This window comes from Bombyx mori, chromosome 15 (assembly GCF_030269925.1).
Source record: "Bombyx mori chromosome 15, ASM3026992v2".
Taxonomy (NCBI): domain Eukaryota; kingdom Metazoa; phylum Arthropoda; class Insecta; order Lepidoptera; family Bombycidae; genus Bombyx; species Bombyx mori.
Window position 1 is genome coordinate 10,105,429 of NC_085121.1, and position 121,896 is coordinate 10,227,324.

Here is a 121,896-nt window from a genome sequence, read left to right on the forward strand (position 1 = left end):
AGAAGGACATGTCATAGCGCTCGGGAAACACTGTCACTGCCGTGTGTTATCACTGGCTATAGACACTGACAGACAGACTTTCGTCTTGAGATTCTACGAAATTTCGCAACCTCAAAAAACCGTTCTGCTTACAGTAAACACAGTCGGTAGTCTGGCGCTCCGTTTATAACAGGATTTTTGAACGGAACTTGGCGCCAGATTCTACCGAATCTGTGGATAATTTGGGACGAGGAGCTTATTTGGAGGTTCCCTAACGCTGCTCATCCGAGGCGCATTTGAGGATGGATCTCTTTATCATTCAATGTTCCTCACATAAAGTTTTTGTATTGTTATTATTTTCGTGCTTTCAAGGTGTTAATCTTAGGATTATGGAATTTGTATGAGAGAAATGGCAAAATTAAAAGCAAGCAATACAAATAGATTTTTTGAGGGGAGCGCGAAGAAATTATTGGATTTTTTCTATTTTATTATATATATAGTCTCGTTTTATCATTTTATATAATCCCAAATTCAATTTCACGCTAATTCATTTTTCATTAAATAATACTACATAGTCAACAAATCTGATTCACTTCACCTTAACGGTGTAAATTTGTAGCTTGTAAAATTAAAAACATCACGGAGTGACCACGTTTGCTATTACGATGATCACAATATCTATAATTATATAATAGTATATTATCCATCGCTATAAACGTTTTATATTTAACAGTAATTAGACGTAAGTTTAATAAAACTTGTAAGCTTTACGATTCACGTAGGCTACCTCATTCGTGGTTTAAAATTAAATACACAATAAAAAGCAAAAGTTATGAAATAAAGCCTTAAGAAATAAATCCTTTTTTTTTTGGTATTATTGGACATATGAGTACATGATATGTACGTGTGTTGTAGGCGGTGAAGGGGCGTGGCGAACACGGTCCCTCCTATTGCGGAGTCCGCCCTAACGGGTTTTGCAATTACAACTCGAAAATATTGAGCATGTCACATGAAAATTATTTTGTCAATATAACGTTTGTTATTATCTCACGAAGACGCTAGTTAAATAATATTTCTTACTCATTTATTTTTTTATCGGGTTTCATTAGTCTTCGATTTCATTACACACATACATTTTCTATGTACTATTCAAAGTTTGGCGGTAAAATATATCTTTGATTTTATAGCAGTTCTAATTCACTATATAAAAATTCTTTCTAATTTGTTGATTCCCTGTGTTTTATCATAGCTTTTACACCACTGCTTCTTCAACTGGTTGGAATGCCGGTCAAAGATAACCAGAGCCAGTACAGACATTCAAAATCAAATGTCAAGTCCATTTGGAGTACTTATATGAAGGGATACCACTATGCCGGTCAAACCTCGCAGGAAGGGACCATATGTTCTGTGGAAATGTGTGTACAATGTCACTATATCCACGACGAAGCAATAATATCGTGTTATAAAAATAAAGACCGCGCAATTTGTAAATTTGCGTAATTAGTGGGTTCTAGCTCGCTCTGTTAGATACGATCACTATCTATTTCTACTAGGAAGTAGCAAAAGGCTTTGGTTTGAACAGACGGACAGCCGTAATACAGTTGACACTTAAACCTCATCTACCAAGGTGGGTGCTGGGGTAATTCATAATTAATGAAGGACACTTTCTCCCGTCTAAACCACAACGCGAAATTTATAAATTTGCCTTTTACATGAGTACCAACCGGCCTCACGATATCCGGCACTACTGCTAAAAATGCACGCTTTCAGGGGAAATGTAGAGATAATATTATTATTATAAAGAAAAAATCTCAGTTTCTGTTTCTTCTTCAACTGGCGCTAGCGATTCTTGATATCCTCGAAAAGTTTCATCAAAGTCGTATCACATGGTGCTTATATTCGTGAGCAGAGATGAGAAATCTCCACCATGTCTGTTTAAATCATTCACAAAGCTTGTTTGAAGAAAAGAAATTTGTTTAACATTTATAGAAGATAAATCGATTACCTACATTAACAATTTAATTAGTATAGTAAGTGTGTTCATAACCGCGTGCCTTGGTTTATGTGTGTCTCAAACTTTTGTTCACGATATTGCATTTACATTCAATATCAGTTTCAAAAGATGTTCGTGTAAAATTTAACGACAACTTATTTCTCTGCGATTAGTAAAAGTCACACACCAACCAATGCTTCGCTAGCATCAACGCAAATTACAAATATATTTAGCAATACATTCATAAGATTTCCTAACAATCGGATCTCATTCGGGTCTTATATTTGATGTAGTCAGCAAAAATCGATACACAAATATAAAAATAATATATAATAACGAGGATGTACTTATTTTCACTTTCACACTACACCATCAGCGCATTGACATTATTGATCACTTCTTTTCCCGCAATAATACAGCTAAGCACAAGCCAGAAGCAGCAGTGGTCTTTTTCCCCCTACTTATTCACTAGTAGCCTAAGGGGCTATTGCAGCTACGCGCGGACGGGTCTTATAGCAAGCAAACACCACAGCCTCAACAGGTACCTACACTGCGATTCAAGCGACAAGCGCCCTCTCTGCCTTAGTACGCTATTAAAGTCCATCGCATATCGCGGTCAAAGGAACGTTTATGATCACACAGGGTCTTCCCGTACAGTCATTACGTAAATTTATAAATTTTGCGACTCCCATTTTATTACACGTTGTTTTAAAATAATCACAACCTGTCTCTGCGATTGAAGGTCCGACATAGTAGCCGCATTCGTTAATACGAGTAGGTACATTCAGTAACCCTGAATAATTATAACTGTTAAATTAATTGCCATTACATTGTTACTACCAATTAAATGAAACCTTAATGTTTTGTCATAAAAAAATAATGCAACAAGCGTAAGCGTGAATGAAAGACCTCACTATGTGATTTTTTTTAATAGTCTTGTAGCCTTGTATGCTCGTTAAGCATACGACCCATTTGGTGGCGAGTGGTTACCGTCGTCTATGGACGTCAGCAATGCCAATGACAAAGCCATGCCGCTGCCTCCTCTGAGTTACTCTCCGTAAACTACTTCGTACTCTCTGTGCTCCCGCTAAGTACAATGCCGCCAATCACCTGGTGAGATGAAGTCCAGATTTCTGTTGTTTAGTATATGACCGCTGTCCCACCCCTCAAATGGCACAACATGATACTAACGCGTCAGAATCACACAGGGTGGTGGAACATACCCGTACGGAGTCGTAAAATACGTTCTTCCACCAATAATTAGCAAATTATAATTTTGACGGGTTTAATTTTTTTTTCTCTTTGCGGAAAACATTCCTTTTTTTATTGCTTAGGTAGATGGACCAGCTCACGGCCCACCTGATATTAAGAGGTTACAGGAGCCTATAGACATCTACGTAAGTGCCGCCACCTACCTTGAGACATGAGTTGTAAGGACTCACTTTTAACAGTACAACACCTGCCCCGCCTTTCAAATCGAAACGCATTACTGCTTCACGGCAGAAATAGGCAAGGTGGTGGTACCTACCCGTGCAGACACATAAGACGTCCTACTACCAGTAATTAGGCAAATTATAATAGGGTTTAATTTTTATTACACGACTAGCTGACCCGGCAGACTTCGTAGTGCCTCAATCGATACAATATAAAAGACACATCAAGGGACACATCAAAGGAAAAACAAAATTGTTTGTTTTTATATAATTCCGAGCTTTTTTATATTTTCTCACCTCTTAAACCTTCCCTGGACTTCCACGAATAATTCAAGACCAAAATTAGCCAAATCGGTCCAGCCGTTCTCGAGTTTTAGCGAGACTAACGAACAGCAATTCATTTTTATATATATGATAGATAGATGTTATTCATTCACCGTGGAAGACAATCGTACACATTTGTTAAGTACATATTTCATTCGAAAAATTGGTACCCGCCAGGGATTCGCACACCGGTGTATCGCTACATACGAATGCACCGGACGTCTTATCCTTTACGTCACGACGACTTCAGACATTCCTGAAGGTATTTTATTAGAAAAATAGGTAGGTACCCGTTCGAAACGAGTACACCATCATTTTATCTCTCAAGCTACAAAGGCTTATAAGTATTCACAAGATGATGCATATATTCATAAAAAAGAAAAAACAATATTTTATACCGAAATTGTTTCAAAGTAGTCGCTCGTATAACAAATTTTCGATTTAAATCAAGCTTTTAATAAATTAGAGATTGAGTTTTATAAAAATCTCAGTGTAGATTTAAATATATAAATAACGATAGTCTAAAATACGTTTTTTTTAAATAAAATTGTATAAAGTTCCTACATCGCTATGCTCGTGCAGGGATCATTTTGAATTTAAATAAAACATGCGTTATTATGCATACCGAATGAGCAGTATGCCCGGACGATGTTCATGTAAAGTTTTGATTTATAAATTAATTTCATGGTTCGTTTGTTTTTAAGAATAAATTTATGACAAATTCAAAGTTTTTAATTTTTGTGTTTGTTAAAATCTGTGCATTGCTTGTGTGCACTTTGTGTGCTTTCTTTGTAAAAATTGCTACAAATGGCGTCGGTAAGTCACATTTTTTGTACTAACAGATTTTATAAAATGCGATTTCATAAAATCGAAGCGCTTCTTTCCCGTACTGGAGTTTTGTAGCTCGAAATTTTTGGGAACTAATGCCCCTGTAGAGATGTTGTCGTATCCGTGTAGTGCAGCCGCGGTCCCCAGAGAGGAAACCCGCCAAGCGGGCAAGAGGCGTGTGGGAAGAGGCTGGTGAGACCCAGCTCCAAGGGGGGTGCTCATAGGTCCTCTCCGGCCTTACAGCCTGTACGGATCTTTAGCTCCGAACGATTATCGGGGGTACCAGGAGCTCCCGACCAGGTAAAGCGTTGGCGCAACGCTTTACCGTCTGGTGGTCTGGCGTGCAACGGAGCAATGCTGTGGAGATGCTCGTGGGGACCGTTTCCGGCTCGCTCGTACATATTACGCCCGAGCCTAGTAACGAACCCTCCGAGCGACTCCACGCCTACCGCCCGGCCCCGAAAAAAGTTTAGAGGGAAAAACTTTGCTGTGCCTGCAATCTGGCTCGCTGGGACTGCGACAAAAGGTGGTACTAGGCCGCGCCTAGTATGAGTGAACTCCCCCCTCACATACGATGGAGTATGTTTTTTTTTATTGCTTAGGTGGGTGGACGAGCTCACAGCTCACCTGGTATTAACTGGTTACTGGAACCTATAGACATCTACAACGTAAGCGCGCCACCCACCTTGAGATATAAGTTATAAGGTCTCAGTATAGTTACAACGGCTGCCCCACCCTTCAAATCGAAACGCATTACTGCTTCACGATAGAAATAGGCATGGTGGTGGTACCTACCCGCGTGGACTCACAAGACCTCCTACCACTACGTAAATTATAATTTTGTCTTTATAGTCTTGTAAATAGCGGGATTAATCCTGGTTGGGGGCCCAGACGCAAGCACCGGCCGCAACAAGAACCTGGCCGCATTCGCCGAACTGATAATTCGGTTGGCGTGCGCCACCATGTTCAACAAGCGGTCGATGTCACAGCCGAGATACCAGACCTTTGGCTTAAGCTTGATATTCACACCTCGGAGGCTGAGTTTCTTGGAGACGACTCTGCTACGGACCGGGTCATGGAGAAATATCGCAGTCTTACCCACGTTGACCACGTGTCATTGCTGACACGATTGAGGGAGGAGGTTAATAAGAGCAGGGGGTGGGATACCGTCCTCGCCAGGGAGAAGGGAGGGAGGAAGAGGAGGATATTCGTGGGGGAAGTTTGTCAGTGCCGGTACCAGATCCGGTTCGGAGGAGACCCCTCAACCCACTGATCCGGACAAAGCAACAATAGTAATAAAAATTACCCTAGTACCAAGAGATAAAATAATACAAATTATTACGATGATTACGATGATGCCAATATGGATGATTTGGTAGGAGGTCTTCCACCTCAGTTGCCGTCCACCGGACCGGACGCACGCACAGACCAGGTCGCTGCCGAGAGTGTCGTTCACCTGACTAGTGAACTGATTACGGCTGAATGGGGGTAGAACCAGCTACTAAATAAAATGCGAACTTGAATACAAAGTAAACTGATATTAACTAGGAGAACGAAAATTAAAAAAATTTTAAGTTTTCAGTTATAATTAAAAAATAAAAACAGAAATAAAACCAGAAAAAAAACAGTGTCTGGCGACTTATTGGGGAGGGCTATGGAAGAAAATAAAAATAAAAATTCGTTTGCACAGTAGTTATTTTGGCACACCGAACCACAAGGCCAAATGCCAGTGGTCTTGAAAATTAAGGTAAACTGAGCTATAGTTATAATTGGAATGTGTCAAACTTGTTTTGTTAGAACGGGGGTAGTAATAGTAAATGATAAATTGTGCCAATCACTGCACTGTTTATTGATTTAAAGTGGAATGAAATAGTGTACAAAGTAAAAATACAAAAAAGCCACGCAAAAGTCTGCGGGGCCTCTCCGAGATTAGTTTCCCTTGTATTAGATTTGAGTTGTGACTAAACAATAGCTGTGGGATGGACTACGCGAATCAATTGCCATTTGGGCGAGTATAATATAGGTTGGAATTTACTCGGGCTCAGTGTCTGACGGATTCCAATGTAGTTCAGGTATGTACAGTTTTAGGTTTAATTGTATTTGAAATAATTAGAATTTGGAATGGGTGTGGTGTGGGTAGGACCCGAGGTCCGCCCTGTATTTTAATTGTAGTGAGAATAGAATATTGTAATGTTTTAACATTATTTTATTAGGGTTGGTTTTGCAAGGCAGGATGGTTTGACTGCGGCTCCGGTACATGATATATATACAATGAACTATGTACTATTTCAGGTGCGGATAGTCGGGTAGTCGACTCGCGCCCTCCACGACTCCTAGTTAGCAGCCCGCCGAGTCCAGGGTAGTCATTTGTAGGATTGAAGGTAAATCCAGGTTATTCTGCAAAGCTCCGCCAACCAATAGGGGCTAGGGAGGCAATGGATTGGTATATTGACCTTTTTTATTTTTTTATTTTTTCTTTTCAAAATTCGGCAGCATATAAATCCATTCCCGGTTTGGACGACACCACCTTTTGATTTTATCGCACTCTAACCTTATTCCAGGTCCTGGATCCCTGCGTTGAGGGCGAGATCGACGCGCCTGGCTCAAAACGGGGGTGACACACTGGTAGTTGGTGGCTTCAGAATTTGCATAGCACTCTCTCGCTCTTGGACACGACCAGCTGCTCAGGTAACCCGGAACGGAATCGCTTTGTGCGATTTTTTCTTTTTTCTTTTCTTTCCTAAGCTGATGGTCTAGAGAGACTACGTCAGCGTCACCGGGCTAGTAAGTGAGCTCACGGGGTTCAAGCCTGACGAACCCTAGCAAGAGCCGTGCTTCGCAGAATCTACCACCGGATCGGAAACGCGAGCCACTGAGAAGATCCGGCGAAAAACTCAGTGGGCGCTTTGTGCGGCAATAGTCACTCTTATTTATAGTGGAAAGTCGGGGTAGCTTAGTTATGAATTCTCTTGAACACCGTCTTAAATATTTGTTGACATGCGTAACATTAAGGAAACAGTTAATTTTAATTATTTTTAGTTATCTATATAGCGACGTTGCACCGACATACATATACATAAAAAATAAAAATTATGTAATGTTATTAGTGCCTTTTTGATTCTTAGCTTTGGTTCGTTGTTCCAATAAAATTAAGATTTTGACCTCATGACTCAAGTTGGATAACGGTATTAACGCTATAGGTTTCAACTGTCTGGCCGCCCACAGAATGTGATCCTTCCTACGCTAAATTTAGCGACAAATTACCTATAACATTCATCATAAGTTGACACAATGCTTTCTTTTTCATTGACGAATATGTTATAATTATCAAATAAATTTACGAAACAAACTCTTTTCAACGTAATCTACACCTCCCCAAAGCTATTAAATAGTTCTCTCGATCAAGATTCGATTCTAATACGACAATAAATCCAAAAAAACGTCAAACTGGCAGTGAATTCGGTTTGCTAAAATTTAACTTAGTAAAAATGCAAAGGATTAGCAGAAAATCAGTAAAAATAGATATTTATTAAATATTAAATACAGAAAATTCTCGCTTTAAATAAATAGATTTGTTGTTTTAAATTCAAATTAGTATTTCCTTCTTAGTTTTCATGAGTCTTATCACGACGAATCTTGCAGTTTAATCTCGTCTTTATTATTATTATTTTAATATTACCGACGTTTCTAATATTTTAGAGTTTTTGTGGTCAGGGACAGCTAAGGTATGTAAGTACGTCGAAGTTTGAATATCTAGATATAGAATATCTAGATATAGAATACGTGAAGCAAAAACTTTGTATCCCTTTGTACGAAAATTGCGCGGACGGAGGAGTATGAAATTTTCCACACTTATAGAGAATATAGAGAAGAAGTTTACAATGCTAATATTTTTTTTAAATAATGCATAAAAGATACATTAAATCAATAAATAAAACTTTACACACACTAGATAACATGTATTTGACGCACACACGCATGCATACTATTTATTGTCAAACTTTTGTTCTTGACGTCTGTTGTCAAATTGAGAATAGCTTAAATATTTTTTGTCTTTGTTAATATTTTTTATAGTGTAGTCTTGGCGAAATTTGTGACTATAGAAGTATAAAATACAATCATAATAGTCTACAAACTAACAATTCCAATTAATTATAGTCGAATTTCGACTACTGCGGGACCTCTAGTTATGCTAACTACGTCTATTTTTTTATAAAAACATTTCTAGACGTTTCATTTTACACAGAAAGAACTAATAGTAATCTTGAGGTTTGGCCAATTATTATATCGTTTATTTTTTAATTATTTAAGAGTCACCGTTTATTGGTGACTTTATATGGCCACGTGTCAGACCCCATGAGGTCGACCACCGCCGAGTGTGGGTCTGTTATCGACGATCCTTCACAACTCTATTGATCATCGCTCTTAGTGAATAGAGCAGCTGCGGTCTTGCAGTTATTTTGCATTGGTGGTCTTTATGTCTTATTCTATTTGTTTGCACGTTTACAGATGAACAACAGCAATTGGTCGTATTAATCACAAAGCTGACAAGAGCCTTAGACAGAAAGACGTGCCTTCGTTTATGAATAGACATTCTTAGTGTAAATATAACGTTATTATTTGGCGCGAACATTAAAATCTATGGGTAGATTTATCACAGATTACTCTTTTTTCATATTTATTTCTTACGGTAATACGAGAATAGTTAAAAAAAATATATTATGTTACATCATTGTGGATTTTTTATAGCTTAACATATGAGACTTGTTTATACTTAAAAGCACCGAATGAAAACTCTGAAAAGTATTTTTGTTCTTCAATTAGCTAAACATGCACGACGCATGACATTGGTGCACGATGATAAGTGTGACAGTGTACTACTACACTGCTGGCTTCTCGAACACGATCAGCGATATTTTTTTGAAAATATTTCATGCCTGCGAAAATACTTTTTTGTCGATACAGATTCATAGATTAGATATAATTGACGTAACTTTTCTATATTTATTGCTTAGATAGGAGGAGCTCACGACCCACTTGGTGTTAAGTGATTACCGGAGCCCATAGAGATCTATTACGTAAATGCCACAACTCAGTTTGAGATATGATTGATTTTTCTAATGAAATACGTACCTACTTAACAAATGTTCACGGTTGACTTCTACGGTAAAGGAATAGCATCGTCTAATAAAGATTAAACCTGCAAAATTATAATTTACATAGTGGTAGGAGGAGGTCGTCGTGGCCTAACGGATAAGACGTCCGGTGCATTCGTGTTGAAGCGATGCACCGGTGTTCGAATCCCGCAGGCGGGTACCAATTTTTCTAATGAAATACGTACTCAACAAATGTTCACGATTGACTTCCACGGTGAAGGAATAACATCGTGTAATAAAAATGAAACCCGCAAAATTATAATTTGCGTAATTACTGGTGGTAGGACCTCTTGTGAGTCCGCACGGGTAGGTACCACCACCCTGCCTATTTCTGCCGTGAAGCAGTAATGCGTTTCGGTTTGAAGGGTGGGGCAGCCGTTGTGACTATACTGAGACCTTAGAACTATATCTCAAGGTGTGTGGCGCATTTACGTTGTAGATGTCTATGGGCTCCAGTAACCACTTAACATCAGGTGGGCTGTGAGCTCGTCCACACATCTAAGCAATAAAAAAAAAAAAAAAAAAGGTCTTGTGAGTCCGCGCGGGTAGGTACCACCACCCTGCCTATTTTTGCTGTGAAGCAGTAATGCGTTTCGGTTTGAATGGTGGGGCAACCGTTGTAACTATACTTGAGACCTTAGAACTTTATCTCAAGGTGGGTGACGCATTTACGTCGTATATGTCTATAGGCTCCAGTAACTACTTAACACCAGCCCTGGTCGTCCACCCATCTAAGCAATACAAAAAAAAAACAAATTCAATTTAAATTATCCCCATAAAATATGTATAGTCAAAGTAATGATATCATAAACGAAATAAATACTTTAGTCTTTAAGACGTATTCAGCAAATTCAGCTTGCAAATTGATAAAACCAGCGGCCTCATCTCGCGCATTCTGTACACAATATTTACAGGCTGTCGTCAGTCGTAATATAAAGTCGGTCCCGATCAGTTCTTGAGTTCAATTAAAAGATCATTGTCTATTGCAATATCATGTTTACATCGCGTGGTTTATTTTCGAAGCACGTAGAGGCTGCAGAATATTTTAGACTAGGAAATAAATACAGAAATGGCGATACTGAAGCCGCCTTGAAGTTGGTCAGCCAAAAAAATTCGAAAGTGGTAAGCGCTTACAGTTTTTAATACAACTACTCGTGAGTTGAAAGTCGTAGAGTGAGACCAATGTATTTAATACGCTTTTATTGGCTTCAGACGTATGTATGTTTGTAACGGAATCTTTGAACATGATTTTGACTCACTTCAAAACGTCGGATTAAGTCGAAATTTGGCAAACGTCGGATTAAGTCGAAGTAAGGATCGATGACAATTCGATATAAAAAAAAATTAAAAAAATATATTAAAAAAAGTAAAGCTCAACTAAAAAATGAATAATAGTTTAAAAAAACTAACAAAATTCGCTTTTATAGAAAATCCAACTAAAAAATAGAAAATATTTTTTTATAAATTTGAATACTGACACCATGCGTATACTGATACCATGCACCGCACGCTTTTTTACAATAAAATCATTTTTTCTTAAACTTCTTATACTTCTAATTCAAATTTATTAAAATTTATTTTCTATTTTTTAGTTGGATTTTGTATAAAAGCATATTTTGTTAGTTTTTGTAAACTATTATTTATTATATAAAAACATACCGAATATATAGTATGTATAAATCGTTTAAAAATAATCAAATTTGCACTAATTTATGGATCTGCGTTGAAAATTGTAAAACAAAAAAAAAAAAGAAAAAAAACATTAGCAATGATTGTGCCATTTTTCTAAGCACAATAACGAATCTAATGTATGTTCTAGAAATATTTCGAACTGATAATCACACATGGGCTAAGGATTTTTTTGTTCTAGAAATTATTATTTTTTGACATATCAAGTCAAAGTCCCAATTGTGTAATTAACACCATATTTTCACGTCATTTTGGATCCTCCAGATCCACTAGCGTTCCTTCTATGTACCTCAAGCACCGGTCTTCGTTCTCGTCGAACCCATTGCTTGCGACGAAGTGCTCGTTGAGTAAATTAACCTATAGATACATCCCACTGAGTTTCTCGCCGGATCTTATCAGTGGGTCGCGTTTCCGATCCGGTGGTAGATTCTGCAAAACACTGCTTTTGCTAGGGCTAGTGTTAGCAACGTCGTCAGGTTAGGTTACACTGACATAGGCTCTCAAGGCTATCAGCTTAGGAAAGAAAAAAAAGAAAAAAGAAACCATATTTTTATCTGAAAGGGATCTTTGGTGATAGCTGCAAACTCGAATTTAGCTGCACCACACGGATATTTTTGAATAAATTTCAGTCCAGATCGTAATCATCAGTCCAGATTGGATAGCCATCATAACAATATTTCAAACTATTAGTGTATTATTGATTTCTGTGCAGCCATTTTACGAAAATATGACATTTAAATAAAGTAATTGATCTACAAATTATAGTCCAATTATCAAGACCTCAACAAAGAGACAATAAACGACTGATGTAATTATAGTGTTTTTTGCATAAAATAGATCTCTGATAAATAAGCCGTGACGTCGAGAATTAATGATGACATATTGCAAACTTATAAAAAATATATTCATAAATAACAAAGAAACATAGAAAATCTTTTTGAAACAAAAAGCTTTATAAATACATCTCTATGCAATTTAATTCTACACATCTGTCACTCAAAATCAGTTCCGGAGTAAAATGTGACTGTGTATTTGTTACAAAATGTATAAGAACATACAAAAAGTTCAGAGAATAGGGATTTCTTAACAATACTTGCACCCGATGTCTTGTTTAGGAAACAAATATTGTACGTAATAATAGCGAAACGATCTATGAGCCCACCGTGTCAAGACACCAAACAAAACGCATCCATAAATTATCGTGGACGTGTGCATTCACTCGTCTTTCAAGGAATTAATTACGTAAATTTAAGCTATTGCTTAGTAACAGGAGCAGCCAGTGACGAAGTTTTTTATTTTGTTTTGTATAATAAACTGAAAAAGACTGTTTTGTTTATATGTTTCAGATTTTTCAAATTGTTCACATTCTTTTACGATATTCAAACCAGTCCAAACTTATAAATTGTACTACGAGTATATTTATGTATATAAATAGTCAATAATCAAAATTTTATATTCAAATCCGGATCTTCTTTTTCCCTACCTATTTGCTGGTAGCCTATGAAGCTATTTCAGCTACACCCGGAGGGGTAGGTGAGCTCACGGGCTTAACCTGAGAGAATTTGCTAACACTAGCAAGAGCAGTGCTTCGTAAAATCTACCACTAGATCGGAATCGCGACCCATTGAGAAGATTCTTCGAGAAACTCAGTGGGCTGTGTCTATGGGTTAGTTCGCTCGTCGAACTCTTTGACTTAATCGATAAGTTCGATGAGGACAGTGACCGGTGCGTGAGGGCCCTAAAAGCACCGAGAAAGGATTCGGGGGATCCGACAATACATAATCCCGATCATTCTACGTTCGGGTGTATTTAAAAATATTAATGGAATAAGTTTGAATTCAAAATTTAGATCTATAAATGTACGACTAGTTCTGATTGTGAAACCCATTATGATAATGGTCTTTTCAATTGGTTCACGTTATACTAAAGCAACTATTTTAATTGAGTAGTGCAGGTTATTATATTAACAGCGTTGTTGTTTTTAAAATGTAAAACTAATTTTAATAGTTCGCAGTTGTGTGTGTGTCTTGTAATATTCCGTTTTAAATTATTATACTCTGATACGTTTGATTTACACCATATATAAATTATAATATAATCTAAGCAATTGTGTAAATCAATAAAATACAGTGTGAACTGTTGCAGTTATATATATCATTGAGGTAATTAATAAATTAATTAATCAAATAAATTTGTACATCTGACATATTCATTAACTTAAGTTAGTACGGAATTAATAATATTTGTTTTGTAAAGTTTTTAATCAATTGCACTGTCTAACAAGATGATCCGTGGGAGTTTTGATTTATTATTAACGATCTTGTTCAATTACAGGTGAACAAGAACAGGCGTGATATCTTATATTACATTGCTGGATATTAATCAACTAAAAACTACGTAATTTTCATTTCAATTTTGCTATTATTATACATGACGTTGCTTTTCTTTAATTTCGTTTCCTATAGATATCGAATAACTCATCCCCACGTGTTTAGAACTAGAAAAATCGTCCGAATTAAAATATTTGTGGAAGATTAACTTATCTATCGATTGATGTTTGAACAAGATAGATTGAGCCGTGACGCAAACATGCGGTAAAATTCTGATAGGTTATTTGAATACACACAGTTCAATTTTGATTTAATTTCGTTCATATGATGCGTTATTTACCTTTTAATATCGAAATATGACATTATTGTGTAGGAAATAGATATGCTTTACATTCTTTGGTACCTTATACAATTTACTGTGCTTCTTAAAGTGTAGGTTACTGAATTGTGCACTTTTTTTTTTTTTTATTGCCCTTGTAGGCAGACGAGCATACGGCCCACCTGATGGTGAGTGGTTACCGTCGCCCATGGACTTCAGCAATGCCAGGGGCAGAGCCAAGCCGCTTTGTATTAATTGACTATCAACGAATTTGATATTTATTTTCTTTGCGTGAGATTCGTACATACATTTTCTGTAATTTCAAATTAAATAGCTTTGAATGTGAATTTTAACGTTCTTAGAATTTTCTAAAAAATAAAACTAACCCTAGATTTTATTCTAAAAATAGATTCGTTCCGTGCTGTGACCGAAATCCTTGTATCGAGTCGATCGTTACATGTAATACAAAATATTCGATTTTTTCGCTTGTTTATCACAATGATAAATTGATAAGTACTATCATAATGTAGACTAGTCTATTCACGCTCGGCTCAGTCGAGTATTGGGTTTGAAAATTTAGTTATCAACCTCCGTAGAGCATTTTGTTTATATATAGTCTCTAAGGACTGAGTTTAATCAACGTTTATATAGTTGCTTCGTGATCATGAAGGAAATCAAAGAAGACAATTGGGATCCTGGCCTAGGCGGTGACAAAAACAAATATAAAGTCAGCGGTTTCTCTGATGGCGATTATCAAAAAAGAAAGCAATCTGATAGGTGAGTTGTATTGTCTTAAAAATATACAACACTTAATTAAATAGTTGAATAAAGGAGAATAAATTGTTAACATCTATATTTAAAAAAGGTGTAATTGGTTTTATTTGGTATTCGCTTGTTGCTAATTGCAATTAAACAATACATTAGATCTCATCGTTGCTACCATGAGTAGTCGGTAAATGCTAGTTGTTTTAATAATGTTTTAATATTCATTGACTTTGTGTATTGATTCGTAATGGCTTGATATTATACTACACTCGTAAACATGCACTTGTGATATTGTAACGTATGACATCAAAGAAGCATTTCCAAGGCGAATGTAGTATAGAAATAGTTCATAAGCATTTTATCATACAAATGTGTGGGTTATTGCAAATGTACATTCTAGGCGGTAGATTTAAAATAGTTATACAGCACTACTTTAAATAAACAATTGTTCGTAATTTGATACTGAAAAAGATAATTTGCAGTCAAATGCAGCACTACAAAATTATCAAATTATCTTGTTGACTGAGGAATTTGGGATGCAATGACCTTCATATTTTATCGGTACATACTTAAAGTACGATTATATCTATGTTTAATTTCTCCACAACAATCTTCTTGAAACAATAAAGATAATTGACTTAACAATGAAAAATGAATTTAATGACTCTCATGAATTTTATATATCTGATTGAAGTATACTTATTTAGTTTAGACCTAAAATAATAAAGTCAAGTTTTTGAGAAACTATTTAATTAAGGCGATTTTGATTACCCCAATTATCAGCCTAAAAGAAATTTTAGATTTTGGAGTTTATATTTGGTAACATTAAGGCATCAGACGCCTGTGACGTATTATGAGACAGACGCAAACGCATTTTGTTAATTGACGTCAATTGATCACAATTTAGTGCCAATAAAATAAAGCCGTAACCTTAGACGGAGAAAAACATACTACAAAATAAGTGGGAGTGACCTGTTAGCAAAACGTATGAAATAGTATATAGGAATACATAGTAGCAAACAATCAATTACCCCACAAATTAACATTAAGTTTATTACATACTAGCGGCCAGCTCCGGCTCCGCTAGGTAAAAAAAAATTTCAATGATATTTGACGTATTTTATATTAATTAAATGTAATTTTTTAAGAAGGTAGTTTTTACCCCGTCACTCGGGAATAGGGTAGCTTCCAAACGGTGAAAGAATTTTTCAAATCGATTCAGTAGTTTCGGAGCCTATTCAATACAAACAAACAAACAAATCTTTCCTCTTTATAATATTAGTATAGATGTATTTTAATTCTGTTTCATAGTTCCGAAAAAAACGCCAAAGATGATGTGCCGAGCATTTCATTTTTTACGCTGGTAAGTACAATTGTAAACATTTTATAGACAAATCAGCACTTATATTCGAAAATTTAATGCTATTCAATACTATGTCGTTTTAAATAATCTGTTAATCTTTATTATATTAATACATGGTACATTTTCTAATCACGTGAACGTTCTGTTATCACAAATTATAATTTTTTATAACGTTTTCAGTTACTATTAATGTATTGTAATGTATTATTAAAAATAGTCTAAATTATTACTGACCCTACAAATGAGTCGACTATTATCAAAGCCGGCGGCAATGTGACTTTTGGACAATTATTGGTAAATCAGAAAAACGAATTATTGACTTTGTATTCCATTGGCAGTCACAAAACTCTTCTGAATTACATTTTAGATAAATAACAGGTTAAGTATTAACCTTTATTTAATGCAGGTTTTGAACCGTATTCTTTGAAGGAGACGATTTTATTCAAATCAATCTGTATTGACATATCAATAACATTTTTTTGTCCAAATGCACAGATTGCCACCTTTGATAATAGACGACTCAAAAATACATTTCAATAGAACGTTAAAAAATGACATTTTATTTGCAGTTTCGTTTCGCCACTACAACAGATGTTTTGTATATTATCATAGCCCTGGTATCATCGGCTGTGGCAGCCTGTTCCACGCCATTGAATACCTTGCTATTAGCTGACTTACTGCAAAGCATGGTGGATTTTGGCATCTCCGTAGTTCAAGAGAATCCAAATGGAGACGCATTTTTGGAATCACTTTTCTACTTCGCCGTGTATAATTCTATCATAGGCATACTGTTGGTCATTTTCACTTATATCGCAACGGTACTAATGAATATCGCAGCATATAATCAGGTGAATATATACAACTTAATACTATACTTTATCATTATTTGTGTAAAAAGTAATTTACGTCAAAAGCTATTTTTATTTTTCCTTGTTTAGATGGGTAGACGAGCTCACAGCCCACCTGGTGTTAAATGGTAACTGGAGCCCATAGACATCCATAACGTAAATGCGCCACCCACCTTGAGATATAAGTTCTAGGGTCTTAAGTGTAGTTACAACGGCTGCCCCACCCTTTAAACTGAAACGCATTACTGCTTCACAGTAGACATAGGCAGGGTGGTGGTACCCACCCGCGCGGACTCACAAGAGGTCCTACCACCAGTAATTAGCAACATTCCAATATTCCACATTTAATGTTTTTGCACTATAGTTTTATCTATTATCATCTTAGTGATTTAAGATTCAAATTATTGTTTCGTTTTAGGTATATAAAATAAGACAAGAATATCTCAAAGCAGCTTTGAACCAGGATTTCGAGTATTTTGATATCCATAAAACTGGGGATATAGCTACCAAGATAAACAGGTCTGTAGGTATTAATGTTAAGAAACATTTTAATATTGATAGGCAGGTAGTTAAACATATTAAAATTTAATAGCATAGCTTTTTGCGTGAATAGTAATAACAAACAACCCCACTGAGTTTCTTGCCAGATCTTCTTAGTGGGTCGCAATTCCGATTCGATGGTAGATTTAACGAGGCATTGCTCTTGCTAATGTTACCAAGTCCTCCTAGGTCGAATCCTCACCTGCCAAAACGTGTAAGTGTGATAGTCCGTTAGACTACTAGCGATTAGGTAGGAAAAAAGTAACATAACGCAAAACTTCATTTTTTTCTACACTTTCCACTTGTCAAGATTAATAGGCTATCGGAACTATCTTTGAGATTGTTCCTATCAAAGTTGTTCTAAACTATAGTGTGGAATCATTTTCCGTTATCGATGTTAAGAAATTTTGTGTTAATTTAGTTATGAATTTGAATAATTTGTGCGTTATTTGTTTTAGCGATATACTGAAATTAGAAGATGGCATTGGTGAAAAGCTGGCCACTTTCATATTTTACCAGTGCTCATTTATCAGTTCAATTATCATGGCGCTTATAAAAGGCTGGAAGCTGGCCCTCCTTTGTCTGATATCATTTCCGGTTACAATGACACTTGTTGGAGTAGCTGGACTGGTAGGTACACAGCCATCGATTCAGGTCGATTTAGGAGTTGTATTATAATTTTGTATTTTTCATTATAATTTTGAACATATGCTTTTTTTAAGAGTAAACAAATATATCTATAATTTAAATTTTTATATGGTTTCTTCGTGCATACGTCAGCACCAATTTCGGGTTATATTTCAGATTAAATTTATTGTGGTGCACCCTACTTAAGGGACAATTAGCTAATTCGAAGCTACTTTTGATTCAACAGTTAGCACTGTCAGTTGGTTATCTTTTAGTTCTGGATTAGTAACAAATAAAAATGATAGTATATTACATCATTATTATATTTTGATATGGTGAGGTTTATTAAATAAAAATGTATCACAGGTGGCTTCAAGGCTATCAAAGAAAGAAGCAATAGCGTCCGGTAAGGCCGGAGCGATCGCCGAAGAAGTGTTATCGTCTATTAGAACAGTGTACGCGTTTACGGGCATGCAAAAGGAAATCGAACGATATGAAAAATACCTTATAGAGGCGAGAAAGATCAATATTCAGAAAGGTAAAACTGTTTTTCAATAGTGCCTATCGTAATCAAAGGAGAGCACTATCGTTTTTTTACCCGTCGAATAAGCAGATGATCAACTTTCAAAGAATAAAAATAATCACTCCAATTAAATTGCATCATTTTATAATCACTGCTATTCAGAAGTTTTGGGAGCCCTGCGTATTTTGAGAGCGAAGCAATGATGCGTTTTGGCTTGAAGAGAAAATCAACACAAAAAGAACATAATGGGCCAAAGGTTAATAGGGCAGTATTTAATACCGAATCATGTTTCAGGTCTTTTCAACGGTCTCGCTATGGGCTTCCTTTTCTTTTGTATATTCTGTGCGTACGCATTATCCTTCTGGTTCGGCTACAGACTTATGGTTGACGAACCAGAGAATTATGATGTATCAACAATGATCGCAGTAAGTGATAATGTTAACATAATTTTACCAATTAAGATTTCTAAACCTTGTACAGATTAGATAGAAAAACAAAATACTGATAATTTATATATTTATTAAAATTAGATGTCTTTAAAGTTACGCTAAGAATAATTAAAATAGTTATTGAATATTTCTATTAAAAGAATTGTTGAGGTTGTCCTAACTGATAAATGTAATCGACAGAAAACGAATAAAACACAAGTAGTATTAATTGTGCAATATTGATACACTGTACGTAGCGTTTCGACGAGTGAATTAACTCATAGACAACTCACTGAGTTTCTCGCTGGATCTTCACAGTGGGTCGCGTTTCCGATCCGGTGGTAGATTCTGCGAAGCACTGTTCTTGTTAGGGCCAATGTTAGCCACACACCCGGCTTGAGCCTGTGAGCTCACTACACGTCAAGGAGAATCTGATATAGCCTCTCAAGGCTATCAGCATAGGTAGGGAAAAAAATGCGTAGCGCTACACGGGTATGCATAGCTAAGCATAGATTTTTCATTCAGAGGTCGTCGAAAAATCGCGAGTAATCTTAAAAATCACTGTACAATCATCACGCACTGGACTAATTCGTTTGTTTGTAGTAATTAATCATCGAATAATATTGGATCAATCGCAACCGTCACCTAGGCTATGAAGATTTCAATATTGTATCAATAATCGTTCACACCTATTAAAATTAATTTATAATATTAACACATTGGCTGTCATGTAGGTCACCTGTGCCCTACGTGTCGCACTGAAGTAATTATGTCGATTTCTATTAGGTACTAAGCGCCTGGATTGCCTAACTTTGTTTTTAATGTATGTTTTAGTATTTTAGGTTTCTCCGAAATACATTTATTCTGAGTATCTTCTAATTAGTCTTTCCCAGAGTTTACTAGATACTCCGGCGCCATAGTAACAACAGAAATCGACATAATTTTTACTGGTGGTAGGACCTCTTGTGAGTCCTCGCAGGTAGGTACCACCACCCCGCCTATTTCTGCCGTGAAGCAGTAATGCGTTTCGGTTTGAAGGGTGGGGCAGCCGTTGTAAATATACTGAGAACTTATGTCTTAAGGTGGGTGGCGCATTTACGTTGTAGATGTCTCTGGGCTCCAGTAACCACTTAACACCAGGTGGGCTGTGAGCTCGTCCAACCATCTAAGCAAAAAAAAAATACTTCATTGCGCCACGTAGGGTACCGGTGACCTACACGGCAGTCAAAGGGTTAATAAGGAATTTAATAATCTTGAAAGTTGTTCTACAGGTTTTCTTTGGTGTAATGACCGGATCCGCTAATTTCGGTGTATCATCAACTCTAATGGAAGTGTTCGGTAGAGCCCGCGGTGCGGGTGCCCAAATCTTTAATTTAATTGATAATGTACCAATAATTAACCCATTGCGGAATCTCGGAGTCACGCCGCCATCCATTGATGGCAACATTGAGCTAAAAGATGTTGTATTTCATTATCCTTCTAGACCTGATGTACCAGTAAGTTTGATGTTTAAGTGTTCTAGTATGTTTTTTATTTATTGCTTAGATGAATGAACGCGATACGATCCTGTATTTAAGGGGTTACTGAAGTCTATAGACATCAACAACGTAATTTGGGCCACCTACCTTGAGGCATGAGTTCTAAGACTATTTTTTATGGTACAACGGCTACACCACCCTTCAAATTGTTAGACACTACAGCTTCCCAGCAGAAGTTGGCTGGATGATGGTATCTGACCCGGTGAAATTACAAAACGCCCTAACGCTAGTAAAAGTAGTAGCATGATCTAAACTAAATCGACAGTGGTTTTTACGGATGTTCCGTTATAACTATTGAACCATGCATCCGATTGACTTGAAACTTGGTATCCTTGTAGAAAATACATGTACTTAATGGATAGGCTAATATTTATATGAGTGTTGGACTCCCTAATAATAATGACAATAAATAATAATGTTCATTTTAAATGCCCAGCGAAGCGGTCGAGTACAGCTAGTTGAGAGTATAAAATCATAAAATCTATTATTTACATAATATTAAAGCTATTTTCATATCGTGCTGATTTACATTTATAGCCAGGGCGCTGTTATCTTACATCAGAATACTAAACTGATCAATATTATCTAGGTACTGAATTTAATAGCATTCGGTATACATGTTTAAATAAGCATACATGTAGGTATATGTATGTTTGTAGAACATCGCTATGTTGCATCTACTCATCAACACGTAGACTAGCTAAATTGCATCTACAATTTGACCAGTACAATGAACGAGAATTTCAATTACGTTTAATTCGTGCACTTTACTGGTGGTAGGACCTCTTGTGAGTCCGCACGGGTAGGTACCACCGCCCCGCCTATTTCTGCCGTGAAGCAGCAATGCGTTTCGGTTTGAAGGGTGGGGCAGCCGTTGTGACTATACTGAGACCTTAGAACTTATATCTCAAGGTGTGTGGCGCATTTACGTTGTAGATGTGTATGGGCTCCAGTAACCACTTAACACCAGGTGGGCTGTGAGCTCGTCCACACATCTAAGCAATAAAAAAAAAAAAAAAACTTCAAAGTTGACGTCAAATTATGATGAACTTCAATTTTTTAATCAGTCTTGTCAGTCACCTGTCCCTTTCCGACGATCTAAAATCTAATCTAATATCGGAACTCCAGACCTTTATGACATATGAGTTATTGGGGCTATTTCCTGTTTTCCCTACTTCCTATTCTGTATGTTTCCGATATAAACCAACCGCTCGCACTGGTTGATTGAGACTTATACTGAGACCTTAGAACTTTCAAGGTACGTGGCGACATTTACGTTGTAGATGTCCATGGACTCCGGTAACCGCTTAACACCAGGTGGGCCGTGAGCTCGTCCACCCAGCTAAGCAATAAAAAAAATAAAAAACTTCAATCTTGTCTTATCATCACTTTTGCTCCCCCAGAGTAATAATAGGTTTTTATGTAAGTTATGGATAGTTCGAGAAAAGTTAAGAGTCATCTCACAATCTATCATTATTTGAATTCAGGTACTCAAAGGCGTAAACCTAAGGGTGAAAAGAGGGCAATCTGTCGCGCTTGTTGGACATTCGGGATGTGGAAAGTCAACGATCATACAACTCATATCTAGATATTATGATGTTATAGACGGAAATGTAAGTATTTTTTCTCCTACCTACGCCGAAAATTCGGTTTTCCTCCCGCTGTACAGGGAAGAAAGTCTAACTTTCCCTACCTGGGTACTGACAAGTGCGCATGCGCGTTAGTGTCTACGTCTGCTCTCACGCACCTAAAATTCTCCGCCATTATTGTGCTTCGGTAATTTGCAATGTTGTGTTTAGTGTAAAAGTGAAATAAACAAGATGCAATAAAATTTAATACTGAAATATTAAGCAAAGATGAGTTCATCGGACAGTTCTTATTCAATTAGTAGTAGTTTATTTAAAAATTAAAAAACAGTTAAATTGTTTTTTTTTTCTCCCTTGGTGCACAATGTACTTCTAGTATTTTTACCAACTGAGAAACAGTGTAATTATGGATTTTCTACAACAAAAATGTTAGTGTTTTCAAAAAGTTATATATACAAAAAAATAACGGCTCATGCATTTAATTTAATTTATCGAATTCAAATTTATTTATCGCTGTCACGAGCAGACTCGTGCAATCCGATAAGCTACCAAATCAATTTGTAATCCTTAGTGCAGGATGTCTCGTTTAATTGTATTATTTTTTATCTATTCGTTACTTTTTTTATTATGTAGACCTTTTTTTATTTTATTTTGATTCTTATTAGTTTCCCAAAATGTAGATTGTGTCTTGTTTAGGATCCCGGACAGTTTTTACGGAGTTTTATATCTGATTTGAATAACAATTCATTATGCTATTTTTGTTCAAGAACTACTTGAAACCTTTACGTATATGCATGGCTATATTTTTTTAAAAGTATTTTTTATAAAATTCTTGCAAAAAAAACACGTGTTTTTTTTTTCATTTCTTAAATGGGTGGACGAGCTCACAGCTCACCTGGTGTTAAGTGGTTACTGGAGCGCATAGTCATCTACAACGTTAGTGCGCCACCTACCTTGAGATATAAGTTCTAAGGTCTCAGTATAGTTACAACGGCTGCCCCACCCTTCAAACTGAAGCGCATTACTGCTTCACGGCAGAAATAGGCAGGGTGGTGGTACCTACCCTTGCGGACTCACAAGAGGTCCTACCACCAGTACACGGACTCCCAGTAGGTGTTCATGTAATAACTTCGTGATTATTTAATCTCCTAATCCTCTGTCTATTATTTACATTTTGATAATGTGTAGTATTTTTACGGTATAGTCAATTATAAACGGGCGATGACCTAATGATGCAAAAAATACCATTTTCCATTTGTGTAGGGTGGGAGTAGAGAAGTTCAGATATCTAACGCATGCGTCATTACTCATTACTAAGCTGCGATTATGTGAATATTACTTACACTAAATGTAACCTTCATGTATGATAAGCTATATTGTCATATGTATAGTTGAAACATTCGGTTACTGGACTAACAGAGTCCATAGACAGAGAAATGGACAGGACGATGGTTTTCATTAATTATTACTAAGTTCTCTAACCCGGTACCTAAAATTTTAAATAGTAATAGTAAGTATATAGTGTATGAAATCTAGAAAAATATATAAAGATCCTGCTCTTATAAATAGATAGTAAGAGAAATCGGCATTATCTCAAAAAAACAGAGGTCGCTTATTTAATGGCCAGGAAAATATTAGGTCAAAAATTCTGGCCAAGTGACAGATCGTAAATGCAGGGTATTACATGAGCTTCGCTAACCTTTAATTACAAGGTTAGTCATGAAAACGTCTTGACAATCTAGCAATGAGAATAAATTTTTTTTATTGCTTAGATGGGAGGACGTGCTCACAGCCCACCTGGTGTTAAGTGGTTACTGGAGCCCATAGGCATGTACAATGTAAATGCGCCACCCACCTTGAGATATAAGTTCTCAGGTCTCAAGTATAGTTACAACGGCTGCCCCACCCTTCAACCCGAAACGCATTACTGCTTCACGGCAGAAATAGGCAGGGCGGTATTACCTACCCGTGCGGACTCACGAGAGGTCCCACCACCAGTAATTACGAAAATTATAATTTTGCGGGTTTCATTTTTATTACACCATGTTATTCCTTCACCGCAGGATTCGAACATCGGTGCATCGCTCAACACTGATGCACCGGACGTCTTATTCTGTAGGCCACGATTACGTTAGTCTAACCTCTCATTTTCAATTAGGTGTGCATTGATGGCAATGATGTTCGTCAACTGTCTGTTCGATGGCTTCGGTCTCAGATTGGTCTGGTCGGTCAAGAGCCTGCGCTTTTTAACATGACAGTTCGCCAAAACATTCGCTTTGGTCGTGAGGAAGCTACAGATCAAGACATCGAAGCAGCAGCAAAGCAGGCAAATGCTCACGAATTCATCATGAAACTTCCCAATGTAAGTAAATAATTTAAGCAGTAGTTATTATTCAAAATTTTTTTGAACTGCAATATAATTTGTTGATTACAGGGTTACGATACGCTGGTTGGTGAAAGAGGTGCTTCGATATCTGGTGGACAAAAGCAAAGGATTGCTATAGCTCGAGCTTTAGTCAGAAATCCTCCTATTCTCCTCCTAGACGAAGCGACGAGCGCTCTAGATACGTCATCTGAAGCCAAAGTACAAAAGGCTTTAGATAAAGTAAGTAATAAAGGATATTTTCCTAATCATCCTTATTATTCGGGGCGAGCGTAATATAAATCCAGATTGTAGTCTTAATAATAATAATAATAAATAATAAATATTTACTAACAATCACGCCACGTTAACTGGTCCCGTGATAAGTTCGTAAAGAACTTGTGTTACAGGTACCATATAACGGAAATAAATGTAAGATTTTTATTATACACATACATATATTTAATATACATCCATAACCCTGGAAAAGACATTTATATTTATCATACAAATATCTTCCCTTGGCGGGATTCGAACCCGCGACCCCCTTGTGTAGTGACCATGTCACTTACCCCTTTTGGCCATAGGTTGAAAAATCAGAAAAGGAATTAGTGGAAACGTTATAATGTGAACGAATTAAAGATATGTGAAGGATAAATGGGGTGATAGGTGGTGTTTGCCTTATTAGATTTTTTTAAGTAATACATACTAAGTATGAACCTTTTTCTTCAAGGCCCAAGAAGGTCGCACAACAATTGTAGTGGCACACAGACTTTCAACTATCAGAAATGTTGATGTTATTTACGTTTTCAAAGAGGGCTCTGTAATTGAGACTGGTAACCACGATGAACTGATGAAGTTAAAAGGACATTACTACGATATGGTTATGCTGCAAACGTTCCCTGGAAGTGAGGAGGACGACGACAATAACGGAGGTATCATTTAAAATGCCGTATCTTTTCTTGATTTAAAAGGCTTTTTTGGTTGAATACTACTAACGAGGTGTCCCATCGCTTCGAAACTTTCAGTCTACAAAGGAACTGTATTTCATTCTTATTCATTTTGCACCGTATGTACAAAAGCTTCGTCAGGTCTTTTCGTCGTCCATACCACAATGTCTGAAGACAAAGGTCTATAATTAGTGCGTCCTACCCGTGCTTACCTACGGAGCCGTAACATGGACGCTAACCGTGCGACCGGTCCACCAACCAAAGGTTACTCAGCGAGCTATGGAGCGAGCTATACTTGGTTTGTCATTGTGAGACCGAACAATGAATAATGTAGTCCGAGTAGACCGAGTAACGAAGTCATTCAGACAAAAACCAAGGTGATCGATATAGCTCGCAGAGTTAGTAAGCTGAAGTGACAGTGGGCTGGTCACATATGTCGCAGAACCGATAACCGTTGGGGTAGACGTGTTCTGGAGTGGAGACCGCGAACCGGTAAACGTAGTGTGGGACGCCTTCCTGCTAGATGGAGCGACGACCGGCGCAAGGCAGCTGGCAGTAACTGGATGCGTAGAACCGAAGATCGGGTTCAGTGGCGAGCTTTGGGGGAGGCCTATGTCCAGCAGTGGACAGCAGTGTATATGATGTACAACGGGGAGCACTTTGACTAATTAGTTGAAATGATCTCCTCATTATCATTTTACTGACGCAGCCTCCACTACAGCATCCATTACAGGAATAAAAATTTTCAACCGTTTTTCCCATAGTAATAATGAGATGTGGCAAAGTGTTCTAAGTCGTTTCAATATTCCCCTAATATTATATATGTGCTCGTATATCTTCGAATACGAAAGTATGATATACGAAAGTATGAATATATGAAAAAATATTGTGAATGAAATATTTTTTATGATAAGCTCAATAAGATAATACAAATTCATTACAGACAACGAAAGTCGGCTGTCTCGAAAAATATCTAATATGAATATAAACGATGATGACGACATTATAGATATAAAAAATTATGTAAGTTTAAGCAAACGTATTGATAAATTTTCAAGTAATCTCTTAGGGTTTTTAAGTATTTTTCATTAATATTTGGAATTTACAGGGTGTTGAGGAACACAGTGACGTTCCAACTGATGTGTCATTCTGGAGAGTAGTCCGCTTAAATTCGCCAGAATGGAAATCCGTTTCTCTAGCCAGTTTTTGCGCTTTTCTTAGTGGATTTGCCATGCCTCTCATCGCAGTAATCTTTGGTGATTTTATTGGGGTAAGGTTTTAAAACATATTTGTGTATTAAAATTAGAAACTATGAAATTTAGATCTACATCGAATTTTATTTATTTTGTTATTATAGATACTTTCAAATCCAGACGAAGAAAAAGTTTTAGCAGAAGTACAACGTTTCGCGTTGATATTCGTTGGCATAGGCTTATATTCTGGCGTTGCTAATTTCACCATGGTAAGTTGACTTTTCAGTTTTATATACTAATAATAAAAAAACGAAAGTGATAGGTAACTAATGTAATCTTTCAAGTAATAAATGATTTTATTTATATGAAAAGGTATTTTTGTACGCCATTGCTGGGGAACATCTAACGGAACGTTTGAGAAAGATGATGTTTGAAAAACTCCTTCAACAAGAAGTCGCATTTTATGACGACAAGAACAACACAACTGGAGCACTGTGCGCTAGATTGTCGGGTGAAGCAGCTGCTGTACAAGGGGTATGTTAAAATATAAGTTCAAACATTAAGCTTGAAATATATTCATGAACAATATTTACTTACACGAATTATAGTTTGTAATTAAATATTTCATTCATAGGCCACAGGGCAGCGTATCGGTACTGTATTGCAAGCAATCGGGACATTTGGTTTTGCTCTGGTACTTTCCTTAGTGTACGAATGGCGAGTGGGTCTAGTTGCTTTAACATTTATTCCAATATTGGTTTTTGTACTGTATAAAGAAGTAAGGATGGCCTACGCTGAATCCTTCGGAACTGCGAAGACAATGGAAGCTAGCTCAAAGGTATTTCAAAAAAATGTGTGCGTGTACTAGTGTACACACGTAAGAAGTGAAACTTGTTTATGGCCTTATTTTTCGAAAAATGATCTACATGCAACTTTCTAGAAATTGGTTAAATAAAGTTAAATTAGATAAAGTTTAAACAAAAGGATTTTATTATCATAGACATGAATACAAAAAAGTTAAATTAGATAAAGTTTAAACAAAAGGATTTTATTATCATAGACATGAATACAAAACAGATGGCGCGTAACGGAAAAAAAACTATTTTGACGCATTAGCTTTTTTAAAGAACTATGAAGTAATCCATACACTTTTTCAGACTGCGGTAGAGGCAGTGGCTAATGTACGAACAGTAGCCTCGTTGGGTGGAGAAACGAAAATCTTACAAGACTATATAATACAGTTATTGCCAGCACTTTTGTCAGCAAAGCGTGCTTCGCATTGGCGTGGTGTTGTCTTTGGACTTTCAAGATCTTTATTTAACTTCGTTATTGCTGCATCTCTGTACTACGGTGGTACTCTTATAGTGTATGAAAAAATCGAATATGAAGTTGTATTTAAGTATGTGGTTTTGTTTAATCGTTCAGAAATACTTTATTTTTTTAAACGTGTCGTAATAAAAAGATGTACATACAATTAAATCGTGATTAGCCAATATTTATGTTCAGGTCAGCCCAAGCTCTTCTCTTAGGTGCTTCATCTGCAGCACAGGCTTTCGCTTTTGCGCCCAATTTCCAAAAGGGAATCAAGGCAGCAGGACGGGTTGTTTCATTGCTAAACAGAGAGTCTAAAATTACCGATCCCCACGAACCAGTAACCAAGGACTTCGTAAGTTTATCATACCTATTAGATTTGCCCTGCAGTTGCTCTTGCATTATGAGATCATATGACATGACATACGTGTTCATTCTTTCGAAGAACATGTTTTTGTAATGACATCATCGAAACTCAAAACAGAATTTTCTTGAAGTACTCTTCATGACTCTTTTAAATTGCTCATTAGTCAAGAGCTTTCAAGGATTTCATTTTTTTAAAGTTTATTTGTCAGCCAGTGTACTATTTTATAATTCTATTGGAACGAAGTTCCTTATCGCGCGTTGTGAAAGGGGGCTAGACGGAAAAAATTCTTACGAAAAGTTGTCACGACACTTTTTAGATCCATCATTCTGACCAATCAACGTGTAGGCGCTTATCGCGTGACATTGCTCGTATCCGATTGGTCCGCGTAATGAGTACAGTTTCTCGAGATAGCGTTTCAACAATAGTAATTTAGTTCATAGTATTGTTTTTTTCTTCTTCATAATGCCGTAATTTATTAATATAACTTAAAAAAAAATTTACAATTCCTTCACTAATTAATCGAAAGGAACTTCGTTCCATCCGGGTGACCCTTGACACCTCTGAAGTTTTTTTATCTTCTGTATCTTTAAGAAGAACATAAGATGCATCTGTTTTTTACCAAAAATGGTTTCTTGTGTTTTCATGTCATTGTGATATTGAGCTCTGGACTATATTTTTTTGTAATATAATTTGAAGATCTCCTATGCTAAAAATCTTCGCATTACAATCGATTAGAATCTAAAACGTTTGCACTTGTTTGCACACAGGACAAAAAGCCCCAAAAACATGAATAAATCATATTTAATTTGTAACTGCTCCCGAAAAACAATTGTTTACATTCTAGGCTTTTTCGATCCGTCAACAAATTGCATGGTATATTGTATATTATAAATATTGATTTATTTTGGTTCAGTTATGACGAGAACTGCATAAACATTAAAACCGTATTTCATTATTATTAACCACTTAGTCTATTTCAAGTATATTATGTACTCGAAAAGACAACACGAGTCCAATCTGATAAATCACAATTGCTTCACCTGCTTTGCCTGTTTGTTTATATTTGATTTTAAACTGTAATGAAAACATAATAAGGATTTGTTTTAAAGTGTGGATCAGGTGAAGCGAGCATTCAAGCAGTTCAGTTTAAATACCCGAATCGTCCAGCCATACAGGTGCTTAAGAATTTCAATCTGGAAATTGAGAAGGGAAAAACATTTGCACTCGTCGGCAGTAGTGGCTGTGGTAAAAGTACTGTCATTCAACTTCTTCAAAGGTTCTATGATCCTGACGACGGCATTGTGGTAAGTTCATGGAAGTTTTATTAACATTTTAAAAGGGAAACACTGGTTGCGTTTTTTTATAATTTTTCCTCAGTGAATAAAATAAAGAATAAAAAATACAGATACTATTTTTACCTTGCAAATCCTTTAAGTAGGTAGTTACTATTTGGCCGAGCTAAGTACTTACTTACTACTTACGACGTACTGAGTATTTTTCTAATGAAATACGTAGTTAGCTCGCATATTCATTAACGAATTCCACGATGCTTATTATTACACGATAACGATTTATCAAAACCACAAAAATTATTCTTAGCGTAATTACTATTCTATTACGATGTATGCATTCACGTTTAAATATCTGGGCTCCGCTAACAGTATCAGGTGGGCGATGAGCTTGTCCTAGGTATGAATTGTATTGTCGGCTCTCCCAACGTTATTTTCTTTCCCCTCCTATTCGCTGGTAGCCTAAGGGGCTATTCTAACTACGCGCAGACGGCCAGGTGAGCTCACGGGTTCAACCTGAGAAAATGTGCTAACACTAGCCCTAGCAAGAGCAGTGCTTCGCGGAATATACCGTCGGGTCGGAGTCGCGATCCGCTGAGAAAATCTGACGAAAAACCCAGTGGGCTGTGTCTATTGGTCCCGACCTTCAAACGAGAATGCATGACTGCATCGCAGCCAAAATAAGTAAGGTGGTGGTAGGCCTGTGGGCGTATAGAATGCCCCTGGTAATCACGTCCTAAAACTACATTTTTCAAATTACACATTGCGACTTCTATCTTTTATACTTCGAGACTTATGTCTGGGGAATTTAGAGGAAAAATATGGCATTGAAGTTATAAAAATATATGCTCCTGTGGAACCTCGTACCCTTTATGAGATGAGATTATGGGAATATACAATGAAAATCCTAAATAAATGTACACTTAGATCAGATGAAGACCTGTTTTTAGTATAAACGAGAGTGAATGTATATGTACGTAATTTATTGTATTGGGCAATTCACGAAATGGAGCGAATAACTATAAAAAAACATTTTTGATAAATTCTATCAAGTGTTTTTCTTTTTCTTTAGGCTCAAGATGGTATTCCTCTACCGAAGCTTACACTTGCAAACGCAAGACAATCAATAGGATTCGTACAACAAGAACCAGTTCTGTTTGATAGAACTATCGGGGAGAACATAGCATATGGAAATAATGCAAAGAAAGTCAACATGGATGACATTATCGAGGCTGCAAAGCAAGCTAATATACATAACTTCATTACTTCGCTGCCTTTGGTAAGTATGTTATACTTTTTTGAAGGAAATAATACATAGGGAGACCAACTGACTGCCCATCTGCCGTAGTGGGTACCGGAGTCCATCAACTCCTATACACGTGATGGATGTCTTTAGATTCATCTATCTCAATTTAATTTCTGTAAATTGGCGACACCGATAACGATGTCTCTACATCGATTCGAAAATCTTTGTTGATTGCCTTTACAGGTAAGTATAGTAACCGGCAAACATCTTGAGCAAATGACCTTGACTGCGCAGAACCGAATTTTAGATCACTTTGGTGGTGAGGGTGAGGCGCGACGGCAGGGGAAATCGTATCGAGCGCTTTATTGGTAGATCAGTCGAACCTTGCGTCCCGCACCGCGCCCTCATTCCGCTTGCTCCCAAAAGTACGCTTGCGTACAGTGGAAAGTTATTATATTATTAAAGTCTATCGTTATTAATCGTTCAGTTATTTGTTATAATTGAGTCGTCTATTATCAAAGGTGGCAATCTGTGCATTTGGACAAAAAAAAATTATTGATATGTCAATACAGATTGATTTGAATATAATCGTCTCCTTCAAAGAATACGGTTCAAAACCTGCATTACATAAAGGTTAATAGTTAACCTGTTATTTATCTAAGATGTCGTTCCGAAGAGTTTTGTGACTGCCGATGGAATACAAAGTCAATAATTCGTTTTTCTGATTTACCAATCATTGTCCAAAAGTCAGATTGCCGCCTTTGATAATAGTCGACTCAATTACTTGTGGACTTTGTTGCCATTGCTATTTGTTGAGTGTTTGTTGATTTTTTATAAAACATACACTATGCCGCGACAAACCGGTGTAGTATTCAAAAGAAAGGGTAGAAAATTTGTGTACGACGTATATTGCTTCATTATAAAACAGGGGAAGAATGATATGGAAAAATTAAAACAGACTTCGGAAGTAACAAAACCATCAGTGAGGACTGTTAGGTGCATTATTAAGGAAGCTAAAGGCTCTGGCTTGCTCGCCGTGTTTCGGACTCCGGGTAAGAAAAGATCAGGGAAGAAGAAAGTTACCGGAATGGATAGTTTCGTTCAATCTGTAATAAAAAGATGTAATCATAATAACTACATAACAAGCAGCGAAACTGCGTACCGTAGATAGGCTTCGAAAATTTTAAAGAAGATATAAATTTTAATGGCTCGGAATGAAGCTTACGACGTATTATGAAAGAGCTAGGCTTTAGATGGAAAAAAAGAGCAGAAAATAATCGGAAGCTGGTAATTGAAAAAAGTAACATTCGATTACTACGAATCGAATATCTTCAAAAAATAATTAATTATAGACAAAAAAGAAGACCGAATCGACCGAGTTGTAAACTACACCGATGAGCCCTATGTCGACTAATCACGATGATAGCGACTCTGGTGATGAAAACAGTGATGATGATGATGGTCAAGATTATGATAACGAAAAAAAAATAAAAATACCAGCTTCGCTTCAACTGAACCAAGACCTGGCAACAGCTCTAGTTTTGACTTAATAGAAGGAATATCTATTTTACCCCAAGATTAAATTATTACAATTATTAACCTACATTTTTTGTTGATGTTCTAATAAATATATAAAAAAATACATATGTTGATTTTAATAATTTAATTGCATTATGACGCAGAGTAAATAATGTTTTTGCACGTGAGTGTACCATGCGCAAACTTACCCCCACTACGTCAACAAATGCTCAAGAAGTTTGCCGGTTATTATACACCTATATGTGTTGTATAACTATATACCTTCTAACAATGATAAATAATGGCCAAATGGGCTTTCACCCATCGTATTTTTTTATTAATTAGATAGGCGTACGTGATCACCGACTCCTATTGTTAAGTGGGTGCCGCAGTGAAATTAAAGAGTTTAAATTTCTCACTAGTCCTTAGAGTGCCTCTTTAATAAAATTTATGTTACTTACTTTCAGGGTTACGAGACGAACATCGGTACTAAAGGCACTCAACTGTCTGGTGGACAGAAGCAAAGAATAGCTATAGCCAGAGCTTTGATAAGACGACCGAAAATGCTGTTGCTTGATGAAGCGACTAGCGCATTGGATACAGAGAGCGAGAAGGTATGTGGAAAATCTGAAACTTTATGCCTCGATCTCACAGGCTTCACTGCACGCATGTATCGTAACGCAAGTGACACAAGGCCCATTTTCGACTAGCTAGAGCCAAAGCAGGATTAAGCCTGACAGCAGGAGTGATCTGATTGAATATGTTGCCAAAGCGCTATAGCATATTTTCTAACTTGACATAACAAGAGGGTATTTACAAAAAATTCAACATTGTCATAATATGCCATTCCTAAAGTTTGATTTAGTTATTATAAAAAAAATATTGATTGATAGTACTTACAACAGAAATAAATCAAGATTGTCTTCTTCTGTCAATCTTGATATTATTTATGTGGTACTTACTGTATTATAGCAGGTTAGTCAAGATAATAATATATTATAATATGTTTATTTAATCGTGTTTTCACATTTTAGTAACTTGAGTTAGTCCTTAACTTTAACTACCCAGGCTGTAATACTTGTTCATAGAATACAAAGTCGTACGAAACAACTTAAAGTAGTCTCGATCTTAAATTTTATCTTCAAATTTATAGACGGGATTGTTAAATGAATTTGCTTTAAATAGCAGACAAAGAACAGTTATTTCCGATATAGGCAAGTCATATAGTGGCCGTATAGCGGCTCTTAATGAAGTTTATTTGCTCTTTGTTCAACTATTAACTAATTTATTTATTACGATAACCAACAGTAAATATGTATAAGTTACAGATTATAACATTGAAAATCATTATATATCTACTAGCCGTACTCGCCCATTTCACTGGGCATTTAAAATTAACATTATTATTTATTGTCATTATTATTAGGGAGTCCAACACTCATATAAATATCAGTCTATCCATTAAGAACATGTATTTTTTACATGGATACAAAGTTCCAAGTCAATCGGATGCATGGTTCAGTAGTTATAACGGAACATCCGTAAAAACAACTGTAGATTTATACCTACTTATATATTAGTATATAGGTAGATTCTGTTCTTTAATTTTAAACCGCTAAATACTAAGTGTAGGTGTCTCTTATATTATTAAACTACATCCATAAGTATGACTAAAATATATTTTCATGTTTAATGTAATTTTCAGGTTGTCCAGGAAGCGTTGGACGCTGCTAAAGCTGGTCGAACTTGCGTGATGATTGCCCACAGACTAAGCACCGTGCGTGATGCGGACAGCATTTGTGTTGTAAGCGACGGGAGAATAGCCGAGAAGGGCAAACACCACGAACTATTAGAACTTAAGGGCTTATACTATAACTTAAATAGACGTGCGCATTCATAGAAATCGCAGTGATCAATACTTATCATAGTACTCATAAAAAAATATAAAAAATATGACCAAAGAGTTTTTTTGTTTTTTTTGCGAAAGCGGTTATGTCGTTCTATTTTAGTAATGTAATTTTTATATCATTTATAATTTTATCTACACAAATGTTTGACGCTCGTGATGGGGAGTTTAATTTGGAAAATGTGAAAGGTCAATTATGTATTCCTGTGAATTTATTTACAATCCTTTTTTTTGTTTGAGAAACCTTCCTGCCACTGTACTTTGCTTGAAAAATGAAGAACTTGTACCTATTTGTAGTATCCTCTATTGATTTGACAGAAGATAATCTACTATCTGATGATTATATAAATTTGTCCCACATAACTATTGAATCACCAATCTAGGTAATTCTTGTGTTTGAAATTGTCTTAATTTGTTATAATGTAATATTATATTCAATATGTATTTGTTTATTATTAGTATTTTATTTGATACCCAATTGTTTTTTATTTACGTAATTTATTTAAGAATAAAATATAGACGTAAAGGCATTGTTGTTTGAATTACGAACCTTGTCTGTGACACAGCTAGCTATGAGAACTGGCTCTGTAATCTGTATTTATTAAATCAATTATCAGAAAAATAACTCTAGGAACAAAATAATAAATAAATTAGATGAGTAGTAAACTGTAAGATAGTTTCTTGAGCAGTGTGAATTATGTACCTATCTATACTAACAGTTGATTTGATAAAATAACATTTTGATACTTAATTAAACATCAAATTATTTACTGTTAATAAAGCTTTATGGGAAAATTGCTTTAATGTGCGTTTCATCTACTTCATCAAAAAACAATTAATAATAATTACTTGTTACATACAACTATTAACTTCCAGCCGTGCGTCGTCGATAAACTGATCGGTATCATCTGAGCGATAATAAATTTATTGTTTTATTACGTCACAACCGGTCTGCTATAAAGCCAACAAATAGCCCCAGAATTAAGACATCCCGCTATCTTTCTTATTTGACACGTGTACCTCTTTACAAATAACAGCCGTTAGATCAAAAACTATATCTATGGAATATCAAGATGGCTGCCCTTCTGTTTTCTTTTTTAACACAGCGTGAAGCTTATGCTAATGAATCCGAAAAACAAACATTGTTACAAACCAAATGTGTAACATACTATAAAAATAAATTAAATAATAAAGGGAATCATTAAAATGGATGAAATATCCGTAATTTATCCACGAGTCACCTTTTAGGCATACCGTGGATGCCATCGCGGCGGGGTCTCGACCGCTCTAGACGCGATCTCCAAATAAAAAGGCGCCACAAAAAGACGCATTCAATAAGCCGTGCCCCATTACTGAACGTAATCGATGAGATAAATTAATAATGAAAACTGTGGATGTACGACAGACGTGGCGCCCAACTATATTTGATGAATACTAGTAACGGAAACTGGGCAGACTCGAGTAAAATCTAGGTACAATTTTGAAATCTACCCTTGGTGGTAGATTTAATATTGTAAAAGCAGTATAATGTAGAGCTCTGAGATGGGCCAAGCCCTCTGTGCTTACAATAAGTGATTTATTTACCATGTATGTTTTATTGAGAAGCTTTAATATTTTTTACTGTTCGTGAGGGATGATTATTGTACTAAAATTTATTCATGCCAGAAAAAAGTTTTAGTAGCTACTTACCAATGAGGTAAAGTTAATAAAATTGGGTCTGTTATTTGTTAGCAAACATTCTACGTAGACTGATATAAAGTATTGTATTATTTTTTAATAGTTGCCCAAATGTTAAAGGTCCATAGTTTTGTCATATGCATAATTATATCCGTAATATAATTAATTCCATTTCACTCTGATCCTATTGGCACTATGAGGTTAGGAAGGAAAGTGGAATTGAAACTTTTTTTTTATGATTGAAAGATTACTGGTGGCCCGGAGGCCTTTCCAGCTTCACCAGGACAGGTGGGCGAGCAAAGGCTCAGCCAGGGGGGGTGGGATTTGCTAACAACTGCCCGAGCGCCTCCGAAGGAGACCTAACAACTCAAGAGCAATTGCTTCGCGAATGAGGAATTGAAACTGTGAAGAAATCATGTGAAACGAAAATGAGGTTAGAGATTCTTATGAAAATTCTTATTTAAATCTTAAGTTAAGAAATCTCGGAAGTCAAAAAGAAGTCGTAAGGTTGGGGTCTTCTTTCCTCCAATTTTATTATAATTTCGTTAACAAATTTGTATTAAAAGTAATTCTGAATTAGTCGCCTTATGCGTAAGACGCCCAGTATACATACTCTAATAGAGTGATTCAATATGTCATAGTTCAATAGAGAACTCGAACACGTCTCATGGTGGGCGGCAGTATTTATCTTAACATATCAACGGCATGTCGTTTTATCGACAGATTATAAATAGGGAGTTCTCAACAGAGCGGGACGGTACTTCACGTCTCGACAAACACCCTGCGTGAATTATTGCTTCCGTCTTTGGGCCGGGGCTCCCAAATACCAGCACTTTTCATAATTTTTTCCCTACCTGTTTTCTGGTAGTCTGAGGGGCCATTCCATCTTTTCGTGGACGGGGTACTTCAATTAGACCTCATAAAGAAGAGGGCCATTCGGATCATCGATCATCCCCTTTTCACGAATCGCTTTGAGCCTCTGGGTCTACGGAGGGACTTCGGGTCCATCTGTATTGTGCTGGGCGTATGTAGGTACCAGAAAGCAAAAAGTCCCGACTTGATATGGGCACTGGTAGCTATCAAGAATTGTGTCGGGAACCCAGCTCCCAAGGCCAAAATCGATCATCAGGAATGTGAATCAAGCGTGTTGGTTGAGGCCTTGGGTATTTTGCAATCACCATACCTGCTTGTTGTAATTAAGGGTATGTAGCAGTAAATATCTAAGAACTCTAGTAAAACCTAAAAGAAATTCGTCGTCCTTTAATACATAAAGGATAAGAAATTATCAACACGGATCCTATGTAACTTTTGAATAATTAGGTAAAAAGTAAAGTAAAGTAAATTGCTGGGATAATCAATCACAAATTGATCTTTCTTCTTGCTTTCACTTGTAAAAATACATCAATAAGACCATCATACTCAATTTCTTGTGCCTCAATAGATGTTAAAGAAAATAAAATAAAAATAATGTAAGGAACAATTCTGCACTTTCTTCATTATAATAAAATTACCAAAAAAAATGAAGAGCTCAAAAATAGTTTACAAATTAATTTTTAATCGATATACTTTTACTAACAGCATTAAAGTGATTTAAAATTTTATTACAAACAAGGATTGAATTTGCTGCATCAAGAAAGGCCCACAATTCAGATTCTTATCAACGATATCGTTTCATAGCACTGGCCTACAACCATTTTGGTACCGGGGATTTTACAATGTCTTACGTGGCGATATCAAAACTGTAATCGGTTTTTTTCTATCAGCCCTAGTTCCCGAGATTTTACTGGTGGTAGGACCTCTTATGAGTCCGCGCGGGTGGGTACCACAACCTTGCCTGTTTCTGCCGTGAAGTAGTAATGCGTTTCAGTTTGAAGGGCGAGGCAGCCGTTATAACTATTTTCACAATATATATATATATATATTTATTATATTTTATTGGCATTGGCAAACATCGAGAAATTGTCTTTTGAGTGATATTCTCGAATGAAAGTGACTTGAACAAACTCTCATGATTCCCCAGCAGTAGTCGGCCATCATGAGTGTCCCATCTTCCTTGGTATCTATTCTCCATTGTTTTTATGTCTTGGTGAAAAGTTTCTTCTTGTTCTTCACTTAGTTCTCATAAATTGTGTTGAAAATGATCTAAGTGACGGTTGAGATAGTGTAATTTCGTACTCATATGCCTAAATCTTTGAATCGAACCAGCCTTCTACTAATTCTACATATTATGTAGGTAGTTGTCAGCCTTATGGTTACCGAGAAAATTTTGTACTATTGCTACAAAAGATTTCCACGCAAGCCTTTCCACATCATTCATAGAAGTCTCAAAAGTGGTGTCGTTTATTAATTTGACGTATTTTAGGTCCATCAAAGATGGATGGCTTATAATTTTTCAGTACTTAAACCAGAAATTTTCTGTGAAATAAACTGAAAACCTTGACCATTTTTGTGGAGAGCCTCAACAAATTGCTTCGTAAGCCCTAATTTTGTATGTAATGCTGGAAGAATGGTGTTTTCTTGAAGCCAAGGGTTCATTTATAACATTTCTTTCCTAAACAACAAGAGCATTTCATATAGGCAATTTTTTTGAGTCCATTGACGTGATTTCGCTCTACTGTCCCAGAGACAAATAAAGAATGGATATTTAGTATAATGTTGACAAAAAAAAAACTTCAAATCGAAGCAGATCACCCAGCTACGTTCAGTTTATTTTATTCTCTTAACCGTCCACGTAATTCGGAGCATGTACTAGTGGTACTAAATGTACATTAATCCAAAGTCCATTATTTATAGTTTGGTGCCTGGAAGAATTCAATAAAGTTGATAAAAAATGTATGGTTAATAAACATAAGTAATATACTTAAAATTTAAGTTAGTAAAATTGGATGAAAGTGCAATTTGCTGCAGTGATGCACGTGCATAACACAGGGAACCAATCACAACTGATGGCATGTGACGCGATGCGGGAAGATCCAACCAGGTAATCTATAAGGTAGGCGCCTCCCCGTTCCCCCAGACCCCAAAATGCACCTCTGTGCATGTCAAGATTAGAGCTCACGACTTATAGCGATTAACATATCGAAGCCTGATCTTAGACTGGATATTGGAATTTCCATAGGTTGGGGAAAAAGTCTTTTCGCATTATAGTATGTATAAACTTGTAATAAAATCTCTTTGGCTGTACTATTTGTATCTGGCTGGTTTTGGTATCATTAAAAATTTAAATTTTAAAGAAGATAATTCCAAATTCAAATTAGGATAATGTGTGATATTTATTAATTTTTCGTACTGTCAAGATATTAAGTGTATAATCAATGGTCAAGATGAGTGAATCTTATGAAATTCGATACATTTTAAAATTTTACTACAAAAAAGGTAAAAATGCAACGCCAAGCCGCGAAAAAAATATGCGATGTTTATAGACCTAGTGCAGTGTCTGTGAGAATAGCACAAATTTGATTTAAGCGTTTTCAATCCGAAAATATTGATGTCAAATATGCACGTCGCTCTGGTTGCCCTATTACGGATAAAATGGATGCCATTTTTGAAAAAGTGGAGCAAGATCGGCATATCAGCAGTTACGACGTTGAAGAACTGGGAATTGACCACAAAACAGTTTTAGCGCATTTGAAAAAAACTGGGTACACAAAAAAGCTCGATATTTGGGTACCTCACGAGCTCACTAAAAGAAACCCAATGAATCGTGTACTCATTTGTGACTCTTTATTACGACGTAATGAAACCGAACCATTTTTAAAGAAGTTGATAACTGGTGATGAAAAGTGGATCACGTACGATAAGAACGTGCGAAAAAGGTCGTGGTCAAAGGCTCGGGCTTCACAGACTGTAGCGAAACCCGGGTTAACTCGCAACATGGTGATGCTGTGTGGTGGGATTGGAAGGGCATTATTCATTATGAGTTGTTATCACCAGGCAGGACCATCGATCCTGAACTCTACTGCGAACAACTGATGAGATTAAAGCAAGAAGTTGAGAGAAAGCGGCCGAAATTAATCAACAGAAGGGGTGTAGTTTTTCATCATGATAACGCTAGATCTCACATATTTTGCTTCTCAGCAAAAATTAAGAGAGCTTGGCTGGGAGGTGTTAAAGATTTCCACCTGTTTCGGTCTCTTCAGAATGCCTTAGGCAGTGTCAGGTTAACATCACGAGAGGACTGCCAAAACCAATTGTCGCGATATTTTGATCAGAAGCCCCAAAATTTCTATAGCAATGGGATCATGTCCCTACCTACAAGATGGCAAAAAGTTATCGAACAAAATGGTATCTACATACTTTAGTTAAATGTAAATAAACTGTATTAAAAATGCGAAGAAACTTTTTCTCCAACCTATTATGTTGTTTTGATAGGAAAAACTCGTCGAAATAAAAAACCTAGTTTGCCTGTTTCTTAATTTTTATTGGTAGATGCACATTCAAATTATGTTAGAACACGTTGACAACAGACTTTATTTTACAGGATTTCTCTACAGACAAATTTAGTTATCTCCTATGATACCATGTTGGCTTCAATTCGAATTTCTAAAACTACATGAATAGCTACATCGAATTAAGTGTGCATAAATGCTTCAAAGTTTCAGTTGATGACGTAGCGATGAAACCTCAGAAAATAGAAAATCGAAAATACACAATAACATTCAGGTTTTCACGATACAAATTGAACATCAAAAATATTGCTATATAAATTGATAACTCCATGAATATTGAAGAAAAAAAAAACACGAATGCGGTCTTGTCGCGTGTTTCGAATGAAATATAATATGATAATTATTAGAGTTTATTGTTTTGTATTGCGGCGAAACTACAGATTGGTAACAACCGGGCGATTACGGTCGCAAATCGCACGTTTGAGATTCAACGATCGCGGACCGCCTTCATATAACGCAACTGATTCAATGATAAATTTTAATTAAATACCTCAGTTCCAAAAAATAAAATCTGAAATTTAGTACATGTTAGAAAATAATTTATATCTACAATCCTCAGAGAGAAAAAAGATAAAAATGGCAGTTTACATCCGTTTCGAAGTTAAAGTAAAAATAATAATTACCGTTCCATACAATTACAAAGAAAATGTAGAAAATCTTTAAAGAAAAACTGAATCAATGGTTTAAAAGAAAACCACTTTATTGTGTTTCTCTTTACAGCCTTCGTAATATAATTTAGCATATCAGATGAAATAAATACTTACTAAAAATAAAAATAAGACTACAGGGTGTCGTGGCTTCCTGATTATGTTATAGGAACACATTTCAGACGCTCTACTCTTTGGAACTGAGTCATTAAATTAGTCACATGTTTGTCATGTCAAAATTTCTTATGATAACAATCTAGACATCAACCTGTTCGTTTCCAAAATATTGATAAAAAAAAACAACGCGTCCTGTCTGGCTGAAATTTATGAGATTATATATTGGATATTTTTTAAGATTTTAAGTTTGTACAAATTAGTTCTGAATTAGTTTGCAGAACAATAAATAGATATCGCCTTCATATAAATACTACATTGTGATATTAGTCACATTTTCACGGGGTTTGGTCGCTAATGGGACGATAGGACGAAGGCGTCAAACGCACGAATTTAGGAATCCCACCAGTCGGGACCTCCGCTGTTACCGCCTCCGCCTCCTCCGCCGTACGACCCGCCATAGTTACCACCATATGAGCCCACGTCATAGCCAAAGCCTGCAGAACAAAATTACAATATTAGAGAAATCTTTTTTTGTGTGAGAAATAAATAAAATAAACATTATGTATTCATCAAAAACAATATGGATGAAATCTTACATGGGTTGTCATTTTAGAAAAATACTGCTTCGTTGGGCATACTTAACATTATTATTTATTATCATTATTATTAGGGAGTCCAACACTCATATAAATATTAGCCTATCCATTAAGTACATGTATTTTCTACATGGATACCAAGTTTCAAGTCAATCGGATGCATGGTTCAGTAGTTATAACGGAACATCCTTAAAAGCCACTGTAGATATATATAATATATAAATATTAGTATAGATTGCACACAACGATATCAGTAGTAGGTCTAGTAGGGTGTAGTATTAGAGTTATAGAACTTTTCACACTCTGGTCTAGTTCTTTAAATTTGATGTGCTGCATGTAAGTAAGTTACCGGAACCGATACCGCCAGCTCCTGCAGAACGTGCCGCCTGACGAGGTTGTGTACGGAAGTCCCTTGAGCCGAAGCCGCTACCGCCGTAACGAGCATTCCCAGAACGAGAGCCAGTGCGCCGACCGCCGCCGCCAAGCCGTCCGTCAGCTGCGGTGCTAGTAAGCCAACTGCGACAAAAACATATTGATTTACTATGCTTTCAATCAATGTTTGGATCTGGATTTTAAGACTAAGTTTTGGTAAATTATTTGAATAATTCTTATCCTACAACATTACCAGTTAGTTAGTTACCTATGATAAACTTGAACCAATTACAATAAGGGGTTTCCCCACCTCACTGCACTGTTTCCCAAAATTTAAGCTCGGCTGCGTGTAATTTAATTATGAGTGACGTCATTATTGGTGGTAGGATCTCTTGTGAGCTCGCACGGGTAGGTACCAACCAACCTGCTTATTTCTGCGGTGCGGCAGTAATGCGTTTCGGTTTGAAGGGTGGGGTAGCCATTGTAACTATACCTGAGACCTTAGAGCTTATATCTCAAGGTGAGTGACGGCATTTACGTTGTAGATGTATATGGGCTCCGGTAATCACTTAACACCAGGTGGGCAGTGAACTCGTTCATCCAACTATGTAATAAAAAAAATTAAGAGCAAAATAAACAATGTGTTAACTACGGATCAACTGAATAAAAACTAGCCAAAGGACACTATACATTATGATCAGTATCTGGCTTCGCATGAAGAACAGATAGTATAATATGTTCTTTGTTCATTGGCGTAAAGTAGCTTATTTGAAATGTTAGAAATCTGAAATCACACATATCAGATCTTATAATGTTATTTGTTTACTGTACTTACTTAGGTACGTCTTGTTTAGCCTCGACGAGCAGTTCGACGAGGTCTCGTGCCAAACCACGGTTTGTGTCATTAAAGAAGGAAGTAGCCACACCGAGGTTACCCATACGACCTGTACGACCGATACGATGGACGTATTCTTCCACGTCAGATGGTAGATCAAAATTTATTACGTGACGTACGTGCGGTATGTCTAGGCCTGTGAGTAATGACAAGAAAAAAATTATGTTATTAACTTACTTTGATCAATGGCTGTTCAAATAGAATTTTACAATTTATTATATTATTATCTTAATCAACAAAAAATCAGAATTCCGAACGTAACTTAGAATCGAATGGCAAAGTTTACAATGAACATTATGAAAATAGTAGAATGAAATTTAAATTTTGCACACCTTTTAGTTTTAAAGTATTAGTGAGTCTATTTAAATTTACATCATAAGATAAGTTTTATGTGATTATTAGAAATGTATATGTGCATTCAAATTATATTAAGACATATAATAGTACCTCTTGCAGCGACAGCTGTTGCCACAAGTATTGGTGTTTGTCCAGTTCGAAAACGTCGTAAAGCATCTTCACGTTCACGTTGGTTACGGTCTCCATGGATCGATGTTACCGGGTAGCCTTGGGAATATAAATATTCTTCTAGTTGATCCGCACCTGTGTTCAGGATATTTTGTTAATATTAGTTTTCTCTTGATTATTAATTAGTTTAATAACATAAAAAACGAAATTCTGAGGTAACTTGCCTTTCTTAGTTTCCACAAACACAAGTATAAGTTGATCCTCTTCGGGACGTGCACGTTGTAGCAAGTTTGATGCATTTAGTAAATCCAATAAAAAGGAACGCTTGTCCATTTCGTCTACCCAAACAACCTAAAAAGAAAACAATAAATTAAGAATATTTGTAACAGTTTATTTACTAATGAGACTGAGTCACACTTCACTGTGAAATCACATTATTAATTTTTTTTTCAGCTTTTGTGAGTCATTAAGACTTATGTAATTGTGACACTTTATCATTTGAAAAAAACATTCGTTTCATGAAACTTGTATGTCATCTTGCAATTTGGCCCAGTTCTAAAAAGAACTGCAGTTTCAACTAAAGCAGATTAATGACGAATAAACAAATAATACATAACATTTTCTTTTATATTTCACAAATCAATTAATTCATCATTACCTTCTGTGTAATATTTTCTGACGTTGAGCCTACACGTCCAACAGCAAGGAACACATAATTGTATAAGAAATCCTGAGCCAAAAGTTGAATCTGTTTTGGGAAAGTGGCAGAAAACATAAGAGTTTGACGTTCGCCAGTCTTGGGCATCGTGTGGCACTCTACAATCTTACGGATCTGTGGCTCAAAACCCATGTCCAACATGCGGTCGGCTTCGTCGAGTACAAGATGGCGACAGTGATCCAATGCAACTCTGCCACGAGCCAGCATGTCTACCAAACGCCCAGGAGTGGCTACTAACAGATGACATCCTGACTCTAATTCACGGAACTGATCATTAATAGGTGAGCCTCCATACCTACAAATGAAATGACATCTTATTAATTTACAATGATGTATTTGAACATTGTAGTAAAATCATTAGATTGACTTTATATTAATTTTCATATTTGAACTTGGGTATGAGAGCAGCTCGTTCATTGTACATATTAAGGGTATGATACCACAATAGATAAAAGGGGTTTTGAAAAAATAATACTCACACCACACAGGGTCGGACTCGTGATCGATAGGCAAATTTTCTAGCTTCATCAAAAATTTGGGTGGCGAGCTCTCGCGTTGGGGCTAACACCAAGCCCAAAGGATATTGTTTCCGTTTATTATAAGGTCTGGAAATCAAGAGAATATTTTTTTAATCACTAATGGTGTTACAATAAAGCTTATACCAAAACAACACTCACCCCATGTGTTTCACAGGTCCTGCTTCATACATTTGGTTAAGTATGGGAACAAGAAAGGCTGCGGTTTTTCCAGATCCCGTCTGTGCACACGCCATCACGTCTCTACGTGACAAAATAATCGGAATCGCATACTTCTGTACCGGCGTCGGCTTGTCATAGCGAGCGAGAGATATATTTGTCCGCATTAGTTCTGTCAGGTTAACATCCTCAAACTGCAACATTTTGTTATTCCATGAATGGCTTAGTGTTTAATATATTTTCTGTTTAAGTGTCTTTTATTTATTTTTAATACATACACTGGTGATGCAGTCTGGTACGCGGTCTCCGCTGGCCTCAACCGGTATATCCTCGTATTTGGAGAAATTGATCCCGGTGTTGCCAGTGCCGAACAGCAATAGTTCCTGTCGTTCATCGCGAGGTAACGGTACTGTCCAATCATTCTGCAACAAAAGGTATTTATGTTATATATTTTAGGCTTAAGATTACATATTCTTTTAAACATTTCGACATCGTGGATTGGAAGGTCTACCTCGTCTTTGCGAGATCTAGTTCGGCGCACATCGTCAGAAGGCCAGCGTGAATTGGAACGCTCTTCAGCTCTTGGCTCCGGCTCTTTCCAGCGGTCATTCCGTGGTGCCGGTGGTTCATAATCCTCCTCACGTCGCACGTCGCGAGGCCCGCGTCGGTCCCGTTCGCGTTCACGATCATTCCATTTCTCGGATTCATTCCAACGCTCTGGTTCGCCATTCTGAGATCCACTGTCTCGACCTGTCATTGCAGTACGCGGAAACCATGTTAATTGATAACTATGACAAAACAACAATCTTCAATGAAATACATACTCAAATATCATTATGAATTGAAATAAGAATTTCTATTTGTGGAATCTAATTGGATATCAATTCTTTTTTACATTCTTGGATCGTTGCCAAATTAAAGCACATCAGCAAGGAAACAAGACGTACCGCGGTCCCTGCGCTGGTGTCGCGCTTCGTATCCGCGATCGTAATCACGTTCGCGGTCACGATCACGATCGTCGCGCCGACCACCACGGTCGTAGCCTCTAGAGCTGCCTCCGAATGATGAACGGTTGTCCCGTGACTCACTAGGACGGGTGTCTAAGCTTGAGCGCTTAGACTCTTCCCCTTTAGATAAGTTGGTAAATTATTTTAAATATAATGATATCTTAATAAATTATTCTTTAAATTATTGATTACATATAATAGTTTTAACTAATCCTTGGTATACACTAAATAAAATATTGCATACAAGAATGAATGTTCATGCTCTCTTCAAGTATATAAATATTAAAATGTTCTACATATACATACTGTTGGTATATTGGTTATACTGGTACTTTTCTTTTAGTTAATCAAATTAAAATATTGATTTTATTAAACTGATAAGTTAGGAATATTTAAATGGTATTTTTGACATAAACTGCTACCAGTGAATGTGATATTGAATATTTTCAGAAACGATAACATTGTTTAAAGCAAATACCATTCAGTGTTAACAATTAGAATTTTCATTTTAATTTGAACAAACTGCTGTTCCTAAATTGTGTACATTTTAACAAATGGTTGACCAGAGCGACCTTTCATATGAGGCATTGATATCTGTATGACCGTTGTATACTTTTTGAAAATGTATATACTGAGGAAATGATAAGCACTTGATAAGTCTCGTGTTCTACATTTATGTCAGTCAAGTAACCTAGTTAATTCTATTAATAAAACTTTAGAAATTTTATGAAACTATGTGGTTGTACATGTGTTGAATTTATTTAATAATATTCAATTTATACAATCCAGATGTTATTGTTCTACATCTACATTTTGGGGAAGTTGTATAGCCCAAAACTAGGTAAGACTAGCTTTCACCATGCACCTTCACATGCGTGGACCATACTTTATATTGCATGAGCAGAAACCCATATCGCGAAGTGGGATGAAAGGTAGGCTGTATTTTTTTCATGGACCCAAACTATTTCCATATTGACTTGTAGACTGTGTAGTTATCTTATTTCATTTCTAATTATTACTTTTCTTTCATGTATTGGATTCCACTATTATATTATGTACTGACTGTCTACTACTTTTATTATCTTACTAGCGACCCGCCCTCGCTTCGCTTCGGAAACATTTTGTTATTGATAGGCGAAGCCCGCCGACAATAACTGCGGGTGATGTCGCGGGGTGAAGCTAGTCTAAAAAAAAGTAGCCTAAGGTACTCCTTATATCATCAGCTACCTATTAATGAAAGTCTCATCAAAATCGGTTCAGTCGTTCCAGACATTAGCCAGAACAAACAGAAAAAATTGTAAAGTGTTATTTTGGTGTATGTACTGTATATATATTCATATGCATGTAGTAAAAAGCAGTTATTTCAATACTACAAACAAACACTCTAATTTTATTTATATGTATAGATAAAATGAAAATTAAATCTACATCTGTTTTGTACCATGTGGTTTATATTTTAGACAGGAATTTCTTCCTCTTCCTTCCGAAAGTAGGCTATGTTTTAGCGGAATTATTGCTAAATATACGAACAACATGCATCTGTTTCATAATTTTGCAGCTCTCGTCATTACATACACCATTATATTCTTTTATGAAACTTTTCACTGGAGAGGCCAGTCTAGCAGTGTTATCAGAGCTTGCAAAACATTGGCAATACATTAAATGGGAAATCATATTAAGAATTCATTAAATAATGGTGTGCTTAACGGGCATTAGTCGAAATATTGCACAAGTTCTGATGTTCATGGCCTTTAATGAGCACTTAACAGAAGTTGTGAGCTGGCCCATTTGTATAGTTGAATTAATAAAGGTACAAAGTTGTTGATTATTTCACCACAAATACTTTGTAAAAACTGACAAATGAGTCGACTATTATCAAAGCCGGCAATCTGACTTTTGGACAACGATTGGTAAATCAGAAAAACGAATTATTGACTTTGTATTCCATTGGCAGTCACAAAACTCTTCGGAACGACATCTTAGATAAATAAAAGGTTAACTATTAACCTTTATTTAATGCAGGTTTTGAACCGTATTCTTTGAAGGAGACGATTATATTCAAATCAATCTGTATTGACATATCAATAAAAAAATTTTGTCCAAATGCACAGATTGCCACCTTTGATAATAGACGACTCAAATCAGGGTTGTACTAGAGCTCTCCTCTCATTAATCACATGTAGGAGCTCAATAGTAAATGAATATTAAGAGATTCAGAAAATTTTATTAGATAAATTGCAGATAAGAGTTGCTTTACAGCTTTATGTCAGTATATATTCCACCTGGTATTAAGCTATTACTTATGCCCTTTGATAACACAATGTGAATGGTGCTAAGTCCAAACGATATATATTTTTAATGTATAACCGCTATCCAATTATAAGTACACATATTTCAATCCTGTTAACAATTCAGATGACAGAGCATAAATGCACTGCTTTGACAGTATTAAGAAATAAAAAGTATTCCTTGCTTTTTTAGTCTTCTAGTATTGCCAAAAACAATAAAAGTACTACATCACCATCAATACATCAAATACTACTACAATCAGCAAAATCAACTTAGCAAATATACACATATTATTATAAGCATTATAAATGCCCTTGGTTATTGTTCTAAGGCCTTGTTTGTCGGGATTCATAGTAGTTTTCAGTATTTTTAAGAGTATGCATCATTAGCAAGAAGCTAAGCAAGTTAATAAACTGATTTACATGCATTTAATATTCTTTCAAGATAATTATTGTAAATATTACTAAATATCTCATGATAGATTAATAAGAATAGATCTAATTAATTATAATTATAGTTAACATTTTTACAACCCATATTTTTGTTGCTTTCTACTTTTCCTAAAAAACAACTAAGCAACAGGTCAATGATAGGTAAGATAGCTTGATGTCAGAAAATATTTCATTTTCTGCTACCTATTTTAGGATAACAATTTCATTTTATATTAGTAATCTAGTATAAATAGATATCTAGTAGTAATAAAATATTTAGCGAATTGGTACTCTATGTGAGTCGACTATTATCAAAGGCGGCAATTTGACTTTTGGACAATTATTGGTAAATCAGAAAAACGAATTATTGACTTTGTATTCCATTGGCAGTCACAAAACTCTTGGGAACGACATCTTAGATAAATAACAGGTTAAGCATTAACCTTTATTTAATGCAGGTTTTGAACCGTATTCTTTGAAGGAGACGATTATATTCAAATAAATCTGTATTGACATATCAATAACATTTTTTTGTCCAAATGCACAGATTGCCACCTTTGATAATAGACGACTCATGTAGATAAAATATGATTTTGGGATTTTTGCTGATTCGTGCTTTAGATTCCCTAAGCTTTGTGATCTAATTGGGAGACATGATTCAATTTAGATTTGATGTTTTTGTAAATGTAAATTCCTAATAAATTAGGTTTTAGAAAAATCTAGGCTAGAAATTCTTAGGACTGCATAATTTAGTGAGTTTTTTTTCTTTTACAGTTAGCTATACAAAATTAAAGCGATAGGTTATAATTAGGTCATGTTACAAAAACTTACCTTGATCAGAGGTTGCCTGCAACTGCCTACGCAGATGCGGGGGTATGTAGCGACCAGTACTCTTAGGAGCCTGGGGCTGCAAGTCCAGACCAGCAAGCTGAAAATTTCTGTTTGTTAGCCACCATTTACGATTTTGATTTGAAAGTTATTAATACATTATTAGTTGATGTATTTGTTTTATGAGTATAACATAGAATACTGTTTATATTTAAAGCAAACACATTCACGACAGGTTCTTATAATGGCTAAATCTGTAAAATATTCATTTCCTCCCGCCATGACACGCAAATGTAACGTGACAATGACCTCACTCGTAGGTTTTTGGAAAACTACTGGACAGCCCAACCAAGGTAAAGTATCGGTGGGAAATTAAGTGATGTTGTAATTAAAGAGAAAGATACCAAAAAGGCTGAATCTGCAAGTCGCCATGTTGATTATTCAGAGACACGTTAGTTATATTTTATGTTTTTTTTAACACTCAATCCCCAAGACGTGTCCGTATTTTGTTTGCTTTAGAGATCATAGAAAATCTAAACTTAGAGTTAGAGTAAAAATATAATTTTCTATGACTTTCATTTAAGATGACCAAAAATCAATAAAAGTGCATGAAGAGGTACATGAGGTAGTTACAAACCTGCTGCTCTAGACCTGTTCCATTTTGGTTGGTAACATTACTCATATTACTACCAAGCGGTACGTTTTTTTGGGAACTTTGCTCCAAAAATATTTAAAACACAGTCTACAATGAATTTTGCACAAACACAAATTCACAAAACCACAAGAAAGACTCAATTTCTCACTCTGAAATTATTTCATTCAAGTTCGGCTCAATCGTAGTTTTGTTCATTCATTACTCGCCCAAGTCATTCGTTCACTGCATCTCACAGATTAAACAGAAAACACAGTACATACACAAAAGTACCATGACATGGACATGGGGTAAATTGGGACAAACCTGCGGTAGATTCTCAAAGTACCTGTAGCACGGAATCTACCCAATTTTCTTTACGGTAATATTTATCAATGCATAGAAGAAAAACCAAGTTAACTATGGAAGTACTAAATATGAGTTAAGTTGGTCCCAAAAATTCATCAAATTAAATTGAAAATAGTGGTTGAAAAGTGCGTTTTAAAAGTAATATTATCGTTGTTTTTTCAATAAGATCACAGTTTATATAAGTTTTTAATACACCTGAAAAAACCAAAACAAACGGTAAGTTGCAATATTTTTATTTTAAATACAATATTTCGACAAAATAAAAAATGTATATTTTTTCCTTTCTTTTTGGGGAAAATTGGGACGTATGTGGGGTAATTTGGAACGAGACTAGAAAAATTAGGGACGACAAAACATAAACTTGGAACGCCAAAAGACAAAATAGGGATGGCTTGTTAGGGTTGTCACTGATATCTTATAATAGATTTTTTAGCCTATACTATCACTCAATTGCGTGATGTAAAGAAGTTTAATGTGTTTATCAGTTAGTTTATGTAAGTATTATAGATAAAAGAAAAGTATATATATAATTACTTTTTTTTCGCGACATTTACCTTGTAATATCTGCCCGGTCGTATGTCCTTTACAGCAATAAAAAGAAATTAATTAAAAAGAACTCAAATGAATCAAAACTTTTGTTTATTCAGAATCTATTCACGCGTCGTTGTTGATTAAATAAAATTGTATTATTGCATTTCCGGTCCTTTTGTTTTCTATTTTTTATTCTATTTTATGATTTTGTTTCAGAGTTGTGATTTTTAAGGAAATTAAATAATAATTTTCTAAAATATAACATGCACATACTTTTTTTGATCATTGTATTGTTGATTATCATTCACGTCACATCGCTTCGGAATAGAAACCAGCTTAATTTACACTATGTTGTGTATTGTGCTTAAATTATGGATTGTATTCATCATTTCGGTCCATATAAATAATTGTATGGCATCTACCTACCTACCTATTATATATCGCAGTACTGCGAGCTGACAACCCTTACAAATATCCCAATTTAACCCTTACCCGTGTCAATTTACCCCGGACGCGGGGTAAATTGGGACGGCCATTATTTTATCGATTTTTTTTAAAAAATGAATAATTAAAATAATGTAACGGTTTTTATCACCTAGGCACGTTCAAGACTCAACTTATTTCTTTGGTTGAGCAGTGACTATTTAATTGGAACTATTTTAAAACTCAATCTGAAGGTCGATTTTGTCCCTATTTACCCCATTTTACGGTATGAGATTCCAAACATGGAATCTTTGGTTCCAAATTATAGACGCTACGCATAACTTTTTAATGGTCCGGATACTACCCTTTTTAGTCAAAATTAGAATTACTATTAAATGCCTTATGAGCCGAAAGCTATGTCGTCTGTTACCGATTCGAAAAGTAGAACGAAATAGAATATTGTTAGATGATTTTTTTGTAATTTATTATGAAATGAAAGGGAATTAAATGAGATGAGAGGAATAATCTTTCAGTATTATGACGATTATATATTAGGAGTTATAACGAATTATTAAAACTATCCCAGTTTAAGGTGTATAATTTATAAAGTATAACGATGTAAGATATATTTCATTGGTGCTATATCGACTGACAGCTTTTTAAAAAACTTCGTGGTTGCCCGGCGACGTATCTGCCGCTCCGCCCGCATGCATGCCCCTTCAAGACCCACGAGTAGAACAAATAGGGATGTGCCGGATGGCCGCGTTATAGAGTTCAAAAGCTCGAGAAGCAATCTAATGCTTTTATCTTATTTTTCTACACTAGAGTACTTTTACAAATGCTGAGCGACTGCTCATCTTTCAGTATTTCATTTTTAAGTCGAAAGAAACACTAAATTGTACTTATAAATAAAACAATGTATTTAACTTTACTCCTCATATTTCCGCCAAAATGTTCTACGTTAGATCAGGCATTACCGCTAAACCAGACTGTCCACATCCATAGATTATACACAATTATGTATCTATTAATAGATCATAATAATATGACGAATCTGGATCTCTAAATTTTTAGCAGGATCCACGGGATTCGGAGTTGACGCCGCGCCGCAGTGTAAAGTTGATCAGTTTCAAATACAGTTCTTGATGTCATGCAGGTTCCGGTGGGGCTAGGTAGGTCGAGAGTTCGTTCAGCCGTCTGTGCAATAAAATAATAAAATAAACATGAAGTCGGTATTTCGGGACAACAATTTGATACGAATACTCCATGTAATCGTAGCCGCTACTAACTACATCCCTTTTTTTCTCTATTTCATCGCTGGCAGCTTATGGGATAGCCAATTCAAAATAAAGTTTATGATGTCAGTAGATTATGAATATATGCATATGTATGTATGAAAAAGTGTTCGCTTAATACCATAAATATACCTATCTATAATTATGTATGAAATACCGATATGGGTATTCTATAATATCATAAATAATACTCTTCCATGTTTGTGTATTTTTGGCATATTTTAAATTATTTATCATAACAATATGGCGGATAAATTAGCTACAGATAATTTGTTGTAGCATTTGTACTTTAAGCTCTTCGTAGGTAATCATTTTTACAAAACATGTACAGGACCTAACAACATTGGAAAGGAAAAACATTTGTAGGTACATTTATTGTATCCATCAATTCAAATGATAACACTCGACGATGAGAAAATTACTTCAAATAGAAGTTTTGTTCAAAATTAAACGCACTTTAAAATCTAAGCCTGTTTTTGTTTGTCACTTTCATACAATCATCACTCAATTATTTATTACCAATTAGAAAGTCCCCTTTGAAAAGTTTTCTAAATCAGCTACTTTAATTATTAATCTTCCCCCTCGCCCACAGTTCATTTTTACATTTATTATATAAGATGTACCTATAAATTTTTAAAATCGCGGGCACTATCAGATTCACATTTTGTAATTCCGCTTGATATAATCGTATGTATTGTACCAATATAGAGTGTTCGTAAATAGTTATATGCAAAAATTTGCATGTACATCTATATACAGGGTGTCCCAGATAGAATGGATTATCCTGAAATACCTCATAGTAGAGCTATTGGGGACTCAAAAAAGTAAAATAAAAAAAAAACTTCTTAGGTAATATTCAAATTATGTATTCATAAAAAAACACTATTTTCCATACTACTGCGCGTTTCTGTAATATTATTATTATTATTATTTTTTTTATGATTGAAAGTTTACTGGTGGCCCGAAGGCCTTTCCAGTTTCACCAGGACAGGTGGGCGAGCAAAGGCTCAGCCAAGAGGGGTGGGATTTGCTAACAACTGCCCGAGCGCCTCCGAAGGAGACCTAACAACTCAAGAGCAATTATTTCGCGAATGAATCTACTACCGGATCGGAATCGCGACCCGCTGAGAAGATCCGGCGAGAAACTCAGCGGGCTGATGCATGGGTTAGGTTGCACGTCGACCTCTTTGTCGAGTTCGACGAGTACGGTTACCGGGGTCCCTAAGCCTGCCCCTAGTATTAGAGCTGAAGGCATCTAATGCAAAGGTTATTGGATCTGATGGATCCGTAAGGACGTGTGGTCTGTAATATACAACAGCTACAAACATATGAGATACAATTACATAAAACTGGTGGTATATTACTGGTGGTAAGACCTCTTGTGAGTCCGCACGGGTAGGTACCATCACCCCGCCTATTTCTGCTGTGAAGCAGTAATGCGTTTCAGTTTGAAGGGTGGGGCAGCCGCTGTAGCTATATTGAGACCTTACAACTTATATCTCAAGGTGGGTGGCGCATTTACGTTGTAGATGTGTATGGGCTCCGGTAACCACTTAACACCAGGTGGGCAAAAATGTTTGCAAACTAAGCTGCCAACTTTATTAGAAGAGTCGGGAGGGGGCCTAATTTGTTACCTCCACGTTTCGCGGACCTAAATCCGTTGGATTTTTTTAATTAGGGTTGCTTAAAAGATGAGGTCTACTCCAAGCCAATTAAAAATTTAGCAGAGCTACGTAGCCATGTACAGCAAGCCGCTGCAAAAATAACCCAAAAGCGTGATGCGTTATGCGCTCAAAAGAGCTTTTGTTCGCAGATGCCGCGCTTGTATCAGGGTTGAGGGCAGACAGTTTGGGCAGTTGTTATAAATGTAAATAAAACAAAGTTTTATGACTGTTTAAAGTGTTTTATTTTATAAAGCACTTATTACGAGGCTCAGGTAGGAGACGAAATTAATATATTTTCAAATTTTGTTTTTAGTCGAATTTACTCCTTTTTCATGTTAATAGCAATAACTACGTAATCACTTCAGAAAAAAGTAGGTATGTATAGAATTTTAGAATCTCTATTAAACGCGCATACTTTTTAAATAGTTGGCCACTTAGAGTTTCATACATATTTTTTTCACCAAATGCGCTTAATCTTTAAAAATAAGAAAAAATACTAAAGTTCATAATTAAAATTGAACTTTTATATAAAATTACACTAGATACTTATACAATTTCCTGCATATTCCTTAGTATAGTCCATATAGAATATTATAGCACCAAAAAGCCTATCGATTTCAATTATTTGTAGCTGTTGTATATTCCAGAAACGCACAGCAGTATGGAAAATATGAAATTTTTGTTAAAATACGTAATTTGGGTACTACCTGAGAATTTTTGATTTTATTTTTGATTTTGTGCCCCCAATGCTCTACTATGAGGAGTTTCAGGATTATCCATTGTTTTTTTTTATTTTTTATTCCTTAGATGTGTGGACGAGCTCACAGCCCACCTGGTGTTAAGTGGTTACTGGAGCCCATAGACATCTACAACGTAAATGCGCCACACACCTTGAGATATAGTTCTAAGGTCTCAGTATAGTTACAACGGCTGCCCCACCCTTCAAACCGAAACGCATTACTGCTTCATGGCAGAAATAGGCGGGGCGGTGCTACCTACCCGTGCGGACTCACAAGAGGTCCTACCACCAGTGTATAAGTGTTCTTTCTGGGACATCCTGTATATGTACTTAATTATTGACGTAACTGTAAATCTGGATATAATATGTGCTTAAGCTGTTGTGCATGTCTATGGGTATGTGCGATGGAGTGCATGTATAGAATATTTTAAAGAAAATTAAGAGAGTGTAGGAGTGCCACCCGCAAAATGTAACACAAAGTGTTTCAACATGCCAAACAAGTTAAAGAATACTTTTTGAATATTTAAAAAACAATTCATTATTTCAAGCTGCTATGCGCGACACGAGAATATTCGCGAAACTTCATCAGGAAAGCAATTGTTTCCGTTTCGGCATAGATTAACTTCTGAAGCCACAACGTTACCTTTAGTTCACATTTAATCTTCAGGTCATAAAAAGAAAGTAAATCACTAATGTCATCTATACTTCGATACCTATTAATATTATAAAGCTGAAGAGTTTGTTTGTCTGAACGCGCTAATCTCAGGAACTACTGGTCCGATTGGAAAAAATATTTCAGTGTTAGATAGCCCATTTATTGAGGAAGGCTATAGGCTATATAACATCACGCAAGACTAATACAACCGTCATGATAATCGCCTTATCGTTGCCGCCGCTGACTACTCCCCGAATCCTGATCACGCAGGAGACCTAGGACGCCCTAGACACGTCCTAGGTCCTTCCTTATCAGATTCAATAACCTTTGCACTAGACGCCTTCAGCTCTAACACTAGGGGCAGGCTTAGGGACCCCGGTAACCGTACTCGTCGAACTCGACAAAGAGTTTGACGTGCAACCTAACCCATGAATCAGCTCGCTGAGTTTCTCGCCGGATCTTCTCAGCGGGTCGCGATTCCGATCCGGTAGTAGATTCATTCGCGAAGCAGCTGCTCTTGAGCTGTTAGGTCTCCTTCGGAGGCGCTCGGGCAGCTGTTAGAAAATACCACCCCTTCTGGCTGAGCCTTTGCTCGCCCACATGTCCTGGTGAAACTGGAAAGGCCTTCGGGCCACCAGTAATCCTTCAATCATAAAAAAAAACTAATACAAGCGGAGCATCAATAAAGAATGTTTCAAAATCGGGTTTTGAGAGCCTCCGCTGCGTGCGCTGTAGAAACGGTTAAAGTTTCGCTAAAATAATGTTTAACAGAATTGTTCCCCTTTAAAAGATCTAAAAAAAAAATCCGCGACAGCATATGTCTATATGGTAAGGTTGGCTGACTATAACGTTTTTTATGCTAATCAAATCTGTTCTAAAATAAAGCAATATTTGTGAACTATTCCAAGCGGATGAAGTCGCGGGCAAAAGCTAGTAGTAAATATTCTGAAATAGCAGGAGACGCATTGAGAACGTAGCAGTTGTGATGTTCATTGACGGAGTAGAATTTTCATCTACCACGACATAGTTTAAGGTCAAATTTAAAAAATAAATATGAAAATAGCCCTGTGACATTTATAATGCGAAGTCGTTTCGCAATATAATGTTATTTCCTTTGTGTAGGCGAGGGAAGTCCATAATCTGCACGCAATTACGGCCCAAATAATGAGAAATCCGCTGATAGGACGCACGTTCCAAACTTAGAACACAGTGACAATATTGCTACAGTTTATATTAAATATGAAGTCAACATTGATCGTTTTGATTTGGTTCGTATTCATGTTGGGGGTGTATTCTCGTTCACGGAAGCCGGAAATAAATAAACACGGAGCTGAAATTCTTCAGCCGGCGCAAGTTGCAGTTGTCATGAAGAGTGCCTTCGCCGAGGACTCTCCACAGTGGATAGAGGAAATCTGCCCTAATGGATACCAAATGGATGTGACTGGAATATGCCGTGAGGTGTGGTACGACGATTACCAATACAATAATGGTTATTAAGTTGAAAATAATACAAGAAGAAAACGTTCAAATAAAGTTATGTGTGATTACCAGACTTTTTTAGATTAACGTTGCCAAAAAGTGTTTTTTTTTACTAATTTTGTTAAATTGAGTGTCATAATCAACGACCAGCGCCACGAATTTATGTGACCAACAGTGGTTTTTAAAAATTAAAATTTACTTGTAAATTATATTTGTTAAAAAGAATGAGCGAAAAAGTGTAAAAATTTCCAGTGTTTTTTTTTTCTTCTTGATGACATAACATTTAATTCTCTATGGCATTTTGGCGTTTAAGGTGTCTTTTTTTTGTAGTCTAGCCTTGCCTTGTAAACGATTATTGTTAAATCACGCATGTAAAAAAAAAAATCATATTGTACAATTTACCTAAGCAAAATGTTTTTTTTTTAAATTGATCTAAAAATGATTTTAAGAGTAATAAAAATACGTAAAGTGCCTATGCTTTTGTCTTCTATTTTGTCTCTTCATCACTCTTGTCTTCTTGAAACATTGTAGTCCACCTTTATACTTAAATAAAATTATTTAGCTAAGTTAATGTTAGTTAGTGTAATCTCTTTGTATATGATATAATTTGTAGAAAATAATGCAGATAATAAGTTAGTAAATGATACTTCTAATGGTTTGAAAAAAAAAAAGGTTTTAAACTTGTTTACGTAAATTATAATATATAAATTATATCAAGCGGATATACAGGGTGTCCTATAAAATAGTGTCAAGCCGAAGTCCAGAGGTAGAGCATCACTAGGGCTATCCGAATCAACCCATGTATGTTTCGCGATTTTTGATAGTTTTCGAATTGTGATATATTTTTTTTTTTTTTTATTTCTTTTTTTTGGTCACTGTGGCGTGAATAATTAAGGTACATGCCTGTTTTTTTTTGTTTATTAGATGAATGCTAGGACTAGCTGATTCAGAAGTATTTCCATCCATAGCTCTAATTTAAGCGTAAAAAAAAATTGAAACTAAAAAAGTTAAAAGTCCTGTATTTGTGATACCGTCGAAGTAACATAATGAATTTTTCATGAAAAATAACTGATAAAATGGTAAAATTTAAAAAAAAGGTTTGAATGAAAAAGTTTATGTTATGTTAAACTTTATTTTTTGAATGGGCTTTAAAGTACAGAAAAATTACAGGATTTATATTTTTTTAGTTTCAATAAAAAAAAAAAATGGATTACATTACAAAGTGCTATGGATGGAAATACTTTTGAACAGCTAGTCCTAGAAAGTATTGTAGAAAGAGGGGTAGGGGGCAAGTAAACCAAAGCGCGTAGTAGTTATACCTTTATTCATTACCGGAAAAAATAAAATTCGTGTCAAGCATTTTAAAAGTGCAGAGTTTATGCACACACATACGCTTATTGTTCTAAATCAATTTTATTTAAAACATTTTTAAACATTCTTGAATCGTTTCAAATTGAACCGTTTTGAATTGAATCATTAAAATATTCCGTTTACAGAAGTAGATTATTATTAGGTCATTATTCTCTATTATAAAATTTTGTCAAATTCCTATTTTATTTTTATGGTTAAAAAAAAAACTCATTTTTAGTCTCAGTTAACTTCACAATATTAATTCATTTTATCATTTTCATTCATTTTATCATATCCGATCTATCGAATTTAGTCTTTGACATCGTTGTACTATTGCCTAATTTATAAAACATATTCACAGTTTCGTAGTATGTTCTAGGACACCAGCAATTATTACTAAGTAACTGCAGTTTCAGGAATATTATTCGACTTACAATATTTCATATTATATTAGATAATCTCCAGGTGCGAGAATTGATCATATATTATTTATTTTAAAGGAAACAATAATATGCTAAATAACATTATTTTTCATATTTATTAGCTAGTCATCTTTCATTTGTATTAAATTTTTGTACAGTAGGCAGGTATTATTTAAGAACGTACAGCTTCAATGTATTTCCAGGTATCGAGCTCTTTCAAGTATTCGTTTCCTAGAGTAGTTGAAATGGTTGAAGTAACAATAGAAATAGCGCCATGGAACCTGTTGACGTAATCAATGAAAACTTCCTCAATCAGCCTGTTGATAACAGCGTCGATGTTGCCACCACCGATAACTCCAGAGAGGTTGGACTGAAATGAAAAAAAAAATATCATTAGTACTATAAAATAGTCACATCTATTGTAAAATAATGTTTTTTTATATTTTTTTATTGCTTAGATGGGTGGACGAGCTCACAGCCCACCTGGTGTTAGGTGGTTACTGGAGCCCATAGATATCTATAACGTAAATGCGCCACCCACCTTGAGATATCAGTTCTAAGGTCTCAAGTATAGTTACAACGGCTGCCCCACCCTTCAAAGCGAAACGCATTACTCTTTCACGGCAGAAATAGGCGGGGTAACATAACGGGGTAACCTACCCGCGCGGACTCACAAGAGGTCCTACCAGAGAGGTAAGAGTACCACCTACCACCATGGAGAGTATTTATGATCTTGCTTAAATTGATATGTGCGTTTGAGAGTTTTCATTCGATGGAGTTGAAATTGCATACCTAGCTGTGTTGCCATTGGGAATGTAGTACAATCAAATGATTTCATACGATTGGATATAGTCTCCGCGAAAAAAAAAGCATGTTAGAAAGACAGTAGACAGTTTTATCTGTTCCTAGCTCCTGTCGACAGTTTTCAGTCTGCCTGTGATCACGGCGCTTACCGGAATATGGGGAACTCATTACATTACAAAATAGTGATATACCTAAATCCGTTAAATAATAACGTATATAAAGTATGAGTTTTATGAGTACTCACTCTTAGGTGTGGAATAGAGAAGGCAGCATTTTCAACTCTATTAATGACTACTGATTTTTTATTCTCGTGTTGCTCCAAAAACAGTTTGGCACGGAAGCGGAATCCTTTAACTTCGAATCTGTAATTAAAAAAAACAATTAGGAATTTTATAGTTTGCTTGAAAAGAACTTAGTTTTCTTTTGTTTACTGTTTTTATTGAGTGCATAAAACAAGTAAATTTATTGATAAAAAGGATAGGAGGATGTAGGATATTTAAAGGATTCATAATTTGAGTGTGTTTGTTTTGTAATGGAAGTTAGTATTGTATCTACTTAAATTATTACGGGGTATGAAAATTCAAATATAGTATTACTGAAACTTACTCAGCTCTGCCGTTTCCGAAAAGAGGAAGAAAACCAAAGAAATCTCCATCCAAATCGTAGCTTTCTGAAGAAAAAAAAAATTTATGAAAGAGCTTCATTCTCCCTCGAGTGTAATATGACTTGTTTTTTTCCTAAATTAGATTGGTTGATAAACAAAATAATTAAATAGTGTTAAGTGGTTATCGGAGCTCATTAGCATCATAATGTAAAAGCCGCCTCCTCTTTGAGACATCCAGTCGAAGTCTCAAATGTATTCTATAGTGTACTCCGGTTTGTGCTTTGTGCTCTAGGTTCTATGGGGAGTGTTGTTCTCAAGGACTGATGGTACTGTCATGTTTTTTAAATCGCCTTCCTTCTTTCCTACCTATCTAGCTATAATAACTTTCTTCAAAAAGCGTTTGAGAGGCGACCTGGATAGCGTTCTGGATGGATTTCCTCTAACGTTAATAGTGTCCATGAGTAATAATGATCATTCACCATTTGATCGGCCGTATGCTCGTCTGCGTATGTGATGCAAAGCCAAGCCTCTTCCTTGCTAAGGACAGTCCTCAAAGCATGGTAAATGGCATTGACTGCTGTCTTGGTAGTCTCATTAAGAACTCTACTTGCTCTCGGTACCCAAAACAGATTCAACAATACATAATGTTTTTTTATTGCCTGTGTAGGCAGACTAGCCCCACGATACGGCCCACCTGATGGTAAGTGGTTACCGTCGCCCATGGACTTCAGCAATACCAGGGGTAGAGCCAAGCCTCTGCCTACCGTACATACATAATATGCAGATGCAGTTAGCACGCGACTGATGTGAAACCAATGACGTATGTTTGTTCATTTTTCGCGTCGGATGCCCGACCGTATGACCGAGTTTAAAATTTCATAATTGCACAATACTTGGAACTGTTAAAATACGGAATGTTCAATTCTCAATATTTTCGTACATTTTAGGAACTTACCAGCAGTAATGTCAATTGTGGGTAGACCAATATCAATATCCAAAGTAAGGTCATCGATGTTAAGATCGATTCTGTGCACAATCATGTTTCCGAAACCAAAGGCGATAGCATTTTTCAGCTTGAGTTTGACGCTAAAATAAATAAGTACATATATTATTTATAGAAGTTCTCTTACTTTTTTCGTTTTTAAAATACACTGAAGTTCCGCTATGATGTTTTTTAAAGCGCGTTTTCAAATTGGACCATTCTTGAAGAAATTTAACGGTCGTGAGATAGCAACTTTTCAATTAGGATTTTACTGTCGTAAATGAGCAGACGATGTCACAGCAATGGTATTAATAAGTTACCGGTGTCCACGCACATATTATATTAAAAACGTGAAGGTGGCCAATCGATCATTATAATTTATTAGGTAATATGATATAGGTACTGTTGACACTTTGACTGCTTTGGAGCAGATATGTTGAAATGGTGAGAAAGTAAATTGCGGATCAAATAGTAACATTATATAATAACCGTTTTTTTTTGTTAGCAAAAGAATGTTGGTTGTAAAAATATTAACTTACTTAATAATTCCTGCATTAACAGGTAGTTCGAAGTGTTCTAGGACCAAAGGCTCAAGAGGAGGAAGATTGAAAATCGGCCAGCCATTCTTCACTACATTGTAAATGAACTTCAAGAGCCTAGCAATCAACTCTTCCACGGTCTGTGGGAGTTGTGGTGTTGGGGGTTGAGGCTGTGGAGGCTCTTCAGTTGTTGGAGGTTCAGGTTTTGGGGGCTCTTCAGTTGCTGGAGGTTTAGGTTTTGGGGGTTCTTCAGTTGCTGGAGGTTCAGGTTTTGGGGGCTCTTCAGTTGCTGGAGGTTCAGGTTTTGGGGGCTCTTCAGTTGCTGGAGGTTCAGGTTTTGGGGTCTCTTCAGTTGCTGGAGGTTCCGGTTTTGGGGGTTCTTCAGTTACTGGAGGTTCAGGTTTTGGGGGTTCTTCAGTTGCTGGAGGTTCAGGTTTTGGGGGCTCTTCAGTTGCTGGAGGTTCAGGTTTTGGGGGCTCTTCAGTTGCAGGAGGTTCAGGTTTTGGGGGTTCCTCAGTTGCTGGAGGTTCAGGTTTTGGGGGTTCTTCAGTTGCTGGTGGTTCAGGTTTTGAGGGCTCCTCAGTTGCTGGAGGTTCAGGTTTTGGGGGTTCTTCAGTTGCTGGAGGTTCAGGTTTTGGGGGTTCTTCAGTTGCTGGTGGTTCAGGTTTTGGGGGCTCTTCAGTTGCTGGAGGTTCAGGTTTTGGGGGCCCTTCAGTTGCAGGAGGTTCAGGTTTTGGGGGTTGTTCAGTTGCTGGTGGTTCAGGTTTTGGGGGTTCTTCAGTTGCAGGAGGTTCAGGTTTTGGGGGTTGTTCAGTTGCTGGTGGTTCAGGTTTTGGGGGTTCTTCAGTTGCTGGTGGTTCAGGTTTTGGGGGCTCCTCAGTTGCTGGAGGTTCAGGTTTTGGGGGTTCTTCAGTTGCTGGAGGTTCAGGTTTTGGGGGTTCTTCAGTTGCTGGAGGTTCAGGTTTTGGGGGCTCTTCAGTTGCTGGAGGTTCAGGTTTTGGGGGTTCCTCAGTTGCTGGAGGTTCAGGTTTTGGGGGTTCTTCAGTTGCTGGAGGTTCAGGTGTTTGCGTTGTTGGAGGACGTACTGGTGGCCTAGTTGTTGGGCGCGTTGTTGGCCGCATAGTTGGCCGCGTAGTTGAGGACAGTAGTCTATTAAGTTCTTGATCTGTAAGTTGAATGTCTAAATGTGAAATATTAAAAAAAACAAGTTAGTATAGAGACTTAACAGAGACTTCACTTTGTGCTTGGGCACAAAGATAAAGTTTCTTAATCAGTTCTTAATTTAAACTATTATAATTAATTTAATAGGGTATATTCTATTGGAAACTCGCAAATCTTACTTGTTGATTTTAAACATGAATCAGTACATTAATCCAACGAAACTAAAATAGAAATCTAGACTGGAAAAATAATTTTAAAGTATGTATTTTCAGTTAGTTATAAAAATAATTACAATTTTTGCTTTAAATAAATAATATAGATATATCTAACTATTCAATTTTCTTACAGCAATAAGGCTCAATACTCACCGTAATTCAACAAAGAAAACTCCCATGGTTTCGCTGCCGCGAGGGCGCAGAGCGTCAAAAGGATCAATAGCTTCATTTCTCAATGGGACCTACAATTTAATTAAAGATTGAAATACAATAAGTAAAGTGTGTTTGAAAAAGAAAAACCTGCATGGAAAAAAACAGGCGTGTATAATTCATGCAGGTACACTAATATGGACACAATGGTGTAGCGCTGACATCAATTCGTACGGACTAACAAACTTCCTTTCCACTACTAATGATAGGCAAAGTACTGGAAAACCGAAGATGTCGGACATATTAATTAAAAGTAGTAACAGCTTAAGAATTTTGGGTTAGAACCGGAGTTTTCTCAGCTATACAGATCCTTAGTACTTGAACCTGTAATCTTAGTCGAAATGTGAAGTTTTTCCACGGCTGCTCACGACCTATGTTTATTCTAACAATATTGTAATTTTTATACTATGGCTGCGTTTAATGAGTCTCTTGCCACTGTATATCATTTAAACAAAGCATATTATAGGTAATAGTGACACATAGCAGTTAAAAAAAAAGTTAATCTAATAATATGAACTAGGTACGTACCTTGCATTTACTTCACTTGTCATGAACTACACTTTTCTGGAGAACGTCTTGGTTATACATTTAAAAAGTAATAGTCAAGTGTGAAATTGAATTTAATATCTAGGTTCTGTCTAAATATCACTAACTGTCCATGTACATAAAGAGAGGTGAAATGCTATTTGGTTTAAGCGACATGTTAGCAACTTCACATGAGAGCCATTTCAAATTAGAAATTTGCAAAAAAATGTTATTTAAAAAAAAAAAAAAACTTCTTCAGTTATTTAAACGTGGTAAACATAATTGAAGTAAAATTAAAAACATCGAATTATTGATACAATTACCAAATAAAGCGGACTATTATTGACAAAAATAAATGTCGCGTATTATCTCAGATGTTGCATAAGCCTTTTATCCCACGATATCTAGTCGAAATAATAGGTTGGGGAAAAAGTTTCTTCGCGTTTTTTAAGAAAATTCACAACATTTTTTAATATACTTTATTTACATTTAACTAAAGTGCGTAGGTACCATTTTGTTCAATAAATTTTTGCCATCTTGTAGGTAGGGACATGATCCCATTGCTATAGAAATTTTGGGGCTTCTGGTCAAAATACCGCGACAATCGGTTTTGGAAGTCCTTTCGTGACGTTAACCTGCACTGCCTAAATAATTCTGAAGAGACCGAAACAGGTGGAAATCTGAAGGTGCCAGGTCAGGACTTTAACAGGGCCAGGCCCTTAACACCTCTCAGCCAAGCTCTCTTAATTTTTGCTGAGTGGCTGAACATGTGTGAGGTCTAGCGCCATTCATTATGATGAAAAACCTCACCCCTTCTGTTGATTAATGCCGGTCGTTTTCTCTCAATTTCTTGCTTTAATCTCATCAGTTGTTCGCAGTAGGGTTCCGAATAGATGGTTCAGCCTGGTGGTAACAGCTCATAATGCCCTTCCGATCCCACCACACACAGCATCATCTTGTTGCGAGTTAATCCGGGCTTCGCCACAGTCTGTGAAGCCTGACCGGCCTTTGACCACGACCTTATTCGCACGTTCTTGTCGTACGTGATCTACTTTTCATCACCAGTTATCAGCTTCTTCAAAAACGGTTCAGTTTCATTACGTCGTATTAAAGAATCACAAATGAGTACACTGCTCATTAGGTTTCTTTCAGTGAGCTCGTGAGGTACCCAAATATCGAGCTTTTTTGTGTGCCCAGTTTTGTTCATATACGCCAAAATTGTTTTGTGTTCAATTTCAAGTTCTTCAGCTACGTCGTAATTACTGATATGCCAATCATGCTCCACTTTTTCAAAAATAGCATCCATTTTATCCATAATAGGACCAGAAAGACGTGCATCTTTGACATCAAAATTTCCGGATTGAAAACGCTTAAGTAAACCAAATTTGTGCTACTTTCAGACACTGCACTAGGTCCATAAACATCGCAATTTTTTTACGCGGCTTGCTATGTATTTTTACCTTTTTTGTAGTAAAATTTTAAAATGTATCGAATTTCTTCATTAGATTCACTCATCTTGACAGTACGAAAAATAAATAAAAATCACACATGAATTTGGAGTTATTTTCTATAAAATTTAAGCTTTTAATGATACCAAAACCAGCCAGATACAAATAGTATAGCCAAAGAGATTTTATTACAAGTTCATACATACTATAATGCGAAAAGACTTCTCCAACCTATTAGATTACGCCTAAAGATAGAAACGTAAACTCTTATTCAATTAAATACTGGAAGAAAATATTATGGAAATATTTTGTTGATTTAGCCTGAACTTGAAATAATATTCCTTTTTAGATCAACCAATAGTATTAACCAAATCTTATTTTATCTAATATTTATCCTGTTAATAGTTTCTTATTAACAAGCATGTATCATTTCCAGTGATGGATTTCTGGATGGTGTATTTTCGAGAGGTTCCATTAATTTCAATGATTGAGTATCAGAAGCTATCTATTTAATTCCTAATTACATGTTTATAAAGACAGAACCCTAACGCTCACGGAAAGGCGATCATTAACAGTGATATTTTGTTATCATTCAATAACATTAAAATATCTTTTAACAAAATAGTTGGATTAGATTTATCTATATCAAATGTACGGTACTACCTATATCTTTTTAAATCATTACGATTATATATATGCATGTAATGGTAACAACAATAAATATTGTGAGACGCATAAATAACAGAAGCTGTCTGAAAGGTTTTGCCACAGCAGAATTATTGAATCAGTTGCACAAATTTCTTCCACTAATTGCGTAATTACGCATATATATTTTTCCTTCTTCCTGTCTATGAATATTTAAATGCCAGCTATTTTGAATCATAGACCTATATAGTAGGGACACGACATATTGTTCTATACGTACAATTGCTTATACCTAGTCAGGTCATAAATTCTGTCACATGTTTAATGTAAAATAATTGAAACAAGTTTATTCATTATGTAACCATTCATATACCAAAATGAACTTAACAAAACATAGATTCTTATGACACTAAAGTTTATTCAAAATGACCTCCGTGATTTTGAATACAGGCCTTCAATCTGCGCGGCCAGTCGTCTATCGCAGCACGAACGAGGTCCATGTCAATATCGGCGGCTGCCTTAATGAAGGATGTCTTGAGTGACTCCAAATTGGGATGAAGCTTTGAGCACGCCTTTTCTTCCAAGTGTTGCCATATCTTGTAATCTAACGGATTCAAATCTGGACTGGAGGAGGACCAGTCTTCGTGCCGGATGAAGTCGATTTCACGCGCCGCCAGCCAGTCTTGTGTGCTCTTCGCTCTATAAGCTGGCGCCGAATCTTGTTGGAATACCCAGTGCCTGTTATTGAACATGGTATGAGAAACAGGTTCCACAAGGTTCGTCAGGACTGTATTTTGATACACTACTGCATTCGTTTTTACACCTTTCTCACAAAAATGTACCTCTGTTAAGCCCCAATAAGAAACTCCCAACCATACCATGAGCGAGGATGGAAAATGACCTCGTTGGACACGCGGAATACGGTTGCTCGCTTCTTCACTACTGTGTGCGTACACCTTATCATTTTGTCATTTTGTTTGTTGTAGTTCTCTTCTACGCTAAAAATTTTTTCATCCGAAAAAAGAATTTCCCTATATTTTTTTCCCGCGTACCGCTTCAACAAAGCGCGGCATCTCTTCAGTCTCAGGTCCATTAGACGAGCCTTCAAACGATGTCCTGTTTTTCTTCGATATGCCCGAAGCCCTAAGTCTTCATTTAACACCCTTTTCACCGTGGTTCTGCTTAACCCCATCTGAAGGGCCAACAGTTTCTGCTTACGTTTGGGATTTCTTTGAATTCGCGCCTTCACAGCTTTTATCACTGCTGGAGTCCTAACAGACCGAGGGCGAGCACTTCTTGACCTGTCATCTACACTAGAGTCTTCATTGTATCGTTTGATGGTACGATAAACGAATCTTTTGGTTATATTCAAATTTTTCAGTATGTTAAAAATTTGAATTGGCGCGTAACTGCAACGATGCAACGCAATAACTGCAACACGGTCTTCTTTAAGCGTCCACTCCATATTTAAAAATGAGTAAAATTCTAAAAGTATACATTTTTATTTTCATGAACAATTCGAAATTCGAATTCAATAAACTTTTTTGTGGCCAGCACTCTAAAAGAAAAGTTTTTACTGTGTGACAATACTTATGACCTGACTAGGTATAAATAGCACCCATTTTGAAGGCACATACATAAACATATATCTATCTCGTTCTTACTCAGCACTTTAACTCGCAGGAAAACAATATAACAGTATTTCAGTGCGTACATAAAATGAAACATGAATATACGTAAATGTCTCCGTCTCCGTCTAATGAGGCCGAAAATCCGCCATGTTTAGCGCGCCAAATGTCATTGTCACGTCAGTTCGGCCGTCTGTTTTGGGTTGTACATTATTTATTGACTTTGATATCGATTTAATATGATTGCTTATATAAAATTTCTTATTTTATCATGCTTAAAACATACAAAAATAATAATTAAAACATATTTTATAGGATTTCAAGAAAGTCGTCGGAACTATTTAAATAAAATAGTTTTATAACACTATTGTCAACTCGTTAAATATTTAATAATTAAGTCATTTTAGAGAGGAAGTCACAAGGAATGACGTTTGTAATTTTATTAACGAATAAATGTTCTGTAGGTGTTTTGTTTTTATCAGGCGGTCCCTTGATAAGTTTAAAATTTGAATCACTCTCAAGTGAGAGTGATTCAAATGGTGCGGCGTACCTTCCTTGAGGTGCGTTGCGGTAGTGTGTTACGGACTTTAGAGTCAGCAAAACAATTAAAATAGATTGTAATTGTCTAAGAAAAACACGTACTCAAAATACGATGATAACATTCAGCATGCTAGAAATGGGCAGATGGCACTGTACTACGCCATATCTTTATGTTTTGCGGCAAACGACAACTTTATAAAATCAGTGTAGCAAATTTTAAAAATCGTCATATCGTTTACTTGGCAAATTTGAAGCACGAACTCGTCTTAGATTTCACATAATATCTAAATCACATCATCTTTGCACATAATATACTTACTTCCTATTAAAGTATAAATTCTACAAATACGTTCACTCAACAATATTTAAAATAAAATGAGCCAAGGACGTTTATCGTTAAAACCTACTAACATTAAAATCTTCTGGGCAGCACTAAACCGCCATGTTTTGTGGCCAGATGACGTCACAGTGGCACGAATTTTTTGTTGACGTTTCATTTCCATAGGTTTCCTACTTCAGTGTTTTGAATCAATCAAATTGCAATTTGACTAACTTGAGTAGCTTGAGTAGCTGTCAAATTTTTGTAAAAAATGATCTTGATTCAAACATTATTTTCTGGAAATATAGTTAATCGACGTGAGTGTATCGGATGTACTTTTATATTCGCAACGATCGTAAAAGTTTGTTGTAATGAGTTAGCTGCTTCAGCTCTGCTCACTGCACTCGCTAATTGACTGCTTAGTTAGACATGTTAGAATAGTGTTACGCCGGTAAGAGTAACGCCATCTACCGCCGAATAGTCGAACGAATATTGAAGGATCTAGTAGCAACTAGAACGCTCGAGAGGTACAACGCCATCTATTGTCAGATAGCAGAAATACAATATTAAAAATGTGTGGAATATGCTCGATAATTCTAGGGATGTGCTATCGATTGTAAAAGGGTTACAGAGATGCCATGCAGTCAGTTAGTAATCGGAACTACTCGAAGCGAAACACCGAACGGATCACCTGAAGCGAAGCGGAAGAAGCGAATTGAGAATTTTAAAGTGTTCTGTGTATATTCTAAGTGATAAATACAGTGTTAACTTGTAATTCGGCAGAATTTTATTTATCGCGAACCCCAGTGCGTAACAATTTGGTGCCAGAAGTGAAATAAATAATATCAGTTTTACCGAAGGTCACGGCAGAAGGTATTCGCACCAAAAGTCAGCGGCAGCAAGAAATGGACCGAAGGCGGATTGAAGGTTCTGCAACGCCGACCTAGGAACCGCAAGGTGAAACGGCGGCAACGGAGTCAACCTCGGGTACATCGGGTGTTTCTCCGGTGGTGGTAGCTCCTGACTTTGCGGCTATAATGGCGTTTTTACAGGAGCAGGTCTGTCGCCAGAAAGAGCAGGCCCGTCGTCAGGAAGAGGAGCTGGTTCGCAAGCTGGAGGAGCGGGCCTGTCGTTAGGAGGAACAGACCCGTCGCCAGGAGGAGGAGCTGGTTCGCAGGTTGGAGGAACAGTCCCGGCGCCAGGAAGAGCAGGCATGTTGACAGGAGGACCAGATGCTCCTAATAAAAAATTTAAGAGATACATTCGGCAAAGACTTGACGGAGATAAAAGAGCAGGTCCAACAGCCCGAGGACCGTATTTCACAGCACGAGAGCCTGAATGCCAAAACTGAGGTTCAAGTAGTGGCTGTGAAGAAGATCCTGGAAGACATGAAAACAGGAACAGTAATTTCAGCCTCAGTTACTGCTGCTCCTTTCTTGCGGGGTTTCAAAGTTATGCCACTCGATGGAACAACCTCGTGGCTAGCCCACAGGATCCAGTTTGAGGCGGTTATGAAAGCAAACGGCTGGAGCAAGTCACAAGCCATGACGGCGCTTACTCTGGAACTCCGCGAACCAGCTTTGACCACCCTGGAAGCCTTAGATAAGAATGTTACATATGAGCAACTTGTGGAGGCGTTGGAATCCAGATATGGAGACGCGCACCCGGAACACGTGTTTCGTGCCCAGTTGAAGGAACGAGTGCAGCGTAGCAACGAAAGTCTTCAACAGTGGGCGCTCGAGATTGAAAAGCTAGTCCGCAAGGCGTACCGCTCTTTACCTGCCCTTATTGACGGTAGCCTGGTACAAGAATTTGTCGACGGTATCCGAGACTTGGAGGTCAGAGCTGCAGTGTGATTGGGTCATCACGAGGCCCTGAAGGACGCCTTAGCGCATGCCTTGGAGGTAGATGCTGTAAGGCAGGATCATCGATCTTATCGTGTCAGAGAGGTGGCAGTTTCACCTGCGCAAGAACGGCCTCAAGGATACGGCCCTCGATGCTACACATATGGCGAAAGAGGTCACCTCCGGCTGAGCTGCCTGGCGAGGGGTACAGCAAAAAGTGAACGTCGAGAAGAAAGGGTGACAAGTACCGCCCAGCAGTAGCAGAGAAACGAGTAAACGTCAGGACTACGGGGCGGGTGCTTGCTGGTGGTCGAACAGCCCCTAAAATTTCGATCTCGCAAGCGCATAATGGGAACTGCCTTGTCATTATAGGCGAGGTAAATGGTCAATTATTTTTTCAGTTTAAAATCAGTGTAGCAAATTTTAAAAATCGTCATATCGTTTACTTGGCAAATTTGAAGCACGAACTCGTCTTAGATTTCACATAATATCTAAATCACATCATCTTTGCACATAATATACTTACTTCCTATTAAAGTATAAATTCTACAAATACGTTCACTCAACAATATTTAAAATAAAATGAGCCAAGAACGTTTATCGTTAAAACCTACTAACATTAAAATCTTCTGGGCAGCACTAAACCGCCATGTTTTGTGGCCAGATGACGTCACAGTGGCACGAATTTTTTGTTGACGTTTCATTTCCATAGGTTTCCTACTTCAGTGTTTTGAATCAATCAAATTGCAATTTGACTAACTTGAGTAGCTTGAGTAGCTGTCAAATTTTTGTAAAAAATGATCTTGATTCAAACATTATTTTCTGGAAATATAGTTAATCGACGTGAGTGTATCGGATGTACTTTTATATTCGCAACGATCGTAAAAGTTTGTTGTAATGAGTTAGCTGCTTCAGCTCTGCTCACTGCACTCGCTAATTGACTGCTTAGTTAGACATGTTAGAATAGTGTTACGCCGGTAAGAGTAACGCCATCTACCGCCGAATAGTCGAACGAATATTGAAGGATCTAGTAGCAACTAGAACGCTCGAGAGGTACAACGCCATCTATTGTCAGATAGCAGAAATACAATATTAAAAATGTGTGGAATATGCTCGATAATTCTAGGGATGTGCTATCGATTGTAAAAGGGTTACAGAGATGCCATGCAGTCAGTTAGTAATCGGAACTACTCGAAGCGAAACACCGAACGGATCACCTGAAGCGAAGCGGAAGAAGCGAATTGAGAATTTTAAAGTGTTCTGTGTATATTCTAAGTGATAAATACAGTGTTAACTTGTAATTCGGCAGAATTTTATTTATCGCGAACCCCAGTGCGTAACAATTTGGTGCCAGAAGTGAAATAAATAATATCAGTTTTACCGAAGGTCACGGCAGAAGGTATTCGCACCAAAAGTCAGCGGCAGCAAGAAATGGACCGAAGGCGGATTGAAGGTTCTGCAACGCCGACCTAGGAACCGCAAGGTGAAACGGCGGCAACGGAGTCAACCTCGGGTACATCGGGTGTTTCTCCGGTGGTGGTAGCTCCTGACTTTGCGGCTATAATGGCGTTTTTACAGGAGCAGGTCTGTCGCCAGAAAGAGCAGGCCCGTCGTCAGGAAGAGGAGCTGGTTCGCAAGCTGGAGGAGCGGGCCTGTCGTTAGGAGGAACAGACCCGTCGCCAGGAGGAGGAGCTGGTTCGCAGGTTGGAGGAACAGTCCCGGCGCCAGGAAGAGCAGGCATGTTGACAGGAGGACCAGATGCTCCTAATAAAAAATTTAAGAGATACATTCGGCAAAGACTTGACGGAGATAAAAGAGCAGGTCCAACAGCCCGAGGACCGTATTTCACAGCACGAGAGCCTGAATGCCAAAACTGAGGTTCAAGTAGTGGCTGTGAAGAAGATCCTGGAAGACATGAAAACAGGAACAGTAATTTCAGCCTCAGTTACTGCTGCTCCTTTCTTGCGGGGTTTCAAAGTTATGCCACTCGATGGAACAACCTCGTGGCTAGCCCACAGGATCCAGTTTGAGGCGGTTATGAAAGCAAACGGCTGGAGCAAGTCACAAGCCATGACGGCGCTTACTCTGGAACTCCGCGAACCAGCTTTGACCACCCTGGAAGCCTTAGATAAGAATGTTACATATGAGCAACTTGTGGAGGCGTTGGAATCCAGATATGGAGACGCGCACCCGGAACACGTGTTTCGTGCCCAGTTGAAGGAACGAGTGCAGCGTAGCAACGAAAGTCTTCAACAGTGGGCGCTCGAGATTGAAAAGCTAGTCCGCAAGGCGTACCGCTCTTTACCTGCCCTTATTGACGGTAGCCTGGTACAAGAATTTGTCGACGGTATCCGAGACTTGGAGGTCAGAGCTGCAGTGTGATTGGGTCATCACGAGGCCCTGAAGGACGCCTTAGCGCATGCCTTGGAGGTAGATGCTGTAAGGCAGGATCATCGATCTTATCGTGTCAGAGAGGTGGCAGTTTCACCTGCGCAAGAACGGCCTCAAGGATACGGCCCTCGATGCTACACATATGGCGAAAGAGGTCACCTCCGGCTGAGCTGCCTGGCGAGGGGTACAGCAAAAAGTGAACGTCGAGAAGAAAGGGTGACAAGTACCGCCCAGCAGTAGCAGAGAAACGAGTAAACGTCAGGACTACGGGGCGGGTGCTTGCTGGTGGTCGAACAGCCCCTAAAATTTCGATCTCGCAAGCGCATAATGGGAACTGCCTTGTCATTATAGGCGAGGTAAATGGTCAATTATTTTTTTTTTATGTGAAACTTCTTTAGGCGCATGAGGGTAAAATTTTTACAGATGTAACGTCACGCAGGTATGCAACGGAAGTGTCGAAAAAGAGAGAGAGAGAGCGATCGAGACCGATTGAGAGAGAGTAAGACAGGGCGAACGTAGCATGAAGCAACTAGCCATGGAGTGAGAGTAGGGAGCAAGCAAGTGAGAAAGATCGAGAGAAAAAGTGAGACAGAATGCTCAGTTCCTACATACTTTAAAACATACGTATAAAGTATTTTATTTTTAATACAGCGCTATCTGTGAGATGTTTTAATACTAACGTGTGTATGAAACCTCTTGTAGTGAATTTTAATTTAGGATATACGTGAAGGTAAAATATCAATTCACAGAGGGCGCTACCTCATACTATAAAAAGTGATTTACAATTATTTACTAATGACAAAATTTTACTATAATATACTTAGATATTTAGGATAATTGTATTTTAATTTTTGAAGGTTTCACTTCTAACACGTGTGAATTGTACACATGTTTTTTTTTATTGCTTAGATGGGTGGACGAGCTCACATCCCACCTGGTGTTAAGTGGTTACTGGAGCCCATAGACAACCACAACGTAAGTGCGCCACCCACCTTGAGATATAAGTTCTAAGGTCTCAAGTATAGTTACAACGGCTGCCCCACCCTTCAAACGCATTACTGCTTCACGGCAGAAATGGGCAGGGTGGTGGTACCCACCCGCGCGGATTCACAAGAGGTCCTACCACCAGTAATTACGCAAATTATAATTTTGCGGGTTTCATTTTTATTACACGATGTTATTCCTTCACCGTGCAAATCAATCGTGAACATTTGTTGAGTACGTATTTCATCAGAAAAATTGGTACCCGCCTGCGGGATTCGAACACCGGTGCATCGCTACATACGAATGCACCGGACGTCTTATACTTTAGGCCACAACGACTTCGTCCTTCTGTCTTCCGAATAAAATTTTACATATCGGGTAAGATCGTGTGCGACATCACTTGATATGAAGAACTTATAGGTACACCTATGCGGAAAAATGTTTAAAGACCCTAATGATAGTAGACTCCTTGTGTAATGAGTAGCGGGTATGGGAATTTGAGGTTGCTGAAACTTCATTCTTGTCTGTTAAGTTAGTGATACTTACAATGTGGTGTTTATGTATACTCTAAGGCGTACGCTCTACGCTAACCGGTTAATGCTAGATTGGTTGTGAGCGTAACCTAATTAGTATAAAAGAATCGAGTCTGTTCACGAATCCGGAATCACAACGCATTGAAATTTACTGGATGATAACTGAGAAAATTATGAAAAATATTATTATGCTAATATGATAATCAACAGTTGATTAATTAGCATTTTATCATTATCGATACGGATACAATAGTTGATTCAGATTTAAGATAATAGATTAGATATAATTGACGCACTTAGTCATTGTTGTTCAGTCTATCAAAATAATAAAAATAATAAAATAGTCCTAATAAATAGGCTTAACGTGGGCATTGTCGATTTGCGCGAACTTCGAGAACCGCTCACCGTCAGACGGACAATTAATTCATACTAGTGGTCCCGCAGTAGTCGAAATTCGACTATAATTAATTGAAATTATAGGTTTCAACATTATTATGGTTCTATTGTTACAGATTTCGCCAAGACTACACTATAGACAAATACTCGTAATATTAAAGATAAATAATATTAATCTATTCTCAATTTGACTACAGACTTTAGGCAATAACAAAAGTTTGACAATAAACAAAGAGTTTCAGAAAATGTTGTTTAATTCGTGTTTTCAATAATCAACTATAAGACTTTTCCCGACATCTATTGGCGAATAATAATACTATTTTTCTTAATTGAGGGCAACTACCCGCTATAAAGACAAGATGGCGCTATCAAAAAAAAAAACCGAGCAACGCTCAGTCATCATCTATTAGTTTTAATCATAGACCTATATATTAAGGAGACGACATATTGTTCTATACGTACAATTGCTTATATAAATAGCACCCATTTTGAAGGCACATACATAACCATATATCTATCTCGTTCTTACTCAGCACTTTAATTCGCAGGAAAACAATATAACAGTATTTCAGTGCGTACATAAAATGAAACATGAATATACGTAAATATCTCCGTCTCCGTCTAATGAGGCCGAAAATCCGCCATGTTGAGCGCACCAAATGTCATTTTGACGTCAGTTCGGCCGTCTGTTTTGGGTTGTACATTATTTATTGACTTTGATATCGATTTAATATGATTGCTTATATAAAATTTCATATTTTATCATGCTTAAAACATACAAAAATAATAATTAAAACGTATTTTATAGGATCTCAAGAAAGTCGATGCCCCAAAACTATTATCTACCTATATATATTTAAATTCATTATGGAGCCCTCATCCGAAAAATCGGACACCATTTTTCAGTCGGAATCTATTGATCATGACACTAATCATAAATACCTCTTTAAAATATGTCATCAAAACATATTTAGACATTCTGTTTAGATATTTCGGGAAAAAGGCTACCGACAAAATCTCTTCGGAACTATTTAAATAAAATAGTTCTATGCCGCGGTGAATAAAACACTATTGTAAATTCGTTAAATATTTAATGATTAAGTGATCTTAGAGAGGAAGTCACAAGGAATGACGTTTGTAATTAATGAATAAATGTTCTGTAGGTGTTTTTTTTCACGCGGTCCCTTGATAAGTTTACAATTTGAATCACTCTCAAGTGAAAGTGATTCAAATGGTGCGGCGCACCTTCCTTGAGGTGCGTTGCTGTAGTCTGTTACGGACTTTAGAGTCAGCAAAACAATTAAAATAGATTGTAATAGTCTAAGAAAAACACGTACTCAAAATACGATAACATTTAGCATGCTAGAAATGGTCAGATGGCACTGTACTACGCCATATCTTTATGCTTTGCGACAAACGACAACTTTATAAAATCAGTGTAGCAACTTTTAAAAATCATCATATCGTTTACTTGGCAAATTCAAAGGACGAACTTGTCTTAGATTTCACATAATATCTAAATCATATCATAATTGCACATAACAATATACCTACATACTTCCCATTAAAGTATAAATTCTACAAAAAAATAATACTCAACAACTTCGATCAATAATAGTACTAGATTAAAGATCAGGAACAAAAATAAGACGCTCCAGTGGCCACGTTTGCAGACACGAAAACATCTTCATTTCTTAGAAAAAAGTTTAATAATGTTAACGACTTCAGTTTATTATAAACCTTAATACTTAAACATAAAGTTTAATTACCATTGCAAAATATATGTATTTAGGTCCTTTCGTCAGAAAAAGAATATTATGGAATAAATTTAAAATGTCACTTGAACATAAAAAGACATCAGTACAAAAATATTTATTCTAAAATGATACTTAAAGCCTAATTTATAAGGTTAAAAATATTTGTTTAAAATTTCGTGCTTATTGTATTGTGGAACTAGATGTAGTCCTTGGTATTACATTTCAATGCTCAGAACACAGTAAGTATTGAAAGACATAGAGTTGCAGAATATACATATTTGTTTTAGGTTTGTTTTGTATGGTCGCAACTATTTTTGACCGATTCAAAAAAGTAGTAGATAATATTTTACATTGCCGCTATTACAACAAATAGGTGATAAAAAATAAAATTGAATAAAGTAAAAAAAAATATGAAAGGAAACACGAAACATGTTTTCCACGTATTCTTTAAACAGAAGTAATTAAAACAATAATGTATGTTTCATTACCTTTAAACAGATTCAGTTTGTTATAAAGCTGTCTTTTAGAAGTCATTTTTATATGAGCGGTTTCTTTTTTACAAATATAATGTAATCTTATATCAATTAATTTTTCTATAATCAGTTTAATTTAGGCTTATTTTATGGCTGTGTTCGTTTCCCCCAGAAAACAAATCCTTTTCAGCATATACGCTTAAAATATTTACACATACATATAAAGTTTTTTTAATACTTTTTTGCATTGATTTGCCACCACCATTGAACAATTCTAGAATTTTTATAAGAGTTCTATATTTCTTCTCCTCTTTCTTTCGCGACAATATATATCCATTGTGCACAGCGACAAGGGGCTACTAGGAAATCTACAAACAAAAATAACATTATAAAATAACAAAACTACTCTATGCATTTCCTGTTCAAGAATTGGTGATGTTTGTTACAATAGTTGGTGCCTTGTTGCAAACATTGGCCAAACAATTACAATATTCGTAAATTGTGTTTTATTTACAATATAATTGTGTTTATTATTTTATGAAAAACACTTAATAATATAAATTTACCAAAAAAAGATATTCCTTCCAAAACCTTGGTGTTACGGTGGTTTTTTACTCAGTTTTTGAACGCGCATTGCAGCGTTTTGACGTCTTAGTGTTGGCTATGATTGGACCATACTAATTTGAAATAAGACCACAAAATTATTTGTGGTCTTATTAAATTTTTCGGGCCGTTTTTGAAGCGCTAATCGCGAATCTAGTAGTATTATTGATCGAAGCTCAACAATATTAAAAATAAAATGAGCCAAGAACGTTTATCGATAAAACCTGATAACATTGAAATCTTTTGTACAACACTAAAACCGCCATGTTTTGTGGTCAGGTGACGTCACAGTGGCACGAATTTTTTGTTGACATTTTATTTCCATAGGTTTCCTACTCCGGTGGTTTTAATCCATATATTTTAAAAAAATATTAGCATTCTGCAATTTTTGTTTATATTCTCTACAAGTGTGGAAAATTTCATACTTCTCCGTCTGCGCAATTTTTTAAAAAGGGGTACAAAGTTTTTGCTTCACGTATTATTATACTTTTATATTTTAATGGCTCTAAAAAGTACGATACCTGAACTTAATGTCAGTTAGATTTGATCTTAAGCCGATGAATTGCCAATGTTATGTACGCCGTTATTGTCACATGCATCAGGCCATAAATTAAATGGTTTGTTATTTTCAATGTTAAATGTTTGTGATGTGGCAGTACTTTTTTTAAATAAATAAATAAGCTATAGGATCTTTTCACCCATAATAGCTTGCCGACAATCAAACGACGAAAATGGTATACGACTCCGACTTCATGTATCATTTTGTTATCCTTCCCTTTTTATCTCACGCGTGTGAGACAATGAGTCATAGTATATCATAGCGCTCAGGAAATATTGTTGAGGAAGGTTTTTCGTAAACCTCTACGTGGCAAATGGGGTCTATAAAATCCCCTGTCGATTAACGAATCGGTTCTAGGTAGTAGGCATCAATACGGTTTCAGTGGAGGGCGGTGTCACGGTACAAAGGAACTATTGAAATGTGAATATGTTTTACCAACACATCAAGCAAGTACTTATGAGCTGTTTAGACGAGGGTTTGTTGTAAAAATAAAATGTAAAGATAGGTACTGCGCTCTGTACTAGGCTCTGTATTTTAAAATTTAATTTAACAAGAAAATTTTCTGACATTGTAATATATGTGCATAATTTTGTTCTTAATTATGAATAAATTTAATTTATGTAACTATAAAGACGAAGTTTACCAATTCATGAGATACCTTCCAGCAAACTACTACAAGAGAAAAATGAGATGTAAATGTGGGCTGTGCAACACCAAAATTCGTACTTCGTTCTACACGACAGAGTTCGTTTGTCATTTTGCAATCGTCTTTGTAGTAACTTTGCATTGCTATCACGTCACTAGTACCTTATGCTCTTGAAGCTTTTATTTATAAACCGGCTGACCCGGCAGACTTCGTAGTACGCCAAGCGATTTATAATAAACTAGCGACCCGCCCTCGCTTCGCTTCGGAAACATTAAAACACACATGAAACAAAAAAAAAAAAAAAATTTTTTTAAAAAAGTAGCCTATGTTCATCAGGGACAATGTCGGCTTCTAATGGAAAAAGAATTTTTCAAATCGGTCCAGTAGTTTCGGAGCCTATTCGAAACAAACAAACAAACAAATCTTTCCTCTTTATAATATTAGTATAGATAGTATAGAAGACCTAAACTTTTGTATAAAATAAACTTAAAACAAACAAACGGAATCCGTTCGACGGGGGACACATCACAGGAAAAACAAAATTGTTATTTTTATTTAATTCCGAGCATATTTATCTACCTTCTAAACCTTCTCTGGACTTCCACAAATAATTCAAGACTAAAATTAGCCAAATCGGTCTAGCCGTTCTCGAGTTTTAGCGAGACTAACGAACAGCTATTAATTTTTTTTTTTTTTATTGCTTAGATGGCTGGACGAGTTCACAGCCCACCTGGTGTTAAGTGGTTACTGGAGCCCATAGACATCTACAACGTAGACGCGCCACCCACCTTGAGATACAATTTCTAAAGTCTCAGTATAGTTACAACGGCTGCCCCACCCTTCAAACCGAAACGCATTACTGCTTCACGGCAGAAATAGGCAGGGCGGTGGTACCTACCCGCGCGGACTCACAAGTGGTCCTACCACCAGTAAAATTATATATATTATTATTTATATTATTATATAGAGAGAAGAAGATAATAATATGAAGATTGCTTACGTTAGGCTGGTAGACTATTGTTATTTCGGCATAGAGAACGTAACTTACTCAAACAGGAGCGATAGATATCGTCGGTATATGCTGGCTCGCTTTTGGTTGGCGTTTCGTAGATATTCTCAATGGAAAAATCACGTACACGTACGTGCAAAATAATTATCATGAGCAAAATATACCGTAAACGAAACTCAGAATATTTAGAGCTTGTGATATCCTGACGACGTCAGGTTTTGTGAAAGCTTGACTAGTTAATTAGGATAGAGTTAGTTAGAGAGATAATTAGAGAGTTAATTAGAAGAGCTTATAGTGTTTTTGTTATTCGTAATTGAATAGGAATTATTTATAGTTAAAATTCTTTCTAGTTAATAATAGTTTTGAGGAAATAGTATAATTGAAATAAAGCCTTAAAACTACTGAAAATTAAACGAAACTTTGGTTGTCGTCGGTGGTGGTGGTAAGGTCACCAGTGCCAGTACGTATTCGTTACGATTTATTGCTTTTGTCTATTTTGTATTATTGTGTTTGAACTTGCTACCGCTTTATCTGTGCCTTCTGTACTCCGTAATTTCTCCTTCTAAATATCGCTATACTATCTGTGATTGGAAATAAACTGTCCATCCAATTACGGACTCGTTATTGTGCCGCCCGGCACTGGTGACCTTACCACCACCACCGACGACAACCAAACTGGTGACCCCGACGTGATGTGAACACGCAACCTTCTGATTCATCTTCAGCGCATCAAGAACTTCGGCTACCACAATCCCCCCGCATTCTCGCAGATAAAAGCACGTCATTGACAGTCGTCCCACAGCAAGCCAGCATCGCAGCCTCAACAGGACCATCGCAGCCGACTCACCGCGCTTCCTGGTCCTACGGCACGCAACTGCCTCATCACGCCGCTACAGTTCATCGCAGCCCACGACCGGATCATCAACGCTTGGGGTCACACATCTCCGGCGTGGCAGCTCTGCATCACATGGACTACGCACGACACGCACGCAGCATTCAAGCTCAGTCTCGACTCACCGCAGACTTCGAGCAGCACTGGCGACAATCACGCAGCATTCAGCTCAGTTTCGACTCACTGCAAACTTCGAGCAGCACTGGCGACACGCACGCAGCATTCAAGCTCAGCCTCGACTCACCGCAGGCTTCGAGCAGCACTGGCCCTTGCAAGCTAATCTCAGCACGGACAACGCTAACTAAAAATGACACGACCTCCAGTCTCGGAGGGGAGTGATGTGGCGGGTAGCCATCATACAACGCAAGATAATTGACAGATGCCTGAATCTCGCTTACGACATTTTCAAGATAAAGCGCATATATACAAGTTCCGAACATCAACATTCGGACCGTCGGTCTACCGAGCAATATCATCCGCTCGGTGGAAGATCTTTCCTTTCGTCGTTAAGACACCCAAAGAAACTCAGAGTATTTAGAGCTTGCACGTCCTGACGAGGGCATGTTGTAAGAAAACTTGACTAGGTAATTAACGATTTCCCAAACGCTTTAAATTTGGGAATATGTGTAGCATTTTTGTCATACGTAATTAAATAGGAATTAGTTATAGTTAAAATGCTAAAAATGAAAAATAACAGTTTTTCGGAAATGATATAATTGAAATAAAGCCTTAAAACTACTTTGTATTAAAAACAAATATAATAAAGTCATTTTTAACAAGAGAACACTAATAAGTACAGTAATAATAATCGGCGATGCCAATTTGCCAATGCAAACCTTCCTTAAACGTCTGCAAGAAGGAAACTTATAAAAAGAGACTTGATTCAGTTTTGACTGTTTAGTATTTTCTGCGGTTGTCTGTGGAATCACGTTGCCACCCATCTTGGGAAATAAGGTCGAAGGTTTAATTGTGTTGTATAAAGACTGGCCCATCCTTCAAGCCAGAACGCATGACTGCTTCGTGACAGAAATAGACAGGACATCTAAACGTGCAGACCATACACCCTCTCTACCATTAGTAAAGTGCAATTGACGATTGCATTACACCTGGATATTGCCCAGAAAACGCCACCGCGTCGTTGCCCATTCACCGGTAAATTGCTTACTCGTCTTTAACGCCACCCATAGCACTTTTCAATATATATTTTTCAATATTGCCTTGTTTGGAATGAATTGGTTTATATCAAACCAGCCGTTCCACATTGTCAAACTCTCGTCAATAGCTATATTTTGAGCTGAATTGTACAATTTCGAAAAAAAAAAACCATTTAAATGGTCTATTAACCCGGCCTGAGTGAGGTGAGGTATGTCATACCCGTGAAGTTTTTAAGCGCAAATTCATTAATATTATTGTTGCTATACGAGTTCTGTTGCAGTAGCTGGAGGTAAGGGTACGGGGACCGAGGTGCGGCATCGAGTTCAGTGTTGCGCCGGCGGCGACTGGGGATACACGAGCGCAAATGTTGCAGGGGTCATACATACCTGTAGTCGGTGCCACATATATGGGTTGACAGTAAGTTTATGATTTATTGTTATTTATAGTATCTTGTGATTTATTTTTAGATTTATCAGGATGTCTTCTGAAGGCAATGGACGTCGGCTTCAAGATTTGTTAGAAAACTTTTCAAGACCCAGTTCCTGTGATTCTGAGAGCGAAGAAGAAATTGAAGTTTCTTAGAGAAGTGAAGAAAGTTATTCGGAGCAAGAGGGTATTGTAGATTGTTTAGAAAAGCTGAAATCTCTGCCCACGGATACTAGTCAGTCATCTGAGGTACCTACGTGGAACTTACAGAAGGTACAGGAGTTGAAATCTTTCAAACTACATTGTCACTGCAGAGGTCTGAAGTCGTCGTGGCCTAAAGGATAAGACGTCCGGTGCATTCGTGTTGAAGCGATGCAACGGTGTTCGAATCCCGCAGGCGGGTACCAATCTTCCTAATGAAATACGTACTCAACAAATGTTCACGATTGACTCCTACCGCCCGATTAGCCTCCTCATGTCTCTAGGCAAACTGTATGAGCGTCTGCTCTACAAACGCCTCAGAGACTTCGTCTCATCCAAGGGCATTCTCATCGACGAACAATTCGGATTCTGTACAAATCACTCATGCGTTCAACAAGTGCACCGCCTCACGGAGCACATTCTTGTGGGGCTTAATCGACCAAAACCGTTATACACGGGAGCTCTCTTCTTGGACGTCGCAAAAGCGTTCGACAAAGTCTGGCACAACGGTTTGATTTTTAAACTATTCAACATGGGCGTGCCGGATAGTCTCGTGCTCATCATACGGGACTTCTTGTCGAACCGCTCTTTTCGATATCGAGTCGAGGGAACCCGCTCCTCCCCACGATCTCTCACAGCTGGAGTCCCGCAAGGCTATGTCCTCTCCCCCCTCCTATTTAGCTTATTCGTCAACGATATTCCCCGGTCGCCACCGACCCAGTTAGTTTTATTCGCCGACGACACGACTGTTTACTATTCCAGTAGAAACAAGTCCCTAATCGCGAAGAAGCTTCAGAGCGCAGCCCTAGCCCTAGGACAGTGATTCCGAAAATGGCGCATAGACATCAACCCAGCGAAAAGTACTGCGGTGCTATTTCAGAGGGGAAGCTCCACACGGATTTCCTCCCGGATTAGGAGGAGGAATCTCACACCCCCGATTACTCTCTTTAGACAGCCCATACCCTGGGCCAGGAAGGTCAAGTACCTGGGCGTTACCCTGGACGCATCGATGACATTCCGCCCGCATATAAAATCAGTCCGTGACCGTGCCGCGTTTATTCTCGGTAGACTCTACCCCATGATCTGTAAGCGGAGTAAAATGTCCCTTCGGAACAAGGTGACACTTTTCAAAACTTGCATTAGGCCCGTCATGACTTACGCGAGTGTGGTGTTCGCTCACGCGGCCCGCACACACATAGACACCCTCCAATCTTTACAATCCCGCTTTTGCAGGTTAGATGTCGGAGCTCCGTGGTTCGTGAGGAACGTTGACCTACACGACGACCTGGGCCTCGAATCTATCCAGAAATACATGAAGTCAGCGTCGGAACGGTACTTCGATAAGGCTATGCGTCATGATAATCGCCTTATCGTAGCCGCCGCTGACTACTCCCCGAATCCTGATCATGCCGGAGCCAGTCACCGTCGACGCCCTAGACACGTCCTTACGGATCCATCAGATCCGATAACCTTTGCATTAGACGCCTTCAGCTCTAACACTAGGAGCAGGCTTAGGGACCTCGGTAACCGTACTCGTCGAACTCGACAAAGAGTTCGCCGTGCAACCTAACCCATGAATCAGCTCGCTGAGTTTCTCGCCGGATCTTCTCAGCGGGTCGCGATTCCGATCCGGTAGTAGATTCATTCGCGAAGCAGCTACTCTTGAGCTGTTAGGTCTCCATCGGAGGCGCTCGGGTAGCTGTTAGCAAATCCCACCCCTCCTGGCTGAGCCTTTGCTCGCCCACGTGTCCTGGTGAAACTGGAAAGGCCTCCGGGCCACCAGTAATCTTTCAATCATAAAAAAAAACCCGTCTGTGAAGAGTTCAATATTAGGACGAAGTACGTCCAAGCTTTGAACGTATATCACTGGCGTTCAAATTGTGTCTAAACTTTATGTCTTTAACTTTATAGTTTTTACCTATTTCACACGATGACTGAAGATCCGACTGAGAGTGAGAAGAAAGATTACTGATTAGCCCGCTCACTGCGCATGCGTAGTAAGTGAATGAGAAAGTCGAATATACTAGCATAGCATAATAAATCGTACTGCTATAGTTTAATAATGTTATTTTGTTTGAATGTGATCATATATATCTTTTAAACTTTCTTTGCTTTATTTTTTATAACGATTTTCTTGTGGCTATGCAACTTATTTCTCTGCAATAAATATGTAGTATTGTTTTCTTTATTATTCGAATTTGTATTCAGGTTAAGGAATTATTTAATTTGTGTATACATATTTCTTCTAATTGATTACGATGATTTTTAAATAAATACGTACGAGGACTTTAAATATAGAAGATATATCTAGAATACCTATAGAAGAATACCTGTGTAAATAAATTAGTGTACTTATTATAAGTTTCTATAAAACTGTGTGCCTCCAAAAGATTATAAAAGATATCATGTTTATTAAACGTAGGTATTAATTTTTGTAATTAAGTTGACAGTCCTAAGCTTGTCAAGTATGAGGGATTTTTATTTTACACACACACACACACACATACATACACACTTATTGTTCTAAGCCTTGTAATTTCAATTTTATTTTAAACATTCTTGAATTGTTTTAAATTAAACCGTTTTGAATTGAATCATTATAATATTTAGTTTACAAGAAGTAGATTATTATAAGGTTATTCTCTATCATAATTTTTTGTCAAATTACTATTTTGTTTTTATTGTTGAAATACTGTCATTATTTAGTCTCAGTTATATTATTTTAATATCACAATATGCGATCTATCGAATTATTTAGCCTTTGAGATCGTTGTAATATCGCTTAATTTATAAAGCTCATTCACAGTTATATTTCTTAGTACCCACCAGCAATTATTATTTGTAGTTTCAGGCAAATTATTCGACTGTGTACTTACAATATACCATGTTATATAAGATAATCGCCAGGTGCGAGAATTGATCATAGATTATGTATTTTAAAGGAAACAATAATATACTGAATAAAATTATTTTTCATATTTATTAGATAGTCATCTTTCATTTTTATTAAATTTTGTACAGTAGGCAGGTATTATTTAAGAACGTACAGCTTCAATGTATTTCCAGGTATCGAGCTTTTTCAAGTTATCGTTTCCTAGAGTAGTTGAAATGGTCGAAGTAACAATAGAAATAGCGCCATGGAACCTGTTGACGTATCCAATGATAACTTCCTCAATCAGCTTGTTGATAACAGCGTCGATGCTGCCACCACCGATAACTCCAGAGAGGTTGGACTAAAATGAAAAATAATAATATCATTAATGTATAATTAGTTAATGTTTATGACCTTGCATAATAATAGTGACATATGCGTTTGAGAGCTTTTATCCGATTGAGTTAAAATTGCTTGGTCGTGTTGGCATTGGGAATGTAGTACAATCAAATGATTCATTCGTTTGGTGATAGTCGCCGCGGAACTCAAAATAATATGGATCATTGTTAATAAAATAGATATTGGACTACCTTGTGGACTGATGCCTTAGTTTATTAAAAATCATGCTTCTCACAGCGTTCGAATACCAGTGGTAACTCCGGAAAAAAGATCAGAAAGATAGATGTGTCTGTTCTTAGCTCCTCCCGACAGTTTTCAGTCTACCTGTGATCATGGCGCTCGCAATCATACCGAAATATGGGGAACTCATTACATAACAAAATAGTGATATGAACCGGTTAAATAATATTGTATATAAGATATGAGTTTTATCAGAACTGCTCACTTTTAGGTGTGGAATAGTAAAGGCAGCATTTTCAACTCTATTAATGACTACTGATTTTTTGTTCTCGTGTTGCTCCAAAAACAGTTTGGCACGGAAGCGGAATCCTTCAACTTCGAATCTGGAATTTAAAAAAACAATTAGTTATTTATTGGTTTGCTTGAAAAGGACTTGTTTTTATTTTGTGTACTGTTTTTTGTGGAGTGCAAAAAATATTGAAAAAAATAGAAATCTATGTTCGTATTTATTGGAGGATATAGAAAATTTATAGGATTTATAATTTGTGTGTGTTTGTTTTTTAACGGAAGTTAGTATTGTGTGTACATATATGGCGCATGAAAATTGAAATATATTATTACTGAAACTTACTCAGCTCTGCCGTTTCCGAAAAGAGGAAGAGCACCAAAGAAATCTCCAACCAACTCGTAGTTTTCTAAAGAAAAAAAAAATTATGTAAGAGCTCATTCTGCCCTCGAGTGTAATGACTTGTTTTTTTCTTAAATTAGGTTGGTTAATAAACAAAATTATATATTAGTGTTAAGTGATTATCGGAGTTCATTAGCATAACCAAACGGTCCGCAAGAAATTTCGGCCGTGGGCGCTCCCGGTGACGGAGCGTCTCCAATCTCGGCAGCTGCGGGAGATTGTCTCCGGGCTGTTCCCGCGGATGAAGCACCACCTTCCATGGGCACGCCGCCACGCGGAGACGTGAATTGTGATGCTCCTGCTGAGGTGTTCCCTCCGAGCATCTCGGAGGAGGAGATTCGTGCGGTCGTGTCGAGGATGTACAGGAAGAACGTGCCTCTCGGCCCTGACGGTGTTCTCGGCGTCCCTGCGTATTTTCGTCGGCTGATCAGGTCCTACCTCGAGGACAGGTCAGTCGTGTGCACCAGGACGGCGGGGCGGAGCTTCCCCATCGAGTGCAGTGTTCCACAGGAGTCAGTCCTTTGCCCTCTCTTGTGGAACATCGGCTACGACTGGGTCCTGAGGGGCCCTTCGCGCTCCTCTCCCGGTCTGAGCGTAGTTTACTACGCGGACGACACTCTGGGCGTGGCCCGGAGGAAGGATTTGTGTGAGTCTTCCCGTCTTTCCTGCGCGGGAGCAACCTTCGTCATTGGCAGGTTCCGAAGGCTGGGTCTGGAGGTGGCGCTCGATAAATCTCAGGCCCTGTTGTTTCACGGGGGCACCTCAGGAGGCCCACCTCATGATCGAAGACGTCCGCGTCGAGATCAAGGTGACTGGGTGAGATCGGACGTCGGATGTAGGAGTGCACGGGAGTCGTTTAGTGGGTGGACCCTAAAATTCCTTGGGCCTGCGGTCGGCTTCCAACACCTTGCACATCGTCAAGTCCCACATACCCCGCGCGCCCCCTAGGCGTGGGGACCTCGTAGTAGTTTGGCCCGAAAAAAAAAACTTCGGTCTCGTACTGGACGTTTGCTGGAGTTTCCGTGCTCATTTTGAAAAGTTGGCTTCCCGACTTATGGCAGCCGCCGGCTCTCTCATTCGGTTGTTGCCGAACGGTGGTGCGCCGTCTCTACATTGGGGTGGTGCGGTCGCGGCGGTACGAGGGCGTTCGTCCAACTCTGACTCCTGTGAGGAGTTTCCTATCGATTATGGTCACGGGGCGACCTGAATGGTTCGAAGCTGCGCCGAACGCTACCGTCACTCTAGCGTGCTGGCACCAGAAGGATGGGACGGCACGTAGTCGCCGAATATAGTGTGAACGAGCAACCCGGTTGGCGGCGCATCGCTTTCCGACCCAGCACGCTGATTCTGACCCATCGAGGTATCCCGGAATACCAGCGGCATCGCCCGGGCAACCTGGTAGAGCCGCTGTACCGCGGATACCGGCGTCGTTGGTCGCCGACTATCGCCTCAGACGTCGGGTGTAAGAGTGCAGGGCAGTCATCTAGTGTGATAGGGCCCTAAAACATCCTTGGGCCCGCGGTTTGCTCCCAATACCTTGCAGATCGTCAAGTCCCACATACGCCGCGCGCCCCCTAGGCGCGAGGAACTCATCGGAGGTTCGGCCTCAGGCCCAAAATAAAAGGGCCATAAGATACAAGTAACTGGTAAAAAAAAATGAATGTTGCAAAGATGATTAATATTAAAAATATCACATGTTAAGCCGTTAACTTAAAACACCCTCCTGTAAGTTTTGAGACTATACAGTTTTAATGCGAAAAGACGATAATAATATCACCGAGTTTAAAATCTCAACTATTGCACAATGCTTGGAACAGTTAAAATATGGAACAGTTAATACTCAATATTTTCGAACATTTTAGGAACTTACCAGCAGTAATATCAAGTGTGGGTAGGCCAATATCGATATCCAAAGTAAGTTCATCGACGTTGAGATCGATTTTGTGTACAATCAGGTTTCCAAAACCAAAGGCGATGGCATCTTTCAACTTGAGTTCGACGCTAAAATAAATACGTAAATAGTATTATGTGCTTACATAATAATATTATATTATTATATTATTCATAGAAGTTCACTTTCTTTTTTGTTTTTAAAATACACTTTGTTTATGTTTTGGTGATATTTTTTAAAGCCCGCTTTCAAGTTAGACTATTCTTGAAGAAGTTTAATTTTTGTGAAATAACATTTTGTCAATAATCTTTTACTGTCGCAAATGAGCAGTCGATGTCACGACAATGGTATTAATGCATGTACATATATTAAAAACGGGAGGCCGCCAATCAATCACTACAATTTATTAATATGCATTACGATTGAGACACCGAAAGAATAAGGGCTCTTTAAACTGGAACGCTGACTGTTTCGCGGCAGATTTGTTGAAATGGTGGGACCGAACCCTATCCTATGACCAATTAAATATGTACTTCTTATTTGCCACCGGAACAACGGAGCTCTTCCATATTATCTGCATTCATCGATATTGTGTTTCCAAAGATCTCTTCTGCCACGTACCATCCGGCTCTGGAATGAGCTTCCCCTCCACCGTGTTTCTCGAGCGCTATGACATGTCCTTCTTCAAACAAGGCTTGCGAAGAGTACTCAATCGTAGGCAGCGGCCTGGATCTACCCCTGGCATTGCTGACGTCCATGAGCGATGGGAACCGCTTACCGTCAGGTGCCAGCAAAGGCATTAAATAAAAAATCCAATGCGCAAGTAAATTGTGGACAAATAATAACATTACGAGTATATAATACCCGTTACTTTTCTATAAAAGTATTAAAAAAGTAAAAATATTAACTTACTTAATAATTCCAGCATTAATAGGTAGTTCGAAGTATTCTAGGACCAAAGGCTCAAGAGGAGGAAGATTGAAAATTGGCCAGCCATTCTCCACTACATTGTAAATGAACTTCAAGAGTTCTGCAACCAGCTCTTCTACGGTCTGTGGCAGTTGTGGAGTGTGGAGGGGCTCACGCTGTGGGGGCTCTTCCGGTGCTGAGGGTTCAGGTATAAGTAAAACGTTTGAATAGAAAATATAAAAAAATATATCAGTGTATAGTAGTTATTAGAGATAACTACGGGAATCGTATTACTATCACTTTATCTTTGTATTTGGATTTAATTCGATTTTAATTAAAGCACAGTTGGGGTATATCTTTGGGAAACTCACAAATCTTTCTTTATTCTTTATTTGTACACACTGTTAATAAAATACAGTAATTGGGATAAGATATAAAAAATGGCGAGCTTAACTCAACAATTGAGTTATCTACCAGCTAACCGTTCTCAAAGAAGGAAAGCTTTACATTAGTGGGTAGATGAGTACAATCTAATCAGCAATAAAAATAACAAAAATAAACACTAATACATAATATCAAACTATATACATACACAATTACATACATAAATAACATAAACATATACATACACGTACATATATAATGAAATACATAAAATAAATCTTTCCTACCCGCTGATTTTAAATATTAGTTAATCAGTAGCTTAAAGCTAATTCAATGAAACTATAATCTAAATCTAGACGTGAAAAACAAGATAAAGGTATGCACGTTTCTTGAAAATAATTGGAATTATTGCCATAATATTCTTTTTTATTAAAGCAAAAAAGGTTTAACACTGGTGGTAGGACATCTTGTGAGTCCGCACGGGTAGGTACCACCGCCCCGCCTATTTCTGCCTTGAAGCAGTAATGCGTTTCGGTTTGAAGGGTGGGGCAGCCGTTGTAACTATTCTGAGACCTTAGAACTTATATCTCAAGGTAGGTGGCGCATGTAATCCAGTACTTTTTTTCTTTTCTTTTTATAATCCAGTAATCACTTAATATCAGGTGGGCTGTGAGCTCGTCCACCCATCTAAGCAATAAAAAAAAAAACTCACCGTCATTTAGGACTGTAAGCTCCCATGGTTTCGCAGCCGCAAGGGCGCAAAGGGTCAAAATAATAAATAACTTCATCCTTAAATTGAGCCTAAAAAGTAATGCAAACAATCAGATACAAGTAAACATTCAAATACAATAAGTAAATAAGTAAAGTGTGTTTGGAATGAAAAATTTGCGTGCGAAAAAATTGGCGTATATAATTCATGTACACTAATATGGACACAATGCTGTAGCACTGAAATCATGCAATCTTACGGACTAACAAACTGCCTTTCCACTACTAATCATAAGCAGAGAATTGGAAAACCAAAGACATAACTGTTTCAATCAGATGAAGGACAAACGGTAGTGATAACTCAAAAATTCCAAGTCAGAACCTAAATTTTCTCAGTCATACAGACCCTTAGTACTTGCACCTGTAATAATAGTCTATACTAATATTATAAAGAGGAAATATTTGTTTGTTTGTTTGTATTGAATATACTCCGAAACTACTGTACCGATTTGAAAATTTTTTTCACTGTTTGGAAGCTACACGTTTCCCGAGTGACATAGGCTATAATCTTTTTTGAAAAAATTACGGATCCTTACTAAAACTCCAATAATGTAACCCAAGGTGTAAAAAAATTACCTAAAATATTCTTTACATCGCGTGTCCTGCGAAAACTATTGATGATAGAATAAAATACTTTGTAGAACACATTATTATTTACAAAAAATGTCGCGACAGCATATTATGTCTAACTATTACAGTTATGCTGCAATAAGTGTTCTTTTATTTAAAAAAAAAACAACGTCAAATATCGTTGAAATTTTTGTTCAAGACCCAGCGGAGCCGGAGCGGACTGCTAGTCTATAAACATGAAGCTTATCAGGGGTACACATAACCCGTGCTAAAAATGTGTATTAGGAATATTTTAATTTGTATACTGTAGCTCCGTTTAATATGAGCCTCTTGGCCGTCTATACCATTAAAAAAAACACATTATACCAGCGACAGATAGCAATTATGAACGAAATTAGATTTAACAATGTGTTTGTTTTACGTACCTCGCATTCACTTCACTCTTCATAAACTACACTGTTCTGGGGAACGTCTTTAAATGTATTTAAAATGTAGTAGTAAAGTGAGAAATTTAATTTAAGAGCTGGGTTCTGCCTAAGCATCTATAAAATTATAGTCAAAAGATATCAAGATAAAAACTTATTTAATTATATATACTGGAAGACAATATGAGGAATTTATGTTGCTTTAGCTTGAACCTAAAACATTATTTTGTTTTAGATCAACCAAAAGTGTTAATCAAATCTTATATTATTTAATATTTTTCCTGTTATGATATGCTTCTGTACAAGTATCGTTGTTGTGTGGTGTGGTGTGGTATTTTGATTTCTAACTACATGTTTAGTAGGATGGAACCCTAACGCTCACGGAGGGCAATCAGCAACAGTAATTTATTATCAATCAATAACATCAAAGTATATTTTATGAAAATAGTTGGATAAGATTGATCTATGTATATCAGATGAACGTCACTACATCTTTTTTAATCATTACGATAATATGCGTGCGGTAGTAACAATAAATCTACCGTGGGACGCAAAGATCATAAAATGTGTTTTTTACTAGTGGTAGGGCCTCTTGTGAGTCCGCGCGGGTAGGTACCACCACCCTGCCTATTTCTGCGGTGAAGCAGTAATGCGTTTCGGTTTGAAGGGTAGGGCAGCCGTTGTAACTATACTTGAGACCTTAGAACTTATATCTCAAGGTGGTTGGCGCATTTACGTTGTAGATGTCTATGGGCTCTGGTAATTACTGGTAATCACTTAACACCAGGTGGGCTGTGAGCTCGTCCACCGATCTAAGCAATAAAAAAAAAAGTGATCGGAGGATTTTTGCAGCAGCAGAATTATTGAATCGGTTGCATACATTTCTGCCACTAAAACTACGCTTACACAGTCTTACAGTCACACTTATATGATAACATGTTATAATAGTATGTTCTAAGGTGCTTGAGGAAGGAAGGAACGAATGAGGAAGGAATACATAGATCATTACTTTTTGGTAAGCTATTTGCGTTATGGTTATTCATGCAAATTGCCTTGATTAATAAATGCTTACAATAAATAACGATTAGTTTTAAACATATAATTTGAGAGTAATTCCTTAGCAACCCATGAATTCAACGTACTGGTGCCGGGACCATCGTGTTGACCATCGATACTTGGGGTCGACATTTCGAGCGATGTCCAGTTTCGGAGTCATTTAGAGGGCAAAGCCTAATTGGCTTGGTGCGGCCAAGTTGGCGTCAAAAATGCTGGAGTCCTCAACAGAGCGAAGCGGTACTTCATGTCTGGACAAAGACTCTTGCTTTATAAAGCACAAGTCTGGCCTCGCGTGGACTATTGTTCCCACTTCTGGTCTGGTAAAAAAAGCTTCTGATGTAGGTTTAAGGGTCTCCTATCAATGCATTATCCTCACATCCATTCATCGCATTCCTCTCCTGGCCTAGCCAAATTTAGCAGGAACCTACTAGTGTGGCTTTAGATGCTCGTTTAATTATAGAATTTACGGAATTTCTTGTCAAGCCATGGTTTTTTAGTAAATTATATATAATATATATTTGGGTGGTATACATCTCGTTTCCAATTCCACAGCATATAAACTAACCACGTATCCATTTCTGATTAGATCTACGAAAGATTTGTCTTTTGAAAAAAAATCTACGTATGGAGTAAGATCGTATGCGACATAATTAGATATCAACAACCTCTATGTATATCTATGCGAAAAAATGTTAAAGGTCCCTAATGATAGTAGACTTTCGTGTCATGAGTAGCAGGTATGGGAATTTGAAGCTTAAGAGAGGTTACTGAGACTTCATTCTTGTATGTCAAGGGTGGTCTTTAGAGTGCGGTGCTTATATTCTACGGCGTAGAATCGAGTCTGTTCACGAATCCTAAATCACATCGTATTGAAATTTAATGGATTAGGTGATGATAAGATACCTGAGAATATTATGGAAAATATAATAACATGATAATCAAAATTTATTAAGTACCTAGCATTTTATCACTATCAATACGGACACAATAGTCGATTCAGATTCATAGATTAGATATATATTGCTTAGGTTGGTGGTCGATTGTGAGCTCGCCGGTCAGGTTTTAGTATTTTTTTCCTACCTATTCTAGTAATCTCGAGGGGTTATTCTAGATTCACTGAACTAGTAGGTGCCCTCACGGGGCTCAAACCGGGAGTATTGCTAACACTGGTCCTAGCAAGAGCAGTGGTTCGCAGAATCTACCACCGGATCGGAAACATGACCCACTAAGAAGATCCGGAGAAAAATTCAATGGGCTGTGTCTAAGGGTTAATTTACTCGTCGAACCCTTCGTCGTAAGCGACGGGCTCGGCGAGGACGGTGAGCGGGTTTTAGCAGTGGAGAAGGAAGTTGAAGTCGTATAACTTTTTAACCGGTAAGCCTATTGCGTAGGACTATTTTGTTCCTTTTATTATCCTGTTAGACTGGACAATAAGCCAGGAAGAAGTAATGCGTTTCAGTTTGAAGGGTTGGGCAGCCGTTGTAACTATACTGAGACCTTAGAACTCATACCCTTAAGGTGGGTGGCGGTATTTACATTGTAGATGTCTATGGGCTCTGGTAACCACTTAACACCAGGTGGGCTGTGAGCTCGTCCACCCAACTATAAATAAACAAAAACATATATGTGAATATTGTTTAGGGTAAGCTGGCAGACTATTTCTATTTCGGCACAGAGAACGGTCTTCTTAAGCTGCGATTCCGCAGATGACGATATAGGGCAAACAGCAAACATAGATATCGTCAGTGAATGCTGGCTCGCTTTGGTTGGCGTTTTATAGATTTTCTCAATGGAAAAATCACGTACATGGTACAAAATAATTCTCATGGCATAAAATAGCATATTTTATGCCATGAGAATTATTTTGTACCATTTGTTGTAAAATATTTAAACGAAACTCAGAGTACTTAGAGCTTGCATGTCCTGATGAGGGCTTGTTTCAAGAAAACTGTACTAGGTAATTAACGATTTCCCAAATGCTTTAAATTTGAGAATATGTATAACATTTTTGTTATTTGTTGAATAGATATTATTTACAGTTAAAATCCTATCTAGTTGATAATAGTTTTAAGGAAATAGTATAATTGAAATAAAGCCTTAAAACTACTTTGAATTAAAAACAACTGTAGTGAAGTCATTTTTAAAACGAGAACACTAATAAGTAAAAGCGGGGATGCCAATTTGAAGGTGGAAATCTTCCTCAAGCGTCGGTAAGAAGGATACTTATAAAAAGAGACTTGACTAACTTTTGTCTGTTTAGTATTTTCTGCGGTTGTCTGCGGTATCACGTTGCCACCCATCTTGGGTAATAAGGTCGAGTTTCAATTGTGTTGTATAAAGACTAGCCCATCCTTCAAACCATACATGACTTCTTCGTGACAGAAATAGACAGAACACCTAAACGTGCAGCCTATACACCCTCTCTACCACTAGTAAATGGCAGTTGAAGATCGCATTACACTTGGATATTACTCAGAGAGCGCCACCGCGTCCTTGCTCATTCTCCGGTAAACTGGTTTCACTGGTGGTAGGACCTCTTGTGAGTCCGCACGGGTAGGTACCACCGCCCTGCCTATTTTCTGCCGTGAAGCAGTCATGCGTTTCGGTTTGAAGGGCGGGGTAGCCGTTGTAACTATACTGAGACCTTAGAACTTATATCTCAAGGTGGGTGGCGCATTTACGTTGTAGATGTCTATGGGCTCCAGTAACCACTTAACACCAGGTGGGCTGTGAGCTCGTCCACGCATCTAAGCAATAAAAAAAAAAATTGCTTAATCGTCTTTAACGCTTTGTAAATTTTCTTAAAGTGACCGATCAATTTAATCGATATCGCGTAATATTGCTCCTCGTTACGCACTATTGCATTTAATTGTCCAGTATTGCAATTCTAAAATTGACGTCGAGTTTGTTTTTTCTTCAGAATCTGTTACTACCCGTAGAAGCGCCTCAGACAAATTAAAAGCAATTGTTGTAAAAGCCTATTATTTAATTTTGTTTTGTTAACTTCGTCAAAATGGTACGTTTGTAGGAGTATGATATCTCGTCCCACTTAGCTGACTAGATAGTTTTAGTAATAATCGGGGCGGGGTATTTTTATTCCCCTCTTCATCATTTTTTTTAGTATGGGACATTTGATATGATGCAGTCTACCACAACAAACACCAGTTTGGTATCACCATCCTCTCTATTTCTGCTGCGTAGAAGTCATTCGTTCGTGTTGTGGTTGCGACAGTCGTAGTATTATGAAGACTAATGATGGAATGATTATAGCTGAATGGTCCTTGAGTTCATTCACCGTAACAGATATTCGTAAGTTATTCTGTCCCGGACTATTATTCTTATTCAAGTGTCATCTTCTAACGAACCGCTCTAGAGTCTGGAGTGGAAGATTGGGAGGAGGAGGGGGAGGAGGACGTGGCCTCACTATCCTCTCCTTCCGATTTAGAGGAGGGACCTAGTCGCGGTCGTTTGTCTTGGTCCTCCGATGAGCCTCGGTCGGACTCAGACCTGGCCTTCTTTCTCGGCCGAGGCGTCCCAGGGTAATCGGTCGACAAGGGAAGGAAACCTTCCCCCGGTCCGATCCCCTGGGAGACCCGGGCCGAGACCGAAGGTCCGGCCGAATCGTCCTTGCCGGGGTCCATCGGGACCGGTCGGGCTCGTGGGATTGGGCGACGGGCGTATAGTTCGTCCATTGCTTGACGTCTGACAAGGTTCTTTACCGGTTGACAAGTAACTATTGCTGACCCTATCAGTTACTGCCAAGTTTTCAAAATAGAGAGAAGGAAAGATTTTAAATAAGGTACTGTATTACTATTAGTATCTAATATCTATAGTTATCAATAAGAGCTAGGTTCAACTTAAATTCAATTAAATAGAAAAAAAAAAATCAAAATTAACAATTAACAACTGGACAATAAGGAAAAGAATTATGAGAACAGAATTAGAATTAATATAAATAATAACTAAAAATTTAGTGTTTATATATGCTAACGAGTACGGATAATATTACAACACGACAAGCACAAAACTACAATACGGAGGCGGTTGCGGCCATCAGCGCCTACCACTGGTATTAATTATGAATTACTAACTAAATCATTAAAAAGAAAGTCAAAATTAGATGAAAAGAATTTATGTTGGTATCTAATGAATTAATACTACAATGACAACCACATAAAATAAAATAAAAATAAAAAGATGACTTCAATTTACTATTTATATCCTTTGGTAGTAGTAGTAAGGGTGCAACCAAGACGGCAAGGTCGCAGGGCCGGATCGCCCCGGATTTGAAAATCCAGAAACACAAGTTCTGGATCAGGAAGCCCAGAGTTCAATGGCCGAGCGATCCACAACCGTCAGGCATGAACTTCCCTTCCCACTCAGTACTACACCAAACACTACTAGTTTCTTAAAATAATATAATGAAAATGGAAAAATAATAAGTAATAAAAGTAAAAGTTTCAATCAAGTCTCCTTTGAGGCCGCATGTGTACTGGCTAGGCGCCGCCTTGGGTTCTGGAAGTGAACGCACTCGCCGCTGACTATCAGTGGCGCGCTGACCTTCGTGCCCGGGGCGTGGCGCGTCCCAGCCCCAGTGTGGTCAGAGAGCGAAGGGGACAATCTCGGTGGTCCGTGCTGGAGTCATGGTCCAAACGGCTGGCTGATCCTTCGGCTGGTCGTAGGACCATCGAAGCGATTCACCCGGTCCTTGTGGATTCGGTGAATCGTGACAGAGGAGGCCTCTCTTTCCGGCTTACGCAGGTGCTGGGCATGGTTGTTCCGGTGAGTTCCTCCACCGGATCACAGCCGAGCCGACGGCAGAGTGCCACCATTGTGGTTGCGACTTGGACACGGCAGAGCATACGCTCGTCGACTGTCCCGCATGGGAGGGGTGGCGCCGTGTCCTCGTCGCAAAAATAGGAAACGACTTGTCGTTGCCGAGTGCTGTGGCATCGATGCTCGGCGACGACGAGTTGTGGAAGGCGATGCTCGACTTCTGCGAGTGCACCATCTCGCAGAAGGAGACGGCGGGGCGCGTGACAGACGCACAATTCCGCCGCCGTCGAGCGGGGGCCAGGGAGGCGGATCTCGTCCAAGCCCTGGCCTTCTAAGTGTTTCGGGTCCCCCTCACATGTCGGTCTGGGGACCGGCGAGGAGGGCCCAAGAAGACGACGTGCAAGCTGCTCTGCACGCGTTTTACGCAAGAGCATCCGGGTGATGGAAGGCCGGCTATCCTCGATCTACGCTGGTTCTGGCCCAGCGGGGTATTCCGTAGGATAGCTCACTCTAACTGGCGCCATCTAGGCGGGCTTCGGATAGCCTGCCGACTGAGAGGGCTGGTGGTCGTGGTGCCGACGACCACCGGTCCGGCGAACCGAGGGGGCGGGTGATGGAAGAGATGTGCTCCGCACTAAACGCTTCACTTTTTTGCTTTTCATGAGTTCTGTCTCATGCGAGGTTTGGACGTTGGTTGGTGAGTGACACGAGGTTTAAGTCAGTTCGACTCTGACATGCCCCGCCCTCCATCCCCAGTGAAGGGCGGAAGTCCGGCGATTTCCTCCTGACCAAAGAAAAAAAAAGGGAACTTCGTTCCTATCCGGTGTCCCACGACACCGGACATCTTTTTAAAACATTCTTGAATTGTTTCAAATATCTTAATTTTGAAATGAATTCATTTTGAATTGAATCATTAAAATATTCAGGTTACAAGAGGTTATTCGGTTATTAGGTTATTAGGGTAGGATGTTATTAGGGTATTTTTATTCTCTATTATATTTTTTTGTCAAATTCCTATTTTATTATTATGGTTTTTAATACCATCATTATTTAGCTTTTGAGATCGTTGTACAATCGCTTAATTTCTAAAGCTCATTCACAGTTGTATTTCCTATTACCTACCAGCAATTATTATCTGCATTTTCAGGCAAATTATTCGACTGTGTACTTACAATATACCATGTTATATAAGATAATCTCCAGGTGCGAGAATTTATCATATTATTATATTATAGGAAACAACAATATACCAAATAACATAATTTTTCATATTTATTAACTAGTCATTTTTCATTATTATTAAATTTTGTACATTAGTCCGGTATTACTTAAGAACGTACAGCTTCAATATATTTCCAGGTATCGAGCTCTTTCAAGTATTCGTTTCCTAGAGTAGTTGAAATATTTGAAGTAACAATAGAAATAGCGCCATGGAACCTGTTGACGTAATCAATGATAACTTCCTCAATCAGCTTGTTGATAATAGCGTCGATGCTGCCACCACCGATAACTCCAGAAATGTTGGACTGAAACGAAAAATAATAATATCATTAATGTATAATTAATTAATATTTATGACCTCGCATAATAATAGTGATAACTATATGCGTTTGAGAGTTTTCATCCGATTGAGTTGAAATTGCATAGTCGTGTTAGCATTGGGAATGTAGTACAATCAAATGATTTCATACGTTTGGCGATAGTCGCCGCGGAACGTTCTAGTACTCAAAATAATATGGATCATCTATACTAATATTATAAAGAGGAAAGATTTGTTTGTTTTGAATAGGCTCCGAAACTACTGAACCGATTTGAGAAATTCTTTCACTGTTTGGAACCTACACTATTCCTGAGTGACATAGGCTATAATCTTTTTTGAAAAAAATAGGGATCTTTACTAAAACTCCAATAATGTAACCCAAGGTGTAAAAAAATACCTAAAATATTCTTTACATCGCGTGCCCTCTGAAAACTATTCATGATGAATAAAATAATGTACTACGACTTTGTAGAACACATTATTATTTACAAAAAGTACCGCGATAGCATATGTCTAACTATTATAGTTATGCCGCAATAAGTGTTCTTTTATTTTAAAAAATAAAACAACGTCAAATATCGTTGAAGTTATTGTTAAAGACCCCAGCGGAGCCGAAGCGGGCCGCTAGTTGTTAATAAAATAGATATTCTAATTTGTGAACTATCATTTATAGATAGATAGAACGATGCCTTAGTTTATTAAAAATCATGCTTCTCATAGCTATCGGAAAAACTGTCGATACCGTAAGTGAATAAACATAATAATATTGTCGGGGCGAGTCATCGAATACCAGATCATAAAGACAGATTTTTCTGTTCTTAGCTCCTCCCGACAGTTTTCAGTCTACCTGTGATCATGGCGCTTGCGATCATACCGAAATATGGAGAACTCATTACATAACAAAATAGTTATATGAACCGGTTAAATGTATGTATGAGTATTATCAGAACTGCTCACTTTTAGGTGTGGAATAGTAAAGTCTGCATTTTCAACCCTATTAATGACTACTGATTTTTTGTTCTCGTGTTGCTCCAAAAACAGTTTGGCACGGAAGCGGAATCCTTCAACTTCAAATCTGGAATTAAAAAAACCCATTAGTAATTTAATAGTTTGCTTGAAAAGGACTTGGTTTTATTTTGGGTGCTGTTTTTTGTGGAGTGCAAAAACCAAGTAAAAATATTAATAAAAATAGAAATCTATGTTCGTATTTATTGGAGGTTAAAGGATATTTATAAGATTTATAATTTGTGTGTTTGTTTTTTAATGGAAGTTGTATGTATTGAAACTTTAAATATATTATTACTGAAACTTACTCGGCTCTGCCGTTTCCGAAAAGAGGAAGAGCACCAAAGAAATCTCCAACCAAATCGTAGTTTTCTGAAGAAAAAAAATGTATGTAAGAGCTCATTTTGCCCTCGAGTGTAATGGCTTGTTTTTTTCTTAAATTAGGTTGGTTAATAAACAAAATTATATATTAGTTAGTGTTAAGTGATTATCGGAGTTTATTAGCATAACCAAACGGTCCGCAAGAAATTTCGGTCGTGGGCGCTCCCGGTGACGGAGCATCTCCAATCTCCTTGGACGCAGCACTACCCTCCATGGGCACGCTGCCACGCGGAGACGTGAATTGTGATGCTCCTGCTGAGGTGTTTCCTCTGAGCATCTCGGAGGAAGAGATTCGTGCGGTCGTGTCGAGGATGTGCAGGTAGGACGCGCCTCTCGGCCTTGATGGTGTTCTCTGCGTCATTGAGTATTTTCGTAGGCTGATCAGGTCCTATCTCGGGGACAGGTCAGTCGTGTGCACCAGGACGGCAGGGCGGAGCTTCCCCATCGAGCGCGGTGTTCAAGAGGGGTCAGTCCTCTTGTGGAACATCGACTACGACGGCTTGGTCCTGAGGTGCCCTTCGCGCTCCTCTCCCGGTCTGAGCGTAGTTTGTTACGCGGACGACACCCTGGTCGTGGCCCGGGGGAAAGATTTGCGCGGGTGTTCTCGGCTTTCCTGCGCGGGAGTAGCCTTCGTCATCGGCAGGTTTCGAGGGCTGGGTCTGGAGGTGGCGCTCGATAAATCCCAGGCCCTGTTGTTTCACGGAGCCCGGGGAGCGCCGCCTCGAGGCCCACCTCGTGATCGAAGACGTCCGCGTCGAGATCGAGGTGACTGGGTTGCGGTACTTCGGTCTTCCCGGTGATGGTTACGGGGCGACCTAAGGGGGTTGAGGCTGCGCCGCACGCTACCGTCACTCTAGCGTGCTGGCACCAGGAGGACGGGACCGCGGGAACCCCTCTACTCTGACCGGGTTTTGACCCCGGACGGAGATCGGACGTCGGGTGTAAGAGTGCAGGGGAGTCGCTTAGTGTGTGGGCCCTAAAATTCCTTGGGCCCGCGGTCTGCTCCAACACCTTGCAGATCGTCAAGTCCCACATACCCCGCGCGCCCCCTAGGCGCGGGGAACTCGTCGGAGGTTCGACCTCAGGCCCAAAATAAAAGGGCCATTAGCATCACAACGTAAACGCCGCCGGCCTCGTTGACATATCACCGAGTTTAAAATCTCAACTATTGCATAATGCTTGGAACAGTTAAAATATGGAACGTTTATTTCTCTATATTTTCGTACATTTTAGGAACTTACCAGCAGTAATATCAAGTGTGGGTAGGCCAATATCTATATCCAAAGTAAGGTCATCGACATTGAGATCGATTTTGTGTACAATCAGGTTTCCAAAACCAAATGCGACAGCATCTTTCAGCTTGAGTTCGACGCTAAAATAAATACGTACATATGTACTTGCAAAGTGAAGGCCGCCAATCAATCACTACAATTTATTAATATTTTGACTGGTGGTAGGACCTCTTGTGAGTCCGCACGGGTAGGTATCACAGCCCTGCCTATTTCTGCCGTGAAGCAGTCATGCGTTTCGGTTTGAAGGGTGGGGTAGCCGTTGTGACTATACTGAGACCTTAGTACTTAGTCTCAAGGTGTGTGGCGCATTTACGTTGTAGACGTCTATGGGCTCCAGTAACCACTTAACATCAGGTGGGCTGTGAGCTCGTCCACACACCTAAGCAATAAAAAAAATTACATCCAATAAGATTGAGACACCGAAAGACACTCTCTCTCTCTCTCTCTCTTTAAACTGAAAGGCTGACTGTTTCGAGGCAGATATGTTGAAACAGTGGGACCGAACCCTATCCTACGACCAATTAAATATGTACTTCTTATGAAGCTTCTTATTCGCACAAGAGCAGCGGAGTTCATCCATATTATCTGGAATCGCTGCATTCATCGACATTGCCTTTCCAAAGATCTTTTCTGCCACATACTTACTATCCGGCTTTGGAATGAGCTCCCCTCCATGGTGTTTTTCGAGCGCTATGACTTGTCCTTCTTCAAACGAGGCTTGTGGAGAGTACTCAACGGTAGGCAGCGACTTGGCTCTGCCACTGGCGTTGCTGAAGTCCATGGGCGACGGTAACTGCTTACCATTAGGCACCAGCAAAGGCATTAAATAAAAAATCCCATGCGCAAATAAACTGTGGATTAAATAATAACATTACGAGTACATAATAACCGTTACTTTTTTATAAAAGTATTAACAAACTAAAGATATTAATTTACTTAATAATTCCAGCATTAACAGGTAGTTCGAAGTATTCTAGGACCAAAGGCTCAAGAGGAGGAAGATTGAAAATTGGCCAGCCATTCTCCACTACATTGTAAATGAACTTCAAGAGTTCTGCAACCAGCTCTTCTACGGTCTGTGGCAGTTGTGGAGTTGGGGGCTCAGGCTGTGGGGGCTCTTCGGGTGCTGGGGGTTCAGGTTTTGGAGGTTCTTCAGGTTTTGGTGGTTCAGGCTGTGCAGGTTCCTCTGGTGCTGGTGGTTCTGGCTGTGCAGGTTCCTCTGGTGCTGGAGGTTCAGGCTGTGGATGTTCTTCTGGTGCTGGAGGTTCAGGCTGTGCAGGTTCTTCTGGTGCTGGGGGTTCAGGCAGTGCAGGTTCCTCTGGTGCTGGAGGTTCAGGCTGTGGAGGTTCCTCTGGTGCTGGGGGTTCAGGCTGTGCAGGCTCTTCTGGTGCTGGGGGTTCAGGCAGTTCAGGTTCCTCTGGTGCTGGAGGTTCAGGCTGTGTAGGTTCTTCTGGTGCTGGGGGTTCAGGCTTTGGAGGTTCCTCTGGTGCTGGAGGCTCAGGCTGTGGAGGTTCCTCTGGTGCTGGGGGTTCAGGCTGTGGAGGTTCCTCTGGTGCCGGGGGTTCAGGCTGTGCAGGTTCCTCTGGTGCTGGGGGTTCAGGTTTTGCAGGTTCCTCTGGTGCTGGGGGTTCAGGCTGTGGAGGTTCCTCTGGTGCCGGGGGTTCAGGCTGTGCAGGTTCCTCTGGTGCTGGGGGTTCAGGCTGTGGAGGTTCCTCTGGTGCCGGGGGTTCAGGCTGTGCAGGTTCCTCTGGTGCTGGAGGTTCAGGCTGTGGAGGTTCCTCTGGTGCCGGGGGTTCAGGCTGTGCAGGTTCCTCTGGTGCTGGAGGTTCAGGCTGTGGAGGTTCCTCTGGTGCTGGAGGTTCAGGCTGTGGAGGTTCCTCTGGTGCCGGGGGTTCAGGCTGTGCAGGTTCCTCTGGTGCTGGAGGTTCAGGCTGTGTAGGCTCCTCTGGTGCTGGGGGTTCAGGCAGTGCAGGTTTCTCTGATGCTGGGGGTTCAGGCAGTGCAGGTTCCTCTGGTGCTGGGGGTTCAGGCTGAGGAGGTTCCTCTGGTGCAGCGGGTTCGAGTTTTTGGGCTTTGATTGGAGATGAGGGTTCAGGTTTAAAAAAAATATTCATTATATATTAGCTATTAGAGATAACTACGGGAATCGTATTACTATACAGTTACTCTCACTTTAACTTTATGTTTGGATTTAATTAGATTTTAATTAAATTTAAGCACAGTTAGGGTATATCTTTTGGAAACTCACAAATCTTACCCGCTGATTTTAAATACTAGTTAATGAGTAGCTTAAAGCTAATTCAACGAATCTAAAACCTAAATCTAGACGTGAAAAATAAGTTAAAAGTATGCATATCTCTTCAAAATAATTAGAATTATTGCTATAATATTCTTTTTTAATAAAATAAAAAAGATTTAACACTCACCGTCATTTAGGACTGAAAGCTCCCATGGTTTCGCAGCCGCGAGGGCGCACAGCGTCAAAATAATCAATAACTTCATCCCTAAATGGGACCTAAAAATTAATTAAACAATCAAATACAATAAGTAAGTAAAGTGTGTTTGAAATGAAAAATATCATCATCATCATCATCATTTCAGCCTATCGCCGTCCACTGCTGAACATAGGCCTCTCCAATAGATTTCCAGTGCGACCGGTCCATTGCCACCTGCATCCAACGAGACCCAGCGCTTTTTACTAGGTCGTCGGTCCAGGTGGCCGTCCCACACTGCGCTTGCCAGTACGTGGTCGCCACTCCAGGATCTTTCTGCCCCATCGACCGTCCTCTCTTCGTGCTATGTGGCCGGCCCATTGCCACTTCAGTTCACTAATTCTACGGGCTATGTCAGCAACCTTCGTTCTTCTACGGATCTCCTCATTTCGGATTCGATCACGTAGAGAAATGCCGAGCATAGCCCTCTCCATAGCTCGCTGCGCGACTTTGAGCCTTCTAAAAAGATCCCTAGTGAAGCACATGAAAAATATGCGTGGAAAGAAACAGGCGTATATAATTAATGTGTACTAATATGGACACAATGGTGTAGCGCTGACATCTATTCGTACTGACTAACAAACTTCCTTTCCACTATTAACGGTAGGCAAAGTATTAGAAAACCGAAGATGTAGCTGCTTCGGACATATTAATTACAAGCCGTAGTAACAGCTCAAGAATTTTGGGTTAGAACCGGAGTTTTCTCAGCTATACAGATCCTTAGTACTTGAACCTGTATTCTTAGTCGAAAGTGTGAAGTTTTTCCACGGGTGCTCACGACCTATGCTTATTATAGCAATATTATAATTTTTATACTATGGGTGCGTTTAATGAGTCTCTTGCCACTGTATACCTATCATTTAAAAAAAGCATATTATATGTAATAGTGACACATGGCAATTAAAAAAAAGTGAATCTAATAATATGAACTAGGTACGTACCTTGCATTTACTTCACTTGTCGTTAACTACACTTTTCTGGAGATCGTCTCGGTATATACATTTAAAATGTAGTAGTAAAGGGTGAAATTTAATTTAAGATATGGGTTCTGCCTAAATATCGATAAAATTATAGTCAAAAGAGATTAAGCCTAAAAATATTAAGGTAAAAACATATTTAATTATAATATACATACTGGAAGAGAATATGGAGAATTTTTGTTGCTTTAGGTTGAACCTAAAACATTATTTTGTTTTAGATCAACCAAAAGTGTTTATCAAATCTATAGTATTTAGTATTTTTTCTGTTAATATATGCTTCTGTACAAGTATCGTTGTTGTGGTGGTGTGGTGTGGTATTTTGATTTCTAACTACATGCTTAGTAAGATGGAACCCTAACGCTCACGGAAAGCAATCAGTAACAGTAATTTATTATCATTCAAAAACATCAAAGTATATTTTATGAAAGTAATTGGATAAGATTGTTCTATGTATATCAGATGAACGTTTTTTAATCATTACGATAATATGTGTGCCGTACAATAAATTTACCGTGGGACGCAAAGATCATAAAATGTGATCGGAGGATTTTTGCAGCAGCAGAATTATTGAATCGGTTGCATACATTTCTGCCACTAAAACTACGCATACACAGTCTTATAGTCACACTTATATGATAACATTTTATAATAGTATGTTCTAAGGTGATTGAGGAAGGAAGGAACGAACGAGGAAGAAATACTTAGATCATTACTTTTTGGTAAGCTATCTGCGTTATGGTTATTCGTGCAGCTTGCCTTGATTAATAAATGCTTACAATAAATAATGATTAGTTTTAAACATATAATTTGAGAGTAATTCCTTAGCAACCCATGAATTCAACGTACTGGTGCCGGGACCATTGTGTTGCTGAGAGAGGAATTTGGAGAATGCCAGTGGACTTGCGATCGGTGTCTGCTGCCACCCGCCGCCCGCTGTTCAGTGGGGGACCTGAACCAGCTCGTCACTAATGAACTCCGCCTCGGGAAGCAGTTCCGCCAATCGGTGTAAAATCCTGTCATTCGGTCGTCGTGCCAGCGTTAGAGACCGGAGTGGATCCCGGGGATCGTATGCAGGGTGGACTGGGAGCTCTTCCATGCCCTGCATCAGCTCCTCGCGCAACTCCTGGTCGAGTGTTCACTGTTCACTGCGCTTTATTCAGGTATTGCCTTGATCTCATCTCTAACATCCTACCTCTCCAAATCCTTACACTAACCATTATTTTTTTTGAAACGATAGTCGATAATAAGAAAAAGTTTTTTCGGTGGACCCCCATTCCACATTTCATGTGGATTTCAGCAATGTCAGGGGCCTACACAGCAACCTTGACGCCATACATCACCACCTTGAGACAGCGCAGCCTGTCCTCTTTTTCCTGACAGAGACGCAGATATCTACCCTGGATGATACTTCGTACCTCGAATACCCCGGCTACACATTGTAGCACACCTTCCTGCGTAAGGCAGGGGTGTGGGTCGTTAACCGGGGCGATGTCTGCTTTCGTCAGCTTCGGAGGTTCGAGCAACGGGATCTGTCCCTCTTATGGCTACGTGTGGACTATGGGGGTTCTACCCAAGTCTACGCCTGCCTGTATAGGTCCCACAGCAGTGATGCGGGGTCAGCTCTGTTCGAGCATGTACAAGAGGGGACTGACCGCGTGCTTGAGCAGTGCGGAGCATCTGCGGAGGTGGTGGTCCTTGGTGACTTTAACGCTCATTACCAAGAGTGGTTGGAGTCTCGAACCCCTGTCCTCCCGGGTCAGGTTGCCTACGATTTCGCCTTGTCTTACGGCCTCACTCAGCTGGTGACACAGCCCACCTTTGTCCCAGATATTGAGGGGCACGAGTCTTCTTTGTCGGACCTTCTGATGACATCTGACCCAGCTGAATACAGTGTGGTGGTTGAAACTTCACGTGGATCGTTTGATCAATGCCTTATCCGTGCTGCGATACCGCTCTCTCGTCCTTGGTTGTCGAATGATGACCGGGCCTCGAAGAGTTTGGCAGTACAGGTACAGATTAGGACGGAATATGTGAATTTTACGCATCCTGCCCATGGGGGCGGCTCTACTTTTCTTCCGATGATCCTGACGTCTGTGCGGACCGGCTTAAAGATAAGGTGCTTCAGGGAATGAAATTATTTATTGCTTCTTCTGAGGTGCCCGTTCGGGGTCGCAGCAAGTCTTGGTATAATAAAGCCAGTAGAGATGCTGCACGCCTCAAGCGGCCCACATAAGTGGCATGGAATGATGCTAGGAGACGCCAGGACTCCGACATTTCGGAGAAAAGGCGAAAATTTAACATCATCTCTAGGTCCTATAAGAGGACTATACCCAAGGCGAAGTCGGAGCACGTTGCCAGAATAAGTGAGCAACTGAAAAGCTATCTATCCCTCTAGGAGCCGTGCTTTGTGGTCGCTTGCTAAGGCTGCAGAAGGCAAAATCTACAGGTCTTGTCTCTCCCAGCACGACGTAAGTCCAATGACAGTCTGGCCCATATTGCGAAAGAAAATACTGACTTTCTGGTCAAACTCTTCGCCTCGAACTCCACTATAGATGAGGGGGTTGCCACACTACCCAGCATCTTCTGGTTTGATAGCTATGTCTCTGTGATCTGCTTTACACAGTGTGTAGTCAGGCGGGGCCTCCAGGCCCTGGATGACCATAAGTCGAGTGGGCCAGATTGCATCCCTGCAGTGGGTTTGAAAACGTGCGCCCCTGACTTCACACCTGCGCTAACGCGTTTGTATCGTCTCTCGTATAGTATTAACAGGGTGCCATCTTTATGGAAGACCGCCCACGTTCACCCTATCCCCAAGAAAGGTGACCGGTCGGATCCATCGAGCTTAGGTCTATCGCGATAACTTCCTTGCTTTACAAGGTGATGGAGCGAATAATAAATACACAACTCCTGAAGTATCTTGAGGATCGCCAGCTGATCAGTGACCGACAGTACGGTTTCCGTCACGATCGCTCAGCCGGCGATCTTCTTGTATACATTACTCACAGGTGGGCTAAAGCCTTGGAGAGCAAGGGCGAGGCTCTTGCTGCGAGGCCTTGGCGAAGGTCTTCGACAGGATTTGGCTTAGGGCACTTCTTTCGAAGTTACCATCTTACGGAATCCCCGAGGGACTCTGCAAGTGGATCTCTAGCTTTTTGGAAGGGTGAAGCCTCACGGTTGTTCTAAACATGACTGCTCTGATACCATGAGCATTAACGGTGGAGTTCCACAAAGTTCGGTGCTCTCCCCCACGCTTTTCATCCTGTATATCAATGATATGCTATCTATTAATGGTATGCATTGTTATGCAGATGACGGCACGGGCGATGCGCGATAGTATCGGCCATCAGAGTCTTGCTCGGAGCGTGATGCAAGAGAGACGATCTAAACTTGTGTCTGAAGTGGAGAACTCTTTGGGGCGAGTCTACGAGCGGGGTGAATTGAACTTAGTTCAATTCAACCCATTGAAGACACAAGTTTGCGCGCTCACTGCGAAGACAGACCCCTTTGTCATGGTGCCACAATTTTAAGGAGTATCCCTGCAACCTTCCACGAGTAACGGGATACTTGGGGTCTCCATTTTGAGCGATGTCCAGTTTTGAAGTCATTTGGGGAGCAAAGCCAACTTGGCGTCAAAAATGCTGGAGTCCTCTACAGAGCGAAGCGGTACGTCACGCCTGGATAAAGACTCTTGCTTTATAAAGCACAAGTCCAGCCTCGCATAGAGTATTGTTCCCAAATACCAGCTACTTCCATTTGACTCCATACAGAAGAGGGCCGTTTGGATTGTCGATAATCCCGTTCTGACGGATCGTTTGAAACCCTGGGTCTGCGGAGGGACTTCGCTTCTTTTTTTTTTTTTTATTGCTTAGATGGGTGGACGAGCTCGCAGCCCACCTGGTGTTAAGTGGTTACTGGAGCCCATAGACATCCACAACGCAAATGCGGCACCCACCCTGAGATACAAGTGCCAAGGTCTCAAGTATAGTTACAACGGCTGCCCCACCCTTCAAACCGAAACGCATTACTGCTTCACGGCAGAAATAGGCAGGGTGGTGGTACCCACCCGCGCGGACTCACAAGAGGTCCTACCACCAGTAATTACGCAAATTATAATTTTGCGGGTTTCATTTTTATTACACGATGTTATTCCTTCACCGTGGAAGTCAATCGTGAACATTTGTTGAGTACGTATTTCATTAGAGAAGTTGGTACCCGCCTGCGGGATTCGAACGCCGGTGCATCGCTCAACACGAATGCACCGGACGTCTTATCCGTTAGGCCACGACGACTCTCTGCATTTTGTACCGTACGTTCCATGGTGAGTGTATAATATAATTAGTATTACAGAATCGAGTTTGTTCACGATTCCTAAATCACATCGCATTGAAATTTAGTGGATTAGGTGATAAGATACCTGAGAATATTTTAGAAAATATAATAACATGATAATCAAAAATTGATTAAGTAGCATTTTACCATTATCAATACGAACACAATCGTCGATTCAGATTGATAGATTAGATACTTATTGCTTAGGTTGGTGGTCGACTGTGAGCTCATCCGTCAGGTTTAGTAATTTTTTTCCCAACTATTTTACTAGAATAGGTTATTCTAGATTCACTAACTGGAACTAGTAGGTGAGGTCACGGGGCTCAAACCGGGAGTATTGCTAACACTGGTCCTAGCAAGAGCAGTGGTTCGCAGAATCTACCACCGTATCGGAATCATGACCCACTGAGAAGATCCGGAGAGAAACCCAGTAGGCTGTGTCTATGGGTTAATTTATTCGTCGAGCCCTTCGTCGCAAGCGACGGATTCGACGAGGACGGTGACCGGGTTTTAGCATTGGAGAAGGAAGTCGGAGTCGTATAACTTTTTCTCCTATTTGATTGTCAGTAAGATATTACGAATGTAAGGATCAATTGGCCTAAAGCCAAATCCAACTGACATTAAGTTCGGATACGGTACTTTTTAGGGCCTTTGAAAGTAGGCGAACTTATTGCCCGTCTGACGGTAAGTGGTCCCTGAAGTTCGGCAATGCCAAGGGAACCGTTAAGCCTATTGCTTAGGACTATTTGTTCCTTTTATTATCCTGTTACACTGGACAATAATGAGTAGGTTTATTACTGATGGTAGGACGTCTTGTGAGTCCGCACGGGTAGATATCATCACCCTGCCTATTTCTGCCGTGAAGCAAGCAATAATGCGTTTCGCTTTGAAGGGTTGATATTTCGTTAACATTCAAAATACTTTTGTGGACAATGAAGTCTCCCACTCCCGTTGCTCGAACGCTTTTCAGTTGCAGATCCAAACTGAAAGACAGTAGGTATTGTTATAAAGATCTTTGGTTTTAAAGTATACCTACATTTAGTTCGAAATGTACATTTAATAAACACACATACAATTGATCGTTTATGGAATAATATGTAATCTGAAAAAGCTTACTTTAGTTTTTTCGTTGTTGGATAGCCACGTAATTTTGTTGGATAGCCACCGCTCTGACTATTTCTGCCGTGAAGCGGTAATGGGTTTCGGCTTGAAGGGTTGGTCAGCCGTTGTAACTATACTGAGACCTTAGGACTCATACCTAAAGGTGGGTGGCGGCATTTACGTTGTAGATGTCTATGGGCTCTGGTAACCATTCAATACCATGTGGGTGGGCTGTGAGCTCGTCCACCCAACTATAAATAAATAAAAACATATATGTGAATATTGTTTGGGTTAAGCTGGCAGACTGTTGCTATTTCGGCACAGAGAACGGTCTTCTTAAGCTGCGATTCCGCAAAGAAGATATAGGGCAAACAGCAAAGACAAATATTTGAATGCTGGCTCGCTTTGATTGGCGTTTTATAGATTTTTTCCATGGAAAAATCACGTACAAGGTACAAAATAATTCTCATGACATAAAATGTTTAAACAAAACTCGGACTACTTAGAGCTTGCATGTCCTGACGAGGACATGTTTCAAGAAAACTTGACAAAGTAATTAACGATTTCCCAAACGCTTTAAATTTGGGAATATGTATAGCATTTTTGTCATTCGTAATTGAATAGGAACTATTTATAGTTAAAATACTAAAAATGAAAAATAGCAGTTTTGCGTATAATTGAAATAAAGCCTTAAAACTACTTTGTATTAAAAAGTTTTTAATTTTTTTAATAAAAACAACTGTAGTAAAGTCGTTTCATAATCGGGGATGCCAATTTGAAGGTGGTAATCTTCCTTAAGCGTCGGCAAGAAGGAAACTTATAAAAGAGACTTGATTCACTTTTGACTGTTTAGTATTTTCTGCGGTCGTCTGCGAAATCACGTTGCCACCCATCTTGGGAAATAAGGTCGAAGTTTCAATTGTGTTGTATTAAGACTAGCCCATCCTTCAAATCAGAAAACATGACTGCTTCGTGATAGAAATAGACGGGACATCTATCACCAACCTACACGTGCAGACAATACACCCTCTCTACCACTAGTAAAGTGCAGTTGACGATCGCATTACACTTGGATATTAGTCAGAGAACGCCACCGCGTTGCCCATTCTCCGGATAATTGCTTACTCGTCTTTAACGCCACCCACAGCACTTTACAATATCGCTTTGTAAAGTTTCTAATAGTGATTTAATATTGATCTTCATTACGCACAATCTGTTACTAGAAGTGCCTTAGACAAACTAAAAGCAATTGTTGTAAAAGCCTATGATTTAATTTTGTTTTGTTAACTTCGTCAAAATGTTTGTAGGAGTATGATACCTCGTCCCACTTAGCTGACTAGATAGTTTTAGTAGTATTCAGGGCGGGGTATTTTTATTCCCCTCATAATCATTTTTTTTAGTATGGGACATTTGATATGATGCAGTCTACCACACCAAACACTAGTTTGGTATCACCATCCTCTCTATTTCTGCTGAGTAGAAGTCATTCGTTCGTGTTGGTGGTTGCGACAGTCGTAATATTATGAAGACTAATCGTGGAATGATTATAATTGAATGGTCCTTGAGTTCATTCACCGTAACAGATATTCCTAAGTTATTACTTCCGGGATTATTACTCTTATTCAAGTGTCATCTTCTAACCACTCTAGAGACACTTTAGTTTTTGCATGCGATATGTTTGTATCCTACTCGGGCCTAATAGTTGTCACAGCTTCCACGTATCAAAAAAAGTCTTTATTCAAACAAGTCCTTTCACGCGTCTTCCAATCGTTATAATTTTTAAGATATTTAAAGTATCAATTTTCCTAACCTATCATGCTTAGAGATACAGCTAAGAATTGGCCAGTTGTTATGACTACATTAAAACCTTACTTGTAGAAGGACATTTCATAGTGCTTTGAATAAACCGCTGAGTACATGTAGAACACATAGAGAGAAGAATTCTGTAAATCAGCGCAGTAGTTCCAGAACATAGCGACTTACTCAGCTCCGGGTGTCACGGTAAAAAAATTACGGGATCATTTCAACCAATTCTTTAATGGAAGATAAGTAAAACAGAACATAAGAAACAAATCTTTTTATTGGGCGAACTCAAAATCATTTAGGTAGTAACATAGCCAGGTAATGCCAGGTGTTTAGACCATCCAAGAACGTATTTAGGATTCTCACTAAAGCTCCGTTAGCGACCTTTGCAATAGCTCCGCGAAAACGATTCACGTAGTCGATGATTACTTCCTCGACAAGTGCGTTCACAATATTGTCAATGTCTCCTCCGCCAACAGCGCCATCCAAGTTTGACTGAAAATTTTATAAAGACGTAAACAGTACCAACTTTTTGTATAACAATGAAACTTTGATCATAAGAGATTACGAAACTGGTTCTCTCAAATCTCTAAAGCCAGTTTTTTTTTAATTTTTTTATTGCTTAGATGGGTGGACGAGCTCACAGCCCACCTGGTGTTAAGTGGTTACTGGAGCCCATAGACATCTACAACGTAAATGCGCCACCCACCTCGAGATATAAGTTCTAAGGTCTCAGTATAGTTACAACGGCTACCCCACCCTTCGAACCGAAACGCATTACTGCTTTACGGCGGAAATAGGCCGGTACCGAATACCGGTGCGGTAGTAGTAGTAGTAGTAGAAAGTAAAAGTTCAAATGGATGATTGATTTATGATTCCAAAATCAATTTTTTGATGGTGTTAACATGGCACAAACGTTTTCCATTTGGGCACAGAGTTGGAGTTACATCTGTTTTTTAGATTAATTACAGTGCTATATTTAGGTATATTATATCTAGTGTATTGCGAATTTCATAATGGGTAAATTTTGAACGTCAATGGAGTTTCTTGTTTGGAGTCACTAAAAATGATACATAGGGCGATGCATAAGCTTTATCAAAAACACGTGCTTATGAGTGGTACAAAACGTTCAAAAGTGGTCGAGCGGTCACGGTCACAATCTGAGAGAATTTTGCTATAGTGTTAGCAACTAACAAGAGTAGTGCTTCGGAGACTCTACCGCCGGATCGGAATCGCGACCCACTGAGAGGATCCGGCGAGAATCAGTGGGCTGTGTCTATGGGTTGGTTCGCTCGTCTAACTCTTCGTCATAATCGACAAGTTCGACGAGAACGGTGACCGGTTCTTGAGAGGCCTAAAAGCACCGAGAGTGAATTCGAGGGATCAGACAAGACATGTTTCGGGCGATATCGGCTTTGCGTTGGGGCAACACGGTCAGATAAGTAATTAATTAGTCAACAAGCTTCGGAGTGGCGCATTACATTTGACCGGTAACGGAAAGAGCCACGCCAAAATCGATCAAAAGTCAGTCATGTTGATTGTTTTTTTTTTCTACTGCGGTATTCTGCAATCGGAATTCTTACCGGGAGGTCAAACGTAAATAAAGAATATTATTTGAGGGCTATGCGGCATTTGTGAGAGCAAATTCGACGAAAAGGGCCAGGTTCGCGCAATGAAAATACTTAAAATTTGCACCACGATAATGCGCCTTCGCATAAAGTCAACATTGTGAACAAATTTTAACTAAAAATTCAAATAAATAATTTATTTATTTTTCCTAAACTTAAATTACCACTTCGGACACCCGTTCTCATATTTGGTAGAAGACATAAAAATATTTATGAGAATTCGCGGCGAGAATTGAACTTAATTCCGAAAAAAGTGTCTAAACATGTTTTGATGATTGGATTATTGGTTGGCATAATTGTACCGTTTTTTAAGCACCATAATGTGAAGGTCATGAAATAAATATGGATGAATTACGAATAATAATGAACTATGACATTGTGTATTATTGATCTTTTGCCAGTACTTTCTTAACAGAGATGTATTCGAGAGTGATAATTTTCGAAACGATCAATAGATCGTACGTCAAATCAAAAAAAAATTGGTTCATAAATGTATGGTAATTGATTTTAAGTATACCTTGAATCCTGGGATGACAAACGTCAGATTTTCAATTCGTTCGATAAGGATAGATTTCTCGTCCTCAGATTGTTTCAAGAATAGTTTTGCGCTAAATCTGAATCCTTCAATATGGAATCTGAATAAAAAGGAAAATGTTTTAAAAATGGCATAATCTGTAATTACACTATGATAATAATATGTATTTAAGTCGTCGTGGCCTAAAGGATAAAGCACCCGGTGTATTCGTATCGACCGATATGACTGTGATATGAATCTGTGCCGGTGTTAAAATTCCACAATAAAAAAAAAACAAGTCTCTTAAAATTAGTATACTGTTATTCAAAGGAAAAACGATAAAAAATAATATAATCTATCTATCTATCTATATATATAAAAATGAATTTCTGTTCTTTAGTCTCGCTAAAACTCGAGAACGGCTGGACCGATTTGGCTAATTTTGATCTTGAATTATTTGCGGAAGTCCAGAGAAGGTTAAAAAGGTAAATGAATATGAAAATGCTCGGAATTAAATAAAAATAACAAATTTGTTTTTCCTTTGATGTGTGAGGAAACAAGCCTTTCAAAACGATTTCGGACTTAAAGTCTTTTACTTTAAAATATTATTATTTTTATGTTGTATATTACTTTTATATTATATTTACTGCTCGTGATGAAGGAAAATTGTATGGTCACTTATATTTCTATCCTTAAGATAATATATATATTTTTTTGAAATAGTATCTTGACTCACACGGCACCACCCTTTCCATACAGAGGAATAGCGGCAAAGAAGTCACCAAGCAGGTCATATTCTTCTGTAAAATAGTAATGTTATAATAATTCACAACTTTATTTATATTTGAATGTTAAAAAGAAGTGCTGGTTGGCTCGGAGACCGCCGTCATCATTCTACTTGCCATCAGTTTTCAAAAAGAACAGGCATTAAATTGGTTTATAGTTCTGAATTCGTAAAACGAATGCTTCTTGTTTTGTATATTTCAGGAGAATCCGTCCTATACAATAACGTGTTTCTCTGATACTAGATATTTGACATTTATCAGCTAAATATCTAGAAGTTAAGTATATTTAATGTTGTTTTCTGTAACTAAGCAGAAATCTAATAAAATATTTTAAATAACATTCGTGATCAGAAGTATTCGTATCACAAATTAATTAAGTAAGGAAATAAAAACAGTTCGAATTCCCTTTTACTTACCAGCACTGATTTCGAGTGTTGGCACAGAAATGTCCACATCGAAGGATATCTCGTTAACATTCAAAATACTTTTGTGGACAACGAAGTCTCCCACTCCCGTTGCTTGAGCGTTTTTCAGTTGCAGATCCAAACTGAAAGACAGCAGGTATTGTTACTAAGATCCTTTTGATTTAAAGCATACATTTAGTTCGAAATGTACATTTTATAAACATACATACAATTGATCGTTTATGGAAATAATATGTATTCTGAAAAAGGTTACTTTAGTTTTTTGTTGTTGGAGAGCCAGATTCTTACGTAAACTACGTAAAATACCACCGCCCTGACTATTTCTGTGAAGCAGTAATACGTTTCGGCTTGAAGGGTTGGGCAGCCGTTGTAACTATACTGAGATCTTAGAACTTATATCTCAAGGTGGGTGGCGTATTTACGTTGTAGATGTCTATGGGCTCCGGTAACCACTTAACACCAAGTGGGCTGCGAGCTCGTATACCCATCTAGCAATAAAAAAAAAGACGATAAAATAAAACAAATAAATCGGCAAATAATATTAAATGGGTAAATGTTATTATACCATTATATTTAGCAGAAGTAAGCGGTTTGACTGTGACGCTGCGACTGATATCCATCAGCGACGGTAACCACTCCTCGTCAGACCGGCTGTATGCCTACATACGAGTAAAAAAACGATCAATGGATTATTTATCTATCTATATAAGAATAAAGATGTTGGCAATATATGGATAAGGTGTTAACAAAATATAACATTAACGTCATACTTTGTTAAGGGTGTTAGCAAAATATGGATAAGGCGTTGCCAAATATTACATTAACATACTTTATGATTTCTGCAGGAATAGTGATATGCGTGCTTTCAATCACAAGAGGATCAAGTACGGGAACTCCTTTCTCTTCCCATCCTTCTAAAATTATAGAGCGAAGACGTTGGAAGAGCGTCGTTATGATAGCATTGATGAGAATGTTGCGATTTCCAGTAGCTTGAAATCTTTCGAACTCCTCTGCAATTCAAAGATATTGTTTACTATTATAGAAAGCAGTATGTCTTATATACGACTATCCAGTGCTTTTTTTAATTCTATTAAGGCGGAGGACCGCATTCTGTGGAAGGCATTGGGGAAGACCTATGTCAAGTAGTGGGCAGATAAAGGCTGATGATGGTGTTGATGAGGATGAACAAGATATGCCAATAAATAAATGTTATTTCGTCTAATAAGACAAAATAAAATTTCTCAGCATTGAAAGCATTTCTATTGAAAGAGAAATTTATTATGCTTGGAATGGTAAATCCTGAATAATGGGCCGTTAGCGCCCTACATCGATGCTTCAAGCTCGGTACTCTAGTCAGCCTCGTTTGAAGAAATATACAGAAAATTCTCTTTATTAGCGGGGTATACGTTCCGTGAATAAGCTGCGAATACAGAAATCGTGGATATCGAAAAGCGCGTTTACAATGGATATTCGGTTGGATACATACATACATATTGGAATTCTTTTTATCAATGTGTATGTAGCGATGTACCGATTAGATCCGCGAATAAAGAAATATTTAGCAGCGAACATAGGAGTTGGGTCGTATTTTTTAATCCGCGTATAGTGAAAATTTGAATGAAGGAAGCGCGATTAAGGAGCTTAGCCCAGAATTTCTCGCCGGATTTTCTCAGTGGGTCGCGATTCCGATCCGGTTGTAGATTCTGCAAAGCACTACTCTTGCTAGGGCTAGTGTTAGCAAATTCTCTCAGGTTGAGCCCGTGAGCTCAACTACCCGTCCGGGCGTAACTGGAATAGCCTCTTAGGCTACCAGGGAATAGGTAGGAAAAATGCTCTTTATCTATATATTAAGACGTGTAAAGAGTTTTCACTGTATAGTGTGTAGGGGAATTCATTCCAAAGCCGAATGGTAGGTGGCAAAGAAGATCTCTGGATACGCACTGTAGATGAACGTAATGGGTTTAGATATTATGAATGCAATTTGCTCCGGTGGCAGGTGATGACGGAATCATTTCAAACAATTCCTCAGGGCACTTCCCATGGAACTTACGGTACAGAACACACAGATAACTGAATAAGGAAGTATTCAAACGAATGAATTTATTACCTATGGCAAAAGCATCTCTGTTGGCTTTAGGGGCTGCTGCTGCAACGGCACACAGCGCCAAAAGAATAACCAATTTCATACTGAAATAAAAATTAAATATAGATCGTCTAAAATGTTTTAAAATTCACATTTTTTATCATTAAACCAATTTTGTATTTGTAATCACAGTTGATTACCAACAATTTTGTAATAACGACGATGGTTTAATACTTTCTGATTGCAATATAACAATGTATAGATCATTGATAACCACATACCAGCAATATTATTCATCACATTGTTATTGCTTTTCATTAAAATTGTATTATGTTAGGGACACAAAAAAAAAATTAAAAATAATAGACCAATTTTACATAAGCACAAAAACAAAATTCCGTATTGAAATGTCGAAAGAAAACCGAAAAACAATAAAATAATTTGTATAAAATTATATAAGCTCATTTCCATTTTACGTTTTCAATGGAATTTAAAACTATCTGTGAATTGAAAAATAATTTAATTACAATAAAATTGATTTCAATCAGAATGCACTTTGTTATTATAATTACAGGTATGTATAAAAAACATAAAATACCTAAATTTTTTGTAACTTTTCAAATAATCCCTCACTTCGTGGTACAATACACACTCCACTAACTGTACCGATTCGCTCCTCTGAGCCACTTTTATAATTTAAAAACTGTTATCTATCGATTATTAATCTTTACAATACATTTTTGACATGAAAATTAAATTTTAACTATATTACATCGATACAAAGGGACTTTGTTAATCACGACACTACGTTATCGAACAGTGTCAAGCTGATGCTTCATTTGAATGTCGACAGTATGTAAAAGCGATCTTTGCTTTATAACTAAAGAAATACAAATCAATTTGCTTTAACTTCTTTAAATGAAATGTCCTAATTGGCTTTTTTATTACGAAGCTGGGCCATCGAGGTGACTGCCGTCTTCCGTGACGTAAGTAACGACTGTTCCACCCTTCAAACAGGAGTTCATAATTGCATCGAGGTCGTCGGCAGATCGACTCTACAGCGTTCTTTCTGGGTGGCGGTGCTATAGGCTGCCCAGGTGGTGCCGCTGATGGTTTCGGATACCCCGCTGGACCATAGCTAGGCTGCCGGGTTGGAACGCGATACGCCGTCAGCCGGTCACGCTTTATAGATGTCAACTTTGCTGTGCGCTAGATAGAGTACTGGTAGTGTGCTGCGCTACCTCGACGCCTCCGGTCGCCCTGAGCCGTCACAAGGGGTTATCGCCTCCTACTGCTACAATAATAAAATAACAACAAAAAAGCCCTTTATTCCATGCAATTACAATTTTTTTTAGTATATATTTTGTTATATGCATGGAACCCTCCAAAGATTTCCATTTTGTTTTGTCTCTGGCGACATAAACCCAGTGTGGTCCAGTAACTTTTCTGCTGCTACAATACATACAACCAATTAATTTCTAAAGTTTACATGTTCACTTTTTGAAACTAAATTAAATATAAAATCTTCTCTGTTGCCACCAGAAGTTTCAGTTGTATTATAAGAACGGAATTTTATTATTTTTGCTCCGTAACAGAAATAAACAGGATGGTATTTACGACTCCTGGCCGCTTATGGTTTGGCGGTTAAATTTTAATTACACGATTTTAATCATTCAGCATTGACTACTGTCAAGTCACGTGTAATAAAAATCAAACCCGCAAAATTATAATTTGCGTAATTACTGGTGGTAGGACCTCTTGTGAGTCCGCACGGGTAGGTACCACCGCCCCGCTTATTTCTGCCGTGAAGCAGTAATGCGTTTGGGTTTGAAGGGTGGGGCATCCGTTGTGATCATACTGAGACCTTAGAACTTATATCTCAAGGTGTGTGGCGCATTTACGTAGTAGATGTCTATGGGCTCACGTAGCCACTTAACACCAGGTGGGCTGTGAGCCCGTCCACACGTCTAAGCAATAAAAAAAAAGTCACGTGTTTTCTGCTGGTAGAACGCATTATTAACCTACCCGTGCGGGTACCAACCACCGCCCTGTATATTGCTGCGACGAAGCATTCCAACGTTTAATTCCAAAAGTTTAATTAAGTAAAATTAGTAAAATTATTATCACGAGAAATTACGGATCTATGTAAAATGGTTTGCCGGAATGAATGTCCGATAACAATGATTGATGTTTTTTTTAATTGCCTAAGGATTGTTCAACATTTAACATTCGGAATTTTTTATTATTAATGGATACTATTAATGGGTGATGGTAATTAAGTTCTCTATAAATTAATAAAATCAAAGTTTGGAGAGCTGTGATACTAAATAATTGAGAGTTGGACCTCGTATCACTAAGTGCCTTATGGCAGTATAGCACTTTGTGATAGTGTTTATGTCTTTCTTCAAACGAGACTTGTAGAGTAATCAGTTTGGCTTTGCCCCTGGCCTTGCTAAATTCTTAGGGCGACGGTAACTACTCACCATCGGGTGAGTCGTAAAGTCTGCCCATGAGGGCAATAAAAAAGTCTTACGTACGTCTTTGTTTAGTGTCGTTAATGCGATTTAGGCACATGTCCAATATCTTGTGTACCATGATAGATTTGTATAGGGACAAATCTATTTAAATAACTACAATCATTGTTATACGCTTTTTTCTTGATTTTTAGTAGTATAAATTGGCAGAGGAGACTTTTTTGTCCATGGAAATAATAAAAACATGGACTATGCCGCCAAACTCGGGAAATGAGATCGAAGTTTCGTTAATATTGGAATAGCTTCTCTATCTATAGCTATGTGCTGCTCTATTTATTCATAGGCAGCCCCAGCTGCAAAGGAACTAACCTCTGGCTGAGTTTTTCGATAATGATTCATTAAATATCATTCGTAATCCTAACTAGGTACCTAACTAGGTGCTAACCTGTAGCTGACTTTCTCGATATCAATTCATTAAATCATGGATGAATGGGATATGGGGATCTAGGGATAATAGGGATCATGAATGATAGATATCATTCATGATCCTAACTAGGAACCTAACTAGGAACCTAATTAGGTACCTAACTAGGAACCTAATTAGGTACCTAACTAGGAACTAACCTGCGGTTGAGTTACTCGATACTAATTCATTAAATATCATTCATGGTCCTAACTAGAAACTAGCCTGTGGCCGGGTTTCTTGATACCAATTCATCAAAAATTTTAGTTTATACTATTCTGCAATAACACCTCCTGGTTAGATTATTTTGGAACAGTTCAGAACAGAAATATTTTTGTTATTAATTGCGTGTACGAGTACAATATTATTATTACGAACAGATTACGTTTTTGACCATGAAGGTGTCGTAAATGTTAAAATTATCAAAAAAATGTTTCGAAATTAAGACTTTATTATCTGCGTAAGTATACGATTAGTTTACGTCTATGTCGTCATTTGCGTAACGAACGAGATCTTGGATTATATTAGGATTATTATCTAGGATGAAGGTTTTAAGATACTAAGATATACTTGCCTGCATCAAAACGGGCCCGATCCAAATTAGGGCCTAAATTGTATGTACTACAGATTACGAATAGTCGTTGAACTTTAAATAAATGAAATCAGTGTTTGATTGCATCGTATCGTATCGTAAAGAGCTCGTAAAATCTAATTGAATTAATTTTCCCATGACCACAACAGTTCCACCACAAATGATGCATACCCTTGACACAATTCAGGAAACTAAATGAATTAGATGCATATCTACTATACAACCGACGCTCCCATATGTTCTCTGCTCTTTATAGCATATTGCTTAACGTGTATCCATAACTCAAAGGCCAGACAAGCAATTGTATTCACTGAAAAGGTATCCTGACGTTTGTAGTCGACATATTAGGCGGATATTTAATTTTAACGTTTAGATCAATGACCTGAATTGAGCGGCACTAAATGTATATAGATGCGCGAATGTTATTGCTCACAATTAGTTGTAAGTG

At 38.1% G+C, this 121,896-nt stretch overlaps 6 protein-coding genes and 2 long non-coding RNA genes across 22 annotated transcripts; 3 read left to right on the top strand and 5 right to left on the bottom strand.

Moving 5' to 3' along the window:
- The first annotated feature begins 6,401 nt into the window (after window positions 1–6,401).
- LOC101735691 (ATP-dependent translocase ABCB1) lies at window positions 6,402–34,937 on the top strand. Of its 7 annotated transcripts, XM_004924629.4 has the most exons (26): window positions 6,402–6,629; window positions 6,850–6,938; window positions 7,119–7,245; window positions 14,703–14,828; window positions 16,128–16,179; window positions 16,749–17,027; window positions 17,446–17,546; window positions 18,026–18,197; window positions 18,561–18,732; window positions 19,012–19,142; window positions 20,417–20,641; window positions 22,171–22,296; window positions 24,428–24,631; window positions 24,704–24,874; window positions 25,365–25,566; window positions 26,525–26,604; window positions 26,690–26,851; window positions 26,939–27,043; window positions 27,147–27,308; window positions 27,409–27,612; window positions 27,932–28,173; window positions 28,281–28,440; window positions 29,562–29,756; window positions 30,814–31,020; window positions 32,973–33,119; window positions 34,211–34,937. In XM_004924629.4, the coding sequence occupies exons 4-26, from the start codon at window positions 14,716–14,718 to the stop codon at window positions 34,403–34,405; spliced, it is 3,807 nt and encodes a 1,268-aa protein (XP_004924686.1). In that variant the 5' UTR covers window positions 6,402–6,629; window positions 6,850–6,938; window positions 7,119–7,245; window positions 14,703–14,715; the 3' UTR covers window positions 34,406–34,937. The 7 variants fall into 7 exon arrangements, with proteins under 7 accessions (XP_004924686.1, XP_021202653.1, XP_021202654.1 ...); XM_021346978.2 differs by lacking the exons at window positions 6,402–6,629; window positions 6,850–6,938 and adding an exon at window positions 6,978–7,000 and having other exon boundaries at window positions 14,722–14,828; XM_062672603.1 differs by lacking the exons at window positions 6,402–6,629; window positions 6,850–6,938; window positions 7,119–7,245 and adding exons at window positions 10,763–10,835; window positions 13,737–13,799.
- Window positions 34,938–40,487: 5,550 nt separating this feature from the next.
- LOC692361 (ATP-dependent RNA helicase DDX3X) lies at window positions 40,488–50,488 on the bottom strand. Of its 2 annotated transcripts, XM_004924627.4 has the most exons (13): window positions 50,234–50,488; window positions 49,600–49,696; window positions 45,989–46,168; window positions 45,553–45,791; window positions 45,320–45,463; window positions 45,024–45,235; window positions 44,826–44,951; window positions 44,287–44,641; window positions 43,853–43,979; window positions 43,611–43,763; window positions 43,104–43,299; window positions 42,246–42,412; window positions 40,488–41,794 (listed from the first exon to the last, which is right to left on the bottom strand). In XM_004924627.4, the coding sequence occupies exons 1-13, from the start codon at window positions 50,276–50,278 to the stop codon at window positions 41,691–41,693; spliced, it is 2,145 nt and encodes a 714-aa protein (XP_004924684.1). In that variant the 5' UTR covers window positions 50,279–50,488; the 3' UTR covers window positions 40,488–41,690. The 2 variants fall into 2 exon arrangements, with proteins under 2 accessions (XP_004924684.1, XP_004924685.1); XM_004924628.5 differs by lacking the exon at window positions 45,989–46,168 and having other exon boundaries at window positions 50,234–50,477.
- Window positions 46,757–57,857, top strand: LOC134200222 (uncharacterized). The gene is made up of 2 exons (XR_009975045.1): window positions 46,757–46,889; window positions 57,026–57,857. It is a non-coding gene; the product is annotated as an uncharacterized LOC134200222 (long non-coding RNA).
- An 832-nt stretch (window positions 57,858–58,689) lies between these two features.
- LOC101735368 (basic proline-rich protein) lies at window positions 58,690–64,444 on the bottom strand. 7 transcript variants are annotated; one of them, XM_062672634.1, is made up of 8 exons: window positions 64,198–64,250; window positions 63,613–63,701; window positions 62,946–63,263; window positions 62,084–62,780; window positions 61,518–61,648; window positions 60,565–60,628; window positions 60,203–60,320; window positions 59,245–59,524 (listed from the first exon to the last, which is right to left on the bottom strand). In XM_062672634.1, exons 2-8 carry the CDS (start codon window positions 63,686–63,688, stop codon window positions 59,327–59,329), a joined length of 1,602 nt encoding a protein of 533 aa, XP_062528618.1. In that variant the 5' UTR covers window positions 63,689–63,701; window positions 64,198–64,250; the 3' UTR covers window positions 59,245–59,326. The 7 variants fall into 7 exon arrangements, with proteins under 7 accessions (XP_012544502.2, XP_037872023.1, XP_062528618.1 ...); XM_062672633.1 differs by having other exon boundaries at window positions 62,084–62,543; window positions 62,676–63,263; XM_062672632.1 differs by having other exon boundaries at window positions 62,084–62,543; window positions 62,577–63,263.
- A 7,737-nt stretch (window positions 64,445–72,181) lies between these two features.
- On the top strand, window positions 72,182–73,657 carry LOC110384960 (uncharacterized). Its single transcript, XM_038015671.2, has 2 exons — window positions 72,182–72,275; window positions 72,417–73,657. Exons 1-2 carry the CDS (start codon window positions 72,182–72,184, stop codon window positions 72,998–73,000), a joined length of 678 nt encoding a protein of 225 aa, XP_037871599.1. The 3' UTR covers window positions 73,001–73,657.
- Window positions 73,658–76,627: 2,970 nt separating this feature from the next.
- LOC134200211 (uncharacterized) lies at window positions 76,628–79,063 on the bottom strand. Its single transcript, XR_009975033.1, has 2 exons — window positions 77,719–79,063; window positions 76,628–77,520 (listed from the first exon to the last, which is right to left on the bottom strand). It is a non-coding gene; the product is annotated as an uncharacterized LOC134200211 (long non-coding RNA).
- Window positions 79,064–85,597: 6,534 nt separating this feature from the next.
- Window positions 85,598–105,271, bottom strand: LOC101747164 (uncharacterized). Of its 2 annotated transcripts, none has more exons than XM_062672637.1 (7): window positions 105,213–105,271; window positions 104,206–104,294; window positions 102,716–103,850; window positions 101,729–101,859; window positions 100,415–100,478; window positions 86,360–86,477; window positions 85,598–85,876 (listed from the first exon to the last, which is right to left on the bottom strand). In XM_062672637.1, exons 2-7 carry the CDS (start codon window positions 104,279–104,281, stop codon window positions 85,679–85,681), a joined length of 1,722 nt encoding a protein of 573 aa, XP_062528621.1. In that variant the 5' UTR covers window positions 104,282–104,294; window positions 105,213–105,271; the 3' UTR covers window positions 85,598–85,678. The 2 variants fall into 2 exon arrangements, with proteins under 2 accessions (XP_062528621.1, XP_062528620.1); XM_062672636.1 differs by lacking the exons at window positions 85,598–85,876; window positions 86,360–86,477 and adding exons at window positions 98,809–99,087; window positions 100,059–100,176.
- Window positions 105,272–112,743: 7,472 nt separating this feature from the next.
- On the bottom strand, window positions 112,744–118,796 carry LOC101747025 (uncharacterized). The gene is made up of 7 exons (XM_004924625.3): window positions 118,518–118,796; window positions 117,944–118,023; window positions 116,666–116,846; window positions 115,828–115,958; window positions 115,363–115,426; window positions 114,630–114,747; window positions 112,744–112,979 (listed from the first exon to the last, which is right to left on the bottom strand). Exons 2-7 carry the CDS (start codon window positions 118,020–118,022, stop codon window positions 112,779–112,781), a joined length of 774 nt encoding a protein of 257 aa, XP_004924682.1. The 5' UTR covers window position 118,023; window positions 118,518–118,796; the 3' UTR covers window positions 112,744–112,778.
- Window positions 118,797–121,896: the final 3,100 nt, after the last annotated feature.

Coding starts and splice junctions, on each gene's coding strand:
- LOC101735691 (XM_021346978.2), top strand. Junction 16,180..16,748: donor GCATTTCATTTTTTACGCTG/GTAAGTACAATT, acceptor TTTTATTTGCAG/TTTCGTTTCGCCACTACAAC. Junction 28,441..29,561: donor AACCAGTAACCAAGGACTTC/GTAAGTTTATCA, acceptor TTTGTTTTAAAG/TGTGGATCAGGTGAAGCGAG.
- LOC692361 (XM_004924627.4), bottom strand. CDS start 50,278: ATGAGTAATGTTACCAACCAAAATGGAACAGGTCTAGAGCAGCAG. Junction 46,169..49,599: donor GCAGGCAACCTCTGATCAAG/GTAAGTTTTTGT, acceptor ACTTATCTAAAG/GGGAAGAGTCTAAGCGCTCA. Junction 43,764..43,852: donor GTTTGTGGAAACTAAGAAAG/GCAAGTTACCTC, acceptor TCCTGAACACAG/GTGCGGATCAACTAGAAGAA.
- LOC101735368 (XM_038016095.2), bottom strand. CDS start 63,688: ATGAAGCTATTGATCCTTTTGACGCTCTGCGCCCTCGCGGCAGCGAAA. Junction 63,264..63,612: donor GTTTTCTTTGTTGAATTACG/GTGAGTATTGAG, acceptor TTTCACATTTAG/ACATTCAACTTACAGATCAA. Junction 60,629..61,517: donor CACAATTGACATTACTGCTG/GTAAGTTCCTAA, acceptor TTTTTTCTTCAG/AAAGCTACGATTTGGATGGA.
- LOC110384960 (XM_038015671.2), top strand. CDS start 72,182: ATGGCGTTTTTACAGGAGCAGGTCTGTCGCCAGAAAGAGCAGGCCCGT. Junction 72,276..72,416: donor GCTGGAGGAGCGGGCCTGTC/GTTAGGAGGAAC, acceptor CATTCGGCAAAG/ACTTGACGGAGATAAAAGAG.
- LOC101747164 (XM_062672637.1), bottom strand. CDS start 104,281: ATGAAGTTATTGATTATTTTGACGCTGTGCGCCCTCGCGGCTGCGAAA. Junction 103,851..104,205: donor GCTTTCAGTCCTAAATGACG/GTGAGTGTTAAA, acceptor CTCCAATCAAAG/CCCAAAAACTCGAACCCGCT. Junction 101,860..102,715: donor GTTAATGCTGGAATTATTAA/GTAAATTAATAT, acceptor TATTTATTTTAG/CGTCGAACTCAAGCTGAAAG.
- LOC101747025 (XM_004924625.3), bottom strand. CDS start 118,022: ATGAAATTGGTTATTCTTTTGGCGCTGTGTGCCGTTGCAGCAGCAGCC. Junction 114,748..115,362: donor TATGGAAAGGGTGGTGCCGT/GTGAGTCAAGAT, acceptor CTTTTTATTCAG/ATTCCATATTGAAGGATTCA. Junction 112,980..114,629: donor TTGTCATCCCAGGATTCAAG/GTATACTTAAAA, acceptor TAAAATTTTCAG/TCAAACTTGGATGGCGCTGT.